This window comes from Emys orbicularis, chromosome 2 (genome assembly GCF_028017835.1).
Source record: "Emys orbicularis isolate rEmyOrb1 chromosome 2, rEmyOrb1.hap1, whole genome shotgun sequence".
Lineage (NCBI taxonomy): Eukaryota > Metazoa > Chordata > Testudines > Emydidae > Emys > Emys orbicularis.
In genome coordinates, this window is record NC_088684.1 from 205813315 (window position 1) to 205957493 (window position 144179).

The following is a 144179-nucleotide window of genomic DNA, read 5'->3' on the forward strand; positions in this document are numbered from 1 at the left end:
CCCAGTTGAGCCTCTGGCCCTCAGAAACCACACAAAGCTCTCAAAGCTGTGGGCGGACATAACCAGGCTGTTGCAATCGCTGTAACAAATGATCACGTAAACCACAGCCAGCCACACAGCGGAGGGCCAGGGGAGCCATCTCCTGTGGCTGGGGAGCGATTGACAATTTAGCTCCAGGGAACGAAGCGCGACTCCCCGCCCCAGCTGACATTTAAAAGCAACCCAAAGCCCCGACCGTTCAGCTCCAGCTCGAGCACTGTATTGAATTAAAGAAAAGGTTTTAACGAAATCAACCAAGCAAGAGGGAGCCAGGAAGCGGTGTGGGGCAGGAAGGGAGGCGACGCCAGAGGGGCAGCCCCGAGGAGGGGATCAAGGCGGCCAGGGGACCAGGACAAGCTTCCCAGCAGCATGGGAGAGGCCGGAGGCTCAGGGGAGCAGCGGGGCGAGGGCAGGCAGAGCCGCACTGGGGGAGGGCGGCTGTCAGGGTCAGAGCAGCGAGGGTGGAGCGAGAGGAAGGCGGGGCAGAGCCGTTGGTCTCGAGGGCGGCGCGCGGGCCCGGCGTCCGGCCGTTGCTGTGACAGTTACCAGCAGAACGCCCGGTGCCCGTTGCCGGGGAGGGAGCGAGACTCGGCTCCGGCGCCCCGCCTGCTCCACGTGGCCTGCGGGGCGGAGCAGGCGGCGCAGCCCGGGCCAGCAGCAGCACCACCCATTGAGATCCGGCAGGGCAGAGCGGAGTGTGACCGCCCCGGGGCGTCGCCCTTCCCCGGCCCCGCCCCCACCCCCGCTAGCGGGGACTATGCGGAGATGGTCGTGCAAACCCGAGGCAGACACAAAGAGTCGCCGCTCAAGCCCCCCGGCGCTCAGCCGCCCCCGCCCCAAGCCGCTGGGGCGCCCCAGCCCGGAGCGAGCCCCAGGAGCGGCCGCGGGCTGCAGCAAAAGCAGCCGGGCAGGCAGCTGTCCTGCGGGGCCGGCGCCATGCGGAAGGGAGGAACCGGGAGGAAAGGGGCCAAGAGCGAGCCCCAGAAACCCAGCGCCCCCCTGGCCCAGAGGGTGAGGGAATTGCTGGGCCTGGGCCAAGAGGGGTCGCTTCAGGGCTGGAGACACGGGCTCCGAGGTGAGCGGGACCGCGGGGGGCTGTGCACAAAGCCGCTTCCATCTTGTGCCCCCGTTGGGAAGGGGGGTTAACGGGATTTGCTCCCCTCAGGGAGCATCAGCCCCGAGGCCCCTCTCCCAGCCACGTCTCCGTGCTCCTGTCCCCAGCACACTGGGGTGCTGCTGGGCCGATGCTGCCACAGACACACGCAGCCCCCCTCCCTGGCAGGCAGCGCAGCCCCTGGGGCAGGAGAGGCTTTAACACCCCCCATGCCTTGCTCGGGGAGCGCTCCCCGCTGTCCGAGGGCCGCTGGCAGGTTGGAAACCAATTTGCCTGGAAATTGTGTTTCAGGGTAACTCTCTAATTGAAAAAGTGGGGGGGGGGGATGTTTCTTTCTGTTCCTCCCCCCGTATATTTAACTGGAGTTGACAGCAGTCAGATGCGTGGGGTCAGTTTCACTGTTCCAACTCTGTAAGAGTCAATTGCCCAAGGAGAAAGGACCCTGAAAGTAGCAGCGAGGAAGCAGGAGAAAAAAACCCTTATAATGTTGAAGGTTTTTATAAAAACAATACAGGACATTACACACCATTTATACAGCATCAGAAACTACATCTTTAAAAAAATGTTAATTTTATTTAGCTTCATTACTATTGGGATAATTTACCTGGCACTTGACAGGTGCCTTGATAAAAGGACTGGGGGATTGATTGGTGCAAAAGAAAAAAAGTCAAAACTTTATGCTACAAAGTTGGACAATTCAAATGTAAATCTATTTTGTTAAGTACTCTCTCTTTTGTCCAAAATGTCTTTAGAAACACTTCTCATGAACTCTGTAGAAATAAAATATTTATTGTAGTCACCTTGATTTTTGTTTTTAAATATGTTTATTCACTTTGTGCCCAGTTTATCTCAGCTGTTTTGAAGTCAAGGTGGCTATAGAATATTAATAGTGCAGCCTGCGAACAGTCTCTTTAAATGAAATTGCTTTTAATTGTTTGAAGTTTAAATCTAAATACTGCTAAGACAGTTATTTTCTTTTTACAGTATTTATTGAAGAAAAAGGGGCCTTCATCATGAGAGCAGATAGCAAGATATGGTTCACTTTTATACTAGGTAAGCAGACAAACATAACAATTCTTAAGGTCTCACTGCTTTATAAAAATGTACTATATCTGAGTTTGTCTGGAATGTAATTGAGGGGGGAAAAAAACCCTGATGCTTCTTTGCATGATAGTTATCATTCCTGTTGCATTGTGTGTATGTGTCTCTGGTGCCGGTGCACCACTCACTCACTCTCACAAATAAATATCTAGGATGGGCTTTTCAATAATGTTTAGTGTTGACTTAAATGAGAGCACAGTTAAGCCAACAATAAAATCCTTTATGCAAGCTAAAATGCAAATTTCAAAACAAATGTATTAGTATTCGACTGATACTTGTTACTTTTTATTAGGTGTTGTCATAATTATAAAGGGAAGGGGTAACAGCCCTCCTGTATACAATACTATAAAATCCCTCCTGGCCAGAGACTCCAAAATCCTTTTACCTGTAAAGGGTTAAGAAGCTCAGGTAACCTGGCGGACACCTGACCCAAAGGACCAATAAGGGGACAAGATACTTTCAAATCTTGGTGGGGGGAAGGCTTTTGTTTGTGCTCTTTGTTTTGGGGGAGTTCGCTCTTGGGACTAAGAGGGACCAGACATCAATCCAGGCTCTCCAAATCTTTTCTGAACAAGTCTCGCATATTTCAAACTTGTAAGTACAGCCAGGCAAGGCGTGGTAGTTTTATCTTTGTTTTCTCAACTTGTAAATGTACCTTTTACTAGGGTGTTTACCTCTGTTTGCTGTAACTTTGAACCTAAGGCTAGAGGGGGGTCCTCTGGGCTCTTTAAGTTTGATTACCCAGTAAAGTTATTTTCCATCCTGATTTTACAGAGATGATTTTTCCCTTTTTCTTTAATTAAAAGCCTTCTTTTTAAGAACCTGATTGATTTCCCCTGCTTTTTAGATCCAAGGGGGTTGGATCTTGCTCCACCAGGAGTTGGTGGGAGAGAGGAGGGGGGATGGTTAATTTCTCCTTGTTTTAAGATCCAAGGGGTTTGGATCTGTATTCACCAGGGAATTGGTGAAGAGTCTCTCAAGGCTACCCAGGGAAGGGAATTAGCACATTGGGAGTGGTGGCAGCGGACCAGATCTAAGCTGGTAGTTAAGCTTAGACGTTTTCATGCAGGCCCCCACATCTGTACCCTAAAGTTCAGAGTGGGGAAGGAGCCTTGTCAGGTGTGCATATATGTGTGAACATGTGCATGTGTGTGTACACTTCTGATTTTTCATAATTCCTTAGAAATGCATCTGGAACTTGTAATAAATAACTAATTATTCAGTCAGTTAAATCTTTTTATTCTTAACATTACAAACATCCTCTTCCCCTAACAACTTACGAAAATTATTACTCTGTTAGTATAGGAGTTCAGAATGTAACTTTGGAAAAGGATGGGGAAATAGCCCCATATTTTTCAATTTTTTTAAATTTATATGGTAGTAACGCCATTGTCCCAGGACACTTACAGGAGAAATTAATAACTGGCTGTGATTAATGGCCTAAGATGGAAGTTTAGGGTCATCAGCTTTCTTCTGGTCAGTCATTATTTTCCAAGACATGCCCTAGCTTGTGACCTTTATTGCTTCAATACCGTAATCTCTGTAACACTTTGTTAGTTGTCATTATTAGCTTAAGAGCACTTAACTATATGTGGATATAATATCAAATTTATTATATTTTTGAGGATGAGAGGAAGATGATTCCTTGATATATTATGCTTATGAGACAAAAATTAAATTTATTGCCACACTACTGGAAATGATTGTAAAATATCTGTTTGCCATGTTAAATGAAAATGCTGGATCTTAAAGTTAAAAAAAGTAAAATAAAATCAACAAACATATCAAATTTATCTGTTAAATATCTTTGAAGTTATTTGGTGTTAAAATAAGATTAATGTATTGTAAAATTTTGGGTGATATTGCTGATAGTGGTATTTGATCTTACTGATATCTCCTAAGGGCTTGTTTACACTACCGTGTGGGGCGATCAAATAAACGCAACTTCAGCTACGTGAGTAAAGTAGCTGAAGTTGACATACTTAGATCTACTTACCGCCGTGTCCTCACTGTGGTAAGTCGACAGCTGACACTATCCCGTTGACTCCGCTTGCGCTCCTCATTCTGGTGGGGTACTGGAGTCGACGGTAGAGCACTCAGCGGTCGATTTATCACATCTATACTAGACGTGATAAATTGACCCCCGCTGGATCGATCGCTGCCCGCCGATCCGGCGGGTAGTGTAGACAAGCCGTAAGCCTGGCTAGATTCTAGAAGAAATTGTATTAGAGAAATAACATTTAAATAGCAAATTTCTTCCTATTACGAAGTAATTGATAAGTAAATTGTCAATAAATTGTTTCATTCACCAATGACATGCAGCATCCTCTCAGACTGAAACATAACTGTTGTTTAAAAGGCACAGCAACACTAAACAACCAATTTCAGGCAGGATTCAAATACTTTGTTCAGCTGAAATTTCAGAGGGGATTTAGGCAGGCAGAATATAATTTCCAGATCTGAAATTTGGCCGTGACACCAGGGCTAACAAGTGAATGCTCCACGTATAAATGTCATACCCATTTATTCCTACAGAATATAAATCCATACTAATGTAAATATGTGAGGTCTACTTCAAAATCTGATTAAAAATGTGAACATTTGACAGTTTTGTTATTGGTTTAATCTTGTAATCTTAATCTTGAAAGGGCCGGACTTTCAAAAGTACTAAGCACCGACTACTAGAGTGAGATTTTTCACAAGAGCTCAGCTCCTATTTAGGCAGCTAAATGAAGTTGCAGGACTTCTAAAAGTGCTCAGCATCCTGCAGCTTCAATTGTTCTTTCTTTGGAAAATCTGGTCATTTCATTTAGATGCTTCATTAGGAGCTGAACTCTTGGAAAACCTCACCCAGTTTAATTTTCAATAAATCTATATAGTTAGCCTGAAAAATAGTAAACTGTTATTCTTTTGCCATAATTAAATTTCAAGACAGAATATAACAAATTATAATATGATTGATATTCCTTCTTGAATTTTTGAAAGTATAAGTCATTTACCAGTAAATTTTGACTATTGTATGAAGAAATCTCAGCCTCTGTTCTGCTGGCAGATCTGTGCCATATGTTGTGACTTAAGAATGGCTTCCCTTTTCAATAGTACTTCATTCCCAAATTATATTTATGCTTGTATGCTAACATGTTTGTGCTTGAATGCTAGTATGCCGTTCAAGTTGTGCTGCAACAGAGTCCTTTTACATAATTATTTCCAAGTCTTGAAAAAATGTGTATATGTGCTTACCTTTAAGCATGTGTGTTGTCCCATTAAGCAACCAAATAGTTCTGTTGAGCTCAAAGATTTAGCATGTGCATAAATCTTTGCAGAATGGAGTCTTGGGTGGTTTTTTATTATTCCAAGTAAGAGCATTAAAAGCACTACAACATGAGAACATAAAAATGGCCATACTGGGTGAGACCAAAGGTCCATCTAACCCAGTATCCTGTCTTCCAACAGTGGCCAATGCCAGGTGCTTCAGAGGGAATGAACAGAAGAGGTAATCAATTGATTACCCCTGTCACCTATTCCCAGCTTCTGGCAAACAGAGACTAGGGACAGCATCCCTGCCCATCCTGGCTAATAGCCATTGATGGACCTATCTCCCAGGAACTTCTTTCTTTTTTTTAACCCAGTTATAATTTTGGCCTTCACAACATCCTCTGGCAAAGTGTTCCACAAGTTGACTTCATTGTGTGAAGAAATACTTCCTTTTGTTTGATTTAAACCTGCTGCCTATTAATTTCATTTGGTGACCCCTAGTTCTTGTGTTATGAGAAGGAGTAAATAACACTTCCTTATTTACTTTCTTCACATCATTCATGATTTTATAAATCTCTATCTTATCCCCCCTTAGTCATCTCTTTTCCAAGCTGAAAAGTCCCAGACTTAAATCTTTTCTCATATGGAAGCTGTTCCATACCCCTAATATTTTTTGTTGCCCTTTTCTGAAACTTTTCCAATTCCAATATATCTTTCTTGAGATCGGGTGACCAGATCTGAACACAGCATTCAAGATGTGGGCATACCATGGATTTATATAGAGGCAATCTGATATTTTCTGTCTCATTATCTATCCCTTTCCTAGTGATTCCCAACATTCTGTTAGCTGTTTTGACTGCCACTGTACATTGAGTGGATGTTTTCAAAGAACTATCCACAGTGTCTCCAGGATTTCTTTTTTGAATGGTAACAGCTAATTTAGACCCCATCATTTTATGTTTTCCAATGTGCATTATTTTGCCTTTATCAACATTGAATTTCATATGCCATTTTGTTGCCCAGTCACCCAGTTTTGTGTGATCCTTTTGTAACTCCTCACAGTCTGCTTTGGACTCAACTATATTGAGTAGTTTTTGTATTGTCTGCAAATTTTTGCCACCTCACTGTTTACCCACTTTCCCATATTTATGAATATGTTGAATAGGACTGGTCCCAGTACAGACCCCTGGGGGACTCCACTATTTACCTCTCTCCACTCCAAAAACTGACCATTTTATTCCTACCCTTTGTTTTCTATCTTTTAACCAGTTACTGATCCATCTTATCCCATGACAGCTTACTTTGCTTCAGAGCCTTTGGTGAAGGATCTTGTCAAAGGCTTTCTGAAAATCCCCGCACACTATCCAGTGGATCACCCTTGTCCATATGCTTGTTGACCCACTCAAAGAATTCTAGAAGATTGGTGGGGCACGATTTCTCTTTACAAAAACCATGTTGACTGTTCACTCTCAATAGTGTTCATCTATGTGTCTGATAGTTCTGTTCTTTACTATAGTTTTCCCGGCACTGAAGTTAGGCTTACCGGCCTGTAATGGCAGGTATCGCCTCTAGAGCTTTTTTTATAAATTGGCGTTACATTAGCTATCCTCCACTGATCTGGTACAGAAGCAGATTTAAAGGCTAGGTTACATTACCACAACTAGTAGTTCTTCTTCGAGTGATTGTTCCTGTGCATTCCAAGCAGGTGTGTGTGCGCCGTGTGCACGCCAGCGGGAAGATTTTCCCTTAGCAGCGTCCGTAGGGTCAGCCCTGGTGCCCCCTGGAGTGGTGCCTCCATGGTGCCCCTATATAGGGGCCCGCCGACCCTCCACCCTCTCAGTTCCTTCTTACCGCTGGTGACAGCTAGCTGGAACTTTGCTCGCTCTTGCAGCAAGCCTAGCAGTGTCTCCTCTAAGTGTATATAGTTGTTTCCTCTCTCATAGTTTAGAGTTAGTGTTAGTTGTAAATAGTTAATAGTTGTTGGGGGGCTTCCCCCCCCAACGTACTCATCGCCCCGCTGGGGCATGCCTGGGTCCCCAGGGTTTAAACTCTGCATGGACTGCGGGAAGTTTATGCCGAAGAGTGACCCGCACTCCTCCTGCTTGAGGTGCCTCAGGGAGAGCCACGAAAGAGACCGGTGCAGTATCTGCAGGGGATTCTGTCCCAGGACTCTTAAGGACAGAGAGCAGAGACTCAGAGTGCTCCTGATGGCCACACTTGGACCCCGAGCCTGCCGATCCGGCGCCCAGTGCCTCATCCTCGGCGTGCAGCGCTCCGGCACCGCTAACAAGATAGGAGGCCCAGTCTAAGTCCTCTAAGTCCCGGCACCGGGGAGAATCGGGACATAGAAAACCGGCCTCCATGTGGCAAAGATCACCATCTCCGGTGCCCGCGAAAAAGAAGAGGCCGGTGAGGGGCAGATCACCCCACCAGGACCTTAAAAGGCCGGCGGCGTCCACGAGTGCGGTGGGACAAGCCGAGCCACAACCGCATCCTCCCAAGGTCCTGTTGACTCCCGCCCCGGGGGTGGCGGGGTGCGGTTGAGTCCAGACCGGTCTGGATCCCCGGACCTCCCGAGGTCTCAGTGTGTCTCCCATTGACTCCGGAGGCGTTTGAGGCGGCCTCTGACTTATTAAGCCTCCCGGTGCCGGCCTCCCCGCGCTGGTGGAAAGAGCCGCCAGACATGGCCTGACCCCGATCCAATCAAGAGGCAAGCCGGCCATGATGTCGCCCTAGTCCCCGCCCCTGCAGCGTCACGGAATCTACTCTTTGTCATAATTTTGTTTCAGAATCTAATCTTTCTTGCGATCATGGTTGAGGAGAAAACATTTTAAGGTTAACTGAATATACAGTAATGCAGTGTCGTCTTACTGAGTTTGCAAACAGACTGATGTAGTAGCTTGTGGAGTTTTGAACTGCCCCATACCTCTCAGCATAGTTAACTCTGAAACATACAGTTGGTGATTTAAATATTAGCTGTTACATTCCTGACACACCTTATGTATAGCTTCCCTTGCAATCAAAACTTCGAGTTTTCCACTAGAATGCATGTAAACATTGTCAGTACAAAAATCTGAGACAAGCTGAAACTGTAAAATTGAATTTAATTCAAAAATAACACAGGGACTATGTAATTTTATCCCAGAAGTATTTGTAAAAATATTCTAAATTTAAATATTTCTAAATTTAAAGTGTAGTGTAAATTATATGACCAAACATTTAAGTTTTTATTAAAAGCTGTATGTAAAGTTATTGTCAGAGAAATGTTTTTTTAGCTGCATTTTGTTTGCTGGGGAAAGAATGTTCTTCTGTGCCATTTACATTACAGATTTTCATAGTAATTGTAAGTAACTTTTTTCTTTAACATAATACATAGACATTGTGCTTGTTTTTTCCTTTAGTCATATAGACTTTGTTTTGCTTCTAGTTTTTATTCAATGCAAGGTATCTTGTGACATACAAGATGCTAACTGTAGAATATATTACTTTTTAAAAATCTGACTAGTATTGCTGTCTTAGATGTATTAAAGTATACTGTGTCAGCAAAGTTAGATGTGACATTTGGCTTTTAACGGCTTATTATTTTTCTTTCTTGACATTTGAAATAAATGGCTTGAATTCTAATTGGTCCATTTGAATGATCCATAGTATGTATTGAAGTATTATGTATTAATACTGTCCATTTAATTCCAGATGTTTAAGTGTTGGCCAAAAAAGTTCATCTCAAAAGCAGCCCAGGTTACTCCTATTCCTTCCTTCTCCTAGAAGCTGAGTTGAGCACCGTCTGCAGTGTGCAAGCCCCGAATAACAGTTCTGTAATTATTTTAAAGAACATTGTTTAAGTTTAAATGTTTGATAATGAAGACACTCACCTCCTTTTTTTTTTTTTTATTTAAACAGCTGCTTTTGCAGGAGTTTTACACTGGTAAGATTATTTTTATTGGCTTAAGGTTGATATAAGTAATTAGAAATATTACTATGTTTTAAAAAAAGGGAAGTATCATATATATATAGATGGATGGATGGATAAGCTACCGGGGTTACTAATTTATCCATTATCTTCATATCTTTCCTTTCAGTGAAAGTTGTTGTCTTTAACATAGAATTGTTCTGTTTTTGTGATTCTGGACTCGAAAGATTTCCCCCTAAATGTTTTGCTCAAGGGCAAAATCTACTGTCTGGGTGAAAAATACCTATATGGCCGTGACCCTCAAAGCCATGCATATTTTCACTGGCACTCCTTCCTATCATCCAGTCAGTTCTGAGGGCCCCCAAATAAATCCTTTCTGTTCCCCATTTAATTCTGCCCATTAATAAATGCTCTAATTCTGTATCCCATTTTGCCTCTTTTCAGGACATCTCTACTTATGCTTGCTCTCTTGTGTGCACGGTAGGCTCTTGGCCTCCCAGTTACTACCACTCTTCCTAAGACCTTAGCTCCAGTCCCACTCCCCACTTTTTAAAGGTGCAATATCTGTGAAAGGATCAGTGACTGCTTTTCTGCGTGTCTGTGGAAAAAACTGTAGCAACTCCAGCCATTCTGCTCCCCTAGCCCTTCTACTTCCCTCCTCCAAAAAAAAAAAAAAAAAAAACCCACAAAAAACCCCAACCCACCAAAACCTATAACGAACCCCCCAAAACTAACAGTATCTAGTGCTGTTTCTCTTGCAACCTCCCTCCTCCTAATAAAGGGATAGAGGCACTTGGCTGTTATGTCTGTTCTGCTCCTTTCTCCTCCCCTCTCTTCCAGAGAAGGAGCCAACCCTACTCCACATGCTTGCAGAGGCAAAATAAATATTTCCTCTGGCACGTGGTTCCCCCCCCCCCCCCCCAAACCATTCACCGATTTGGTGGGCATACATCAGAATTTCCTTCCCTGAAGTCAGATTTGTTAGTTTTAAGAGCACTTAGCTTTTGATCCCCGTGTCTCTTGCACTTTATTTATTATAAAATATTATTTATATATGTATTTGATTTTTTAAAAAAATCCCTTTTTAATGGTATTGCAAGAGACACTTGTAGATTCATGTTCTCTTTATTTTAGTTAACTCACTTAAAATGGATAGTGTGAAGAGAGAGAGAGTGGAAAGTAATTATCAGTATGACACCAGACTGAATTACAGTAGCTGCATTAGGTCTGCTGTGTTTTCTGATGTGAAAATATTTACTAAAGGTTTCCGTATGTATAAATCAGTACTGGTTTCAAAACCTGCAAATTGAAACTGAATAGGTTTTGTTCATGCAGGTGTCATATTACAACTCTTTTTGAAAATGACCGTCATTTTTCTCACCTCTCGACGCTGGAAAGAGAGATGGCTTTTCGCACTGAAATGGTTAGATCTTTTTTTCTTCTAAATAATTTAAATAAAAAGCGACACTATAGTCTTGAAAGCTTGTCTGCAATAATTGATTGTATAGCTTCCAAAATTCCACAGAAATAAAGCATTTGTGTTATTTTTTCTAAGTAACATATATTTATATGTTAATTTTGAGGTTCCAATTTCTATATAAATTGAGTTCCCTTTCAAATAGGTTTCAAAAATATTTTATTTTAAACATATGATATTGTGACCTAATGTACAATTTCAAATACCCTATTTCATAACTTTATAAAGTTATTAATGAAGTACATATTTAAAAAGTGAACATTTACCCCCATATACCAGTTTCTCTGTCGCTTTGTTAATGAAACGTATATCCTAACTGCATGGGATATTTTTAACTACCTTTCTCTATAGTATTTCATGCTTCTTTTGAGACAAAATGGAAGTTCTCTGGGTGTTTTGGACAACTGAGTTTCGAAATTGTATTAAAATGAAGAAGCTTGGAAAATTGTGTAGTTGTCCTAACTAGATTTATCTTAGTCTTATAATAATGAATTCCACTTAAAAGAAGGAATCTTATGTAGGACAATACAAATAGTACTACCTGATTAATTTCTGCTAAATTGTGCATCCTTTTAGGGCCTTTATTATTCCTATTTCAAGACGATTGTTGAAGCACCATCATTTTGGAATGGAATGTGGATGATTATGAACGATAAACTAACTGAATATCCTCTGGTGATTAATACGTTAAAAAGGTTCAATCTTTATCCAGAGGTGAGCCATATTTTGAAAGGAGTACCTGTTTCTGTGAAAACTCTGGTTAATGTCCTAGTGCTTTATTTAGAAAGTAAAGATTGTGCTGAAAAGGGTGATACTGCTATAGGGCAGAAAGAAATATTCCCTGAAATAAACATTTAATTATATTGTAACAGAATTTAAGTATTGTATGGTAACTTCTTCGTTTAAATTAGGTAGCTATTATATGTTTCTATGATTTGGTTTACACTGGTGTGTGCCCCCTCACTGATTTCAAGCAGGTATCAGTCAATCAAACTGTAGACATTTTTCACACCTTAATTTTCCACTCTTCAGTTGCAATCTGTTTTCATTCTTCCCTTGCTTTCTTGTTTTTCTTCCCTCTACTGAAGACTGGCAGGTTGGTGATGCTGCTTAACCTCAGGGTAACCTGTTTCTTTCACATCACCAACAGTTTCTTTAAGAAACCGTTTAGGAGGCACTGTTGGTGAGCAGCTTGTGTGCATGTGAACAACATATTTCGAAGGACTACAGTTACTGTAGAGTAAATAACAATTTTTTACTGGCTTGATTCAGAGATCACTGAGTGAGGATTTTTGGCCGGTGGTATGCAGGAGATTAGAGTAGATTCTGATCTTCTCGGGGGGGGGGGGGGGGGGGGGAGGAGAGCATGGAGCCAGGTAGGGAGCTTGCAGACCCCGCCAGCTCCCCCACTCCCAGCACCAGTGGAGGTCCCAGGCTGAGCACCACCGCCTGCCCACCCCCACCCCCCCCAGCACCAGCGGGGGTCCCGGGCCGAGCACCACTGCCCGCCCCAGCACCAGCGGGGGTCCCGGGCCACGTGCCACCGCCTGCCCCCCCCCCCAGCACCTGGGCTGCCCTCCCCCAGCCCCCGCGGCGCCCCCAGGCAGCCCCCGCCCCCAAGTTTTAGTCGGGGGTATATAGTAAAAGTCATGGACAGGTCATGGGCCGTGAATTTTTGTTTACTGCCCGTTACCTGTCCGTGACTTTTACTAAAAATACCAGTGACTAAAACATAGCCTTAATGATTAGCCATGTTATCTAAGGAAGCCTTTGACAAGAATATTGTTAGTGTTTAATACCAGATACATGAGTAGCTGTGTATAATATTTAAAACTAGTGTAGCCCTTGAATGGACTCAAGAGTTTATTCCTGATAAAGGTCACTTAGAATTTCTTGTATTGATGAAACAGCAGGGTGTGTCAGACAAAATTTTCAAAGGAGCCTAAGATACTTACCTCACCAAGGGTGTTTGAGAATCTCCTCTGTAGTATTTATTGAGTGTGCAGCGGCACTCAGTAACATTAGCTGATAACTCACTTCATGATAAAAGTATATCAGTGGCTCTTTAAGGTCTGGTCGACCATTTAGTCCTTTGAGCGACATTAGAGTTTGTAGCTAAGGAATCTTATCCCCACAAGTCTCAGGTTTCTGCAAGGAGGGCTGAAAAAGGGAAACGTGCTTTTTAAGAATTTAAGTTGATTTGTTTCTTCTGGTGCATACAAAAGAGATACAAAAGGGGAACCTGTGCTGAAATCCTATCTCCTCTAAAATCAATGGCAGAACTCCCCTTGACTTCAGTGGGGCCAGGATTCATCCCTGAAGTGCAACTTTCTTCTAACTATCTCTTATGTTAGGTCACACAGTTCTCATTGCTTGGAACTTTAATTATGAGTGTGCCTGACATTCTTGAACTTCAGAATTTGCTTTTCCTCTAGTCAGTTTAGATGTTCTTTGTGATGGCAATTGGATGATTAATGGTCACTTGTGATTAAAGCACAGCTCTCAGTGATGAATGGCCTAGGTTCTATTCTCAGTTCAGCCAGACTTTCTTGCCTTGACTTTTGTGCCTTAGATTTTCTATCTGTAAAATGGGGATAATACTATTTCCTATCTCTCAGGAGTGTTGAGGCTTAATTCATTCTTGGTTGTAAAATGCATTAAGATCTTCGAATGGAAGGCAGCACTATGGAAGTGTGGTATTATGGCAAATTCTGAGCTCCTTAATCAGATGAATTCCAATTCTCTCTATAGGAATTAGCCTGAATAAGAAGAGAGTAAAAACTGAATACGGAACTCAGGATTTGTCCATTACTATTACTATTATTCTGGCCATGCCAAGAGGTAGCCTTATTGTGTTCTCCTTCTTACTTAGTGATCCATAAAGAACATTATGCAATTCTTAATGTCTGTGTGATTATTTTCCCTAAAGAGATGTCTCAGTTTCATGTTAACCATCTCTCTGTGTCAGATATCTAGAGGTGTCCTGGTCAGATGAATTCAATCTTCTATTAGAGGGGCGTGAGTAGGGTATTTGGATACTTTGTTGTTTGACAGCTCGTTCTATGCATGTTTTCCCAACTTTGTGGGCAAAATTTGGGACCACCTGAGACACATCAGCTATGCAAAGTTGGCCCATAGAGTTCCTTCCATAAAATGTTCAAATATATCAATTCCTACGTGGTTCTGAATACAGTGGTTCTCAACCAGAGGTATGTGTACCCCTGGGGGTATGCAAAGGTCTTCCAGGGGGTACATCAAGTCATCTAGATCTTTGCCTACTTTTAGTACAGGCTACATAGAAAGCACCAGCGAAGTCAGTATAAACTAAAATGTCATACAGACAATGACTTGTTTATACTGCTATATATACTGTGCACTGAAATGTAAGTACAGTATTTATATTCCAGTTGGTTTTTATAGTGTTATGGTACAAATGAGAAAGTAAGCAGTTATTCAGCAATAGTGTGCTGTGACACTTGTGTATTTTTATGTCTGATTTTGTAAGCAAGTATTTTTAATTGAGGTGAAACTTGGGGGTATGCAAGACAAATCAGACTCCTGAAAGGGGTACAGTAGTCTGGAAAAGTTGAGAACCACTGCCTTACGTTGATGAGTATATAGACTTCTGATGTTAAGCGGGTATAGTGTTAACACTAATGCTGAGCAATAGAGCTATGTTGGGTATTCAAAGTGAATCATCTCCAAAATGCTTAGTTTTGTAGAAATTAAAAATATAGAGCCTTGGAAACACTTTCATGACATTTTCTAGTTCCTGTCTGTTTGAAAGGCTGCCTTAGGTATTGAGATAATCTCTAAATCTAAGTTCCTACTTAGAAACTTCAAATCCTATTTTCTACACAGGTGGTCCTAGCCAGCTGGTACCGCATATACACAGGGGTAATGGATTTTATTGGTCTTCAGACAAAGACATGCTGGACTGTAAACAGAGGAGAAAGGCTTAGTCCTGTTGAAAGCTGTGAAGGCAAGTTTTTTTCCCTAGTGTATTCTTGTGGTTTTTGCATGTATTTTGGAAACAGTAATGTTAATGTGTGTTCATCACTGGCTCATTTTCATTTAGTTAAGCCTGTGTTTTAGTGAATTTTGCAACATAGTGTATGAAAAACATGGAAAAGAAGGGATTTTGTGCTATGCCCCGTAGAGGTATAGCACAGAATTTGCAGCCCAGGTGGTGAGGACTAGGGGCTTGTCTTCACTGCAGCACTAGCTTGAGCTATAACTTGAGTTTTGCCTCTAACCCAACTCTCGTCCATGTGCAAAAATGTCTAGCTTGAGCTAATGGGCCTGTTGAGGAGGATGAGTTGAAGCCGCAATGCTGCGGACACGGGAGTTGGTAATGTACTGGGCATGCAGCAGCTCGAATTGTAATTCCTCAGCTGCTATCCAAATTAGACTGTGTAAGTGAAGTGTTTTGCATTTCGGTCTGTCTCACTTGAGCTAGGCTAGCTTGAGTGCAGTAAATCAAGTGTACAAACTCAAGCAATTGTTCTAGTGGAGGTAAGCCTAAATTGGTTTTAAGCCATCTTTGAGCCCTTCCAATTCTGGGTTACTCTGAAGGCCACAGTGGCCACTGGCATAATTTAGACAAGCGCTCGGGGCTGTATAAGTTAGGCAGCCTTGCTGGGCTGCCGTCTGGGTGACAGTGCTACTCAAATATCTGCAGTGCTGTGGCCCTGCCCTCTACATGTCCCATACACCAGAGCTTGTGAGGGAGTTTCAGAAGGCAGCCTTCCATAGTGTCTTCCGTAGTGATTGCACTGGGGGAATCCTCTCCTGGGGTAATCTGGATCTTTCACCCAGTTTAAATGGGCTGGAATGGATGTGAGGATCTTGTATCTGATCTTTAGTTCCCAGAGCTCAGGCATGACCAACTGCTGTTTCATATGTGGAGGAATGTGCTTGATAATGTGTGATAAAGCTTTTTATAATACCTTGCGTACAAAAGGTGTCTTGTAAAACAACCTTTTCATTTTGTCTCTTGAAATTTAGAAATATGCTATAATTTAACTGAGTTGTATAAATAAGATTCACATTTAATTAAAAAAAATCTTTAAAAACTTTTATGGAACAGACTTTAAATCCAGTTTTACCTTAAGAGGTATATCCTTTGTTTTTAAAATAAATGTAAAGGTTAAAACTACTGGTAATGGAATAAAAAGTTAATGGATTAGTTTGAATTGTAACTGTATATTGTGGGGTTTGTGCATGTATGAACTGCCCTCTATTAAGAGAATCCTAATTCACTTCTGCTGTAACTGTTTTAATACTTCATTATTCTTAAGCTACCCCAAAAAATAATGACTCCATTCAGAGTCAGAACAATTCACTTTTTATCTAACTTAATCAAAAGCAAGATATTTTGAATTATTCTCCTGACTTCTTTAAGAGGCAATATATTGATGCTTATCAGGGCTTCCACACATGCCAGCCAATTCATCCTCAGTTTTGAAGAAATTCCCTCCTAGGTTTTCAGCATGTAGGGAATAATATCTGCAGACCCGGCTGTCATCTTTTCCTTGCCAGCCTTTATGTATTGAACATGGCTCTTTAAATTGACTTTATTGTGGGACTTCTTGTTTTTGTTTTTGAATGCCTTGAGACTGCATCTGATTCACACATTTTCTGGTGGTGCAGTCCTCTTACCTACTCCCTCAGTTAGCTTGGAGATATCAAAAAATAAATTATTTTTCTCTATTTACATGTAGTAAGGTAACATGCTATATAACACGTTATTCTGACTTTTTGTTGCTAGAATAGATACACATTTAAAATCTGTCCTATTAGTATATTTTTGTCAATATCTGTATGTTAATTGCTGTTTGTTAGGATTGGGAGACCCTGCTTCCTTTTATGTTGCTGTGATCTTTCTTTTAAATGGACTAATGATGTCATTGTTCTTCATATATGGCACATACCTAAGGTAAGACAGTTGAGCAGCAAGTGATTTCAATGGTAACAAGTGTTTATGGTTTTTAGTAAAATTATAGTGCTTGTAAACATTTTAATAACTTTTTAAAGTAAAAATGTAAGTGTTTTTTGGGATATTCAGTGAAGCAGTTATTTTGGGGCATTATTTACATGTTACTATTAAACATATACTGTTTTTGTAGAAGAGCTAGTTAATCCCTTAATTTGGATTACAACTAAGCAAATATGAGAAGGTAAAAATATCAAGGAGGTAGTATTTGGAAATCAGTAAGAAGGATAGTATACATTTTTAATAACATTGACATCATGAACTCAGTTATTAATGTCACACATTTTCTTTTTAAATGTAGATGTTCAGTTATGCCTCTAACCAAACCCAGAGTTTTATAGTGCTTTGGTTGCAGCTATACTGTGCTCCTTTGATTTTAAACTTCTTATCTATAAACCATAAGACTGAGGTTTCTTTCCTTCTCAGTTGGTGCAATCTTAAGAAACAAAGAGTTGCATACATTTCCTCTTGCTGTGAATTTCTGTTTTTATTTATAGTATCTGTATGCAGTTCAGGAACCAAAATGGATTCGGTCACACTTCTGTTTTTCTATTGAACATGATGTACCGGTACTTCCCTTTATTCTCATAAGACTGGTGCAAAAACAAATAATAATTGAGTGGGCGATGGATGAATTGGTCTCGTACTTTACAAATACCATACTTCTCTGCTCTTTGCTTTTCTGCTTCTGTACTCTTCTGAATATGGGCTGGTGGTATAGAGATAATGACTTGTTACACTCTGGGCACTCAAATTTCAGGGGTGATATTGTATCTCCTGTGCTACGGAGGGTTCATCTGATTTTTTGTGTGTGTATATTTGATATTCTAATGGATGAATGCAGCATGTTCTGAGACAACAGATAGCCTTTATGTACAAGGGAGGCCTGTCAGGTTGAGGATACTGCAGGCAGTTTAAAGTGAAATCCACATTTTATTTTAATGTCACTCAAAGCTCATTATTGTCTTTGAAGTTCTCAGTATTTTGTCTCCTGAGTTGGACTGTGCTGGATGTAAATTCTCAAATTAGAGATTTAGTAGTAAAATTAAATAGTTTAATTTAAATACAAGCCACCTGCAGTTCAAGTTGTATAGAAGTTTAGATTTCTGAAGTGTTTTCTATTGAGACACAAGATAGGGTAGGTAATATCTTTTATTGGACCCAGTGCTGCTTTTGAGCTTCAAAAAGCTGATCCTCCGGATTTTCCATTGTCATCTGTAAAGGAAGGTGGTATATCATTAGTGTAAAAATAATGCCAGAGAGAAAATAGGGTGCTCCTATTTTCCCTCTCCCATAATATAAGAATAGGAGACCATCCAATGAAATAAAAAAGCAACAGATTTAAAACTGATTAAACTATTTTTTAAAACCTCCCCCTTTCCCTAATCAACCAACCAATTGAATTAATTGCTACAAGATATGGAAGCTAATAACTTGGTAGGATTAGACATTTTTATTGAGTATGAGAGCATTTATACTCTCATATATACATTTACACATACATATAAAAAAATGAAAGGTAAAGATGAAACGAGGGTTTAATTTCCTTATTCAAGGCATAAGCCAACCAGTAGCTGCTAGGGATTATGAAAAAAACTTCCCTATGGCAAATGATTCCATGAATGTCCAATGGTTTCTTGTTTTTTCCCTTGAACCATTTGTTGTTGTCCAGTATCCTGTCTCTGACAATGGGCTAGATAAACAATTGGTAATCTAGTATGGCTATAATTATTGACTACTTGGAAATTGAGGGGGCTTAGACATCTGAGTGAGACATAACAATCAAAGGGCAGCATGACCATTTTGAAGTGATTAGAATTAGGTTGGGTGAAGTAATATCTTTTATTACACCAACTTCTGTTGGTGAGAGAGACAAGCTTTCATGCCACATAAAGCTCTTCTTCAGGTCTGTGTGGCATGAAAGCTTGTCTTGCTCACCAACAGAAGTTGGTTCAGTGAAAGATATTACCTCACCCACCTTGTCGCTCTAATATCCTGGGACTGCGCATGGCTACAACTATACTGCATAAAATCAGGTTGGCAGTTTTGGCTAATCAGTGATAGAGGAAATGAGAGCAGAAGCTCTCTTAACCACCAGAAGAAGCTTATCAATTTTCCTCCCATGCTAACTTCTCTTAATGTAATAGTTCGCAGGAACCTTCTGGTTGTAGGATGCAAATGATTCTGTTTGTAGGGTGCCCCAGAACACGAAGAACCTGGAAGGAACCTGTTGATTTTGTTCCCGCTGCCCCAGCAGTGAGATCTCGGCTCTCTATCTTTGCTGCTCTTTCAACTGACTGAAGAGTTGCTTTTGGATAATGAAAAGTACCTACTCTAGTGCCTGTGCAATTTGTAGGGGTTTCAGTCCTTCTACACCTCTAGCCAAAGTGGTGAAGAACAGAAAATTTAGGCCTTGTGTTGTACCTCAGGGAGCTACCACTGTTTGCCCTACTCCCTCCGCTACCTCTAAACTATAGCTTATTTTCTTGTTCTTCCCACTACCTTGAATAATTAATTATAAATAATTTTTCTTTAATTAAATGTCTCTGTACTTCAGCGTATTGTAGCTAGGAAGTCAAAATAGCAGTCCCTTCATTGCAACCAGCAAGTGGCCAACTGAAACTTACCTAATCAGGTCTTCGTTATTTCAGTACAGAACACTCCTAAATATGACTTCATTAATTAAATAATAAAACTAAAATTTCTAGGTTTCAGAAGCCTGTAGTATGCAGCTTCCAGCTGAAGGGCCTATTTTTAAGTCAGAAAAAAATTAATTTTGTGCCTCTGCTCCTTCAACACTAGCCCAATATTTGATCAAGAGATCCACAGTGTGTATAGTTCCTATCCTTTTATATGTGCATGTGTGTGCTGTCCCCCTTCTGCAACTTGTGCGTAGTAGTATGGCATTGTTATCATCAAACCGCCAAGTTAGCAAAGTCTTAAGTATAATCTTCCTTCTCCTCCTCCAAGAAACACCCCCAACCCTCTTCCCAAACAAACCCTGTAATAACTTTTTCCAGGAAAAGATTATGCTTACTGGCAGTTCAATACTATTCTGTGCTTCAGTATTCTAAACTGTCTTCCCATGTGGTAAGCTAGTGCTCCCTTTAGGCATATATAATGCTACAGCATGCATAATGCAATTAAGAGTTGGTACTTACACTGTAGTATTATATCATGGATTGTTTACCTTCAGTATATTCCTTAAACTATATTTATCTTTACTTTCCATAGTTCTTATTTTTAATTTGTTCCTGAAGGCAGCACCTTTGTTTCTTTGTTAAACGTGTGTTTTTGATCTTGACATTTTTAGTATTAATATAACGGAAAGGTTACATCTTAGATGCAGCATTGCGTAGTTCTGTAGGAGATTTATTTTTGTGACTATTTCAGCACCCTGTTGATTTGTTTAATCCTCCACACAGAGTTGTACCCGGAACTCATTGATTCTGCATGACTTACAGTTTTTGGTGGCTGCAGGATCTTTGAGTATTTCTCTGATTTTTTTTTTTAACCCCTAACCGCTTCTTCAGAATTTTTTTTTTAAACTGCATTATTTTATTGCTTTTTATTGTAACAAAAATAAACTAGGATTTATTCTTTGGTCAGCATAATTAGTTTTTGTATTTTAAAAATGTATACTGCATAACTTAAGAGCTAGTTAACAATTGGACAGAAAGTATGCAGACTAAAAACACAAAGGAAAATACTTTTACAGTTCTTGAACACAATTTACACTTTAAATGTTTAATATCCTGACCATTTTTACAATAATTTCCCAAGCCATAAGTCCATGTTGTAGACTAATTTTGCAGCTTGCAAAATTAATTTTTAAAATCAGCATTTTTTTGAGCTGTTTAGGACAAAATGCTTTCAAAATAACCACTATTTATTCTTGGGCAGGTTTTGTACTCTTGTAACTTAAAAACTCCAAAACTACTGTAAATAGTACTGGTTTAAAAAAAACATTACTCCAGAGCTAAACCTTCCTATCTCTCTTTTGCCCCACAACACAATTATATTTCTGAATTATAAAGCAGTAAACCCTATTTTCTAGTAAAATGAAGACCTTATTACTGTACAGCAACACAAGAGGGCACTGCTGTAGTACTTCCATATTTCCAGAAAAACAGAACGTACTATCTAGCTGCTTAACACTGTTTTTGTCCACATCAGATTATTTTTAGTCAGTCTGTTTCAGGACTAGATTTAGTACTAAAGTTTTGGTGTAACATTCACCTACTTTAAAACAAATTTGTTTGGTCTTTAGGTTTGTTCTAGTGGCTTAATGTGAAGATGATTTTTGTCAAACAATACCACGCTAGCAAAGTCATCAAATGTTAGTATGGTGTTTATTTGCAGCAACTTTGGTTTTTTTTTGGGAGAAATAATAGAGGGAGTATAGAGTAACAAAATTATAACATAAAAGGAACAAGTATGGGGACCATTCATAGTCTAGTTGAAGGTACTGGCAACAACTCACATTGACCTCAATGAAGGAGACCTGGGCTTCTGTCACCAAAAAGTTTGATCTAGGTATTACCACTCTACTGTAGCTCACTGTTCATATTAATATAATACACTCACATATTAGTCAATTTATGAGGAAATTCAGTGATCAATGACTTTTGATATTCTGGGTGAGAAATTTCTTTGTTTTTCGGCTCAACTTTGTAACACTGAAAGTATTGGTATTCAGGAGTCTGTTTCAGCACCCAGAAGGAAGTGTTCCTCTTAGTCGAAACATTGTTCGTGTTTGGACACCCAATACTCCTTTCCTTTCTGACTATTCTGCATTGGCAATTTTCCTTTGAAATATTAGTGTTCTGTTGGACACTGGCAGTTTCTCTGGGATGTAGCAGATACTTGTTCTTGGTGCATCAGTGAACTGGGTGTTGCACTGTGAGTACAGTTTCGCTTCAATTACGTGCTGCTGTTACTCCACTGAAACCATTGGATTTTATTTCAATCGAGTTACTTTGATGTAAAACTGGAGTAGTGTATCAGGCCCTTAAGTTCTTCTGTTGAACAAATGAAACTCTAGAGCCAACAGAAGTCAGTTCAGTCAGTTATAGGCCCCTTCTAAATGGTTAATCACAAAAAGTAACTTCCATCTTAGCCTCAAGTTTTCAAGATGCAACATCTAAGAATTGCAAATGTACGTTGTGTACAAGAAATGTAAAAACAAATTTGTCAAGACCTTAATTATAATGTTGGCTATTTTTCCTTAAGAGTGAAAATTGGGTACCAGAATCCTAGATTAGGTATAAGAAATTATTGGTACAAAAATGCTAATATTGAAATGTAGTTGGTTGTGTTAAACAAAGAAGTTTAATTTTTTTTATTATTGTTCCTTTAATCTCCTGTTTGAAAATTATCTGGTGGCTTACTTTTAGATAAGTACTCAGAAAAACTGTGGCCTTCCACATTTTTTGCTTTCCCTTTCAAATTGGTAATTCATCAGTTCAACTTAGAACTCAAAACTAATATTGCACTTTCTATCCCAGTTTTATGGGATATAAAATAAGGTATCAGATATTTGTCAAAATATTTAAAAGCTAGTTTGTAACCTTCCCCTTAAATTTTTCTAATGTTTGTCTTGTAGGAATAGAATATTAAGCATAGGAAAGTGGTGGTGGTGGGCCGGGGGGGAGGGAGAAGGGTTTTTTTTTCAGTAGTATGCATGTTCTAGCAATATTCAGTTGTGGATATGACAAAATCTGATGAGCACACGCAGGTGTCACATGAGAAGAAAGTGATGGGTGAACGTTAAAAATATTGTAGAAAAAGCATATTTAAGTAGCTCAAATGCCATTTTGTGTTTGGACATTCCATTATCAAGTTTAAAAGAAAAATACATTTTCAGACAGCCTTTAATATTTTGGTTGTAGTCTTTTTGTATTTTATTGATTTGTTTTTATTTACTTAAACTTCACATTATAACAGCAAGTACACCCAGGTGTTAGGATATATCAGACTAATGTTGATGGGATTGAAAAATTTTTCTCACCTATTCACTGCTGGTTAATAGAAGGCTTTTCTGAATGAAGAGGAAGATCACTGCCACCCCTTTCCCAGAATTGTGTAAAGATTTCACTAAAAATAATGTCTAGGCCTTCTGGTTGCAAAGATAACTTTGGAAATATTAACTGACTGAATGTATACTTTATCATGCATCTGCAGCCACCATACTTCTGCTACTGCTCATAGTTCTACTAAGTGAAACCTAATCAAAACCTTATGTGAAGCACTAGCATTGATAATCATGTCAGTTTCACTCTGCTACTTATCCTTGGCAGAACAATGAGGAAAGGCAAGTGCTTTCTCATCTTTGGTGAAAAAGATGCAAAATGGGGATTGGAAAAGTCATGTCGAGTGATGTGGACATGCTCCTTGTAACTGCCAGGCTGCTGTGGAAGAAAGGGTAGAGTTGCAAGACAGTGCCTTGGAGAAACTGGGAATCTCTGATATGGAGGGCAAAAATTGAGTTTATTCTCTCACTCAGAAGCAGCCCCCCATTTGTCACACTTACTAGGCAGAGGCTTATATCACAGATAGACAGCATCCTCCTTCTTCCCAAGAGGTAGGGAGGAGGCGTGTGTGTGAGAGACAGAGATGGACAGAGATTTACTATTCTTTTGTATGTGTATTCTTTTGTATTTTAATGTAGAGGAGCCCACTGGAGAAGAGTGTCATGATTTCATTAACCCTCTTTCCCTGTGACAAGCTCCACTCGCTAATAATCTTGAATGGCCTTGTCCTAGCCCCTCAGTGAATTAGCTCATGAGGTCGATGACCCTTCCTACAGTCTCACACTGTCACTCCATCTCTCGCTCTCTCTGGTCTGTAGCTCCTCTCTCGCTCCTGGAACCACGGTATCCTCTTCATGACTTGGCCCTCCTGCCAGCTCACTCAGTGTTTTTCTCCCCCTTCCGGGATATAGTCCTTCATAGTCTCTGTCGCTCCCACAATGACCGAGGGAATCTTCCAGTTCGCTGCCCCACCAGTGCCACTTCCCCAGTAGTGGGTAAGGGAACCCAGGCCTGCCCTCTGCACCAGGTTCCAGCCGAGGGTCCCTACAACACACAGCCAAGGTCTGCTCAGTCCCCAACCATGATGTTTACTCCTTGGGCTGCATCCTTACCTCCTGGCTCTCCCCACTCTTCTGGGTTTGCTAGCTTCTCGACACCCTTCTCCCAGGGAACAACCATGGGCTACTTGTCTCTCTAGTCCCCAAACCCACCTCCCTTCTCCCAGGGAGTGACTGCAGACTACCTCCCTGTTGCCTCCTTCCTGCTGTCAGCTTCCTGGTTTTATAAAAGCTCTGCCTGTTCCCTCACAGGTGAGCTTCCCCTATTTAGGGCTTTCCTCTCAACATTCAGCCTAATAGGTTAATTGGCCCATCTGGCCTCCATTAACCCCTTCTGGGTGAGTGTGGGGTGGACACCCCATCACATTCCCTGAAAACTTACACATACATGAAGAGAACCGTATGTAGTTAAAATATTGTATACAGGGTGTTACTTCTCTGCCCAGTATAGAGTTGTGGAAAACTTAATTTTCCTATTTATATTTGTTAAAACCATATTGGAATATGGTGACTTAAGTATCCCCAGATTCTACTGCTTTCTCTTGTTTCTCTTGTTTCCTTTAATGTTCTTTCATTATTCCTTTAACTGGTGAGAGAGAATTTAGCACTAATGAAAAGTACAGAAATAATGGTCCTGAAAACTGAAGTCCTCTATATAAGAGGTACAACTAAAGCATTAACAGTACAAGATCCCCAACTGCCCTGTCAGCTTGCTTCAACTCTGATCGGGACAGATTGCCTTGTGATTGAGAGGGTTATTCTGTCTCCATGACCATTCAAACTTTGATCTTTCAGTTGAGACTGGTATCACGGATGTGTATATTTATTTATTTATTTGTTGTTGTGCTATTTTCTGAAAATGTGATGACATTTCTGTCAGAATAGGTTGTGACCACAAAATTAATTTTGTGGAGGCCAATAAACAGGTCTTGGATGGCCTCTGGCTTTGAGCTGGCAACAGACAGTTGGTGTGTTGCAAAGTTCCTTTTTCCCGTTAACATTCCTCAGAACCATCCATTGCTTCATCCCATCGCTACTGGCTATGCTATAAAATGTGAATGTCTGTGCACATGGTTCAGTTACAAAATCCTAGGATTATTCTTTGCTTCAGTGCTATTGCTAGTTTTTCCATTGTTTTAATCTTTTACTCATGCTCTATATCATGAACATGTGTTGTCATTCTTTTCATTTCTGCTTGTATACCTTGTTTCACAGAAAACCATATGGTTTGGTTAACTTTGGAAAGCCAGAAATCAGTATTAATATCTCCTGAATTACACAATTTTTCCACAATAGGTTTGCAAAATAAACTTGTATTTTTTCAGAGTGTTGGTAAAGTGTACATTCTAATTTCCATTTCTGCTAATTTAGAAATTGTAAACATGTTACTCAGGTTCTCAATAAAGCAGTTTCTATTATGGATGGAAAATTACTCACCATTTTCAACCAGTTAGCTAGGAAAGTGGGGCCAGATCCTTCATCTGGTATAAATCAGCATAACATCGCTGAAGTCAATGGAGCTACACCACTTGTATCTACTCAGTTGGACACTGCTTTCAATCATAAATCCTGCAAATCTTGTTGGTTTTTCAGATGCAGTCTTTGCTTTTTAGCTTCTAACTTAAAATATCAAACAATTGACAAGTTTTGACTAGTATTCTTTCTCAAAATATATCCAGATGCCTTTACAAACACATGCTATCATTAATTGTAGCACAAATTTCTATTAGTGTGGAAGGTATCAATGTGATTTATTGATCACTACTGTTGTCTTTGTGCTGACCTTTATACCTTTTAGTGTTTTGTTTGTGAATGAAACTTTGAAGTCATTTAGATCTTCTGTGAGCATTTATCATGTTCTATGAACTCTAAAATCTGTCTTCAAAGGAAAACTGTTTCCACTTTGCACAGTTTATCAGTCTGAATTTTCAGAAGGAATGCAATGCTTTGAACCATGAATAAATCTATGAAATAATTTTGAATATAATTTCAATTGGCAGGTTTTCCAGAACCTATGCCTGGTGGGTAGGCATCAAGCTAAAAATGTGGTCTTATTTTTGACAATAGCAAGGAGTGTGCTAATAAAATTTGTGGATAACACAAAGTTGGGAGGTATTGCCAATACAGAGGAGGACTGGAATATCATACAAGAAGATCTGAATGACCTTGTAAACTGGAGTAATAAACATAAGATGAAATGTAATAGTGCAAAATATAAGGTCATGAATTTAGGAACTAACAACAAGAATTTTTGCTATAAGCTGGGGATGTATCAGTTGGAAGTGACAGAGGAGGAGAAAGACCTGGGTGTGTTGATTGATCACAGGATGACTATGAGCCATCAATGTGATGGGGCTGAGAAAAAGGCTAATGCCGTCCTAGAATGCATCAGGCAAGGTATTTCCAGTAGAGAGAGAGAGAAGTGTTAATACCATTTTATAAGGCACTGGAGACCTCATCTGGAATACTGTGTGCAATTGTTCTCTCCCATGTTTAAGAAAGATGAATTCAAACTAAAACAGGTGCAGGGAAGGGAACAGATATGATCCAAGGAAAGGAAAACCTACATTATGAGAGGAGTCAAAGAGCTTGGCTTGTTTAGCCTAAACAAAAGAAGGCTGAGGGGAGATATGATTGCTCTCTCTAAATACATCAGAGGGATAAATACCAGGGAGGGAGAGAAATTAATTAATATAAGTGCCCATGTGGCCACAAGAACAAATGGATATAAACTGGCCATCAGCAAGTTTAGGCTCGAAATTAGGTAAAGATTTCTAACCATTAGAGGAGTGAAGTTCTGAAACAGTCCGCCAAGGGGAGCAGTGGGGGCAAAAATCCTAACTGGCTTCAAGACTGAGCTTGATAAGTTTATTGAGGGCGTGGTCTGATGGGACTGCCTACAATGGCATGTGGCCTATCTGCGACTGCCAGTAGCAAAAATCCCTAACAGCTGGAGACGGGACACTAAATGGGGAGGGCTCTGAATTATTACAGAGAATTCTTTCCTGGGTGTCTGACTGGTAGGTCTTGCCCACATGCTTTGGGGTCTAACTGATTGCCATATTTGTGGTTGGGAAGGAATTTTCCACTGGGTCAGATTGGCAGAGACCCTGATTTTTTTTTTTTTTTTTTTTTTTGCCTTCCTCTGCAGCATGGGGCACAGGTCACTTGCAGGTTTAAACTAGTGTAAATGGTAAATTCTCTGTAACTTGAAGTCTTTAAATCCTGATTTGAGGACTTCAGTACCTCAGCCAGAGGTTAGGGGTCTATTACAGGAGTTGGGTGGGTGAGGTTCTGTGACCTGCAAAGGAGGTCAGACTAGATGATCACGATGGCCTGACTGAGCCTTTGATACACGTTTTCAGTTAGGCTTTCATGCAGTCTTTCATTGCTGAGGAAAGATATAATTTAGCTTATAGGCTGATGTTTTCACATTACTCCACTCCCATGGAACTCTGTTTGTAGTATACTCCATTTAGAAAAAATGTGAAAGAATGATGAGAAGGCCGTGAAGTCAAGTACTCAAAAGTTAGAAAATACCAGATTTCATGTAGTCAGTGAAATCTTAATTCTGCCCCTTGTGTATATTCATTATGACAATCTAATGAGATCTCATTCAAGACACAGGATGTACTGTGCTCAGCAAAGGAGGCAGCTGGCAATGATTTATCTTTATACTCAACGTTCAGTGTGTGGATCCCATGCCTCATTTACTTCATGCCATCCAAATGCTGCAATGAATATGACATTGCTTTTTTTTTTTTTTTTCATGAACTTTTCTGTGGTGCCCATTAGCATGGCCACCTGAGTGCCTCCCAAACATTAATGAATTTATCATCTTAATACCTCTGAAGTAGGGAAATATTATCCCTCACTTTGCAAATGGGAAAATGAGGAGTGTCATATCCTAGGAAGCGCCACCTCATGCCACTCACTAGGGCTGTTGTGAGTGAAATCCAAGCCTCTGCTGCTCTTGATTCTTACAAGGTCTCAGTGGGGTGCAGCCTTGTTTCCTCCTTTGGCTCCTCTGGCACATTTCCTGGGCATAGACTCAGTCTGTTATGCTTTCCATGAAAGCATGGATCTCAGCTCATCTGCCCTAGGCCCCTGGACGAATGCTGGCCCCTGAGATAACCCAGTTACTTAAACATATCCTTCTCCAAGGACTCTACCCAAAAGATGTGAAGCTTCTAGTTACGTTTTAACTCTCAGGAACGTGCAGCAGTTGTGAAACTGAACACACACTCATACATTGCATAGGGTCTAACACATTTATGCTCTTTACTTAATCATGTAAAGCACCAGAGAGTACAGATCAGACAAAATAACAAACATCTGAAACCATGTGACCTGTCCATGACTTGTACTATATGTGACTAAATCTCGGGTGCTCTGGAGAGGGGGTGCCATAGGTGCTGGGGGGAGCCCGGGAGCGCTGCGGGGGCGGGGGGTGGCCCAAGACTGCCCCAGCAGTGGCTGGTTAGTCGCACCGGCACCACTGCAGAAGTCACGGAGGTCCAGGACAGTCACAGAATCCATGACTTACGAGACTTCTGTGACAGACTCACAGCTTTAGTCATTGAGTCCTAAGCATTCCTCATGGTATCTGTTGTGTACCTGCTACAGGACCTGTCAGCAGTGGTAGATCTATATACATATAGGTACTCATAATACATCAGTTTTTTGTAATAGAACTTCACAATATCAACCAGAATTCATAAGTTGTACGTAGAGAGCCCCAGTTCATCACAAGGCACAGATTCACACCAAAATTTGCAAAAGTGTCCACCAACTTTGAGTGCCCATTTTTTGGGTGCCCAAACTGAGACACCTAGGACCCGATTATTTTTTTCCCCCAGAGGTGCTGAGAATCTGCAGCTCCTATTGACATCAGCTGAAGTTGCAAATGCTCAGCACTTCTGAAAATCAGGCTCTGGATATGTCAAGTTTTGGACACTCAGAAAATGAGGAACACCTAATTAGTTGCAAAAAAACAACGAGGAGTCCGGTGGCACCTTAAAGACCAACAGATTTAAATTAGTTGCTGCCTCTAAAAATGTTGGTCTGAGAGGAAATCCTGCAGCAGAGCTAGGTAACCAGATTATTCCACTGGATGTGTATTAAAGGTAAGGAAAATTCAGAGGAGTTCTGCAGGGAAGAGATGCAATACAAGGGTGGACTGTTCCAAAACTAATATTGGTTGCCTATCTAGGCTCTTAACTGGTTTACATTGTAATTCTCTCTTCTACCTCCTCCCCTCAAAAAAAAAAAAAAAATATATATATATATATATATATATATATAATATAATTTTTTTTTTTAAAAGTCTGTCACTATGTTTAAAAGTGAAAGATTAAATATTCTGGGGTGTGGACAAATCTTGTGAATTTGGGTTTCAGAAGATATTACTTGAACATTATGAAATTCTGTTGCACTCACTTTTCATTTTCTTTTCACAGTGGGAGCCGTCTAGGAGGTCTAGTTACGGTATTGTGCTACTTTTTCAATCATGGGGAGGTAAGTCTTTTAGACTGAAATTTTTGATTGTTTTAGACTAAATCAGGTGTGTGAATTTTACTTAAAAATAGAGAATGCTTGTACTTTACATCTTAGCCTATGCTTAAAGGTAAGAAAACATTGAAAAGAAAAATATGTAGTATTTTGAAAGTACCTGTGAATGTAAACTTTTTGTGGTATTTAAGATGCCATTATAGAAACAGCTTTTTTTTACACCATTTCAGTTTTCATTTCCCATATACCTACATGTAGATAAACTCTGAATAGAAATCCCCTACTTTAAACTCCTTCATAACTAAACAGCAATCTCAGTAACTAATATTGTGCACTGATGTCATTTCTCTTTCAGCTAACTTTTTTTTTAATGAGGGAAAGTAGAACATATAAGAAATGTTGGAACCTAGAAACATGAATACTAGTTAGTCATTTCTTATTTTCTAAGGCTGGCTTAGCATTCTTGGTTAGTTTGTTCTACTAATGCCCTTAAACTGAATTTAGATCAGTAGCATTCTTACTGCCTATTAATATAATGCAAGCAAGTTTATTTGAATATAATTGTGAGAGCTTTCCATAAAAGTGTAGTCGGTGGTTTTTATTTGAATAATATTCTTCTGGCTTCCCTTTTCTCCCTCTTAAATATAATGGAGATGGTATTGGAAGTGGGTTGTGGAGAAACATAGCCTGATGTATGTGTCAGGTTGAGATTTTAATTGCACAAAAATCAGGAAATTAAAAACTGATTTCCATCTCCACCCAAGAAGTAAATTCAGAAGACAATACTATGTGTGAAATCCCTAGCCCCAGTGAAGTCCGTGGGAAAATTCCCATTGACTTCTCAGGGGCCAGGATTTCAAACTATGTTTGCATAGTTATTGTTGCTGTAAGAACGAAAATTGTAGCTTTGAATACCATCACTGGCGCTATTAAAATGTGTCCCTAATGTTGCATTAACTTTCTTGTGCCGAACATAGAGTTGTTCGATGTATATTCATACGGTTGTATTATTCTATATGGCATTTAGACCACATTTTCAAAGGTATTTAGGTGCCTAAAGATGCAGGTAGGCACCTGGTAGAATTTTCAAAAGCGTGTGAGTAGGTGAGGTGCCTCACCAGCATAGGTGCTTTTGAAAGTTTCACTGAGAACCTGCATCTTTAGGTGCCTTAACATCGTGGAAATGTGGCTTGAACCCTCTGGTCAGTAGAGATTTCATAAATAAATGTGTTCATTCTGATGTCTAGAATATTTATTTCTCCTATTTAAAAAACTGCACCTTTTCAATCTCGACATGCATGTAGAAACCTCTAAAAATCACACTATCACTGACACGAGAGTTTTTGTTCGACAATCACCACTGTTGCCCATCAGTATCCTTCCAGATACCTCCTCTAACAATCCCTCATAATTTTACAAAACACAATATATCTTTCTTCAGAAACGCACAAATGGAGCAAGTTTTCTTTATACAATATCATTTTAGTTATCTGAAAGTCAGGAAGGGTACATAGTGAATACATAATAGATAATTCAGGGTTCAGATAGCCACAGCTGAACGTATTTTCTGTCAGTATACTAATGATTAGTCTACTATAGTCTCTATCAGGCAACATATCATTTAGAAACTGTCTACGTCTATGCAGAAAAATAATGCTAAGCTTTTGGAAAAAGCTTTATTCCTTTAGAAAAAGATTTGTTTAATCCAAAATATCTGATTTTTTTTTTCCTACCACTATTGTCATCTCTCTTGTGTTTTGAAAGAATAAATGATTTTAAGTGCCCTTTGGCTATGTTTCTGGTTTTTTACTTAGAAACGTGTGGTGTTCTTCGAGTGATTGTACGTGTGCATTCCACTGTAGGTGTTTGCGCACCCTGAGCACAGTCACCAGAGATTTTTCCCCTCAGTGGTACCCATTGGGGCAGCTCAAGTGTCCTCTTGTGCTGTGCACACATAGTGCTTGTATAAAGCGCCCAGCCGACCTTGTGCCCCCTCAGATCCTTCTTACTGCCCATGACAGTCGCTGGAATTATTCTTGCTTCAGCAAGCTTTCTCAGTGGTCTTCCTTTTCCTATAATTGTATATAGTTGTAAATAGTCAGTTTTTAGTCAATTTAGTGTAGTTTGTGTCAGGGTCAGTTAGTTAGCAGAGTTTGGTCCGTTACCTGGTGCCGAGGCATGTCTGGTCACTGGGCTTCAAGCCCTGTGCCTCCTGCAACAATGCTATATCTCCAAGTGACTCATACGCTAGTTGCCTGAAGTGCTGGGGAGAGGCTCACATCAGGGACTGCTGCCAGATCTGCAGGGACTTTAAGTCTCGCACGAAGAAGGACCAGGAGGCCAGGCTGAAATTTTTACTCATGGAGGCGGTGTTGAGACCTTCCTCCAAGCTGAGCTGGTCAGATTTGGCACTGATTTGGTACCTTTTGGAACCTGTGGGGTTTTCCCTCAATTAAGGGATCCTATTCAAGATGCTGCTATTTGGTGGCCTCCGAAAGAAGAGCACCACCGCCCCATTGGGCAACATCCAGTCCAGACTTGGGTACTGAACCCAGTGCTGGGTTTCAGGAACTGGTTCTGCAGGACCCTCTGATGTGGAAAGGGAGGAAGAGTGTCCTCAGCTGGTGCTGGCCTCCTCCTCCCCTGATGAGGCCGTGTCAGGAGTGGGCATGTCACCTCCCCAGGATGACTATAGGGCTCACCAAGAGGTAGTGAAGGAGTCCTCCCATAGTCTGGTTGACGTTTTAGTGGTGGCAGACCCATCAAAAGTAGCCCTGCCTCTTAATGAGGCCATTATGGACCCTGTTAAAGCCCTGTGGCAGACTCCTGCTTCCCTTCCCCCCACATTAAAAAGAGCTGAGCGGAAATACTTTGTGCCTGCCCATAGCTATGAGTTCTTGTACACTCATCTTACCCCTCCGCATCCAGCTCCCTGGTGGTATCTGCTGCCATTGGAAGAGAAGGGCAGGGTCATCAAGGTGCAACACCTATAGCAAAGGACCCCAAGAAATTGGATTTATTCTGTAAGAAAGGTTTATTCTACTGGAGGGGGGTTGCAGTTTAGGATTGCAAACCAGCAGGCCTCGTGGGCAGATACGACTTCAAGATGTGCAACACATCTTGAAGAACAACAGGTACGGAAGGTTAGAAATTGTTTTTTGCCTGGCTTACCTTTGTGTCTTGTTGTTCAGATTGAATCTAGTTGCCATATGGCTCCATCCTGAGTTGAAACTAGTTTTGCCTTTTCCAGTTTACTCAGCTGAGCTTGGTAAAGGTCTTTGAATATGTTCAACTACATTTAATTGCATTAGAGCTTCTTTAACTACTTGATAATGGATGTCAGATGTTATTGAAACAGTCTTGTTTTTAAGATTAATTAAAAACCCGAGATGCTAAATGGCTAATACAATATATTTCAAATGGAAGTTCAAAAATAATTATTCTCTGAAGATACCATTTGTGCAGGATTCTCACTTGTGTGGGACAGGCACAGCTTCTCAAGTTCTAAAAACGTTTGATTCCTAAGGGTAGCAGACAGGTATAAATGTGCCGCACCCCACCATGGAAGTTAACCATTGTCCTTTGACTTTTCCAATTAGTTCCTTCTTCAGAGGTGCACACAGAAATTTTTCACATAGTTCATAAAACCAAACCCCTTTGTGGCTGCCTCATTCAGGCCTCCCCACCACCTTTCTTCTGGCCAGCTCCCCTATGTGGGCACTCCCCACATCTCCCTGTACTAGCAGGTCTTGAGGCTGTCGCTAGTGAGTCCTGCGGGCAGAGCAGAGGGGACACAGCCGCTGGAAGTGGGGCAAAGCTAAGCAGGCCCCTGGCGGGGGAGCCCTGATGCAGGAGCCAGCCCCCTAGCTGTGGTGAGGAGGAGCAGTGCTGGTTGCTCCACTGCCCACTCAGTTTTGGCCCTGAGGTCCGCCTGTCATGATAGAGAAGCCACGGGCCAAACCTCAGTGGCACTGCGACCCCCATGCACCAGGTTGCAATGGCACTCACTCAGTATTGGTCCGATCGTCCGCCTCCCTGTTATGACGGGCTGCAGGGCCAAATCCAAGTGGGTAGTGAGGCAGCCAACACTGCTCCTTCATTCTGCTGTTGTAGGCCTGGCTTCTGTGCCAGGGCTCCCCGCTGGCACTTTGCCCAGCTGCACCTTCCAGCAGCCTGAGCCCTGGGTTCCCTGAGCCATGGCATGCACCATGTGTAACATGCATACAGCTGTGGGTGCCTCTGTCCTTGACCACAGATAACACTGTTACAGCTTCAACAAAATGCTAAAGGAGTCACATACGTGTGTGTGTGTGTGTGTCTGGTGTCTGGTGTCTGTGTGTTATATCAAATAACAGTTTGGCATAAAATAAAATATTAATGTGCTGCTTTGGGCTATCTTGAAAAAGAAACATTTACCTTACAGCGATATTACATTTCAAGCATAGGAAAATGGCACAACTCATGGTAAAGTCAATATAGCAATAAGGTAAATGCTCCCTTTTTTTGGTTGCTCATCCTATGTATCACTTTTTGCTTTTACTACTTTTTTACTTTTTTCTTTCTGTATCTTGCAGGTTAGGTACATTTTAAGTGTGGCTGTACTCTGAAAAATAACTAAAAAATGAAAGCACTTAACAGTATATGTGCTTTTAACATAATATCCACTTACTTCACCAAAAAATAAGCGTTTATATGTTTGTGCTGTAGAGTCAATACAGCTGAGAGTGAGCGTGATTAAGTTCCTGCTTGCTAATTCTTAAAAGAATTGTTTACTGAGTTCCAGTTGATTACACCTGTTAAAAATCATTTGAAGACTAATGGGGTTATACAGATATTACTGAGGGTTTAATTTGAAGGTAATTTGGATGAACAGTTATGAACTGGGGAAATAATTTGCTCTAAAGATCCTTTTTTTACTTCGGTGATGCAAGAGTAAGAGAGAATCCAGGCTGACCCTGATCAGGAGTTGTTTGCATGGCTGACAATTAAAATAAATAAAAAGGAGGGGGGGGGAAATCTGTCAATTGAACACACTTGATTTGGAAATTAAGGACAAACATGGAGCAGCACAGTGCTGTGTTTAGTCACTATACTGAGTGGAACTGCACTTTAAAATGTTTTTCTTTTCTTCATATCTTCTTTTCAATAAACTGTTTTTATTTTCTAGTTTTGCCTCTGTTTTCAACAGCTTGTTCCTACCACTCCATCTGTGTGTGCTTCCTTTTTTCAGCTGATGTTTTAATATTTCATAATCATTTTCATTCCTTAAATCTGGATTTTGTTCTCTTCCCTTGATTAAAGCACTTTCTCTGTTTAAATTCTCTACCTCTCTCCTGCCTCCTTTGTACAGCATCTGTCCCTTGAACTCTGTGTCCTCCTGTCTTGCGTGTTAGTAGAGGACATCTAACAACTTAAATTTGTTCCTCCACATTCTGCCAAGTTTGAGCTGCCTTTGGGCTCGTACTCTGTTTCACTGTTTTCTCTGATATTGGGAATTGCTGCTGTGTGGGAGCACAGTACATATAGCACTAATTGGCCTCTTAAGTATGATTGGAGAGTAACGTCAAATTTAGGGGGGAGCTTAGGCCCCTGTTGATTGCGATACACATACTCTTGCTGCAGGCTAAATGGTACCATACCTTATGCAGTTGAATCAGTTATTGATCAAGACAGACATAGATGGGGGTAGAGAGAGAATATTGATGATACGTAAGTTAACGTGAGAATAAAAGTCCATAGAAACCCTTTGATTCTACCAGCAGTTCCTCAGTAAAAGTCTCGGTATTAGTAGAAGTCCACTAAAGACATTCCCCTTCCATTGCCACAGTAAATGTATATGAAGGAGAGATGTACTTTGTCTGTTCAAGATTACTTTTAAAAATGTTGGATGGGAAAATATGTACCTGATAGGTTTAATTACCAACAAACAGCTTTCTTCTAGCTTTGCTTGTATATTTCATGTTATTAAAAGGTTTTATATTTAGAGACTGTATTGAATTTGTAGTACATCTTACAGCAGGTTTCTTTCAAACAAAATTTTCTAACACAGTTAAATTGATAATGTATAAGAAGGAACATCTTTCAAAAGTTGAAGTAACATGAAGCCTCTTGTGTATAATTGCATTAATTTGAAATGGAAAAATGCAGCAAAGAAATATTCAAATATATAAAGTTTTAGTTAACTCCTGGGTGCAATTGACTTTTGAAAACCAAGGATCTGATTTCTGCAAATCCTTGTGTAGGGCTGAGCCTAAAGGCTCAACCTAGCCCATGTGGGGTGGCACAGCTACATGTTTTGCTACCCCAAAAGCATTCTGAGAAGAAATTGTGGTTCAATCACAATTGGTTTGCCTTCTAATCACTTGCTCTGCGGTGGGGGGAGTGATTTACAGCAGCTATGTAACAGGTACACTTAGTTTCAGCTGCTCAATGTTACTGGCTTGTGTGTTGGTGGGCAGAGCCAAGTTTCTGTACATTCCACACAGCTGTTGGGTGCACAGTCTCTGCTTTCTTCTCTCCATGCCTGAGCCACAGTGTGGGAGACTTAACGTAGGCATACAGGTGTGTTGGCTTATGCCTCTCGCCCTGCTCCCCGCACTCTTTTATGTGTAGCTATATTAGCTAGTCGCAGTCTTGCTGTTTTGAGTAGTCCTTATTCACATGCATAATTAATTGATTTCAGCAAAGACTGTTTTTGTAAATAAGAGATTGCAAGATATGGCCATAATAAATAAGTGGAGCTGAGGAGAACCTGTGCTACTTTGGCATCTTTGTTCTTGGTGGACAAAACTGCTCCTAAGCTGTCAGATTTCTGTTTTTGCAAGAGTAAGATATCATTCCCACTGTAGTTCTCTCATATCAAGAGAAGGAGCCAGTAGTAGTGGTTAAACCCTCCCCGCCCTCAACTATTAAAGACCCAAAGCTGTATCTTCACTCAAGCATGCATGCTCCTTCCTTCCATCTCTTGTATCTTGTCTTATGACGCACTATTTTGTTAACTTATGACTGAGTCTTCATCTAGTTTGTTTTTGTACCATTTCAGTTTCCGTAGTTGATAATTTTAAATCATAAATTCATTGCTTTGCGGGGGGGAGGGAGAAATGAAAATGTAGCAAAACATACTATGAACTAATTCAGTTCTTATTTTCAGTGCACGCGTGTGATGTGGACTCCACCCCTTCGTGAAAGTTTCTCATACCCATTCCTTGTGCTTCAGATGTTGCTTTTGACCTACATTCTCAGGTAGCTTCCAATTTATGTGTGGTTATTAAGAGTGAAGAGTTTAAAAAACAGAATCCCTGAGACAGTGCATTTATTTAGAGGCTATGGTCTTGTACATACTAGTTTTTTTTCCCCCTCAGACATTACCCATTATTGCTAACACCAAAGGGTCTCCACCACTGGTAGTAATAGTGATACTAGTGGTTTAGGCTAGGCTCCCATTATCACAACATTTTTAACACTGGGCTAGTGGAGCTACATTGGTGTTAGTAACACTGGTAATGAAATAAACTCCTAGTTTAGACACAGCCTTACTGTACAAACCAGAAATCATATATATGATTCTTTGAGTGTTTGCCCTTGTCATTCCACCCTAGATGTGTGGGCACCCAGTGCACCAGAGTTGGCTAACGTTTTCCCATAGCAATACCCTTTGGGGAGGGCTCATGAGCCCTACGTGTGCTTTTGCTAATTGCCAAGAGCATAAAGGGGGGGGGGGCAGAGCTGCCCTGGCCCCTCCTTCTCCGCCCATTATCAGTAGTCATAACACGTCTGAATGCCTCACACTTCCCCTTTGTGCTTTAGAGACCTAAATTTCAGAACAAGCTACTGGATAAAGTGAACAAGGAATTTAAGGTTTTTATAAGTGAGGGTTGTTTGCCCACTCGTCTCCAGAGGCTGTTCTAGATGAAACCGACTCAGCAACTCGTGACAGCCATCACTATGCACCTTGTTTCATGGCACCAGGTATCGAGTATACCAGCTGAAGTCCCACACCCTCTGAAGGTTCAGATTTGTTTTGGGGCAAAACAGAGGAAGCTCTGAACACTCAAAAGATTCCAGGATAACCTAAAATCAATGGATATTTATATCCCTGCTATAATAAAGAAGCAGTTTTGGCCTCAGGCCCAGCAGAGGTATCTGGACTACCCAGTGAGACAGCCCAAAAGCTCTAGAAGGCATCCTAGGTATCAAAAGAAGAGACCACCTTCTCCACCTCCTTCAACTTCTGCGTCCTTGAGACAACTTTAAACTTCCAAGCAGTCTTTTTGATTCTTTGGTCCAGGGCAGCAAACCACCCCAGAGATCTTCTCTCCCTTTGGCAATAGGTTGTCCCACTTCCTAAATGCCTGTACCCACATTACATCAGATACTGTAAGCATGCTAGAACTGGGATATACCCTGCAATTCACGTATATTCCTCCATTCCTCTTGCCCCCTTCCCTGACCCTTTTCACAGAACGCTCTCACAAGGTTATACTAATTCAGGAAGTGGAGTCTCTGGTGCAGTTAGGGGCCGTAAAGGAAGTGCCTCCTCAATATAATGGAGGAAGGGATTTTATTCCTGATATGTGCTTATTCTGAAGTCCAAAGGAGGCTTCATTATGAAATCCATTGCCCAACAAAAGAGTGCAGGGCCAAGACACAGCCCTCCATGACAACAGATACTGATTTAAAAGGTGCTGACATCCGATTCTCCAGATGTACATGGGCAATGGTTCCATTATGCAGCTCGCTAATGAAGTCCAGCAGAGGGTTGGGACACCTATGCCCTTTAAGGCCTTCTATAGTGCGACTTGGTCAGCTGAATCAAATGCGTCCATAAGGTCGACATATGCTACGTGCAGGGGGTTTTGAACTCATGGTGTATCTCTGACAACAAGCGGAAGGCTGGTGGCATCTAATGTGGAACTGTTCCTCGTAAAGTCTGATTGTTGGGGGCAACACTGAGCAGGGGCTCCAAACGTGCCAGCAGAACATTTGCAAACACCTTCCCTGGCATGGACAATAAGGTGATCGGCCTGTAGCTCTTACATTCACTGCTCAGTCCCTTGCCCTTATAAAGTGAGATCACAGTACTGTCCTTCCAGCTGGTTGGCAAGGTTCCAGTTCTCCACAACAGATGAAAGATGGCCAGAAGATGGCTCTTCCATGAAACTTTAATTGGTTGTCCCTGTGACTCAGACAAAATCCATGGGGGCATTTTGAAACTTTGATGCTTTTTCAATATGAAATATTTATTTGATCACTGAGGTAATTGAAAAATGGAGTCAGAGGACACCATGAGTCAGTGCAAATTCAGGTGAAAGTATTAGAATGTGTCTACTAGATACAGTTATTGCCTCACCTGCCTCGTAGCCTCATATATAATTTCATCCCCAATTGTCGACTTGTGGAGGAGTGGAAGCATGGCAGCCATTCGTGGGCTACAGGGCTCCGTACTCAGGCGTCATTGGCATCACAAAGGGGCATGTCTGTTGGAGAAGGAGTAGAAAACTTTCCTGCTGACTTGCAGCAGTTTGGGAAAACGGGAAACCATCCAAGAGGCTCAAGAACTTCCAAGGAAGGACATGTAGGTCAATTTACACAAGTGATTATAACTATAATTCTTCTAACAGACGAAATTAAAGATTTTTTGTGACATTAGACCCCAATGTAAAGTCTGGCTGCAGCTGAGTTAACTAGTTTATTTCCTGTCTTCTAGCAGATGGAACAGTTTAGTCTGAATGAGCTGGGCCTTCGTCTCTTTTTGCATTATGTCCCATGGAAGCAGTTTTCTTCTTCATTTATGGAACTGATTGTCCTTCCTTAGAAGTCTTTGAACCTCATAGGTGGCTCCCTCAGTTTTCCCAGACTGTTACAGATTGGCAAGAAAGTTTCTACTCCTTTTCCCATAGACATTCCTTTTTGTGATGCCGTTGACCCTTGAGGACAGAGCCCTATATAGTCCCAAATAATTGCCATATTTTCATTCCCCACAGGTAGGTAGACAAGTGGAGATTAAATAATGATATATGGTGAGGTCAAATTCTGAACTCTTGTCAGCAAATACCATTGATATAGCCCCTGTGTTTATAATACTGTACTAGAAGTATTGCACAAAATATTTGTCTGTGTCACTTGAGTAATGCATCATTCTGGCTGTCATGTCATCAATGAGAATGAGGCAGTCTGGGCATCTTTAGAGAAATCTGAAGAGTTGGAACACTTCATAAAGCCTGAAAGGAATTCTAAACTAAATGTTACAGTTTTTGAGATGAATGTTCATCATGGCTTGCTTAGTGGGGCCACTCAGCACTTTTTTGTTTACTTCAACTTCTACTTTTATTTCAAAAGGTGAGCTATGAAATAACAAGGGTCAGAATTAATTATTTTAATTATTCTTATATTATATATTCTTATGGAAATTAATACAAAAGTTATTTAAACTGTTTTGTTCACAGTTGTCAATTTATATTGCAAGTCCAATTACAAGGCAATTTTTAATTTTTTGATACTATTCTCTGATGCTCTTTTGGATGAAATACAAAGGCCTATTATAGTTTGACTTACTGGTATCTGTTTTATTTCTTTTTTCCTAAGGACTCCGAATATTAATAGAGGAAGCTTGATTGCACTGTGTGTTTCTAATGTCTTTTTCATGCTTCCCTGGCAGTTTGCTCAGTTTGTCCTTCTGACACAAGTAAGACAATTTTTATTGAATATCACCAAAATATTCATGGATATATTAAACACACCTCTGTTCCTGTACATGGGACGATAGCATAGTGTGTATGTAGCTTCAGAATAATAAATTCAAGCTTTATAGTATTACACTATACACAGTATGTTTAGACAAGTGTGTAGTTCATTGCCAAACTTAGATTCAGGTAGAATCTTTATCTTATTTAGATAAATTGACTGCTTTGTACAGTCAAGTGAATTCATAGGACTTCTGATGTGTTTTAGCTACCATTGTCATTCTGTAGCACAGTAACCAAAATTTGGTTTTATGTTCATTCTGAATATCTGTTTTCTAAACAGAGTCCAGAATGCAGCAGCCAGACTTCTCTTGCTCCCAGGTTCATATTGCACCATCACATTCACTGCTGTCCTAACATCTCCAAAGTTATTTCAGAATTGTCCCCTTCTTGTCCCACAATCTTAACTGTGGGGTTTTCTCTCTAAGGTCATGGAAAGTATACCAGAATGTTTGTCCTTATTTGAGCATAGACCTGCCCGTTTTGAGCCCTTCCCAGATTTCTCTGCCTCCAGAAATAGTCCAAATGTAGTTTTGCAAAACCATATATGAAAACAAATATTTTTGTGATACTAATAAAATATTTCAGTTACAAAAATTTTGTAGGCATGGAAATTTAAGTAATTTGCCTTTTAGTCCTAGAAATGCATATATTAGGAAAAAACCCTCCATCGTTAGAACCAGAAAGTGAAATGAACATGTTTAGTTTCACTGGCCAAATTGTTTGAAGGCTAAAAAAGTAAAAATAAAAAGAGTACAATCAACTTATTAAAATTAAAAAAATATGTTAATAAACTAAGGTGATTAATACAAATAAGGAACTATTTTAAAATATCTTGGAATTTTTTTTATGTTTAACATATAATATTCCAGCATGAATTTTACATGGATAGTGTTGACTTTTGGTGTACCTATTGCTACCAGGTACAGTAATTACTGTCTGAGAGCAGCAAAGAGCTCATCTGATTTAAGTACTCCAGAGAGAATTTTATGCCAAAAAAATAAAAATTCTGTGCACAATATATTTTAGAACTCTGCAAATTTTATTTGTCAAGAAATAAATGTGGAGGCTCCAACATGGCAGTGGGGAGCACAGGCCACTGCCTGGATGGATGTGGGAGATCACCCTGGAGCCCTCCCTTCCTCCCCCCAGGACAGGGACTCGGTGGTGAGGGTGCACCTGACCTTGACACAGCGCAAGGGCCAGGACTGTCCCAGAAACACCCCAGGGTCCTGCCCCTCTGCGCCAGGCACTCGGGGGGGGGGGGGCGGGTAGGCTGGCTCAGCCCGCCAGGATACAAGTGTGGCGGGGCTTAGTGTGGGGGGACCCAGGTGTGGGGTGAGAGAGTTCTGTGTGGGGCAGTCTGGGTGTGGGTGGCTCAATGGGGGATCTGGATGCACAGGAGCTTGTTGGGGGGTTTCGGGTGCAGGGGCAGTGGGACTCTGCAGGGGATCCAGGTGAAGGTGGTTGGGGCTCAGCAGGGGCCATCTGGGTGTGGTGGGATTGTGCTTGGCAGGGGTGGTTTAGGTGTGGGGGCTCAGCAAGGGGGTCTGGGTGCTGGGGGAGTGGGGCTCGTTGGGGTGGGAGTCCGGATGTGGGGGGGCTCATTAGGGTGGTCCAGGTGCAGGAGGGGTGGGGCTCGATGGGATGGGGGTTTGATGGGCCTGCTTAATGGGGGAGCTCCAGTGCTGCTGCTGAGGGAATGCTGCATGACAGGCTCCCCCTCTTCCCCCCCCACCATGTCCTATCCCTTTCCCCTTCCTCTCCCCACTATCCCTCTCTCACCACTCCTCCATCCTCCTTCCTTCCCCACTGCCTATTTCCACCCCCTTTCTCCCATTTCTCCTGCCCCAACCCACCCCTCTTGCCCTGTCCCACTGTGGGCACTCACCATTGTGCAGAAAACAAGATGGCTCCCAGCATGCAGAAGGGGAGCCTGACCGGCACTACGACTCAGGAGATGGCATCCAGCTGCAGAGTCAGCTAGCCGTAGTGGAACCCTCCTTCATCTGGGCAGCTCTGTGCTCACAGAAATGGGGGGTGGGGGCAGTGGCATGTGACCCCGCATACCCCCATGCCTTGCATCTGAGGGGGCTATGCCCCCCAAACTATGCCCATGGGTGTCCCCACCCCGACCCCTTCGGAGATTTACCTCTCTGCCAGCTGCTCTGGGCACTGGAAACCATGCTGGCATGTGACCGTTCTTGTGGCTTCCCTTTGCCTCCCCGTCATTTTCTGCGGGGAAGCAAAGAAATCTTTGGGGGGGATGAATTCTGCGCATATGCAGTGGCACAGACTTCCCCCAGGAACATATAATGTAGTTTAAAAGAGTCTGTTAAATATATCTCTAGGCAGCACATACTCATCTTTATGCATTTGAATTAGAGAAAAATGTAAGCCCAGAAGTGCTAATTAGCACAGATTTTTAAAAAAGTTCTGTAATCTGGGCTTTTAGGAATTTTTCAGTCAATAGAAGGTAGATTAGGAAAAGGTAAGGGCTTAGATTTCACAACACAAAGCATTGGTTATCATATCTAGCTTCCCCACTGAAAAATTACTCTTTATGTGTAGCTTCTAAGCGCAAGTGCTCTGATTACCTGATTCAAAGGGTTGCTGCAATCACTGACCGCATTCTTAAAAATAAATCAATAAATATTGGGACATGGTGAATTAATTACTAACCCATGTCAGGTTTTTTGTTTTAAACTGTGTGACTTTTAATGCATTCTGGACTCTTCAGGTAATTGTCCTTTTTGGAAGCAGAAGTCTTGCTCCCTATTTGGGTCTGCAGAAAACAAGCTGCTGCGTTAAATATCATCCTGAAGAAGTTGGGGTTAGAATGAGAGGCATAGAAAAAGCACTCATACCTTCCTAAACATCTGCTATCCTGAGCTAGGGTGCAAAACACCCATGACTCTTAAATTAAAAACTAGGAAATGAATGAATAACTGGATAAAAGGATAATGTGGAGAAATAATTGGCAGAATTATTCCCGAGGCTCTCCCCCACAAGTATTTGTGTCCTCAGCTTTTTTTGTATTTTTGAGGCGCAAGGATGCCATTCTCTCTTTCCTCTCCTTGTCAACCCAACGTGCCTGGAATACAGGAGCTTCTCTTCTTCTCTCCCATCTACTTTGGGCTGCTGTATTTTGAAGTAGCAGGTGTTGCTTTTGAACAAAACAATCTGGGCAGGGGTGGATGGTCTCCTAACCACAAAGAAGAAAATTAGTTGCAGGTGGCCACCAAAAATGTAAACTACAGAAACATGTTTATTTTAAAAATGTTTGATATAATGACCCTCATTTTTCAGAAAATCAAGGCAGAGGCAGCAGGGGTGCTCTGCTGGTTAACACAGTGTACTGGAACTTTGGAGAGCTGAATTTGGTTCCTAGCATCACCATAAACGTCATGCATGACCTTGGGCAGTCACTTAATTTCTATGCCTCATTTTCCTCAACAGTAAAGTGGAGATAATATTTCCTGATTTTTAGACTAATAATAATGAATGCTCTTTTATCTGAAAATGGGAGGTACTATCTAAGAGCAAATTATTAATACAAGTGGGGGTCATTAACATGAGTAAAGCAACTTCTTTTATTTTAAATCTTATTCTTGAAATGTTTAAATGTTATTTTATATTCTTTGGGTGTTATACACAGCTCCACCTTCTTTCAAAATAAGCCATTGCAAAAATTCATAAGCCTTTAGCCATTAAAAGGAGCTACAGATGCTTGTGGGTTATTGCTGAATAATGTATTTATGCTGTATGAATGTATCATTTTCAATTAGTTTAATCTTCTCTTTTTAATTCCAGATAGCCTCGTTATTTGCTTTGTATGTTGTGGGTTACATTGACTCTCTCAAGTTACAGAAGATACTTTGTGCACATATGGTAATACTTGCTTTTAAAAAAATAAACTAGTCAAACCAGCTAGTGAAGAGAAGCTAGTTTTAGATATTTTGATCAGTTGTGTAGTGAGTGTAAAGAGTTACTGTAAGACTAAGAGTGAAGGGAAAAAAGGAATAGAACCCTGTCCATACACAGATCTTGAGATGCACAAAAATGACTTTTTAAAATAGAACACTATTATCTGCCTTTACTAATTGTGTATTGGAAAAAAAAGAAAAATGTACTGGTTTTAAAAGAATACTGTCAAACTTGGTAGACCAACATTTTCATCTGTCGTAGAAGTAGATATTTTCCAAATGTCTTGCTAATAAATAAATCTTTTTATGATTTAGACAAATATGTAAATGTAAACCAAGTGTTTTAATATCCTAAATCATTAACAGTGCACAGACTTGTTTTCCCTTTAATGAAAGAGCTACGTTCACTTCTGCTACAATATCATGGCCAGTTCAAAGCTGTTAATTGGAACAGCTCATGAACAGGGCCGGACTAACGTGGGGCTTTAGGGGCTGCAGCCCAGGGCCTCTGACTAAGGGGGCCCCGCAAAAATAAATCCATAATTATATACAATTCAGTGGTCACCAACCCGCCGATTGCCATCGACTGGTTGATCCTGGAGCCTCTGCCAGTCGATCGTGATCTCCGGGCCACTAAAAGTCCTGTGACGCAGCAGGGCTCAGGCAGGCTGCCTGCATGCCTTGGCCCCACGCCGCTCCCGGAAGCGGCCAGCTGCTGGCACGTCTCTGCAGCCCCTGGCGGCGGGGTGGGGAGGAGGCTCTGCGCGCTGCCCCTGCCCCCAGCACTGTCCCCGTAGCTTCCATTGGCAGGGGTGGCGCTTGCAGGTGCGGGCAGCGCACGGAGACACACTGTCGCCCCCAGGGGCACGCAGAGACGTGCCCGCAGCCGGCCGCTTCCAGGAGCAGCATGGGGTATGGCAGGCAGGCAGGCAGCCTGCCTGAGCCCTGCTGCGCTGCCGGCCTGGAGCCGCCTGTGGTAAGCGCCTCCCGGCTGGAGCCTGCACCTCACACCCCCTCCTGCATCCCAACTCCCTCCCAGACCGCGCACTCCCTCCTGAACCCCAACCCCCTGCCCCAGATCAGAATCCCCTCCTGCACCAAACTCCCTCCCAGAGCCCGCACCCCTCATCCTCTCCTGCACCCCAAAACTCTGCCCCAGCCTGGAGCCCCCTCCTGCATCCAAAATCCCTCCCAGAAAGAAACTAATATAACAGCTGTTCTAAGATAAGAAGTAGGCTATTTTGAATTAACTTAACAATATTCTACATGTTTTAAGACTGACATGTATCCATAGAATGGCTTTGCTAATTAAAAGGCAAGTTTAGTATAGCGTTAATACCCTCAATGCCATAATTGTGATCATTTTGTTTTAAATTAGGAAAAAGACTTGTATACAGGGGCCCCAGAGAATCTAATAGCCCCAGGCTCACAGGAGAGTCAATCCAGCCCTGCTCATGAAGATGATGTATCCATATGACAGCCCCAAAAATGTTCTGGTACATACTTCAAAATAAGAAATGAGAAAATATTTTATGATTAAATTAGTCCTGAGCAAAATTTCAGGATGTTTTAGCTTGAGAGAAACATGAAGGTAGGAGGTGATAGTCCTTTGCTCTTTTTCCTAACCACTTCCTGGTGGTTCCAAAGCATATAAGTAAATTACCTGCAAGTTTAATTTATTAGTTTTTATATTTGCTCCAGATGCCAGGTCACTCACTGCCAGGCCTCCCGCTAACCTCCCAGGCTGCCCTGGACCCTGCGTCCCCCTGAAGCGCAGGGCCCCCCAAAGCGTGGGGTCTCGGGCGGTTGCCCCGGTCCATCCTGTGGACAGGACGGCTCTGCTTGGACGTGTTCTGGGCACCACCAAAAATTATACAAACCTGGCGCCCGTGGATACTGGTCATGCATTTACAGGTTTCTGTATTTGTGTATTTTGATAAACATTGCTACTACATTACTTTCTGGATTTTTCCATGGTGTTCAGGCTCTTCCTGAAGAGTCTAATCGCTGTAATACACTTCATTGGGTATACCAAAAGAAGAACAGGAGACACTTGTTATGGATTTTAATCAGGCCTCAACTTTATTATATAGCGGTCTGGGACTACCAGGCAGATAAAGTGAACAGTGCAGGCAAATCCATATTTATTCAAATCATTACCTGGGGCTTCCACCAGCCCCCCTTCATTTTCCATCCAGGTCCCTCCAGCCAACACATGGCTTAGACCTTACTATCCACCCCCCTCATAGGAGGGTTAAGGTGGCTATCAGACCAGGGGAGGAGGGGTTGGCTCCCTGCCGTACCAATCATAGGAGTCCCCAACCCTCCTCCCCCTTTCTGTTCCTTTACCCGTCACCTCCCTTATGAGTACTTTACCAGACCATTTATCTGGTCACTGGATGTCTTCCCTATGGAGTACCTGCACTGGACATCCACCCCACACTTACAAAATAAGTTGCGACATATACCCTACCACCTTTTCTTCTTACCAGAAAAGGTCATCCCTGACACCCACTTGTGCAAGAGATGGGGGGAAGGCAAAAAAACCTCGCTCCACTGAAGCCAATCTGGTGGTGCGGGAAAAATTCCTTCCCAGCCCCCCTTAAAAAGGAGTGACTAGCACAATGCCCACAGCAGGTCCTAACCCAACCTGATATTTGCCTCCACTAGGGGAGGGAGGGTGGGTGCTGTCTTGCCTGCTGCATGGAAAAAAGGGGCTTCCCACGCCAGGGCTTGCACCTTCCAACCTCACATTCCTGGGGGGTGAGTCAGCGCCGCAAAACTGATCACTGTTCACCTTTTGCAGAAGTCTCTAACCTCACTCCCCCTCCCCTCCAGCCATAAAGCACAGCTGCCCTCCCTCAGCAAGCCCAGCCAACATTTGCTTTAAGTGCGGTGCAGTCATTAGGACTTAAGAAATGCCCTATTATGCATTCTTGAACGATATTCTGGTTAGGAGGAGATTATTGAGAATCCAAAGATCTATAGCTCACCTACTAGAAGAAACAACTTAATATAGGCTTATGATTATCTTTCCCCCATTGGTTCTTTCTGTCCTTCTCTTACACACCTCATCTTGAATTCTTTTCTCTCTTCCCAGCAATTGATTCTCAATCGCCATCTTCCACTTATCCCCATTCCAATGTGTTATAGTGCCTCCCCTATCCCTTCTATGGCTTTAAAGGTTTACTTTGTTACATCATCCAGTGGATTTTAATTTATTCTTACAGATTTTTCCCTTGCTGATTATGATCTCTCACAGTGGGTTCAACTGATTCTTAAGGAGTCAGTCTCCTCATGGATTCTGTTCTTCTAATGGATTCTGGAAGCACATCCCCTATTCAATATCAGCTGATATAGCTTCTGAGACATTGGCTGGGCCTGTGAATCCATAAATTTTTCTAAAATCCAGAATAATTCTTGCCAGAACAGCATAGTTGGCAGCTACAACTGTATAAAAAAAATAGTGGAGAAAACTCTGATATGGTTAAGTATGCCTATGACCAAAGAAAATGCTGCATCAAATTTTTGGTTTACCAGTTTTGATAGTGTTATTTGTTTGAAATTTATAGCTTTCTGTATGGCAGAAATATGAAGTTGTTCTTTGAGTGTCCCTCTGGGTGCTTCAATTCAGATGCACATTCACCCTATGCCTTTGATCAGAGATTTTTGGTAGTGTTGCTTGTCTGGCCTGCTCATGCGCCCTACACGTACTCCTGCCCCATACCCAAGCTATATAGAGCTATGTGGGCAAACAGCCTTCAGTTCCTTCTAGTGGTGCTGGAATTAGGGGTGCTGCCACACCCCCTGTTTGAAGTAGTAATAAACACCAAATACATTCCATCAGCAGCACCCCCACTATAAAAATTGTTCCAGCATGCTTGGTTCCTTCTCAACTGCCTTCGGCCAGAATTGGAATTTAGTGTGTGCCAGTTTGCTATTTAGAGTTATTATATAGTATGTAGTTTAGTACTTTATGAGAACTGTTGTTCTCATTTTCTTTCTCCCCTCCAAAAATTTTTTTTTTCTTGAATATGGGATAATGGGCTACATGGGTTTTAAAAGGAGCCTCTCCTTTTGAGGAGCCATTCCTGTCAGTGAGGAATTTTCCCCTAAATTGAGAATGAGAATTGGACTCTCAAGTCTCCAACAAAATAGTCTTAGCTTTGGAAACTTTTGCCACTGCAGGCAATATGGAGTGCAGAAAATTCTGTTCTAGAGGAGGACTCAGGCATCTCCTAGAGATTGAGGATTTTCTCATTACATGGACAAAGGGTCTTTCTCTATGGGTCTCCACCAATTCCATTACTTTTAAAGGTTCTCAACAAGATCAAGCACAGCCAAGCCAGGGGGTCATTTTGATTATATCAACTTGGCCAAGACAAGTTTTGTTTCCTTACCTCTTCAGACTCACCTTCTGCCCTCTGTGGCAGCTCCTCATCAATTCTTGACTGTCTCAGGATGTGGATCAAACACTTCATCCCAATCTGAACATTCTGCAACGCCAAGCATGGCTCCTCAGTGGCTCTCAGGATTAGAGGCATCCTGTTCATCGGGAGTACAACATGTGCTGTTAAATAGCAGGGAGAAATCTACAAGACACACTTACCTCCAGAAATGGAGAAGATGTCATCTTTAGTGTAACCTCTGTTATCTTTCACCTGTGCAGTCATCTCTTTCCACAATCTTGGATTACCTATTGGAATTGAAAACACCAGGTCTCTGAATTCCATCAAGGTTCACTTAGAATTAATAACAGCTTCCCACTCACCATTAGGCGGTTTGTCAATTTTCACACATCTGACCACAATGAGGTTCTTAGTCTTACAAACCTTTTTCCACAGATTAGTGATCCTACTCTGCTTTGGGATTTCAACCTTGTTTTTAACCATCCCATGAAACAGCCTTTTGAGCCACTAGCTACGTGCTCTGTTACATTTGTCCATGAAGACAGTCTTTTTGGTGCCCTTTGCTTCTGCACGAAGGGTTGGAGAGATTGGGGCTCTAATGCCAGGTCCTCCATTGACTATGTTCTCCAAGGTGAAGGTATAATTACAACTCCCTGCAAACTTTTTACCCGAGATTTCTTCTGTTTCATATTAACCAGACAGTTCACTTTCTAGTTTTCTTTCCTAAACTGCATTATTCTACGCAGGAAGCTATCTTCCATACGCTAGATGTTGAGAGGGTACTGGCCTTTTACTTGAACAGAACCAGAACATTCAAGAAGTCCCCATGACTTTTTGTTTCTATTGAGGATAGGTCAAGGGCAGTGTTTCCCAAACTTGGGACGCTGCTTGTGTAGGGAAAGCCCCTGGCGGGCCGGGCCGGGCCGGTTTGTTTACCTGCCCCGTCCAGCAGCTCCCATTGGCCTGGAGCAGTGAACCGCGGCCAGTGGGAGCCACAATCGGCCAGACCTGCGGCGTCCCAAGTTTGGGAAACACTGGTCTAGGGAATACACTATCTCACATCCAGAGAGTCTCTTTGGATTATTGCATATAATGGTTTGGCTGATGCTCAAACTCCCCTGCAAGTGATTGCATGTTCTATTTGATTGCAGTCTATGTCTGTAGCCCTACTCAAGAATGTTCCAGTTGCTGAGAGATCTGCAAAGCTGCAACATGGAGTTCAGTGCATACTTTTTCCAGCCATTATGATTTGGTTCATGCTGCTAGATCAGATGCTGCAGTAGACAATGCAGTTCTCTCTTGAGCTCTGGACTCTGTTCTAAACCTCCTGTCTCCTTGAGCTAAGGAGTCACTTGAAGTGGAGCACCCACAGGGACACTACTCAAAGAAAGAGCGGTTATTCACTTTGTGCAGAAACTGGAGTTCAAGATGTATCCCCCTTTGGGTGCTCCACTACCTGCCCTCCTTCCCCTTTGCTTTGGAGTTTCCTTTGTGATACTTTTCAGTAGAGAAGGAACTGAGGGTGGTTCCCCGTACGGTCCTATTCAGCCTCTGTTCGGGGCATAGCATGTGTAGTGCACATGTGCAGGCCGAACAGGCATTGCTACCAAAAATCTGTGATCAAAGGTACAGGGTACATGTGCATCTGAAGTGGAGTACCCAAAGGGACACGCATCACAAAGAACTCCAGTTATTGGACAAAGTGAGTAACCTCTCCCTTTTTTTCCTCCTCAAAATTTCTTTACTACTTTGTCCACAGGATTCTGAGAGTCTGACTATCAGCATATATAAGTGACCAAGTAAAATAACTTGAAAGAATGAATAAAACATCAGGAATAGCGTTTAAAAAATGAAAAAAGAATATCATTGGGGTTGAAATATATTCTGTTATTAAATCTTTTAGTCTGTTACTTACATCATCATAGTAGTTCACATTTGCTACATTGCCATCATTTTAAATCTTTATTACTAACCTTTCTCAATACAATTCTATAAGCTGGGTCTCTAGCTTAGAGAGTTGCTGCATAGTATGTAGATATTTATATATTTAAAGAAAACCATGGTATTGCTGTCAGTTATCAATTATTTTATTTATACTATATGTTGTATTTGAGAGAATTACTTGATGGTTTAGATATTCGGAGATGTTTTGTATTTTCTTATTTCAGGCATCTCTTGCACTGTGTTTCATTTTGATGTTTGGCAACTCAATGTTATTGACATCATATTATGCTGCCTCTTTAGCAGTTATCTGGGTAAGTTTTGGAAGAATTCATTTCAGATGCTTAGGAATGTATTTCTGCACTATTATCTATGGATTGGCACATTAAATGGAGAATTGTAACTTTTCTGAATAGTTAGAAAATAGTATACTTCCATGAGATTGATAAGATTAGTCTTGGAGATGTTTGGGGAATGGGGAAGTGTTAGTAAAGTCAATAAAATGTTGACATGTCAAAGCTTTGACATGAGAGAAACTGAACATGGACTTACACTTTTTCAGGTGTAAGGCTAAAACAATCATGTTTTACAGTGTACTAAAAGTTATTTATATGCTGGCAAATTTTGTAGAACATCTGACACACAAGCTATACGTGATTAACTGATTGGACTTTAAAATGAAAGTTGTGGCTTAAATAAGTTTCTGTTTGAAGCTTAAGCAGGATTAAAAAAATAATAATCTTAAAACGGATACTTTTTCCAAAACTGCAAATAGTACAGAACAGAATGACCACTAATAGAAGCAACAATAATCAGAAATTATAAGTCGATATGAAAACAGTCTTGGAAAGTCCACTCACTCAGGACCACATTCCAAGCATTATTAAAACCATTAAAGGTTTGTCATCCGATATCTTCCTCATCCCTGTTTTTTACAGAAAAAACTTACCTAAGCAAATCATGTACTTACTCCAGGAAGGAAGAAGACAAAAGAATTATCAATCAAGGCTAGTAGAAGGACACTAAAGAGAGCCTATTTCCACCTCAGTCTCTCTTGATGTTCCATCCTGGAAGCCTGGAGGGTAGCCCAATGTCTCAGTCTTTTTATTTTAACTTTTTGTCTCTTAGATCTTTTCTGAGAAAGAACATAACTATACTATAGGGATGCTGAGCCATGCTCCTGGCTCCTTCGTTAGTTAGAAGCTAAAATGTCCCTAGTTACAAAAAAACCTTTCTGTTTGACCATTTGTAATGAAGTCTCAATGTCATGTGGCCATTAGTCTGGTGTAGAGTAGGCTTCTTACAGCTCTTCAGTTAATGCCTCATTTCTGATTTTTATTGCTCTTGACATCCACTGATGGTAAGGGTTCTTGCTATCATAAGATGGTGAAGAGGGCATACAAGAGGAAAATTTAGAACTTAATAACAAATTGTAACTTAGTAACAAAATGCAGGGAAACTTAGTGATTCTGTGTTTAGTAATGTTTTTCTGTCATTCTACCTCATCTTCCCTTGGAGATTCTTTGTGTAAATTTTTTATGCTGTAATTAGTAATTATTCCTCACTTTGAAGTTTCTTGTTGCTGGTGAAAATAGCCAAGCTTTCTGTGCTTGTATTGCCTTTGATGTTTTTTCAGAAACTATGTAAAATAGATTCTCGCCTGGCAGAGAGAAGAGTGGTTCTAATTCAGTGTATGGAAATTGCAATATCAGAGTATCAGTTCTTATGATATTCAGTCATGTGGTTGACAGGTTACATGGGTTTGAACTATACTTTTTAAGGATGTTCATGTGGTGACATGTCAAGTTCTATAGAAAAAAATACCTTGTTTTTTTGCGTTACTGGAATATGATTGGAAATATTATAAAATAGGTGCATTAATTTTTAATTATTATTTTAGGGTATTCTTGAATGGAGTCCAAAATTGCTGAAAATGAGTAGAAGAGAAGTCAGTTTATGGGTAAGGATTGATTATCAGAAAAGAACTACCACTTATTGGTCAGCCAAATCAGGAAATTATCCATGTATTTTTATGCAGTGAATATGTGAGAACTGATAGTTTGAAGTAATATTTTGAATATCAATATTTCAAAATTGACTAATATCCCATAAGGAAAACTGACACAAAAAGGAATAAAATGGATAAGTAATTTGACAAAATTGAACTAAAAGCTTTCACACTATAAGAGTTAATAGAAGTTAAAAATACAGGAATTTTCTAATTAGTTACAATATTTACAAAATCCTAAGAATTGGACCGCTTAAACTAGATTTGTCTCCAAGACAGAACTATGGAAGGAAATTGAAAAATAATCCAATATCTGATTTTAAAAAAGCAAATTGTATGCACTCTTACTTTAGAACTTCAGGGCAATATTGACAAAGTGAACTGAGTTTGAGAAACAGATCTAAACAGCAAATTTCTCCTGAGGATTGAAAGAATATGATAATAGTACCAGTTCACCATCATGGAGAGAATACCAGTGGAAAAGTATGATTAAATATTGGCTCCCACCAGAGTTGCAAAACAAAATAAACACAGTAAAATTCTGGAGGGGATACCATGATATAGGGGATCATTTGCATATCCTAATCCTAATTTTAAAGGATGCTGGTTAGATTAAAAACTAACAGATGTAAATTCCTGTTACTCTGAGGCTAGAAAAATGTCCCAATTTGTGAAAATTAAACAAATCTGTTTAATTTCTTATAACTGCAGCCAATAAATGTTGTGATGGGTTCCCCCAGGGTGCCACCTGGAACTGGGGTACCATTAAGCCCCCCTGACCCACCATCTGGGCACCCTTTACACTGTACAGCTGTGACCAGCCTGCCAAACCCTCTCCCAGGCTTCAGCACACATACAGGTAGCGACACACCCAGCTGCAGTACATACAGATGGCTGTGATCAGCTCTGCATCGGGAGGATACAGCTAAGGAACTGCTCAGCTGCTCAAGTGCCCATCCCCTCTGGAATGTAAACCCAAAATTATACCGTCTTGCGCTGCACAGAGATCTGTAGAGCGTAAGCTCATGAAATTCGCCCCTTCTCTGTGTGGAGAGGAAATATGCAACAGCTTTTTGCCCCAAGTTGTGACTCCCACATACTGGTTTGTGATAAATCAAAAACAAATTTATTGACTACAAAAGATAGATTTTAAGTGATTATAAGGAATAGCGAACGGATCAAAGCAGGTTACCTAGCAAATAAACAAAAATGCAATCTAAGCTTAATATACTAAAGAGGTTGGATATGAGTAGCAAATTCTCATCCTAAATGATGTTTCCAGCAGATTGCGGAGATACTTAAGGGGCCAGCTGCACTTGCTTGCAGCTTAAAAACCCCAGGTGTTACTTTCACAAGTTAAAAATTCCTTCAGCCTGGGTCCAGCACTTTCCTCCAGTTCAGTCCTTGTTCCTCCAGTGTTTTCAAGAGTCGTCTTTGGGTGGGGAGTCAGTGAAGAACCTCGATGTCAACCCCTGCTTTAAATAGCTTTTGCATATGGCGGGTACCCTTTGTCTCCAAGCATTGTTCCCATGCCAGTCAGTGGAAAAACACTGGTATTCCCAAGATGGAGTCCAGTACCAGGTGACTTGGTCACATGACCCTGTAGGGTCCTAGCAGCCATGAGTCAGAGGCTGTTTACAGCGTCCTCAAGAAGGCCTCCCATGGGAGATTAAACTCTTCTAAGGCCTATTGTTTTTTTCTAATGGCCCATCAATCTGAATGGGCCCTTCCCAGCCAGCCATCTAGACTGAGTGTCTTTTGCCTAGTGGGCGTTCCCTAGGTGTAAACACATTTATAACACACATATATAGTCAATATTCCTAATTTCAGATACAAAAATGATGCTTGCATATAAGTAGGATAATCATATTCAGTAAATAATAACCTTTCCAATGATATCTCACATGACCTATCTTGTATAAAATACATTGATTGTCATAATCATATCATCATAATATCTCTATGAAGAATATGGGATGCAGCGTCACAAATGTATTTCATCCTTTTGGTTGAAAAAAGAAATACTATCTGTAGAAAGGTAGTTAACAAGAAATAATATAAAAAATTAGATTAACAACTATTTCAGGAAAGATGAACAAAATGGGATGTATATCAATTTTTAAAATTACAATATGTATGCCTCAACTTGTAACTAGTCTGCCTCAATTCTGCTGTTTTCCATTAGCTTGTATATCATTCATTCTCTTTTAATACTTACACTGTTAACCATTATGTTAATGTTTTTATAAAAAGTAGCTAAAAATAAGATTCTGGAAATCTCATTTCTGCTGACTGCACTCTTGCTGTGATATTGTTTGAATGCACTAGGAGAGAAGAGGGAGTCTTAACTGTAGTGCTTGGAGCAATGTGCATAAAGCAGTACTAGATCTTTCAGTTTCAAAAGGAAAAGATTTAATATTACTACTGTGTTCTCTAATTATTGGAGTGTACTTTGAGTTACAAATCACACTTCTTGTGATTGTCTGTTGCTTTATTCTTGACACTTTCCTAACACACAAGAGAACTTTTTCCACTAACTGCACAACTCCAGTATGCTTTTTTCTTCTGTTCTCCTTCTTCAGTCTGAATGTATCCTTTATTTTGTAGGCCATTGAAGGATTTGCTTGGTTATTTGGAACAGTCACCTTGAAATATTTGACTTCTCTAATATTTGGAGTAGCTGATGATGTAAGTTCTGCTTTTTTAATGTTAGGCATTGTTAAAGGTTTTGACAGTTATGTTGCTTCGTATCTTATTTAATCCTTTAAATGTTTTTTTCTTCTCTGAGAAAATATTTAAACTGCACAATATTTAAAATGATTGCTAATTTATTATTCCATTTTCCTTTCTTCCTAAATGAAATGGACTTAAACGTTAAACCAAGCCAATAAATGAATGCTGTTACTTTTTGGTGAGCCAATGTAATGTCCCAAGAAATTGAGTTAGCATGGAAAAGTGAAACTTTGTTTAGCTCTTAACTGACCACCATTGTTGTAGGACTATGCATTTGCTAAGTAAAACTTTGACACATGGCAAACAACTTAGTAAAAACTGTCTTTGGAGTTTTTTTTTAAAAATAGTGACTTCTTTTTAAAAGACCTATTCATGCTTTATGGGAAACCATGGGAAAAACTGAATTTATAAATTCTACATTTAGATTACATTGTTCTGCACTCCTACTTTATCATTAAGAGGTTTTACATGAAAATGGAATCTAAGCATTTACGTTTTATCTATTTGGCATATTTTGATCAGAAGCATTGAGGAAGGAAAAGCGAACGATGCTGTAATAAAACAGTACATTAAAATAACCAACAAGTAACAAATTGGCAAATGTCATCCAGAGCTAGAATAAATTAACAATACAAAGAGAGGAGATAGTAAGATTTATCTACATCTTAACCAAAACTTCAACATTATTTTTGAAGATAATTGTGTCCCAAAGCCCTTACAAATTTTCTTAACATTTCTATTTTGGCTTTATTATCCTTTATTATATCATATATTTGGTATTGTATTGCCATGAGATTTCTAGGATTACTTGCACAGAAGTGGGAGAGGAATGATCACTCCAGGGTTTTATGATTTCCATAGCTATTCTCCAGGCATTTGGTACAGAAGCTGATTTAAATGATGGTTACAAACCACAGTTAGTAGTTCTGCAATTTCACATTTGAGTTCCTTCAGAACTCTTGGGTGAATACCAGCTTAGTTTATCAATTTGTTCCAAAACCTCTTCTAATGACACCTCATTCTGCGACAGTGCCTCAGATTTGTCACCTAAAAAGAATGGCTCATGTTTGGGAATTTCCCTCACATCCTCAGCCGTGAAGACCAATGCAAAGAATTAATTTAGTTTCTCTGCAATGGTCTTATCGTCCTTGAGTGCTCCTCTAGCATCTCGATCATCCAGTGGCCCCACTGGTTGTTTAGCAGGCTTCCTGATTCTGATGTACTCAAAAAATTTTTTGCTATTGCTTTTTGAGTCTTTGGCTGACTGTTCTTCAAATTCTTTTTTGGCCTTCCTAATTATATTTTTACACTTCATTTGCCAGAGTTTATGCTCCTCTCTATTTTCCTCACTAGGATTTAACTTCCACTTTTTAAATGACGCCTTTTTGTGTCTCAATGCTTCTTTTACTTCATTGTTTAGCCATGGAGGCACTTTTTTTGTTCTCTTACTGTGTTCTTTAATTTGGCGTATACATTTAAGTTGAGTCTCTGTTATGTTGTCTTTTAAAAAGTTTCCTTGCTGCTTGCAGGGATTGCACTTTTGGCACTGCACCTTTTAATTTCTGTTGAGCTAGTTTCCTCATTTTTATGTAGTCACCCTTTCTGAAATTAAATGCTACAGTGTTGGGCTGCTGTGGTGTTTTCCCCACCACAGGGGGGGATGTTAAATTTAATTACATTATGGTCACTATTACCAAGCGGTCCAGCTATGTTCACCTCTTGGACCAGATCCTGTGCTGCACTTAGGACTAAATCAAGAATTGCCTCTCCTCTTGTGGATTCTAGGACTACCTGCTCCAAGAAGCAGTCATTTAAGGTGTCAAGAAGCTTTATTTCTGCATCCCGTCCTGAGGTGACATGTACCCAGTCAATATGGGGATAGTTGAAATCCCCCATTATTATTGAGTTTTTTTATTTTTATAGCCTCTCTAATCTTCCTGAGCATTCCACAGTCACTATCAACCTCCTGGTCAGCTGGTCGGTAATATATCCCTACAGCTATATTCTTATTATTAGAGCATGGAATTACTATCCATAGAGATTCTATGGTTCAGTTTGGTTCATTTAAGATTTTTATTTCATTTGATTCTACGCTTCCTTTCATATATAGTGCCACTCCCACACCAGCATGGCCTGTTCTGTCCTTCCAATATATTTTGTACCCTGGTATTATTGTGTCCCATTTATTCTCCTCATTCCACCAAGTTTCTGTGATGCCTATTATATCAATATCCTCATTTAATACGAGGAACTCTAGTTCACCTACCTTATTATTTAGACTTATAGCATTTGTATATAAGCACTTTAAAAACTTGTTACTTTTTAGCTGTCTGCCATTACATGATGTAATTGAATGGGACTCTTTTTCATTTGATTGTTTCTCATCAGATCCTACCCGTATTTTATCATCTTCCATCCTGTCCTCTTTACTAGGACATAGAGAATCTCCATTAATAGATCTTCCCCTAAGGGATGTCTCTGTCTGAGCCACGTGCTCCTCTGCACCTTTTGGCTTTCCCCCAGCCCTTATTTTAAAAACTGCTCTATGACCTTTTTAATTTTAAGTGCCAGCAATCTCGATCCATTTTGGTTTAGGTGGAGCCCATCCTTCCTGTATAGGCTCCCCCTTTCCCAAAAGTTTCCCCAATTCCTAATAAATCTAAACCCCTCCTCCCTACACCATCGTCTCATCCACGCATTGAGACCCTGCAGTTCTACTTGTCTAACTGGCCCTGTGCATGGAACTGGAAGCATTTCAGAGAATGCTACTATGGAGGTCCTGGACTTCAATCTCTTACCTAGTAGCCTAAATTTGGCCTCCAGGACCTCTCTCCTATCCTTCCCTATGTCATTGGTACCTACATGTACCACGACCACCAGCTCCTCCCCAGCACTACACATAAGTCTATCTAGATGTCTCGAGAGATCTGCAACCTTTGCACCAGGCAGGCAAGTCACCATGCGGGTCTCCCGGTCATCGCAAACCCAGTTAACTATGTTTCTAATGATCGAATCCCCCATAACTATTACATGTCTCTTCCTGATAACTGGAGTTTCCTCCCCCGGAGAGGTATCCTCAGTGCGAGAAGGTACCGCAACATCATCTGGAAGGAGGGTCCCAACTATGGGATCGTTTTCCCTCTGCTCTAGTTGGATGTTTTCGTTCCCTGCGGCTTTCATCCTCTTCAACAGCACAGAGGCTGTCAGACTGGGGGTGGGACCATTCTATGGTGTCCCCAAAAGTCTCATCTACGTATCTCGGAGTCCCTTGTCTCCTCTAGTTCAGCCACCCTGGTCTCCAAAGTCCATACAAGGTCTCCGAGGGCCAGGAGCTCCTTGCACTGAATGCACACACAAGCCATCTGCCCATAGGGCAGGTAATCATACTTGCTGCATTGGGTGCAATAAACTGGATAGATCCCACTCTGTTGCTGGTCTTCTGCCTGCATTCTCTTTTTACTCCTGCAACTCGTTCCTTAGTTGATGTTTTGTTTTTATCAGGGGGTGTTTTTGGCTTTTAAGTTTAAAGAATGTTGTGTATCTAGCCCCCTCCCCCCTCCCCACACACACTCTTCCCCCTCTAAACTCCCTCGCAAAACTCCCCTGTTAGCTGCTCCTGTTCCCTAGCTCCTCTGGTTGCTTAGGAGTGGGCTTTTTAAAGCCCATGTCTTCCTGAGTAGCGCTCCCCCCCCACCCCCGGTTAAGGGTTGATGGGTGCTAAAGGGCTTAGGGATCAAAGCCTCTTTAAGAAGCTCTCAGTCTTGCCTAGGAGGCCGCTAGGCTCGTCACACGGTCCCCCAAACAAACAGACCATGTGGTATATTTCAGTCAAGCAGCAAGCACACCACAAACACACACACACTACAGACAACAAACTTACCCCAAGGATCATGTAATTGTTCCTCCTTCACCTGGAGAACTCCCTTGCAAAGCTCCCCTGTTAGCCGCTCCTGTTTGCTAGCTATGTATTCCAGGATGTTCCCAAAATTCACGGGTACTAGATGGAGAGAGAAAATAGGAAGCACATATCCCCTAAGTATGAATATGCAAAGCTCTTGATGAACCACAGTTACTTGGTAATCAACTTTTTTCTTGTAATCTTCTGCTGTATGTATTTGAGCAAACCTAACAATTTTGTACCTGAAAATCTCATTTAATCTGTCCAAATAATTACTTGGTGCATTTACACTTGTACTATAACTGAAGGGTTTTTGTTGAACTAAATAGGAAAATGTTTGTTTATGAAAAAAGAACTTTGTTACAGCATATGAGATCAATTTCTTATTTACTGATGTTTTTTGCTTTATATTTCCTACCAGGCACATATAAGTAACCTGCTAAAATCAAAATTTTTTGTCTACAAGGATTTTGATACGTTAATGTACACCTGTGCTGCAGAGTTTGACTTCATGGAAAAAGAGGTAACTTATTAAAAATTGATTTACAAAAGAGGTAACTTGTTTATATTTTACCTCAACTGTGATTGCTTCTACCAACAAATCTGAGAGCTGTTTGCTGTCATTGTAAGACTTTTGTTTCCACATTCAAGTGGAGCTAGATTTTCGTGAGGTTAGAAATAGGAAGTGTATGATTTCAGACTTGAAGGAGCTCTTAGATTTGGATGAGAGAGTAAGTACTGTATAAGGACAGATTCTTTAAATTTTGTGATACTACTTGTTTTATATAATTAGCAAAACGTAACAAAAATGTTGAGGGGACGAAAAGTAGGTGAGACCATATCTTGAGGTCCAATGTCTTGTGATTTGTCTGCGCAGAAAATCACTTTGGCTGGACGAGTAAAAATGCTTTTAGGGCCAGTAAACTTGTCTTGGCGCAGCCATAAATTATGACTGTTAAAAAATGAATTGGTGAGTGTTTGAGATGATCCACAATTTAGTTCTAGCCTTATGACTGATAACTAAAGAAAATAAGCTGGAGATAAGATTGAAGCCTCCAAAAAGATGCTAAAGGCAATTGTAAAGTGGAAATTGGAAAGAACGTATGTAATGTTAATGTTTAGCCTTACTTAAACATAGGGGGACTAATTTATAAATGCTGCATCAGTGTTATGAGTACTAATTAGGTAGCTGGATGGGGCTTGATGTCTTGAATCTCCTTTCAGCTCACCTTGTTTCTGCTATATGTTGAAATTTAAATCTAGCCAGAGGAAAAATATTTCAGGTATAAAGCATGGTAGCTTTCAGAGTGAGAATGGTAGTAAATTAAAACTAAATTTGAAGGAAATAAAAGTTTCTTTGCATTTCAGACTCCAATAAGATACACAAAGACGTTACTACTTCCCGTTGTTCTTGTGGTTTTTGGGATAATCATCATGAAGGTAAGTGATTCATTTAGTGAGTTAACTATTTCCTCTTTTGGTGGTGTACTGAGGAGGGCAGTAAATTCGTTCAAATGAGAAAGAGCTAGGTAAATTAGAGTAGAAATGATAGCCAGATTTTTTTTGGAAGAAATGCTGTACTGTCTTCTGTATGATATGGTCCACTGACCCGATCCTGCACCACCTGAAGTGAATGCCAAAACTTCCGTTTTGCCTTATAAAAATCATGCCTGTAAAAACACCCATTTAAAAATTAGTGGCTAGTTTTAAACATTTAATATACATTTAGGACTAATTTGCCCTCCCTTATGTACCCCTTTTATTTTTGGGGCTTGTGGGACCTTTATAGTTGGGTGGGGCCAGAGTTATTCCTAATTGTCCAGTTCAACTTGAATATTTTTATTCTAAACAATTTAAAAATGAAATTTTATTAAACATGTACTGTAGTTTTATTTTGCACTTATTCTGTACCTGATTGACAGACTATATAACTAATTGTTTTTTATTATTGTATATTGCATTATGTGTAAAACATTGCAGTTTAATCTACTGAAGAACAGACAGGCTAGATGCAGGCTGCTTGTCTAATAAGAAGTATTTGTTGGCATGTGTATCTAAAACATATTGAATGAAAACTACCTTTACTAATGTTTTAACCGTACCATTTCAAGCCCTCTTAATTTAATTTTAGAATTTTAAAATGTTCAGAAATGCTTTAGAAAGATACTAATTTGTCCATATTTTGTTAACTTTCATTCTGTTAATAGGCAATTAAATATATTGTGTGGGTTTTATCTCAGAAAGACCTCTGTGAACGGTAAGTATTGCCTTTAAGATGTTAAACTTAAGGATGATCTTCGAGTGGCTCTGCATGTTCCCTCTTATAGGTATTGTGCTGCCTAGTGGTGCCTAAAGGTAGAACCTTCTCCCAGTAGTGTCCGTTAGTGTCCCTCCTACCTCATCTCCCACATCTCTGAACGTTCTGAGGGCAAGGCCATATAAGGATGCGCTGCACTCTCTACCACTTCAGTTCCTTCCAACCATGTGCCTGGATGGAAATGAACCATTACGGTCCCTTGGGATCTGGCACTCCATGAGTGTTTATTGTTAGTTGTTTAGTGATTTGTATAGGTAAGTAGTTAATTTGTTAGTATCTTAATTCCAGGTTATGGTGGAACTGAAGAGGATAAAACCGAGAATGAAGCGGTGTGTTTCATGCCCTGCTGTTTTCCCAGCATCAGACGTTAGGTGCCTGAAGTACCTGGGAGAGAGTCATTCTCCTTCTGGGTGTTGCATCTGCCAGATTCTCCTGACCGTTTATAGCTCTTCCTTCTCAGACTTCTACAGGGTCTCCACAAAGATCTTTCTCTCCACTTGTTTCTGGCCTCCCTCTGGGTCCATTGTTGTCACCAGTGCATTCTGTCATGGATGCAAGGCCAGGTTTGAATCTGTTGCTGGGGAGACCGGCAGTCCTGGGCTCCGTGGCCTTACTGGGGGCCACCATAGGAATTTTTCAATTGTCCTCCATATTGATGGAGTGTAGTCATGTGGCAATTGTCCAGAATGGGCCATATTTTGGAGTTTAATGTAACCACCCTATGCTCATTACATATTCTTAATTGTCAAAGTATCTCTCAAGTGATTATAATAACTTTCTGTGTTTTTAGTTGAAATTTGCTGACCAGGTCAGTCTCACGCTGAAGGTTGTGCACCAGTAGAAGTAGATTGTGTGCCCATTGTTTGTACATTTGTGCATAGTGGGTCGATATAAATGTACATGAATTCCTAATGTAATGCTTCTCCATTTGTAAGCTTTTGTATATACAGTAGAACATCTAGTCTACTGGTGAAGGTAATTTTGAATGTGTCAAACAATGATTGGTGAGTGCATCTGAGTCATCTTACAATTCAGGGTCATTGGATTTCTCAAAAGAGAAGCTTGCACCTTGTTTTGGAGTTGAAACACATCAATCTGTCCCTCAGATCATTCCTCCCTCACTTACATGGGAGGGTTGTGCAACTATGTATTATGTCAACAAACGGGGGTGTTTATTCTGCTCTCATTTGTGCAGAGACAATCAAATTATGGAACTGGTGCATTCTTCACAACGTTTATTCTGTGGCTCTGCATTTGGCAGGAGAGAACAATGTAATTGCAGATCGTCTCAGCAGAAACAGTTCTAAAATTCATGAAGACCACTGAAGGATCAGTTGATTTAGGACATATTTTCCAGTTGGGATCACCCAGATGTGGACTCATTTGCAATTAGGTTCAACAGAAAGTGTTGCCTCTTCTGCCCCAGAGCAGGCAAGAACAGTGAATCCATATCAGATGCTTCCTTCTGCACTGGGGAATTTTCTGTGTGCTTTCCACCTTTCCTTTGATCCAGAAGGTAGTGAGGAAGATATGTTAGGATGGGGCAAAGATAATTCTCATTGCCCCAGTTTGGCTGCATCAGCAGTGGTTTACTAATCTCCTTCAGTTGTCTGGTGGGGCCTTCATACGTTTTCCTTTGTCTCCAGATCTGCTGTCTCAGATTCTCAATTTGGATCCACAGTCCCTTCATCTGATGGCTTGGATGGACAATTGGACTTAGACTCTGTCTACTCATGAGTAGTCAAATTTCTTAACTCTAGAAAACTGTACCAGAAGGTGCTACCATTTGAAATAGACCAGGTTTGTGGCTTGGATGAGGGAAAAATCTGATTCTCCTGTCTCAGCTTCTATATCTTGTATTTTATAATATTTAATGCACTTAAAATCTGAAGGGTTATCTAACTTATCTTTGAAAGTTCATTGGGCAGCTATCTCTGGTTACCATTTTTTAGTTAATGGTAGATTATTTTCCTGTATAACACAGTTAAGAAATTTATGTAGGTCTCGTCTAATGTGTATTCCCCTCAGGGCCGGTCTTAGGGAAAATGGCGCCCTGGGCGAACTTGTGTTTTGGCGCCCCTGGGGGCATGGTTCATGGGCTCCCCAACCCCTGCATCCCCATCCTGCACCCCCTTTGCCACTAACCCCTGCATTGTGCCCCCTTTGCCCCTAAGCTCTGCACAGTGCCGCCTTCACCTCTAGCCCCTGCATTTCCCTCCCGCCTGCGCCCCTAGCCCTGCGCTGCCAGCGTGCCCTGCCACACCGCCCTCCCGTTCCCAGTACCCCCTTATGCCCAGCAACACCTATGCCCAGTGGCCCCTCACCCAGAGATCTCCACCACAGATCCCTATGCCCAGTGCCCTCCGACCCACAGACCCCCCCACCCCACAACTGCCCATCGCCCCTCTCACAGCCCCCCCACCACAACTACCCAGCACACCATATTCCCGAGGGAATTCAGCACCAACAAATAAATTCTGTGCACAATATTTTAAAATTCTGCAAATTTTATGTGTCAGTAAATAAATGTGGAGGCTCCAGCATGGCAGTGGCAAGCATGGGCCACTGGCTGCGCGGAGGTGGGACATGACCCTGCAGCCTTCCCTCTCCCCTTTCCTCCCCTCCTAGGATAGGGACTTGGCAGTGAGATACCTCTGTGCGCATGTCAAAAGGCCACAGGGAAGCGTTTTACATGATGGCTGGGATGTCAGCCATGACCCAAAATCCATTTGAATGACAAAAAAAGAAATAGCTGATACCAATGGCTGAGTCCAGCCCTCATCCAGGCCCTTGCCTGCCACTGCTCTGGGCCATCACCTCCCGAATGGCCTTTCATTCTCCCTAAAATAGCATGTCTCTCTAATCCTGAAAAGTAAAGAGGTGCTTGGGACATGCAGTTTAATAAGAAAAGGAACCAATTCATCAGTCCTAAATACATACAAGTAACAGCACAAAGAGAATAAAGCAAGGAAACCTCACTGTTTCCATCCTTCCCTTCCACGCCTGTCTCTCTCTTCATCCGCCCCCCCCCCCCCCGCCTCCATTCAGACTTCAATGCCCAGCCCGGCTCCTCCCAGCCTGGTTCCTCCTCCCTGGCCCATCCCCCCCACCCGCTCCCTGAAGTCCCTGCCTGGCTCTACCCCCTGAGCTCCTCTCTGCTCCCCCACTTTCTTCCCGGCCTCTCCGGGTATCCCCTCCTCCCTCGGTTCCCAGCCTTGCCCGGCTCCCCCTTCTCGTCCTGCCCGGCCCCGCGGGCTCCCCCTGCTCACTCACATGTCACGTCACATGGAGAGAAAGTTTCTTTCCTGGCCCCGGGCCCTGCCCCTGCTGGAGACCGAGCAGCGCAGGCAGGGAGGGTCGGAGGGACTCTGCTCCGCTCCAGGTGGTGGTCGGCCAGGTCGCCACGCCACCAGTGATGGTCCGCGCCACTCCGGGCTCCTGGGGAGTGGGGGGCGGGATGGAACTGGAGCCCTCAGATGGCCAGCTGAGTGAGTGGGCGGAGGGGAGGGGCCAGGAGGGTGGGATCGGGGAGAAGCCTGCCAGCCCAGCACTGGGGAGGGGCCGGAGAGGAGGAGTCCGCGCTGCGGCCAAGTGAAGTCCCGCCGCAGCCAGCGAGGGGAAGCCCGAACCCCGTGGGTCCAGTTTGCCCGGCCCTACTCTTCTTCCTTGTGATCTCATTTTGTGTTTTGGCTACATTTATGAAGTCATGTTTTGAACCCTTAGCCGAGTGTTTGTTATATTATTTATCTCTTAAGACATCATTTATTATTGCCATAACATCAGCCAGAAGGGTGAGTGAATTAAATACCTTGATGGCTGATCTTTTACATTCCACCATTCACATCTTTTCATAAAGATAAGGTGATTCTTAGGCCTGAATCCCAGGATTTTTCCAAAAGTGGTGTTAATTTGTTGGTATTTTTTCCAAAGCCACATGCTAATGAGGGTGAATCACCTTTATATACTTTCGATGCAAGAAGGGCTCTTGCATGAAAATACCTAGATTATTCATGTCTTACACTAAGAATCACATGGGTTGTATGGTGTCTTTCCAGAATACTTGTAGATGGATTAAACAATGTATTGTTGAATGTTACATGGTAGCAGAAATTCTTGTACTTACAATCATATTCCATTAGAGCTGTGGCAGCTTCTCTTGCTTGCCTTAAACAAGTTACTGTTGTTGAAATTTGCAGGGCTGCAACCTGGAGTTCTGTACACATTTAAGAAGGATTATGCTCTAGATGTGGCCTGTAGGGCTGATGCTAGATTTAGTAGAGCTTTGCTTCAGTCTGTATTCAATTAGAACTCTGTTCCCTCCTCTGGCTTATTTTCAGCACTGCTTATGATACTATCCCATAAGTGGAAATATGCAGAGCCACTCGTTACTTACTTGTAACTGGAGTTCTTCAAGGTGGCACTGTACCAGAGCCCTCTTTTTATCTCTTGGTTGGTGATGGAAGGAACTGAGGTGGTAGAGGGTGCTGCACCCCATTTTATGGCCTTGCCTTTAGAATGTGTTCAGAAACACTGAGCGGTTCAGCAGAAGGTGTTGTAGGAGGAGTTGAGAGAGCACTCCAAGGGACATTGCTTGGAGAAGGTTTAACCACTAGGTGGCGCAATACCAGTAACTGTGAATATGCACAGCCGTCTCAAAGAACTGTGGTTACCAGTAAATAGCCTTCATTTTTGCTACAAAACAAATGTTAGGATTCTTTCTTTTCATTTTAATTGATATATGCCAGATACTTTAGCTCCAAAATAGTGTATTGACCTGTTTTTGGAGAGCTGTTTGCTATTCACTAAATTGAACTGGTTTTCCCTTCACTGTATAGCATTCACAAAATATTTGTATTTGTGCTTATTGATAAGTTAAATTACTATACTTTCTGTTTGTTTGCTGTACAATCTTAGGCTAATATTTCTACTCCTTTGCCCTTCCCTTTCTCTCCCGCAAACAGTGAATGTAAACATCATCTTCATCCTTCCTTCTGGGGTGTCAGGTTCAAGTTAGAAACCCCAAGATATTTGGGTTTAATCTGTAGGAAGTGTTCCTATAAAATGTTCATTGTATTTCCTAAGCTGCCTTCATTTAGGGTTGGACGGTTCTCCTGTGATCTGCTTCTCAGAATAAAGAATGAGCAGCATCTACAGATCAGAGAACGAAAACTACAAACTTCCCCTGCTGAAGAGCTTCTTAACACAAAGTCCTTTTCTCATTGCAAAATATGTACCTCTGTTCTGTCAGCGTTTGCATTCTAACTTTCTCCTCTGGATAGATAATAAATTTAACATGGGGTTGAGAGAGGATAGAGTCAAATCCTCATTATTTGTTATGCTGCTGAAACACTTTTGAATGCTTCTTAAAGTACTGAGTACCTGGTGTTTCGCTCCAGAGGAATCATTGCCTTCTTATCCAGAACCAAGATTAATAATCTATGTCTATAACTATCTGCTCTTTTCCATTAAATCCATTTTGGAACCAGTATTTGATACTAACGTATGACAGTGGTGAATTAGGCAAGGAGATTTTTGTCACTTCATCCTACACATTCAGCTACACTGAGAGTTTTTGTCTTCTTTTTTCCATAGATCGTTACTGGGACTTGTTTGTTTGCTCATGTGGTCTTTATCAGATTTTTAACAAATATGAAACTCATGAGCTTGAGGATTTTTTTTTTTCACAAGTATCCTGCAAGAACATTAGGCATACGTGCATCAGTTTATGGAAACAGATTTACAATAATTCAATAGCAAAGTTAAGGTTCTCTGGAAGTATCTCTTTTAAGGTCTCAACAAGCTTTATAAGTTGCTGTAAAAACAATGTTTTGTTTACACGGTTTCCTCCTCAGTATCCAGAAACCATACATGTCATAACTAAATAAATGGTTGACTTGTTTTAACAATACATAGTAGGACATATTCTGTGTACTTATCTTTTGTTAGGGAGTTTCTAGCTCTGTGTCCAAATAGCTAATCTGCTCTAAAGATTGTTTGTAGAAGTAATTAAAGTATTAAAGTGCATTTTCAGCATTGGAGATAAGCCAAAACATAAATATGGGACAAAGATATTTATCCAACTTGTAAAGAGCTTTGAAATCTGTGGCTGAAAAGGGCTATATAAGTGATATATATTTATCAGCTCATTTCATAAATGAAACTAGTGCACTTCTGTAGGACATATTTATGATTCTGTGCTATAAACAAATAATGTATTTGTGTGGTTTTTCTTTTTTATCCAGAGAGGACCATTTTAACCATGGTGAGGTAAGACTTTCATCTTTATGATATCATGTGTGACTCCTTAATTTGAATAAGTACTGGTACATTTTTAATATAATGTAAATGAAAATTATCTCTGTATGATGGTTCTCAAAAGTTTAGTTTTTTTTGTCTAATTCCCTACTTCTTGGTTAGTGTCACCAGAATAACTTCTTTAAAACAACACATACAAAAGACCTCCTATTTGTAATGGGGAAAAAGCCTTACGCTTTGTTTTAATGATATAAATAGAATATCCTGGATTCCAACTTTCATTTTTTTCTTGACACGTTTGAAGACTACCTCTGTAGTCTTGTTTGTTTGTAGGATTTGTGTGTGGTAGTTAAGCCTATTACTTTAGTCTCTGCTCTTTGTCAGTTACTCCTAACATTTTATTAATGTAAGTAATTGTCAGTTTTTCAGTATTTGGTTGATTTTGTTATTCTTGAATGATGGCTTTTCTTTGAGTTTTTTTTCCATTTTAAGTTCAAAAAGTCAGCCCCACTTAATATGACATCTGCTTGATGATGGGTGGAGCCATCAAAGTTTAGGTAGACACGTTTATATCCCATCTTGGCATTCAAATCCCTAAATTCAAATTTGTTAGTCCAGGAGGCCAATTGAAGACTAGGGTAAAATGAGGGGTCAGTTCACTAGAAATTAAGCATTCACTGAGAAAATTAAGTTTGCACTGAGGAAGCCTAGATTGAAGTACAAAATCCTTCCATATTTACTACAGTTAGAAAACTAATTAGAATCTAGGAGTTAGCACATAGAAAATAGCTTCCAATAAGCCTACACCCCTTAGACAATTGCTTCCAATTTGGAGGAAGGAATCTCCTTCCATGCACAAAGAAAAAAGATAAAAAAAAAAAGCTTCCTAATGAGCTGCTTGGCACCCAATTATTTATTTTCCTGATTATTTAGAGGCATTGTGCTGTTTTGCTCTTTAGAAACATCTTAATTCATCCAAAAATATTAAAATGATTCAAATAGGTAGATATATTGATTGGAGTGGCTGCATTTTTATCACAAGTTCTCCTCAGGTAATGTGTGTCTGAGGTTATGTGTGTCAAGAGATAAGTCTGGCACTGATACTCTGAGTTGAACTTATTGATATTTGATTTTAAGAATATCAGAGCACCATGTTACAAATAACTGTGCTTGTCACTAGTTGCACAATTTAGTAATGGTGACAACTGTATTTGTCACACCTTTCATCTCTGGATCACTAAGGATTTTAGATACAGTAACTCCTCACTTAAAGTCGTCTCAGTTAACATAGTTTTGTTGTTACGTTGCTGATAAATTAGAGAACATGCTTGTTTAAAGTTGTGCAATGCTCCCTTAAAGTCATTTGGCAGCCGCCTGCTTTGTCCACTGCTTGCAGGAAGAGCAGCCCGTTGCAGCTAGCTGGGAGGGGGGGGGGGGGGTTGGAGCCAGGGTGGACCGGCAGCCCCCCTATCAGCTCCCTGCTCCCCTAAGTTCCCTGTGCAGCAGCCGCCAAGCAGGCTATCAATTGCCTGCAGTTCAGCTGTCCCTCCCCCCACTGCCATGTGCTGCTCCTGCCCCCTGCCTTGGAGCTGCTCCCGGGAGCCTCCTGCTTGCTGCGCAGGAGAAAGCGGGGGGCTAATGTTAGGGCGTCCCCCTGCTCCTGCACCCCTCTTACCCCATCTCCATAAGTGGGGGGGGGGATGACATGACAGGGCTCAGGAGGAGGGAGCTTCCTGGGAGCAGCTGCTGTCTCAACTTGCTGATCTACTTAACAAGGCAGTGTACTTAGAGTGGTGTCAGCGTACTTAAAGGGGCAATACACACACACACACACACACACACACACAGTGTGTGTGTCTCTGTCTGCCATGCTGTCTCCCCTCCCTCCATTCCTGCTGCCTTGTAGAGTGTGAGGCTACATGAACAACAATGGGTTAACCCTTGAGGGCTCAGCCAAAAGCTAGTTCATCATTTAGCAGTAAGGCATTCCCTGGGAAATATTCCACCCTCTGACTTCACCGCCTCAACCAAGCTTCACAACCATCATCGCTGTGTTCAGTATTAAATTGTTTGTTTAAAACTTATACTCTGTGTGTGTGTGTATATATATGTATGTATGTATATATATGTATGTATGTATGTATATATATGTGTGTATATATATGTGTATATATAAAAAATATAATATAATTTCCCTGGAACCTAACCCCCCCTATTTACATTAATTCTTATGGGGAAATTGGATTCACGTAACATCGTTTCGCTTAAAGTCACATTTTTCAGGAACATAACTGCAACGTTAAGCGAGGAGTTACTGTATGTTAAATAACTAAGCCTCTTCCTGCCTGTGAGGTAGGAGATGGCCATCAGGGAACATTACATCTATCATTGCCTGCCTGCCTTGCAGTTTGCCCTCCTGTATATCCAGCCATCTCTCCAGCTAGCCCTTCTATGCTGCTTTTCCTCTGGGGTGACCAGATGTCCCAATTTTATAGGGACAGTCGCAATTTTTGGGGCTTTTTCTTATATAGGCACCTATTACCCCCCACCACCTGTCCTGATTTTTCACACTTGCTATCTGGTCACCCAATTTTCCTCCTTCCTTTCTCTATCCATATGTAAGCATACTTTAAAAAAAAAAAAAAAAAAAATCACAATCCTCAGGGAGGATGAGTAAAAAAACCTACTTAACCATTGCCGTTGCTTAAATTTGGAAGATTATTTTACATTGAAATACATAAAAACTCTCTTAAATAAGTTTTGTATTTTTTAAAATGTATTTTGAATATCAAATGAAAATGTATCAAAATGTTAGCTTATGCTTTTGTGTATGTGGTTGTTTTTTTGTTTGGCAGCTGGTATACCATGCATTGCAGCTATTGGCATATACTGTACTTGGTATTTTAATTATGAGACTGAAACTGTTTCTGACACCTCACTTATGCGTTATGGCTTCCTTGGTTTGTTCAAAACAGGTAAGATGTTCTTTAACCCTGCAATTCTCTCAACCCTTAATGTAACCGTAACACATTGTTCTCTGAACTCTTATCCAAAATTATATAAACTGCTCTATTATTGTTCATAACTGCTAAATCTTTTAACTATAATATTTATTAGTTAAAAGGAAAACACAAGTTCATTTAAAAAATCAGCATTCCATTTATAGTATTACAATTAAAACAAACACTTGGAATACTGTAACTACAGCATAAGTCTGTCTTATTGTGCCTTGTACTGAGCTTAGTTATAGGACAGCACATTTTGCTTTTAATTGTACATTTCATTGCTATTACTGGTTTTGTATCACTCTAATTTTATCAAAAATTAATGTTGGTGTATAATCACATTCCCTTTTTCCCTGTTAGATTCATTGCCTACATATCTATTCTCAGTGTAAGTTTAGTTTTAGATAGGCTTGAATGTTGAAAGCATATTCTTGCTTTGAAGTTGAACTGGGATGCAAAATGAAGATAAGATTTTTCTAGTTTTAAATCACCTATAATGGAAAAGCAGACCAGACTTCTTCAGATGTGGAATATTTGTTGGAACTGGCTATTCAGACAAATATTCTACATTTTTGAAGGGTGATCCTCACACCCAGAATACAGATTGTCTTTAGAACCGGAGCTAAATATCTTCACTGAGCATACTTGAGCCTCTCTCAGTTCCTTGTGCTGACCAGAGTGCACGCTCCCTCCCTCACAACTCCTGTGTGTGATTGGACTGCACATGTGCCATTTCCACAGAACAACTAAACATGCCCCAGCTCCTCACAGCTTCTGTATGTAACAGGACTGCACATACACCAGCCCCACAGAGTGACAGAATATACTTCAGCGCATGGCAGCAGGGTCAAAGCCAGACTTTCCCAGTAATGTCTGCTCCCAGTGCTCTGGGCTGGGCACTGGAACTAAGAATGGAGTGTCTGTGCCCCCTGTCCTATCAATGTCCCCCCTGTGGGCACTCAGGCAGTGTGGAGAAGGAAGCTGGTCTGATTCAAATGCAGAAGGGACAAAAGCCAGACTGGGGGGTGGAAAGGAATAGGAGTCTGGAACTAAGGGTGGTGGAGGAAGAGCAACTGTGACTGGGAGTTGGAAGGGAGAGACTAGGACTGTTCTGGCAAGGAGACTGGAACTAAACCTGTGAGGGAGGGGGATCGTAATGGGCAGAGAAGATGGATCTGAAAAAGTGTTGGGGTGCAGGGAGAGAACTGGGATTTGCTGGGTGAAGAAACTGGGACTTGGATGTGAACCCTGAGTAGTGGAGGCAGGGACTAGGATAGACAAAGAGAATAGGACTAGAGCAAGGAGGTGAGGTGGGAAAGGGAAAGGTGGGAGCAGATAGGGCAGGGAAGGCATCAACCTTGAGGGAAACAGGTAGAAGAGTCTGTGCCCATTAAAGCACACTCATTTCCAGAGCCTGGAATGGAACCCACGTTTCCTGAATCTCACCATTCCACTGCTGTAAGCAAATATATGTGAAACGTACTGGCAAAGTGTGTGTCTTCTCCCACTCTAGTGCTGGTCAATGTAGTGATTAACAACCTAACTATTTTTATCAGTTTCTCTCTTAGCTTAAGTGCCAGAAGTCTGTGTAGTGGATCTACATGTTCCAACCCTGCTGATAAACCACATGGGTGTCAGTATAGTATCACATTTGGAATATTTCTTTGTTTGTTTTTTTAGGAAACCTAGGCAATTAAACAGTAAAAAACTGTTAAGAACGTTATTCAGGTTTCAAAGTCAATCACTCAATTAAGAAGTGCCAGTATTAAGGTTGCTTATAATTTTAATTCAGCCCCATTGTGCACATGCATTATGATAGTCTTCTTTTTTGCGTGATTGCACATGTCCATTCCACTTCAGGTGTGTGCGTTCCCACACAATCTGTAGATATCTAGTTGTTGTCAGAGATTTTTTCCCTCAGCAGTGTGCATCGGGGCAGCACAGGTGACTTCTGTTCCTTCATGCTGCTGTGCAATGGTATAAAGGACGGAGCCATCCCCAACCCCATCAGTTCCTTCTTACCATCCGTGATGGTTGTTGGAGAGTGTGGTCTTATTATCACAAGTCTTTTCCTTGGTTTAGTAGTTTATAGTGTTAGGTAGTTATAGAAGTACCCATTCCTGGGTACTGCTACCTCTGCCGGGGCATGACTCAGTCACTGGGTTTTAAGCCCTGCCATTCCTGCAAGAAACCAGTTCCAGTGAGTGACCCACACTCCAGTTGCCTGAAGTGTCTTGGGGAGACTCAGGTCCATGTTTTGGTGCCTACCTTGCAAGGATTTTGAGCCAAGAAGGACATGGAGGCCAGGCTTAAGTTTCTGCTACACTCATCCTCAGAGCCGTCTCACTCATAGTGGATACCAAACACATCTGCATCCATCAGAAGTGCTTCTTGTGGTTTTGCTAATTCTTGGGTCCATACTCCTTCCCCAATACTGAGAAAGAGGCACGGAAAGATGGCATCTAATCTCAACAGGGCTGTGCCAGAGTCAATGGTCCTGCCTGAGCAGATGACTGCTTTGGAGAATGCAGTGTCTCAGCATCTAGAGATGATGCCAAGTTTGAACATGTGGTCCTTCCATCTGAGGGTGGGATCGAAGTCTACCTGAATAAAGATTGAACTGCTTGTGAGTCACCAGAAGTGGAATGCACATGTGCAGTCACTCAAAGAAGAAACAGTTACTAACCTGTTCCCTAACTGTTGTTCTTTGAGATGTGTTGCATGTGTCCATTCCACCACCAGCCCTTCTGTATCAGAGTCTGTCCGGTAAGAAGGACTTGGGGAGAGGTTGGAGCAGCTCCACACTTTATACCATCACGCAGCAGCATGAGAGTAGCAGGGGGAGAGGTTGGAGCAGCTCCACACTTTATACCATCACGCAGCAGCATGAGAGTAGCAGAGGGCACGTGCGCCACCCCAACAGGTACCGCTGAGGTATGCACGCAGCTGAAGTGGAATGGGCATGTGCCACACATCTCAAAGAACAACAGTTATGGAACAGGTTAGTAACTGTTACTTATTATGTGACCACTTTTTGTGTTCTTTCCCTTCCTGCATTCCCTTGCCTTGTTCAGTAAACAGGATAGACCTGCTCTGGGAGTTGTGTAGAAAAGGAGGTTGTTGTCTGTAAGACCCTTGCCTTGTTTGTTGCCAAAGTTGGAAGATGTGTAGTAAATGAGTCAAGGGATTGCAGGAAGATAAAAGATGATCTTGTGATTAAACCAGTTTCATGGAGCCCTGGAGAATTGGCTTCTTTTCTTGCCTCTGCCACAGAGTTCCCATGTGATGCTGGACAAGTCACGTAAATCATATTTTTCATAGTTGGTCACTAATTGTGTCTTCCTTATTTTCTGGGTGCCTGTCTTGATATCCTGGGGTCTGATTTGATTAAGTGCTGCACACTTTCAGCTGGAACTGAAGTCGGTGGGAGCTGTGATATGTACATAGAAAGTGCTATATAATGCTAAGTGCCCGAAAAATTAGGTCCTACTCTCAAATTGGGCACCTAAAATGAGTGCAAAGTTTTGATCTCAATCTCTCTTTGCCTCTGTTCTGCATCTGTAATGTGCACTGGCAACATAATGGTTTTAGGTTTTTTTTTTTTTTGAGTAATAGTATTTTAACAAAACTTCCATTAAGATTCTCAAAACAGACATTCTAAAACTGTATCTTCAGGGGTCTGTAAATTAGCAATGAAAATGTCAGTGTATTGTAATTTGACATAAAAGTTGCCCTTTGAACCAGGAAAGCAATAAAATAAATGTTTAGTCTTGTTTTTTTCTCTCTCTCTTCCTACTTCTAATGTGCCCATCATTGTGATATGTAGGTGGTGGTTAAAACATTGGTTCATAGTGAATTCTGTACAAAATAGGCCTAAATTCTTCTTCATTCTTCCCTTATTTTAGTTGTTGATTTCTGTTACCCAGGAGAATGCTGTTGGGCTCTTCTGCTACTTTGTTATTGTTGGAAAGCCTGTGTAAACAGTTGGATCTTTGTATCTTGCTCAAATCTTGACAAGACTAGAACTCTGCCATTAGAGCATAGGAAATGTGTGCCACAGTTTAGGACCTTCTGCTACACCTCAACCCAGAGTGCAACTCAGGGGCTCGTCTGCTGTAGACCTCTGGTCAATCATAACTGCTCTGGTAGGTCATGAAGGGAGACACGGTCTCAGAGAGAGAAAAAACAGTACTTTGAAATGGATCAAGAGTTGAATGAGGAGCTATTTAGGGTGCAAAGTACTGGTGATATATGGACTCTTTAGTCTTTTTGATTCAGTAGGTGAGCTAGTTGAAGTTTTCATATGATAGTTGCCTTCAGTATTAGAGCGAGGGAATGGCAGTAATTCAGCCTGGATCATTGTGGGTTATGTTACTTTACCAGAACAAAGATCTCCTTGTCAGTTGAAATGAAAGATAGTGTTTCTGATGCCATTTGGATATTCAGGAGCAATGAGTCCAGCAGGAACACCTCCATGCCTTCACTTGTTTGAACATTGGGGGGACGAGTTTAATAGTATCTTATCATTAATATCAACAGCTTTCTGCGATTTAGTTTATGCCGGTGGCTTTCATCCAGTTCCAGCTTCCTTTGAGCACCGAGACAGCTGGGAGCTAGCATTGTTTGCACTAGATAAGATGTGCCTGTAGAGATGTGTCATCAGTTTATTGATGTTGTCAATTACTGTTTCCTTCACTGGTAATAGTAAGAATGAACCCTGCAATGCTCCACAGGTGGTGAGAACCATCAAGCAGCTGCCCATCATGACCATCTGGGATCTGTTGGAGAAGAATGAATGAAGCCAGCAATGCAACCCTGTCAGCTTTTTAAGTTTTTCTTTTCTTTTTCTTTTTTTTTTAAATCTCATGGTTGGCGAAAAGACCAAGGGGTTATTTATTCATAAAAGTACAAAAACATTTTTGTAGAATCATCTTCCCCCACTTTCCCAAAAACTTAAAAATGGAGACAAAATTCATGACATAAGATTTTTTCATAATTTTTTTTAACTCTGCAAGTGCCTAGTATATTACATTCTGCCCTTTTCTTTCCTTATGTACACTTCATACATTTGATAAAATTATGAACAACCTCTTAAAAAAAAAAAAAAAAAAAGGTAGCAGCATAAGAAGAAAGAGTTCAGATACATAAAGGAGACCAAGAGAAATTGGAGTTAGGCGGGAAAATAGCTATTAAAGCCATAAAAATAGGGTACATATTGTTTCTTTGGAATGTTGTATTTCATTTTACACGTAAACAGTGTCCAGTCAGTTAGGACTTCCTTTTTCTTAAGTCCACACTCTATACAAAGAGTGCTATTTTTCTTTGGCAGATTCACAGGAATAGTTTTTGGTCTTACTGTTCCATACCTTTTAAGAAATTATTAACAGATCTGTTTAAATTAGGGCTGTCAAGCGATTAAAAAAATTAATCACAAATAATCGCATGAATAAAAAAATTAATCGCGTTAAACAATAATGAAATACTATTTATTTAAATATTTTTGGATGTTTTCTACGTTTTCAAATATATTGATTTCAGTTACAACACAGAATACAGAGAGTATAGTGCTCACTTTATATTTTTGATTACAAATATTTGCACTGTAAAAACAAAAGAAATAGTATTTTTCAATTCACCTCATATAAGTACTGTAGTGCAATCTCTTTATCATGAAAGTTGAACTTACAAACGTAGAATTATGTACAAAAAATAACTGCACTGAAAAATAAAACTATGTAAACCATTAGAGCCTACAAGTCCACTCAGTCCTACTTCAGCCAATCGCTCAGACAAACAAACTTGGTTACAATTTGCAGGAGATAATGCTGCCCTCTTTTTGTTTACAATGTCACCTGAAAGCGAGAACAGGCATTTGCATAGCACTGTTGTAGCCGGCGACGCAAGATATTTCCGTGTCAGATGCGCTAAAGATTCATATGTCCCTTAATCTTCAACCACCATTCCATACGACATGAGTCCATGCTGATGATGTATTCTGCTCAATAACGATCCAAAGCAGTCCGTACCGACGCATGTTCATTTTCATCATCTGAGTCAGATGCCACCAGCAGAAGGTTGATTTTCCTTTTTTGGTAGTTCAGGTTCTGTAGTTTCCGCATCTGAGTATTGCTCTTTTAAGACTTCTGAAAGCATGCTCCACACCTTGTCCCTCTCAGATTTTGGAAGGCACTTCTGATTCTTAAACCTTGGGTCGAGTGCTGTAGCTATTTTTAGAAATTCCACATTGGTATCTTCTTTGCGTTTTGTCAAATCTGCTGTGAAAGTGTTTTTAAAACAAACGTGCTGGGTCATCATCCAAGACTGCTATTACATGAAGTATATGGCAGAATGCGGGTAAAATAGAGCCGAAGACATATAGTTCTCCCCCAAGGAGTTCAGTCACAAATTTAATTAATGCATTATTTTTTAACGAGCATCATCAGCATGAAAGCATGTCCTCCCGAAGCATGAAAGGGCATACAAATGTTTAACATATCAGGCATGTAAATACCTTGCAACACCGGCTACAAAAGTGCCACGCAAATGCCCATTCTCACTTTCAGGTGACATTGTAAATAAGAAGCAGGCAGCACATCTCCTGTAAATGTAAACTTGTTTGTCTTAGCGATTGGCTGAACAAAAGTAGGACTGAGTGGACTTGTAGGCTCTAAAGTTTTACATTGTTTTGTTTTTGAGAGCAGTTATGTAACAAAAAAAATCTACATTTATACGTTGCACTTTCATGATAGAGATTGCACTACAGTACTTGTATGAGGTGAATTGAAAAATATTTTTGTTTATCATTTTTACAGTGCAAATATTTGTAATAATATAAAGTGAGCACGGTTCACTTTATATTCTGTGTTATAATAGAAATCAATATATTTGAAAATGTAGAAAAATATCTGAAAATATTTAATAAATTTCAACTGGTATTCTATTGTTTAACTCAAAAAAATTAATCATGATTTAAAAAATTAATCGCACTGTTAATCGCATTAGTTAACTGCGATTAATTGACAGCCCTAGTTTAAATTAGTCTTTTTCCTTCAGCTGTTAGCTAAGGGTATGCCTACACTACGAGGGTATTTCGATTTCACTTAAATCGAATATGTGGAATCGATATTGCTAAGTCGAACTTGTGTGTCCACACTAAGGACAGTAATTCGACTTTGTGAGTCCACACTAACGGGGAAAGCGTCGACATTGGAAGCGGTGCACTGTGGGCAGCTATCCCACAGTTCCCGCAGTCCCCGCTGCCCATTGGAATTCTGGGTCGAGTCGCCAATGCCTTCTGGGTAAAAAAAAGGGTCGAGGGTGCTTTTGGGTAATTGTCGTCATCCGTCTGTCAATACCGCCCTCCCTCCCTCCCTGAAAGCGCCGGCGGGAAATCAGTTCGCGCGCTTTTCGGGTCAGTGACAGCGCGGACGCCACAGCACTGCGAGCATGGATCCCGCTGCGACCATCGCTGCAGTTGTGGCACTTGTGAACGCCTCGCAGGTTATCATCCACCTTTCCCAGAGGCAGATGCAGATGAACCAGGCGAGGAGGCTACGGCACCGCGGTGAGGGACTGAACTCTGAGAGGGGCACAGACCTCTCACAAAGCACGGGACCCAGCTCCGAGGACATCACGGTGACAATGGGTCATCTGGATGTTGTGGAACGGCGATTCTGGGCACGGGAAACAAGCACTGACTGGTGGGACCGCATAGTGCTGCAGGTCTGGGACGAATCCCATTGGCTGCGAAACTTTCGCATGCGGAAGGGGACTTTCCTGGAACTTTGTGAGTTGCTGTCACCTGCCCTGAAGCGCAATGACACCCGGATGCGAGCAGCCCTGACTGTCCAGAAGCGAGTGGCCATAGCCCTCTGGAAGCTTGCAACGCCGGACAGCTACCAGTCTGTCGCGAACCAGTTTGGCGTGGGCAAATCTACCGTGGGGGTTGTTGTGATGCAAGTAGCCAAGGCAATCGTCAAGGTACTGCTCTCAAAGGTAGTGACCCTGGGAAACGTGGAGGTCATCATAGATGGCTTCGCCGCGATGGGATTCCCAAACTGCGGTGGGGCTATAGATGGAACTCACATCCCTATCCTGGGACCGGACCACCAGGTCAGCCAGTACATCAACCGAAAGGGCTACTTTTCAATGGTGCTGCAAGCACTGGTGGACCACAGGGGACGTTTTACCAACATCAACGTCGGATGGCCGGGCAAGGTTCATGACGCTCGCGTGTTCAGGAACTCTGGTCTGTTTAGACGGCTGCAGGAAGGTATTTACTTCCCGGACCACAAAATAACTCTTGGGGATGTGGAGATGCCTACAGTGATCCTCGGGGACCCAGCCTACCCGCTAATGCCCTGGCTCATGAAGCCCTACACTGGCGCCCTGGACTCTGAAAAAGAACTCTTCAACTACCGGCTGAGCAAGTGCAGAATGGTGGTGGAGTGTGCTTTTGGACGTCTCAAGGGGAGATGGAGAAGCTTACTCACTCGCTGTGATCTCAGCGAAACCAATATCCCCATTGTTATAGCTGCTTGCTGTGTGCTCCACAATCTGTGTGAGAGCAAGGGGGAGACCTTTATGGCGGGGTGGGAGGTTGAGGCAAATAGCCTGGCATCTGATTATGCCCAGCCAGACAGCCGGGCGATTAGAAGAGCACAGCGGGACGCGCTGTGCATCCGGGAGGCTTTGAAAGCCTGGTTCCACACTGAGCAGGGTGACCAGTGACTTTAAAGTTTCTGTACAGAGAAGCTGAACCTGCCCCCGTTTCTTTACCCAGTTAAGGATGACTATCCTCTCCAGTTACAGACCCCCTTCACCCCCTTCCAAAAAAATAAATTTAGTTTTATTTTGTTAATGAACACCGTTGTCTTTATTACTGTTTTCGCGGGAATGTTTTAAACCTGGGACGCAGACTGTGGTGGGGAGCGGGTGTAGTGTACTGATGCAAATGATCCTTCTAAACTCCAGGAATGACAGGAATTGCAGTGGCGGATTGGTTGTTTCCACGGAGCCTGCCAGCCCTCCTGAGCGGGACTGCGTGTATGTGGGGGCTATGTGACTTTATGGCAGGGGGAGGAGGGTTACAGATCCCCTGCTGCGTGGCTCTGTGATCCAGGACAAGGTCCGCTGCATAACATCTGTAACTGCCCTCCCCCGACACAAAGTCGCAGAGCAACACCCCCCCTCACCCCACGCACAGAACATGAAAACCACCTCCCAGACTGACCAGGGTAACTAGTCAGTGCACTGTGTATGTGCCCTGCTGCTGGACCTGCCCCCGCCTCTGTAGCCTGCTAAAGGTGAATGTCCTGTCCAATTACCAAGCCCCTTCCCCCCCTGCAGACAGACTCTCCCTCAAAACAGCATGACTGAAACAGTAATGAACAAAAACGTATTTTTTATTAACAACCACACATGAAACTGGGGGGTGAAACTTGGACGGGGGCTTGCTTGAGGCGGCCAGGAAAGGACTTTTCAAATTTTGGGGAATGACAGCCTTCTGGTGCTTGAGCAGTCTGCAGGGGTGGAGTGAGAGTTTTCACGGACTCTCCCGCCCCTCCTTCTTTGGACTTTGGGCGAGGGGGGTATGGGACTTGGTGGCGGGGGAGTGCGGTTCCTGATAGACTGCAGCGGGGCTCTGTCCTCCTGCCTCCGTTCCTGCAGAACATCAACAAGGCGCCGGAGCGTGTCCGTTTGCTCCCTCAGAAGTCCAAGCAGCGTTTGAGTCGCCTGCTGGTCTTCCTGCCGCCACCTCTCTTCACGGTCCATGTGTATCCGGTGCATTTGGGACAAATTCTCCCTCCACTGGTTATGCTGTGCTGCCTGGGCTCGGGAGCAGCCCATAAGTTCAGAGAACATGTCCTCTCGCGTCTTCTTCTTCCTCCGCCTAATGTGCGCTAGCCTCTGGGAGTGTGATTCCAGGCTGGGTTGGGAGACAGTTGCAGATGTGGCTGTGGGAATGAGGAAAAGGCGGTGAATTCCTCCGAAAGATAAATGTAGTTGTGAATCAAGAACCTTGATTCACAAGAACATAGTCTTTCTCCGTGAACAAGACCATGAACCACACCTATCACATGCGCACTGAGGACAAGGTCGAATTTTCGAACCTCGCCTTCAGTGCCTGGGCTTTTGCACTGCCGATCTGGGAACCGGGGCAGGACACGGTACTCTCTGTAGCAGGCAAAGATGGTAAGCCGTAGACTTGTTGCAGATTAAAACTTTAGGAGTACCACTGGCCACCTTTCACATTGAAAGCAATGCCAGTCTGTGCTGCCATCAGTCGGCCAAGCAAGAACTGTGGCCCTGTCCCACCCCCTCGCGGATGTGCCAGGGAAAGATCCCTGGATGCTGACCCTCTCCTGCCCCCACCGCGTGGCTGTAAACCAGCGGTCACAGTTCTGTAAAGGAACTTGTTGCAAGCAGTCCCAATACTAACAGTCCCCTACCTAATTCAAAGCAGGTTGTCATGACCGACATCACCCTCATGAGGATCCCGGACAACGAGATCCGGAGGATGCTTCGAGAAAGCATGCAGAGACCGGGGCCCTATGCCGCCATGATCTGCAAGGCGCTGATTCCAGAGTACCTGCTTGTCTCCTGGCGCGGGAACGTCTCTTACTTTGGAGGACCAAGTAAAGCCGCTCTCCCAAGGAACCTGATGAACAGGCTATCCCTTTACCTCCAGGAGAGCTTTGTTGAGATGTCTGTGGAGGACTACTGCTCTATCCCCGGACATATAGACCGGCTTTTCATATAGCTGCAGTAGCAGCGACAAAAGAGTGGAGCAGCTTGGGCAGCACAATCATGCAGAACCGGACACTGTTTGATTTTTTTGCAAATACTTGTTACTGATTATTTAAGCGCCCAGGGGGAAGAAATCATGAATCAAAGATTGTTATTAGTATTAATATTCTAGTTTTGTACAAAATAAAGGTTTATATGTTTAAAGCACTTACCGCTTGATCCTTCCCCTGAATCTGTGTCCGGGTTACATGCTGGGGAGGGTTGGTAGGGGATCTCTGTAAGGGTGATGAAGAGCTCCTGGCTGTCGGGGAAATCAGCTTGGTAAGCGCTGCCGACTGCCTCGTCCTCCTCATCTCCTTCCTCATCTTCCCCGTCCGCTAACATGTCCGAGGAACCGGCCCTGGACAATATCCCATCCTCAGAGTGCACGGTCAGTGGTGGGGTAGTGGTGGCGGCCGCACCAAGGATGGAATGCAGTGCCTCGTAGAAACGGGATGTGTGGGGCTGGGATCCGGAGGGTCCGTTTGCCTGTTTGGTCTTCTGATAGCCTTGTCTCAGCTCCTTGATTTTCACGCGGCACTGCATTGCATCCCGGCTGTATCCTCTCTCTGCCATGGCTTTCGAGATCTTCTCATAGATCTTTGCGTTCCGTCTTTTGGAGCGCAGCTCGGAAAGCACGGACTCATCGCCCCACACAGCGATGAGATCCAAGACTTCCCGATCAGTCCATGCTGGGGCCCTCTTTCTATTCTGGGATTGCACGGCCATCTCGGCTGGAGAGCTCTGCATCGTTGCCACTGCTGCTGAGCTCGCCACGCTGTCCAAACAGGAAATGAGATTCAAACTGCCCAGACAGGAAAAGGAATTCAAATTTTCCCGGGCCTTTTCCTGTGTGGCTGGTCAGAGCATCCGAGCTCGGACTGCTGTCCAGAGCGTCAACAGAGTGGTGCACTGTGGGATAGCTGCCGGAGCTATTAGCGTCGATTTCCATCCACACCAAGCCTAATTCGATATGGCCATGTCGAATTTAGCGCTACTCCCCTCGTTGGGGAGGAGTACAGAAGTCGAATTTAAGAGCCCTCTATGTCGAACTAAATAGCCTCGTGGTGTGGACGGGTGCAGGGTTAATTCGATTTAACGGTGCTAAATTCGACAAACATTAGACCAGGCCTAAATGTTTGTGCTCTGCAAATTTAATTAAACTATAGCAAAACAGATATTTTAGACAAACTTGTGCATGGCTTTCAATTTTCTATATTTTTCAATTCACTTCTAAGCCTTGCTCTCACAAGGTATGCTCATGTCTTTCTTATTTAAAGTAGATGAGACCAGAGCACACCGAAGTTGAAAGCTTAGGTATTGCTGTTTGTAACTGGTAACTAATATTGCAGTGTGTTACAATTTAATTACCAAGCAAGTATTCCTGAATTTTAAACATGGGTATAGATTTGGTTTCATAATACTAAAAGTATGTGCATTTCAGTGAACGTTTTCTATAAATGCAAAGTGACCTCTGTTGCATAGAATGTTTATCATCACAGGATATGAAACTTGGTAATTGAGTCTTACTTTTCAGTGCTTAACTGAAATATGTTTATATTGCTTATAGCATCCAAACTAGAAATTTGCAGAGAATTCTAAGAATGTATCATTAGGTGTAATATCTTTTAAGTTAACAAAAACACTAGATACATAATCTTGCATATACCATATAGCTTTATGTCCTGGCGTTTCTTTTTTAAACAGTGGAAGTTGAGATTCTTAAACTAATAAATTAACTGTTTCATAATTAATATATTTTCTTCTTCGAGTACTTGCTCATATCGATTCCAATTAGGTGTGTGCGTGCCGTGTGCACGATCGTCGGAGAAGTTTTACCATAGCAACACCCGGTGGCTCGGCTGTGGAGCCCCCTGGAGTGGCGCCTTCATGGCGCTAGATATATACCCCAGCCGACTCAGCGCCCCCTCAGTTCCTTCTTACCGCCCGTGACGGTCGTTGGAACTGTGGAGCGCGGCATAGCTGTCCTCCACTCTCACTAGCTTTTACTTCCCAGTTTAGATATTGTTGTAGTTATATAGTTATAGATTTAGTGTAGTACAGTAGTTAGTTATAGCAACTTCACTTATAAGTTTATAAGTGAAGTTAGCGGGCTGGAAGGGGTCCCTCCCCCCCTTCCTCCCAGCGTGCCGCCCGGGCTCCTGCCCAAGGCTCTGGGCTTTAAGCCGTGCTCAGCCTGTTCGAAGCCTATGCCAACGGGAGATCCCCACGACTCTTGTTTAAAGTGCCTCGGGGAGTCTCACCAGACCAAAAAGTGCATGATCTGTAAGGCTTTCAGGCCTCGAACCAAAAAGGAGCGGGACTTTAGACTCAAAACAGCTCCTTATGGAGGCGGCCCTCAGCCCGGACCCTCCTTCGGCACGCCAAGTTCTGGCACAGAGTGCCTCAGTGCGCAGTGCTCTAGTGGCGACTTCCAATACTGCACCACGAGGAGATGCAGATAGAGTCCCACGGCACCGGCCTTCGCCGGCACCACATCCTCCGCAAACACCTCAGCGCCGGTCCCTGTCCCCAGGTCAGAAGAGACCTTGCAAACCGGAGGGGGCTGCCTCCCAACAACAGGCATCGGCACCCCCCTTACCAACCTCGGATGCGCGTCCGGGACCGGAACAACCAAGCATACAGGCGCTGATATTGACACCGTTGAGTCCGGCAGAAGGGCCTTTGAGTCCGGCGCGGACTGGCTCCCCGACCTGCACCGTGGTTGAGCCCCATCTTCCATCAACGCCGGAGACGTTTGCGACGGCGAGGGACCTCATTGCCCTTACAGAACCGGCACCGACTCAGGCTACGGTACTGCATCCCACCCGTGCGGTGCAGTCTAGGGGCAAGCCAGCCCTATTATGTCCACCATCTCCAAGGGTGGACTCTCAGCACCGCTCCCGATCTAGGAGTAGGTCCCAGTGCCGCTCGCAGTCCCGGCCCCATTCTCTATCACGGCACCGGTTGTACTTGCGGCCCAGATCTTCCTCCCGGTACCGTTCCGCCTCAGTACTGTTCGGACTCCCGACGCTGCTCCCGGCACCGGTCAGAGCGCCGATCCCGCTCGAGAAGCCGCTCCCGGCACCGCTCCCGCAGACGGTCTTCATGGCGATCCAGGTCTGGATCTCGGTACCGGCATGACCATCGGCACTGTTCTCGATCCCGGTACTGCTCCCCGGCACCGCGTAGAGACCGCTCTCCTGTGGGCCAGCACCATTCGGCACCGTTCCCAGCGGAGTCAATGTACGTACGCTCCGCACCGCCCTGGCCCTCACGATTCGCCTCACGCTCTTCCCAGTCGGCCGGTGCCTCACGCTCAGCCTATCCCACACTGGGCCAAGCAGCGGACAACCTGGGTCACTGGCAGGATGAGGCCGAAGACCCTAGCCAGGAGCCTGCACAGTGGACTTTCTGGACCCCGTGGGCATACCACCAAGCCCAAGGGGTTCCACCTGCGGCCTCCCGCTCAGCACATTCAGAGCCCCGAGTACTGGAGGCCACCATCAGTCGTCCCCCCTCCCGGGGGGTATGGAGGCGCCTGCTCCCACTCCTGTGCAAGCCCCAGACCCCGGTACAATTGATCCTGAACATCAGGACCCCTCACAATTGGACCCACCACAGGATCCATTAGCCCCGGTAGCATCTTTCTCATCTTCTCCAGATGAGGCGGTGGCGGGGACAACGACCTCGGGTCCCCCCCCCCCGAAAGATCTACGTGCTCACCAAGACCTTTTACGTAGGGTGGCACGTAACATGGAACTCCAAGCAGCGGAGATAGTGGAGTTGGAGGACCCGGTGGTGAGCATCCTTTCAGCTGACGCCCCATCCCGGGTAGCGTTGCCCATCATCCGCACCATTCAGGCTAACGCCAAGACAGTATGGCAGACCCCTGCCTCTATCCCACCTACTGCCAGAGGGGTGGAGAGGAAATACTTTGTTCCCTCTAAGGAGTATGAATACCTGTATACTCACCCTCAGGCGTGTTCACTGGCAGTGTCCTCAGTGAACGCAAGGGAACGACATGGTCAACAGGCCGCAGCGCCCAAATCTAAAGACGCCAAGCGCTTCGATTTGTTTGGACGCAAAATTTACTCAGCGGGGGGCCTACAGCTCAGAGCCGCAAACCAACAGGCACTTTTGAGCTGCTATGATTATAACTCGTGGAACTCCATGGGTAAATTTAAGGAGTTGATTCCATGAGAGTCCAGGGATTAGTTCGGGGCTTTAGTGGAAGAGGGCAAAAAGGTGGCTAGGACCTCCTTACAGGCCTCTCTTGATGTAGCGGACTCTGCTGCTAGGACCCTGGCGTCGGGCATAGCTATGTGACGCATCTCCTGGCTTCAGGTGTCTGGCTTACCATCAGAACTGCAACAGGCCCTGCAGGATCTACCATTTGATGGGCAGGGCCTGTTCTCGGACAAAACGGACTCGGTTACAGAGCCTAAAAGACTCCATAACCATCGTGCGCTCCCTGGGGATGCATGTCCCAGTTACCCAGCGCAGGCCCTTTAGACCACAACCTCAAAGGTTCTACCCTCCCCCTCGTCCAAGCAGGGCCGGCTCCAGGCACCAGCTTAACAAGCAGGTGCTTGGGGCGGCCAAGGGAGAGGGGCGGCACCTGCGGCAATTCGGGGGCGGCAGGTCCCTCACTCCCTCTAGGAGCGAAGGACCTGCCGCTGAACTGCCGCCGCCGATTGCGGCTTTTTTTTTTTTTTCCCAATTGCCGCCGCAATCGCGATCACGGCTTTTTTTTTTTTTTTTTTTTTTTGCTTGGGGCGGCAGAAATGCTGGAGCCGGCCCTGCGTCCAAGGCAAGACTTTTACAGAAGACATGGACAAGGTGGTCGAAGGAGGTCCACCGGCCACCGACCCGGTCAGAACCAAGGCCCTCCTAAACCATCGTCAGGGCCCAGGCAAAATTTTTGAAGGTGCGCCCGAGGACGGGCTTCGACCCATATTAGATCTGCGCGGACTCAACAAATTCCTGGTAAAGTTGAAGTTCCGCATGGTCTCATTGGGGACCATTATTCCTTCCCTGGATCCTGGAGACTGGTACGCCGTCCTCGACATGAAGGACGTGTATTTTCACATAGCGATTTACCCTCCACACAGGCGCTTCCTTCGCTTTGTGGTAAACCACGAACATTACCAATTTGCCGTCCTTCCCTTCGGACTGTCCACGGCTCCAAGAGTGTTCACCAAATGTATGGCTGTCGTGGCAGCCTACCTTCGTTGACAATGGATACAGGTGTTCCCGTGTCTCGACGACTGGCTCATTTGGGGCCACACCAGGGAAGAAGTGCAATCCCACGTCCAACTCATCCTGCGCACCTTCTGCAAGCTGAGCATCTTACTCAACAGAGAGAAGTCAACTCTGGAACCAACCCAGAGAATAGAGTTTATCGGGGCAGTCTTAGACTCCAGACTCCCCAGCGCTCTCCTGCCGGACACTCGTTTTCAGACTATGGCAAACATCATCCGCAGCCTCCAAAGCTTCCCAACTTCCACGGTAAGGACTTGCCTCGGCCTTCTGGGGCACATGGCGTCATGCACTTATGTAACCAGGCATGCCAGACTTCGGCTCCGCCCGCTGCAAGCCTGGGTATCAACAGTGTATCGTCCGGGTCGGGACAGCCTGGACATGGTGGTCACGGTTCCGGAGTCGGTCTTGTCCTCCTTCAGCTGGTGGCTGAGCCACACAGTCGGTGTGCGAAGGGGTACCATTTCACGCCGCACAACCTTCCTTATACCTTGTCACAGATGCATCATCTCTGGGCTGGGGCGCCCATATCGGGGAACACCAGACGCAGGGCCTTTGGACCACGTCCGAAATAACTCTGCACATCAATGTACGAGAACTGATGGCAGTACGCCTAGCGTGTCAGGTGTTTCGCGGTCTCCTACATGGCCGTTGTGTGGCAGTCCTCACAGACAACACCACGGCCATGTTCTACATCAACAAGCAAGGGGGAGCCCGGTCGTTCCCCCATCCCAGGAGGCCATTCGCCTGTGGGAGTTTTGCATAGCCCACTTGATACATCTGATGGCGTTGTTTCTCCCAGGAGTCCAGAACACGCTGGCAGACCATCTCAGCAGGTCATTCCAAACTCACGAGTGGTTGATTCGTCCAGATATCATCCACTCCGTCTTCCGGAGGTGGGGATTTCCCCAGATCGACCTATTCACCTCGCACATCAATCGGAAGTGCCAAGTGTTCTGTTCTCTCCAAGGGCACTCTCAGGGCTCCCTGTCAGATGCTTTTCTACTGCCGTGGAAAGACCAGCTGTTCTACGCCTTCCCTCCATTCCCGCTGGTCCACAGGGTCCTGCTCAAACTGCGCAGAGACAAGGCATGCATGATTCTGGTCGCTCCAGCATGGCCAAGGCAGCACTGGTACACCACACTCCTGGAGTTGTCGATAGAGCCTCCGATCACGCTCCCACTGTGGCCGGACCTGATCTCCCAGGACCACGGACGACTCTGTCACCCTGACCTGCAATCGCTCCACCTTACAGCGTGGATGCTGCATGGTTAACTCGGGCGGAGTTACTCTGCTCACAATCCGTGCAGCAGGTTCTGTTAGGCAGCAGGAAACCCTCCACACTGGCAACCCAAATGGAAGCGCTTCTCCTGTTGGTGCAAGCAGCACGCCACGCCCCCCTTGCAGGCGTCGATACCACTTATACTGGACTATCTCCTATCCCTAAAGTAGCAAGGCCTGGCGATATCATCTGTCAGGGTGCACCTGGCAGCTATCTCGACGTTCCATCCAGGAGAACATGCTTCCTCGGTCTTCTCTAACCCGATGGTCGTCAGGCAATCTAAGCCCTTTAGGAATCTATACCCACAACTGCGTCAACCGGTCCCAGCGTGGGACCTTAACCTGGTCCTCTCCAGGCTCACGGGGCCCCCGTTCAAGCCAATGGCTACCTGCTAACTCCTTTACCTATCTTGGAAGCTAGCCTTCCTTGTAGCCATCACTTCAGCAAGGCTGAAATCAGAGCCCTCACGTCGGAACCTCCGTATACAGTCTTCCATAAAGACAAGGTGCAGCTTCGCCCCCACCCTGCCTTTCTCCCCAAGGTGGTATCAGCTTTTCATGTGAACCAGGATATCTTCCTCCCGGTCTTCCACCCTAAGCCGCACGCTACGCGGCAAGATCAACGTATGCACTCTCTGGATGTGCGCAGGGCCCTCGCATTCTATATCGAGCGTACGAAGCCATTTAGGAAGACGACTCAACTCTTCGTTGCAGTGGCTGACCGGATGAAAGGCCTACCAGTCTCCTCGCAACGTATCTCCTCTTGGATCACGTCCTGTATTCGTGCTTGCTACGACTTGGCCGGTGTCGCGACACCACGCCTCACCGCCCACTCCACGAGGGCTCAAGCCTCCTCGACCGCTTTCTTGGCCCAGGTTTCAATCCATGAGATCTGTAGAGCTGCGGTTTGGTCATCCGTTCATACCTTTGCCGCTCACTACGCGTTAGTACAGCAGTCTAGAGACGATGCTGCATTTGGCTTAGCGGTTCTGCACTCAGCGATGTCTTACTCCGACCCCACCACCTAGGTAAGGCTTGGGAGTCACCTAATTGGAATAGATATGAGCAAGCACTCGAAGAAGAAAAAACGGTTACTCACCTTTGTAACTGTTCTTCGAGATGTGTTGCTCATATCCATTCCAAACCCGCCCTCCTTCCCCACTGTCGGAGTAGCTGGCAAGAAGGAACTGAGGGGGCGCTGGGTCGGCTGGGGTATATATCCAGCGCCATGAAGGCGCCACTCCAGGGGGCTCCACAGCCAACCCACCGGGCGTTGCTAGGGTAAAAATTCTCCGACGATCGTGCACGCGGCATGCACGCGGCATGCACCTAATTGGAATGGATATGAGCAACACATCTCGAAGAACAACAGTTACAAAGGTGAGTAACCGTTTTTTGCTCTAACTATACATTGTTCATCTGCATTATCCAGTTTTGAGCATAAGAACTATGATCCTGATCTGACCCCATCAGATTGCATATATTGCTTCTCTGGTTGTTTTCAGATTGACTAATTGAATAATTTAGCTATTTGCATATCAATTTGAGGTCCAAATACTACTCTCTCTAATGTTCTGGATAAGTGAGAAGTTGAAATAGTCAAAATTTTATCCACTCATCAATTTAATTTGAAACCAGTGTTGCAACATGTGGGGGAAAAGCATTATGGCAAACCTTCCATTTTTATAGTTAGTATGCATAAAACGTTAACTTTTGCAGAGTAAGTATAAAACCTTTCATTAATTAAAAGGTCCAAGGTACTTGCATATTCCATTTATTGTATTTACACATTCAGGATAGGGTACTGGGGCTTAGTACTTAAGTCTGACACATGGAGTCTAGCTCCTTCCTAGATCATTTTTCTCATGCATCAAGAGGAGGAAAAATCTTCGATAATTTAACCCTTAGAACATTACCTAATTTGAAGGTGGGTGGCACCTGGAGTATGTGGGCCAGATTCTCTGTTCCTGGCCTGGCTTCTTTGCGCTGTTCCTGTGACACAAAGGGGGCTGCACATCTGATACATGTAGGGGACTCCACAGATGGCATTAAATCTGGTGTTGACAGAAAAGATTATGGCTAACATGCCTTACGCTGACTGGAATGGCCCTAGGAGCTCTTGCATCCAGCATAGATTAGAGCAGACATGAGGTTGCCCTAGCTTACACAAAGGGGATGAGAAGACCTCTCACTACCTCCAGGACCAAGGAAGTGTAAAAGTGGCTTTCATTCTGCCCCATTGTGTTCTCAGCCAAGAATAGCTCAGACAGACTCAAGAATCGGGCTGTATATGTATAAAAAGGACCGGAAGGAATAACTGCTTTTTGGGCTGACTAGGATTAGAGGGGAGTCAGGACTAAGTGATTGTCCAGACTTGTCTAGAATAAGGTTCTGGGAGGATTTGATATCTGTGGGATGGATGTCAGGATTAAGCAATTATGCAAGTGGTAAGGGTGAAAACAGCTTACAAAGATTTAGGAATGTAAATCAGAACAGCAAGGGATCTGGACCATCTAATCTAGTCCCCAAGACAAGCCAGTAGGAGGGAGATTGTCAGTGAAGATAAAACCTCAAAGGTGGGGGGGGGGTTTACAGTGAGATAACTAATGCATGATAGTTATCTTGCTGTAAACTCCTAAGCAGAAACAAGACAGTTGTTGTTTTTGCTGTGAAATAGCTAGGCGAGGTCAGCACTATAACCCCATCCATGGTTGACTCTCTAGGTTGCCTCATGGTAAAACTACAATCCTTGTCGCCACTAAGAGTTTTACAGCATGATAGCTAACACACACAAGTTATCCTTGCAGTAAAACCACCTTTTTTTGTCTGAGAATACACAGCCTGAGACTGGGCATCTGTGGAATGGGATTAGTTCTGCAGCTGGCTGTTTTTCTTTCAGGCCATCACATGGATGATTATACCCTTCATTATCAAACAGCACAGTTTGCTCAGTGCAGCATCTTGCGGGGTGGGACACATTGATGATAAAGCTGATGTTGTTTGTGTGTGTTTGCTCTCTAAATTAGGAGGAATTACTCCATCCTAAGTGGAACTTTAAAAATTAGCAGAAAACATTCTGACGGACTTGAAAATTAAGAAAATGTTCCTTGCAAACATTTAAAGATTTATTTGGCGGAGCATATTTGTGAACCATGTACCACATGAGAATCATCCTAATCTAGTCACAACCTCATATAAAAGGAGATGCTTTTGTTGCATTTTATGCATGTTCAATCACTTTGGGTTGTGCATATGTACAAAATACTGTTAATTTTATCAAGTTTTTATAGAACCGTTATGGGACTGTGGTTTTTCTTCACCTGAAAAGCAGCAAACTATCTAAGGAGTTTAAATGTTCTAACACATTCTCACTTAAACTGAGATTGCCATGTACTGTTAGTATATCTGCCAAAAAGCTGCCAACTGCTAAAACAGATCAGCAGTCAAATTAATGGGTCAGCATCATATTATATTTATATAAAATGACATTTTAATTTTTAGAGACTAGTAGGATTATAAATGTCCATAAAATGGTTTTGTGGTATTCTGGCTTCTACAAATTGGGCTACTTACTTTTGTTCTCTGTTGTAACCATGGGCCCCTCAGAGCCCTAAGAAAGTGACATAAGTTATGACCATCTAAATGTGGTTATAAAGTTTTTTTTCATCCTTCCAAATAGAAGTTTTTAATATTAAAACAATCATCCCAAGCACATATAACAAGCTCCTTATGCTACATCTATTCATCAGACTGCAGGTTGCTCCCTTTGGGTTATGTAAACTAGTGGTCTGATTAATGCCCAGATTTGTAGAGAAGCACTCAGGAGGAGAGAAGAAACAAGAAGCGTTGATGGCCCTTCTACCCCTGTGCTGCAACCACGCTGGGGCTAGGTACGCTGTGTACAATGAATGCTCCAGACTAGTGTCTGGCTCTTCTGGGAGAAACAGTGGAGTGTATGTTGTATCCTGCAGAAGGATGGTGCTTTGGCCATGTTCCCTCTCTGCTGCCAGAGGCACTGTATTAAATAAAAATTAAAATACTGTTATCTCATATGGCACATGTTTAATTGATATTGCTGGCTTATTGGGAGGTCTTAATTGGAAATTAAATAATTTAGCCTAACAGTGATTGGTAATTCCTGCTGCTTTAATAGTACAGTAGTTACATAAATTCTGATTAACGGGAATGCATTTAGCTAGTGCCAAGCAGTTAAACTGTGTGTAACCAGGTGTCATAAGCAAAAAGTGTAAACCCTTGCTTTTTTAATTCACAAATTGCCAATAAAAATTAAGGGATATGTTTTGTGGGTACGTGGCGGGTTAGGTCAAGTGTGGCTGGGATAGGTTGTCCTTGATCAAGCCAAACAGTAGAGCAGTAAAAACAGAATTACAATTTCTCTCCACAGTACTCATTTTACTGACGTGCACACTTCAAAGTCTGCTTCAAACCACTTGCACTATTATTCAAACAAAGCCTATCTCTTTCAGTGTAGGAGAGGGAAAGAGTAGATGTGATGTAACAGTAAAGTTCTACCGTTAACTTTTGCCTTTCTGATTTGCTTGTAGGTTCTTAAAAAAAAGTTGACTTATCCTGTATCTTTTTATGAAATACATTTAACATGACCAGAAATATACTGAACTGTCCATTTGACCAGAATATAAAATACTATATATGTGAGATTTAGAAGTTGACATTGCTGAATGAATCTTAACTGCTGCATTCCCTGACTTTATTTTCACTGCAAATTTAAGGTTGCATTAATGCATATTGTCTTATTTTATAGTATAAGAAAAGTAGGAGCAACTTACTACAATGGAGTCAACTTAAGTGAATATTTATGGTCTTAATCCTACTCTCACTGAAGTTAATGGCAGAATTTCCATTGATGTCAATAGAAGCAGGACTGGGCCCTAAAAGAACAACTTTTGATTGATTGTAATATGTGTGACAGGTTTCTACTGGAGAAATTAAAATCATAAGCCATGAATATTGTGTAATACTGTAGGTATCTGGGAACTAACTGGCTTTTATATTTCAGTTGTTTGGATGGCTCTTTGGCAAAATTCAGCCCAAAACATTGGTCTTTGCTATTTTAGCAATAATGGCAATAGAGGGATCAGCAAACCTTCAGAATCAGTGGAACATCATGGGAGAATTTAGCAATTTGCCACAGGAAGAACTTTTAGAATGGATAAAATCCAGTACCAGACAAGGTAAACTATTTAGTTGTGTGTGATGATGTCCTTATTTGAGCTGTAACTGAAGCAATTTTTAGTAATAATCTGTCAAAATACAGTCCATCAGGAGCAGTTAAACCTTGTTAGATGCTGGAATTGAATCAAGATTAAGCCAATTAAAATACTAACTGCATTTTTCAAAATACTATTGTGCTATTACACATATGGTTTTTGACACATATTAAATTAAACACTTTTTTATAAACTAACATATTTGGAATGCTGGGATACGTTCCTTGTATGTCACTTAGGTTTAAGTGAGAATTCTCTGTTCTGCAAGTGGCAGACATGTATTCCACTCAGGTGTGTGCGTACCCAGTGCACCAAAGCCAGAGAATTTTTCCTAGAGGTAACTGTAGGTGCTGCACTTGTCCCCTCTGGCCCCTTAGTTCCTTCTCAGGCTATTTAAAGGCGGCGCCACCCTGACCCCCATCAGTTCCTTCTTGCCATGCATGGCTAGAGTTGGAGCAATCAGTGTGATAGTTTACTTCAAGCTTCTTTATCTCAGTCTTTCTGGGATTTTATTGTTGATATCCAGCTCCAATCAGTTAGCACCTCACTGCATGGATGCCGCATGGTTAGATCAGGAGGAGCACTGTTCCACAGCTGTTCAACAGGTTCAGCTTAGTAGTAGATAGTCCTTTACTAGTAGAAAGTCCACTGGAAATTTATTTCAACTTAGTTCTTGGCCACAGGGAGTTCAATTGAGGCAAGCCTGTATTCAGGACGTTTTGGAGTTCCTATTATACCTTCAGTCCTCTGGCCTGTCTATCAGTTCGTTGAGGGTCCTCTTAGCAGCAATTTCAGCATTTCATTCTCTGGTCCAAGGGAAATCCGTTTTTTCAAATGCCATTGTAGCCAGATTCATGAAAGGGGTCACTTGTGTCTTTCCATTGGTAAAGGAAGTGATTCATCAATGGGACCTTAGCAGTATGTTGGCTGCCCTCATGGGTTTTCCATTTGAGCCCCAGGCAACTTGTTCTTTGTCTTTTCTATGCCAAAAGACAGTGTTTCATGTGGCCATGACTACTTCAACAAGGTCCCAAGTGACAGTTGCATTTCTCCGTGATATTTTAATACTGGACATTTGCAGGGCTGCTATTTGGTCTTCCATCCATAACTTTAAAAAGCATCATGATATTACGCAAATTTTGGGAAGGCAGTCTTGCAGTTGCTCTTAGAATAGACTGAGAGCTACATGTCCTGATACTGCTTGTCAGTCACCTAAGTGAAATACCTGTCTGCACCCACTCAAAGAAGAAAGGACAGTTATTTTACATATACTGTTACTGTTCTTTGAGATGTGGGTGCAGACGTGTATTCTATGACATACCCTCTGGCCCCTCTACATAGAAGTCTCAATTCTTGATGTTTGGTGTGAAGGGACTGAGAGGGAGGTTGGGGCAGCACTGCCCTTAAATAGCCTGGGGAGGGACTAAGGAGCTAGAGGATGTGTGCGCCGCCTCTACGGGTACTTCTAGGCAAAGTTCTCTGACTTGGTGTACTGGGTGCACGTCTGTACCAACATCTCAAAGAACAACAGTTACAGTACAAGTTAGTAACCATCTTGTATGCCTTTTTTCTTGAAGACAATCACATTTTGGCTAAAATCTTAGTATAATTCTATTCAGAAGAAAAAAATTCCCAAAGGAAAGTTCAATATTTGTCTCAAAAGTTTCTCCTGAAATATGATGAACATTTTTTTTTGAAAATGCTTGTGTTCTTAAGTGCAACGGCGTTCACGTACTTGGGTGTCATTCGCACAGTTGGATCCATGTTTGTGGACCTTTGCATGTATACAGTGCTCAGCTGACTGAAGCAACATGATCTAGTGGATAAAGTACTGAGCTGGGACTGAGGAGACCTTCATATCAGTCCTAGCTCTGTCAGTGACCTGCTGCATGACGTTGTACAAGTCACTTGGTTCTGTTTCCCCTCTGTATTAGATTTATAAGCTCTTCTGGACAGAGGCTGTGTTTTACTATAATTTTGTACAGAGCCTAATACTGTAGGGCTCCAAACTTGTTTGGGAACCCTAGACACTGCTGTAGTATCACTAATAGACTTAAATGGACTCGACATAAATTGTAGGGTTCCATCCGCATGGATCCATATGCAGGACTGGGGCCTTGCTCTTCATTTCATCAGTAGAGCACGCCCTATTCATTCTTGGGCATGTTCCTGTTCGTTCCTCTCCTTTTGTTCAAAGGAGACAGATAAATCAGAAAATGAGCTGCTTCTCCATAAATGGATAGTTGTAAACGTGAAAGTATCTGCCTGCACTAAGGACATGTATCACAGTCAGGTGGTACATACTTGGGTGTACATGCATCAGAAATCAAGTAAAAAAATGAAACTGGCATGAATGTGTCAATATACAGATTCATGACCAAAAAAATTAATAAAATTATATTATGTCCACAAATTTAATAGTTTAATTCCTTAAGACTGATACAGTAGTCAATACTTTCCAAAGTGACCAGTGATTTTTACATGCCTCCTTTTGGATGCTCAAATTGAGATGCTTTAAAAAGTCTGATTTCCCCCCCCACCCCCCACTCGAGGGTGCTTATCATCCCAAATAAATCATTAGTTTTGAAAATCCTTGGCCTTTGTCTTTTGAGCATCTCTTCACAGGCTATTTGAACCAAGCTTTCAGAGCAATTAAATTTAAGGATTTTTTTTTTTTAAGTGCAACATTCTCTCCTTTCTTTACATTTATTCTGTTGTATTGTCCTACAGCTATGCTGGTTTTACTATCTGAAACTGAAAATCTCTTCTCCCCTTTTTTATTTTAAATAAGTCTTTCATTATATATTTCAGATGCTGTTTTTGCAGGAGCGATGCCTACAATGGCAAGTGTCAAGTTGTCTGCCCTTCGACCTATTGTCAATCATCCCCATTATGAAGATGCAGGGCTGAGGTAAATTTCGAAGTTCAGTTTTATTCCTCTAACATTAACTATTTTAGCCTTGTGATGTACATTAGTAATGATCGTCATGTTGTCTAGTACAATTTTTTTAAAATCCATGAGGTCCTAGGTCATATTTTTATTTGACTAATCAACTTGTTGATGACTATTTTAAAACAATGTTGAAGGACAATAGTCCATTGTGGGATAGAAGTAGTAGAGACACGGTAATGGTTCAGACTTAAGGCTGGTTTACACTAAAACGTTAGGTCAACTCAGCTTTGTCGCTCAGGGGGTATGAAAAATCCACACCACCGTGTGGCGTAGTTAAACCAACCTAGCCCCTGGTGTAGACCGCTCTAGATCAACAGAAGAATTCTTCCGTTGACTGAGTTACCGCCCGTTGGGAAGGTGGATTACCTACACCAATGGGAGAAGCCTGCCCGTCAACATAGGTAGTCTCTCCACTGAAGTGCTAGAGTAATGCAGCTGCACTTGTGCCACTGTAGCATTTAAAGTATAAATATAGCCTTAGTAATCAAAAATATTGTGTAATTATGAAGTCTGAAGCAACATCCTCCTCCTAAATCTACCACTTGTTGCTCTGTTTTCCCATGGCCCAGTGAACAGACCAGTTCTCAAGACTGCAGCTATAATTACTTAGATATTACTGTAAACAAGGGTTGTGTTTTCTTGAAATATTAAATCATATTATTTAAATATTGATTATTAAGTTAGGAACTTCTTTTATTAAGACTGATTGAAATTCAAATTTTGCACAGACTTTTTTGTCAGTTCATTTCATATGGCATTTGATGGCTTAATTTGTTTTCCTTGCAATTTTCAGAACCTGAACTTTTTGTGTAAATTGGCTTCTGAAATTCATTTATTTAAAACGTTTAACATCTTGCATCTTATCCACAAGTATCATTGCAACAGTCTTTGGCAACTCGAGTTTGTGGAAAGAGGGTAGGGGAAGGGGAGCACACAGATATTGCCACATGTTTATAGTATGTTTATATTCAGATGTAAGACCCAACTACAATCATGTTGCTCTCTGTCTCCAGACAATCCCCTTCAACTGTACTTGGTATCAGAGCCTTAATATTTTGGGACAAGTCTGCAAAACAGCTATTTGCCTCACTTCCCCATCCCACAATCATATGAGCACTAGACTGACAGGATTTTGTGGAGAATATTCTAAATGATTCACTGCATGTCTTCAGACTTTCACTAACCTTCCCTTTTACAGGACAAATAGAATTCTGTTAAGGTTATTATATGATTATGTACATTACTCCAGTGCATTGACAGTAGATCATAATGCCAGGCTTTCCTTTTTGGTGATTCTGCTCACCCTTTCTTGTCTTTAAACTAAAATCATGTTCTGTTCAGTCTAGTGGGAAATGGAAAGAAACAAGTTCTGTCTCAAAGTCTCTTTTTACAAATCTAAGGAAGCTCACTTTCCTGGGAGGGCAAACAGGGGTCCACGCAGGACATTCATCTTGTTTCTCATTAAACCAGAAGAAACTTAACCCACTTCAGTCAAAATCTCTGGAATGAATCTGAGTGAAGTTAGAACAAAATGGCTGGAACTGAATCATCTACAATATAAATGTGTCCTAAAGGCCAATTCAGTAGAAAGTCGTTGCTTCTCTCCCACAAGTGATACACAGTCGGTATGAAATAATAAGCTGCAGTGTTTCCTGGTGCCTTGTCTAAAATAGGAGGGCAAATAACTTAAGAAATGTAAAACCCAAGTATTCTAACATAAATATAATTTTATTACATGCTTTTCTTACAGAGCGGTCTGCCTTTTTTATACAACCCCCCTCGTTATAGTATCTCAGTCTGGCTATTTTATCCATCCTAAATAATTTGGTTCTCCCCACCCTCCCATTCTATTTGCTAACAACTTTTATGGATTTTTTTCTTTTCAAAGGGCCAGAACTAAAATAGTGTATTCCATGTATAGTCGAAAACCAGCAAATGAAGTGAAAAAAGAATTGTTAAGACTAGGAGTGAATTATTACATCTTAGAAGAGTCGTGGTGCATAAGAAGAACTAAGTGAGTATTAGTATTCAGTATGCATATTCTGTCCAAAGTATAGCTGAGGATATACTGGATCTTGTCTTTGGATTGTGGAGGTTGATGGGAGAATTATGGTAACCCTGTCATTAGAACTTGCAGATTTATTTCACATTTAGCACAAGTTCTTAAACTGTATGAATTGAATTAATACAGACAGAGCCAGGCTCTCTATCCACACAAACAGATTTGAGATGTGTGAATAGAAAAACAGACTTTACAACTCTGAGAACTTTCACAGTCACTGAGCCTCTTTACGTCGGGGTATGTTGTTCAAACACCCACAGGTACATGAACATTAGATATTAGCTAATTTGTGTTAGATATGCAGTTTGAATTTACATTTATCCTTAACCATAATTAAGTACCAGAAACAAATTTGGGCCCAGATCCTTCAAATACACAAGTAACTCTACACACAGTAGTTCTGTTGACTTTATTCATATGTGTAAAGTTAAGCTTGTGTGTGAACATGTTAGGATTATAACCTTAAACATAATTGTAGAACACAATTAAAGTTAATGCAGAGCAAGCAGATCACTATGCTGTGAAGGCAGTTGCAGATGTGTATGTATAATGAGGTCCAAAGGTGTTGAATTTTTTCTGCAAATTTTTTTCTGGAAATAAAATAGATGTTACAAAACCCAAACAAGACTTTTTTGACTATATACTTTTTTCTTTTATCTTGTAATATAATTTCTTCTTCGAATGCTTGCTCATGTCGATTCCATTCTAGGTATGCGCGCGGTCATCTGAGATATTTGCCTTAGCGGTATCCGTAGGGTCGTCTGTGGTGCCCTCTTGAGTGCCGCGCTCATATGTCGGTATAATAGGCACCGCCAACCCTACGCCCTCTCAGTTCTTCTTACCGCTCGTGGTGGTTAGTCAGAGTGCCTTTTCCTTGCCTAGCAAGAGCTATCTGTTTCGTTTCTGCTGTCTTCAAGCCTTAGGGCCTTGTAAACAGTTTGTTTATAGTTGTTAGTGTTTAAGTGGTTGTTAAGTAGCGTAGTTAGAAGTTAGAGTCCCAACACGGACTTCACCCCAGGTGGAGCATGCCCCGCTGTCCAGGTTTTACGCCCTGCTCTGACTGCAACAGGCTTATGCCTGTTAGTGACCCCCCATAGCAGCTGCCTGAAGTGCTTGGGGGAATTGCATGTGAAAGACAAGTGTTGCATCTGTAAGAACTTTCAACCAAGGACCCAGAAAGAGCGTGACATTCGTTTGAGGGCCCTCCTTATGGAAGCTGCTCTCCACCCGGCTTCCGAGCCTTCCCAGCCAGACTCTACCCCTAGCATTTCGGCCTTGGTGCGTAATGCACCCCTGGCACCGCTCTCCGGCACTGGTGCCCAAAAAGAAGTCCAAGAAAGACGGCTCCCCGGCACTGAGCAAGAAAGGCCTGGGGTATCGGGCAAAGGACCCAGTTCGGGCCACCCGCCCACACCAGAGCCACATGGATGTGCCTCCCCAATGGGGGCCCTAGCCCCCCAACAGATCCACTACCAACTCCTGGGAGCGGTTGGGGACGCAGGCTTATGGCAGGGCTGACACCTTCCAAGGCTCTCCCGGCGCCTAGAGCGCAGAGGCCTCTACCAGCATCGCCGGTGCCATGTGCGTCTCAGGAAGCGGTAAAGGCTCCCTACAAGGTCAAGCCAGCCATCAAGCCCCTCCAGAGGGCAAGTGAGCATCGCCAATCCCCAGAACCAAGACAATCCTCTCCGTCTCTGCGCCGCAGATCTCCGGCTTCACAACCCAGGTCCTCCGCAAGTTGCCCTAGATCACTTGCACCGCGATTGCGGTCTTTGCCCTCTCAACGCAGATAGCCTAGGGGGAGGTGCCTGTCACCCTCCCGCTGGTCATCTTCTCGGCACAGATCCCCATCCCCCGCAGCTTGGGAACAGTCTCTGTTGCGGTACCAGTCCTCTCACTGCCGGTCCTCCTATTCAAAACACCGGTCTCCAGTGGCAACGGTTAGCCACCAGATGCAGGCATCGACAGCACCACCATGATCACCGGAAGGGGAGTCCTCTGGCACAGAGAGGGAATTCAGCCCCTCGCCGAGGCATCACTGGCGCGGTTGGGCACCCGAGCTGCATCAATCTCTGTGATGCCATCTTGGCAACACAGCCAGTGGCCAGCACAGTGGCCCTATTGGAGTGTGTGGGGCATGCCTGTGATGCTGATGCCCCCTTTGCATCATTCATTGGCTGCCTCCTCAGAGCAACAGCTGGTGGCGCCAGGCTCGGTGCACAAAGTGCACTCGGAGGTCGGGATAGACGAGTGAGTGCCCACCCCAAAACCCTCTTCCCCCACAGGGTATGATGCCCTGGGGCCTCCCCCGATGGTCCAGGCATTATCCTCATTCCCGGATAAGGTGTGGGGGGGGTGGGTCTTGAGTGCCAGCCTGCCGGATGACTTCAAAGAGCACCAGGCCCTGCTTCAACGGGTGGCCCAAGATCTTGGGCCTGGAGTTAGAGGAGATGACTGAATAGGCGGACATCCTGTTCAGTATGCTCTCGGCATCTAGCCCTGCCCTTGTTGCACTACCAGTGCACAATGGGGTCTTAAAAAAACCCAAGGTCCTCTGGCAAACCTTGTCGTCCATCCCTCCCACCTCCAAGAGGGCTGAGAAAAAGTACTTCGTGCCAGCCATGGGGTTCGAGTACTTGTATACCCACCTGCCTCCAGGCTCGCTGGTCGTCTCAGCAGCCAATGAGAAGGGCAAACGTGTACACCAGTTCGACCCCAAAAATAGAGAGGCCAAGAGGCTAGAGCTTTTTGGAAGGAAGATTTATTCAACGGCCAGCCTTCAGTTCCGGGTGGTGAACCACCAGACTCTTTTCAGCAGATACAACTTCAACTTATGGGAGACTCTCCATAAGTTCAAGGAGTCCCTGCCCCAGGACTTGGCCCAGGAGTTTGGTACCCTGGGAGAGGAGGGTCCTGCAGCAGCGAGGTGCTCCCTTCAAATGGTGTGGAATGTGGCCAATTCAGCAGCTAGAGTGTTTAGATCGATGGTGGTCATGAGGTGTAGCTCCTGGCTTCAGACTGCTGGCCCATCCTAGGAAATGCAGGCCTCAATTCATGATCTCCCATTTGATGGGAATGGTCTCTTTGCAGAGCAGACTGATGCAAGGCTGCATGGGCCACCCTTTGCTCGCTGTGTCTGCATACGCTGCAAGCGGCGAAGAAGCAGTTTCGGCCGCCACCACTGCCAAGGCCTTGGCGGCCTCAACAAGGAGAAGGGATAGAGACATGAGCTTTAGTCGTCACCGCCTTTCCTCCTCACCCAAGCAACCCAGCCCGGCAAAGCATCCTGGGGGCCAGAAGTGCTCATTTTGAAGGTGCACTCGAGAGTGACGCCCCCGTTAACTCCCCGGATCCACGTCGTTCTTTCCTCAATCGTCTTCGTCCCTACCGTTCGACCTGGTCATGGGTCACCTCGAACCGCTAGGTGCTAGAGATAGTATCTCCGGGCTACACCCTGCAATTCTCGGCTCTCCTTCCCTCCCACCCCACCCATTCCCCATCCCTCTTCAGGGACCCGTCTCACAAGCAACTCCTCGTTCAAGAGGTCAAGAACCTCCTGCACCTGGGGGCAGTGGAGGAGGTCCCTTGGGACATAAAAGGAAAAGGTTTCTACTCCCTCTACTTCCTAATCCTGAAAGCAAATGGGACCTCAGACTTATTCTGGACCTGCAACACCTCAACAAGTCAGGGAGCTCAGAGCGGTTTGCCTGGCCTGTCAGGCTTTCTTGCCCCACCTGAAGGCAAGGTGGTGCAGGTCCCGCTGAACAATATTGCTGCGATGTATTACATCAACAGGCAGGGTGGAGCCATGTCGTTGGCCCTTTGCCAAGAAGCTCTCCACCTTTGGAACTTCTGTGTGCGGCATGCCATTCATTTGGTAGCCGCGCATCTGCCCAGGACCAGGAATGTGTTAGCAGATCACCTCAGCAGGACCTTCTCATCTTGCCATGAGTGGTTTCTCCAGCTGGAGGAGGTCAGTATGATCTTCTGGGGACTTCCCAGGTGGACTTGTTCCCATCCTGTCAGAACAGGAAATGCCACGTGTTCTGTTCAATCTGGGGTATGGACAGGGGCTCCCTGTCAGATGCCTTTCTGCTCCCATGGTCAGGGGCCCTGAGTATGCCTTCCCGCCAGTGCTGTTGATCCAAAGAGTCCTTGTGAAGATCAAACAGGACAGGGCAAAGGTTATCCTGATAGCCCCCACATGGCCTCGATAGAACTGGTTCGGCACGCTGCTTGATCTTTCGGTAGCTGTCCTGCTGCAGCTACTTCTCTGGCCGGACCTGCTGTCTCAGACACATGGCAGTCTTCTGCACCCAAACCTGGTGGTGTTGCACTTGACAGCATGGCTACTGCATGGCTGAACGTGGAAGAATGGGAATGCTCGGCCTGGATTCAACGGATCTTGTTGGGTAGCAAAAAACCCTCCACCAGAGCAACTTACCTGGCCAAGTGGAAAAGGTTCATGTGCTGGGCCTCGTAATGATGTATCCAGGCCTCGCTGGATTATCTTCCGCACCTCAAGCTCCAAGGATTGTCCCTGTCATCAATCAGGGTCCACCTGGCCGCTATTTCGGCCTTCCACCCTCTACTTTAGGGCAGGTCGGTCTTCGTTCAAAACATGACCGCCTGGTTTTTGAAAGCTCTGGAGCATCTCTACCCTCACGCCTGGGGTCCTGTCCCTCCTTGGGACTTGAATTTTGTGCTGTCACTGCTCATGGGGCCTCCCTTCAAGCCTCTGGCTTCCTGCTCTCCTCTTTTCTCCTGGAAGGTTTCATTCCTGGTTGTGATAACGTCTGCCCGCAGGGTGTCTGAGATCAAGGCGCTTACTTCAGAGGTGTCCTAAATGGTATTCTACAAGGATAAGGTCCAGTTGCGGCCGCACCCAGCATCCCTACCCAACGTAGTTTCCGAAATTCATACCGGCCAGGACATATACATACCTGTCTTCTTCCTGAAGCCTTATAAATTGGAAGAGGAATGCAGGTTGCACACCTTGGATGTCAGGAGGGCACTGGCCTTCTACATCGACAGGACAAAGCCGTTTCGCAAGTCAACACAGTTCATTGCGGTGGCAGACAGGATGAAAGGTCGTCCAGTGTCTGCTCAGAGGATTTCATTCTGGATCATGGCCTGTATCCGCTACTGCTATGAGCTAGCGAAAGTGCCTCTACCGGCAATTGTGACAGCACACTCGACTAGAGGGCAAGTGACATCAGCGGCCTTCCTGGCACAGGTGCCAATCCAAGAGATCTATAGGGCCGCTACCTGGTCATCTGTCCACAGGTTCACATCTCATTATGCACTTACCCAGCAAGCTTGAGACGATACTGGCTTTGGCAGAGCAGTGTTGCAAGCTGCAAGACCAAGAACTCCGAGCCCACTTCCACGGATACTGCTTGTGAGTCACCTTGAATGGAATCGACATGAGCAAGCACTCGAAGAAGAAAAACGGTTACCTACCTTTCATAACTGTTGTTCTTCTAGATGTGTTGCTCATGTCCATTCCATTACCCGCCCCTCTGTTGGAGTTGCTGACAAGAAGGAACTGAGAGGACATAGGGACGGCGGCACCTAATATACCAACATGTGAGCATGGCACTCGAGGGTGCCACAGCGAACCCTATGAATACTGCTAAGGGAAAAATCACCGACCACGCACGTGGGTGCGCACACACCTATAATCGAATGGACATGACCAACATATCTCAAAGAACAACAGTTATGAAAGGTAGGTAACCATTTTTTTCACTTATTCTCCAATCTGACCTGTATTTCCAATGTAAAGACAACTGAAAAAAACCTTTAAAGAAAATCTAAGTGCTTTCCGTAATTCATCATAAAGAAGCAAGAGTTCAGAAACCCTTTTTTCCCCTTTGTAGGTCAGTCATTTTTAACCTTTAGTTTATAAAACAAACTTGCCATATGTTTCTTTGATTACATTTCCTTACCTGTCCTTCTTTATTTTTGTTTACGTATTCAAATATTTTCTAGGCCCGGTTGCAGTATGCCTGAAATTTGGGATGTGGAAGAACCTGCCAATGCTGGCAAAATTCCTTTATGTAACCTTATGAGTAAGGATCCCAGGCCATATTTCAACACAGTATTCCAGAACAGTATTTACAGAGTCTTGAAGGTTACAAGGGAATAACACTTCAGTGTAAAGAACTGTCAAACTTTTTCAACTTTTTAACTGCTAACCATATAAAAATTCTAAATCAGAAACACCTTTTATACTAAACTTAAAGTGAGGAAATGTATATTTTTAATTTTTTGTCATTTTAAAGGAATTCTGATTATAGAAGTACCTTAACCTGACAGTTTGGATTTCTATTTCAGGGTCAGTCTCTTGAGGTTTGCTATGCAAATGATTATATGTTTGCACACTCTTTAATAAATACTGATCCAAACAAAAGTTAAGTGGCTGTAGAAAGTAACAACAGTTCTCAAAACCAATCAGATTGTGAAACAATGCTGTCAGTCTGCCTTAGCAAAGCAAGATTATTTAAACCATTGGTGCTAGTAATTAGGAACTAATGGATGGTGCTGTAGCATCTAGCAGCAGACTTCTTAAATCACCATCACAGTATAATGACCACTCCCCGTATTCCTCTTTGGATAACGTGATACTGATCACACATTTCTGAAGAAGTCACACAATTTCTTTAGCCATATCTGTGTGAAGAGTGGTTTTAAGAGAAACTGAAGAAGGGTTGCTGATAGTTTTGGATCACTTTAAAAACATGTCAGGCCTTTGTTTGTCTTTTTAAATGGAAATAGTTTTTAAACAATCTTGAAACTGCACATTTTAGATGATGTGCACTTTGCATGTGCTTGGAACCTTAACTTCAATATTAATTTTAAAAAATAAACCAATGAGAGGAATATTTGCAACTGAGCGGTAGCTTAGCCTCTGATTGCCCAAGGATTTTAAACATTCTAGAACATTCAAAACAACCAGACATGCACATGTGAAGTTTAAGAAGGGAAAAAATATTTTATTCAGGCAAAATCTGTCATTTATCCTTGTTGTTGTGTAGCTTTAGTAAGGTAATAGAATAAACTCTGCACTGCCTTAACAGTGCTAGAGCTACATCTTAATTCTGTAGGAAATGCTGCATCTAGTTCATATCACATTTTCTTTCCCCATCTATTAAAGCCCGTTTAAAGATTCTGTTGTACATTGGACATCTAGCTTTATTTAACTAATCCTGGTTTTTAAAAATAGTTTTTAAAAGTATCCAAATAATACTGAAGAAAAACCTTGTAACAAAATTAACCTGACTGTACTATGATTATAGTCAAAAGTTTGTGTAAATTTAATCACTAAACCAAATGTTAGATATACTCTCCTTGAATTGTTTGACCATGTAGAGTGCAATTATCCTTCCTGCTTTGAAGTTTTTTCTTATTTCTATCACCCTAATGTGGCCATTGTGGATGATACAGGACTTAATTTCACAGAGGAATTCATTTCCCAGTGTACTAGAGCAAGGATACCGTACAGGCTATTAACAAACAAGATGTTATAAATTCTATATGTTACAGCCACTTGAAAACATCACAAGTAATCTAGATTTGTAACTTTTGAGACTATATAAATGTTAATTGTTCAATCAGCAGCCTAATGACATGACAGTGGTCTAGGTGGCTGTACTGGATATTCAGCCTTGACTGCATCTAGCAGTAATAGATGCTGTAGAAATAAACCTCTTTTACAGCTGTGACAGTAGTAATAAAATGTTGAACATATGTGAAAACTGTGGAATAAAAGCTGATCAGTATTTTATGTATTTGATTTTTTAAAAAAATTTGCTTTATTGGGAGGGTGCAGATAAAGGGTTGAAAATACATATTAACTTTTTAACTTTTACAAAAATACATTTTGGTAAAGTTTCTATAAGGAAACTGGATCACTAAAAAGGGCTTAGGAGAAGAGAATTTTTTTTAAATATGTTGATGAGTTTCAAGAAAGCAGTAAAAAGGATATCTTTCTATATAAACATTGTGACTAAATAGTGTTACAGCACAAAAAAGTACTGTATTTTTATGGGATTTATGCCAATTGTTCACATGTACTTATATGTAGTTAAATAAAAAAATTCATGCAATGTGTTTTTGTATTTTTACTCACCATAAACATCATATTGTATAGAATTTATTATAATGATCATGTCAGGTACAGGTATGACGGCTACATAGATTAAAAGTCTTTGCCAAATGATATGGAACAGATCAGGAGTTTCCAATGCTTTAACAAAAATTCTGCCAACCTCCATTTTCCTTTCCTTACAAATGTCACTTAGTAATGTAGGTACAAAACATAATGAGCCTAACCCCAAAATGTTGATTGGAGTGGAAATTCATTCCTAAATTTTAAGTTTCAATTAGTCAATTTACTGAGATTTGTTCTTAATAAAAAAATTATTGTAAAAATTAGTCTTCAAAGAGGAAGCTGTAGAGAGTGTCAGTGACTATATCCCCAGGCATTATTTTGAGACTGATTGAGGCACATCTTTCTTTAAAAGTGAGTAATGCATCTTGAAGGTTACACCATCTTGTCCCCTTGACCTTTCTTGAGTGGCATAGGGATTTTCTATTTCAAAGCCAAAAAAATCTTTTAATCTAATACTAACAGAATATTAGTGTAAAAAGTATAATAGGAAAATATCAGGTCAATCTATTGGTACAGAGAAAAAGGATGTTGAGATAAGAATCCCATAAACTGAGGACGTGTGCATTTTGGGGAACCATGTTAGAACATGGGTTGATCAGACCTGTGTTGTTGAATTCTATTAATATCTTTGGACCTGACCAGTGTTCCCTCTAATTTTTTACGTCCATGTGCGGAATGAATTTTGTTATGAGCACCAATATGGAGGTGATGTGACACATGGCCTCCATATTGGTGCACATAACAAAATTCATGTGGTGGAGGTGGGGCCGAGGGGTTTGGATTGTGGAAGGGGGCTCAGGGCTGGAGGGCAGAGGGTTATGGTGTGGGGGGATGATGGCTCTGGCTGGGGGGCAGGCTCTGGGGTGGGGATAAGGGGCTTCGGGCGCAGGAGGGGGCTCAGGGCTGGGGCAGAGGGTTGGGATGTGGGGGGATGTGGGCCCTGGGGTGGGGCCGGGGATGAGGGATTTGGGGTGCAGGCAGCCCCGGGGGGACTCCCCCCAGCCCTCTCTTGCCGCAGCAGCTTATGGCCGCGGCAGAGGTGCCTCTCCCTGGCCACGGCAGCTCCAGTGGGACTGGGCTGGGCCGAGGGAGGGGCTCCTCTCCCTGGCAGCTCCGGTGCGGCTGGGCCGGGCTGGGGGAGGGGCTCCTCTCCCCCTGCTGCGGCAAGTCCAGAGCAGGTCCGCGCTGGGAGGTCTGTGCTTTGGCCGGCGGGGAGGGGCGCCTCTCCCCGCGGCAGCCCTGAGCCCCTGCGCGGGGCTTAATAGGCAGCTGGGCAGCCACGCAGCTTAGAGGGAACTTAGGACCTGATTCTTATTTCTATTGAAGCCCCTTATACCAGTTTGGCACTGCCCAGTAGCCTCACACTGGGTATAATTTAAATCCACTCTAAGGCCCTGGACACTGCCATAATGGTGTAAAGGAGCATCAGTGTAAATAAGAATACGCCTGCTGGTCAGCTGAAATCTGGTATCTGAAACAAGTGTTTAGATACATTCAAATGGCAAAATTTAATCAAATGGTTTGATTACAGTATTACTAATTTAATTATTTTAATCATTAATAATCATACCTCAGTCAATGTGTGTAGCACCCTGTACAAAACAAAAGTAAAGATACCCAGTCTGATTCTCTACTGCCTTACACCTTGTGTTAATTATTTACATATGATATCTGTAAAATCTGGTTTGTTTTTTACCTTTTACTTCTTTTTTGTGATTCGCTCAGCTTGATCAGTGAAATTAGATTGATCAGCTTCACTTTCTAGTTTTCAGGTTTGTGCCCTATACATGTTTTGAATTAAAAAAACAACAACAACAAACCTGTCCCTCAAAATTAAAATAACTGAAAACTTTGCATAAGGCTTTTTAATACTTTTATTCTAAAGCTTCAAATTTGGGGTTAGTCTATTTAATAGTCCTTTCGTGGGTTGAAATACAGTTCAAGTGAAATCAATTAGTTGCCACTAGTAATCAAGGATGACTGACTAGATAGCATTACAGACTCTACTATGTTTGACTTTTATTAAAATGAAGAATATTTTAAAAAATTGTAACCATTTCATTCTGTTTACTCCCCAGAACCCCGGCCCCCTCATTTGACATGAAAAGTGAAAAGAGGCTCGAAGTTCCATTTTATTTTAAAGTCAATTTCCAGCTGGTTTCAAATCCTGGCTCTTGTGATCACTGCACAAAAATGATTTAGTCCAAACTAGAATTATGCTGTATAAATGACAACCAGGGCAATTATATGTAAGCAGGGTGTAAAATTCATGAGGTTTTTAACCACTGTGTTAATCCACATTTTTTATGAATTATAGGCATAGAGTCAAATGGAGATTATAGTAGTCTTCTTTGAGGCTGATCATCTCCTTCATCAATATTTCTTAAATCTAGCAAGATGTGTTCTAAATTATTGAAGTTTTTTTGTTTGGGTTTTCTTTTTTTGTTTTGCTTTTAAATAAGATTTTTGTGGGTGGTGGCGTGAGGTATTATTGATAATGAAGGGTGGAGGATTTGAGGATAATCAAGAATCACTTCAGAGATCTATCTGGAAGGGGAATTAAAACCTGAGTTGACACTCATGCTCCTCTCTAAGATCTTTGCAGATCTAGTGTAAGCAAAGAATCTAGTACTAGAGACTAGCTGGGTGAGTACTGTGTTCAATTCTGATACTTTATGAACACATAAGAGGTAGTACAGGAAAGAGCAACAAAAATGGTTATGGGACTGGAAAGCTTGATTTAGAAGCAAAAACTAAAAGGCCTAAGTAGAGCCGGCTTTAGAGATGACTAATAAGATTGCAGTGGCAGAGGAAGGTGTAAAGATAGAAATATTTGAATAGTGTAAATACCAAGGAAGGATCATTACTTTTATGGTGATAATCAGAGCAATGGGATAGAATGACCTGGAAAATTTATGCTACATTTCTTTAAAATCTCTCTGACAATGAAAGCTACTAGCTGTGGAATAATCTTCCAAATAGTGGAGGGAGGGTCCTTCTGCATTTCATTAAAACCAAGACTGAACTAAGGACTAGGAATTATATTGCAATGAACAATGTTGCACTGGCAGAGAATGAGGCTAAATGGCCAAAAGTTCTTTTTCATCTCTATTATGGCTATTTAATAGCTTTTCTACAGTATCCTAAAACATCACAGAGGAGGTATAGACTGTACTTTGGACACCATTTTTATGTGCTATGAAATATCATTCATGGGGCAGTGTGATCAGAGAACATTTTATGACTGTAGGCAATGGTGATGGGAAATGTTAGCATCTCACTGACTTAAGTTTGAGTACGCAGTAACTTTTGTCTCCACAAAATCATGCGATGTAGGCATGAGGGACAACTGACACTTTTGTAATGCATTAAGTGTTGTAGTTGTGTTGATCCCAGGATATTAGAGAGACAACATGGGTGAGGTAATATCTTTCTGTTGGTGAAAAAGACAAGCTTTTGAGCTTAGATAGAGCTGCTCTTCTGAATAATACCCAATACCCTGAGTGTACAAATACATGAGACCATCCCTACTCATAAGAGTTTACAGTGTAAACAGACTAAGGATGAGGGAGACAGAAGGACAGAGAGATTTAATGACTTGCCCATTTTATCTCACAAATCATTGGTGTGGTCAGATGTTGCTAGATGTTCAACTGCATGTGTGTGTGTTCTCTTTGTGTGCCGTCCCAGCTCTGCGCAGACAGCTGGCACAGCAGACCTCGAGCGAATTTCCCAATAACCACAAGATCGGTTAAGGTATGAAAGCACCCAGCCAGGTTTATTACTGATGAAGCACGGCCCTAGCTTCCCAGATCAATGCCTGCAGTTATATGCCCATGACAATGGATGCAGCTCTGTCAGTGGCGGGACTCTCCACTGCCCCCTAGGCTGGCCAAAGATACTCCCTCTGAGACTCCATTTCATACATCAATACAAACAAGTTACATACTGCCCCTCTGGCGTAGTTAGCTGACGGCCTCTGACGTAGCCAGTTACCACCCATCACCTGGTACATCTCTCTCCATCACAGTGTCATTCTGACCTTATCTTTAGGTTGCGTCAGTGTGTTCCTGTTATCTTTAGGGAATGTGTTGGTATTGAGGTGTTCTGGTATCACCCTTCTGGAATGTGCTTAGCACCTCTTAGAAATGTGTTTCTGCAATATTAGCCCTGTTCTTGCAAGATTCTGAGAGCTTGCAAGCAGGCAGAGCCTGACTTCTGCTCATTTTGCTTTATATCAGCAAAGCTTCACTACGAATTTAGTTCAGGCCTTAGGCCTCACACCAGGCCTCTGATACAAGGCTTTATCTTTCAGGCTCTCTTTCTACTATACTAGAAATAGAATCCAAACCTTCCAGTCCTAGTCTAGAACTCTACCCACTAGACTATGCTGCTGGGGAGGCCCTAAATTCTATCCCTTCCTAAAGTTCCATAGGCTAGATCAGGTTCCTCTTACTCCCCCTGGTAATAGGGTTACCATCCGTCCGTATTTCCCTGGACATGTCCGGCTTTTGCGTTTCTAAATAGCCATCCGGGAGGAATTGGTAACAAGGTTAAAAGGTCCGGGATTTTTCCCCTCCCCTCCCCTCCCTCTCTCCCTTCCATGTAGAGTGTGGCTGCTGAGTGGGTGGCTGGGCCTGATTGAGCCGCTCCCATTGGCCTCCAGCAGCCAGAGCCCTCCCCTGCTACCCCCCTGCTGCCTGCAGTGTGTTTTGCCTACACGTGGACATGGGCATGATAAGGGGAGTCCCAGGGGGCAGTCAGGGAGCAGGGGGAGGGTTGGATGGGTCCCCGGCCTCCACCTGCCACCCCGCCTCCGCACGTCCCCCCTCCGCCTGCCTCTCCCTTGCCTGCTTGTACTGCCAGAGCCAGCAGCAACTGCTGTCTGCTGCCCCCGGACCCTAGTGCCCCCCATCCACTAATGGCAAGACAGGATGCCCTTACCCTGCCCTTCCACCCTAGCCCCGAGCCTCTCCAACACCCCAAACCCCTCAGCCCCAGCCCTCATCCTCCAGCACCCTAATCCTCTGCCCCAGCCCTGAGCCTCCTCCTGCATCATGAACCCCTCATCCCCCCACACCCTAATCCTCTGCCCCAGCCCTGAGCCCCCTCCTATAACATGAACCCCTCAGCCCCAACCCTCATCCCCCTGCACCCGAGCCCCCTCCTGCATCATGAACCCCTCATCCTCAGCCCCAACCCTCATCCCCCTACACCCTAATCCTCTGCTCCATCCCTGAGCCCCCTCCTGCATCATGAACCCCTCATCCTCAGACCCAACCCTCATCCCCCCCACACCCTAATCCTCTGCCCCAGCCCTGAGCTACCTCCTGCATCATGAACCGCTTATCCTCAGCCCCACAGCCCTCACCCTTGCACCCCCTCCTATCCCCAAATTCCCTCCCACACATCCCCTCCTGACCTCAAACTCCCTCCCAAAGCCTGCACCCCTTCCCTTTGAACTGCCTCACACCCCCAAACTCCATCCCAGAGCCTGCACCCCTCACCCCCTCCTGCACACCCACCCCCTGCCCCAGCCTGGAGCCTGCACCCAGCACCCAAACTCTATCCCAGAGCCTGCACCCCTCCTGCACCCTAATCCCCAGCCCAGGACCTGCACCCCAGACCTCCTCCCCCCACCCAACCCCCCTCCCAGAGCCTTAGGCAGGTGGGGGACGGGTTCTGGGCACCACCAAAATTTCTACAACCCTGCCACCCATGCGAGTGGATAAGGGTCGGGGCAGTCAGGGGACAGGTAGGGTCCTAGGGGGGCAGTTAGGGTGGGGGGTTCTCAGCAGGGGGCAGTCAGGGGACAAGAAGCAGGGGGTGTTGGGGGTTCTGAGGGGGGCAGTCGGGGTGGGAAGTGGGAGGGAGTGGATGGGGGTGGGGCTAGGGCGGGGCTCTCACCACCACCACCCCCAGTGTCCTCTTTTTTGATTGTGGAAATATGGTAACCCTACCTGGTAAACTCAACAGGAGGAAAACTGGTTCTGCTTATGGAGTGTTCTCCAGATTCTTATGCTAGAGAGCAGGAAACTTCCATTTGTCAGAAATAAACCACTAACTGGGCCCCCTGAACCTCAAAGATTCCTCCTTGCCCCTTTGCCCACTTGAGATCTATAGGAGATTTGGACATCTGTGCCAACTCTGAAACCACCTGTAACAGTCTGATCTGTTCTTCACGTTATTTTTTCCTGTAGTCTATGTTGATTCAGCTACACTTCGATTTATATCATGGCTATTGTGTTTGATATACAGTCTATTCGTGTTATATTGTTCAAAGCCTGGCGTGTTATGTTTAATAGGACACATGCTCACTGTATTTGATCAAATAGAAGTATACTTCTCGGATCCTTGAAAATGAAAGGCTTACATGTAAGATTGGGGTTTTTTGTATGTTTTAATACCAAAATATCAAAGTTGAATTTTGTTTCTGGTTGAAAAACTCTTGTTGATCCAGCTCTGTTCTCTCCCTGGAAAAAAAAAAAAAGATGGAACATTATATTGAGTAATTCTGAAAGAAAAAACCTTATATCAAAATAATTCTCAAAATACATCTGCCACTTTCAAAGACTTCATCTTCCCTCTGAACAAATTGGCATCTGTTTCAAAACCAGCACTTTGTGTTTTAATTATAGATAAGATTCAGGAAATGTGCAAAACACACAGACCAGCTGCTTGAGTGGGTTCACAATTTAGCAGTTAAGCAGCTCTGTTACCTTCTATTAAAATATGTCTCTCTGCCAAGAGTTCCTCTGCTGAGTAACAAGTAAAAAAATATGCTGCAGAAATTGTGGCTGATTTTATATATGATTTAAAAAGAGAGAGTGGCTAAAGCGTGGAGACTGGCTAACCTGCCTCCGAGCTGTTGAAGTCAGAAGAAACCTGCTCCTAGAGCCTAACCAAAGCCTACTGAAGTCTATAAAAAGGCTATCGTGGATTTTAATGAGCTTTGGATTAGCCCTCTAGTGCTGCTGCTGTCGCTTTTGAGCTTCTTGACCTCACTGACCAGCCATTGTCTGGCAGTTCCCTCTCCTTTTGCTGTTTATGAGACTAGAGGTGGTTAGATTAATGGATACATTTCTGCAACTATGGAACTGTTGGTCTAAAGTTTCAGTAATACCTTTTCCTGCAAGATACTCTTCAAGATAATTGAAGCAAGATTTTGTCCTTTTAAATCGAATCTGTAGGTTACTGCTCAATTGAGGTACAAGGGAGATAATATTGAAAACAAAAAATAAAATAAAAAGGGGAAATCTAGCTTTGGTCACCATACACGTTTTCACCATTAAAAGTCTGCTAGACCCCTATATTTCACCAGCTGAGCATGTGCACAGCAGCTTGAGTTCTGATACCACCCAGCAATGTGGTGCCTAACTGATGCTCAAACCTCAGCAGGATTCACAAACTAGTGTTCCCCCCCTGTTCTACCTTATCTTCAGGGCCAAGACCAATGGATGCACTCAAAACAAAACAGGTGGTGGTAGTTCATTTTCATCCTAGTGGTTAGAGCACTCCCCAAAACATGGGACACCCAGGTTTAATTCCCCATTCTGCCTGATGTGGAGAAGGGATTTGAAGTTGGGGTTCTGTTCTCCCAGGAGAGCTCCCTAACCACTGGGCTAGGTCTTTCTCAATCACTTCTGTTTGAAGCTGTTCCACGGTGTATAAACAAATACTCATTGGAGAAGGGGGATGGAACCTCAGACCTCATCTGGGATGCTGTGTGCAATTCTGGTCTCTCACGTTTAAGAAAGATGAATTCAAACTGGAACAGGTGCAGAGAAGAGCTACTAGGATGATCAGAGGAATGGAAAACCTACCTTACGAGAGGAGACTCAAAGAGCTTGGCTTGTTTAGCCTATCCAAACAAAGGCTGAGGGGACATATGATTGCTCTCCATAAATACATTAGAGGGATAAATACCAGGGAGGGAGAGGAGTTATTTAAGTTAAGCGCCAATGTGGACACATGAACAAATGGATATAAACTGGCCATCAACAAGTTTAGGCCTGAAAGTAGATGACAGTTTCTAAGCATCGGAGGAGTGAAGTTCTGTAATAGCCCTCCAAGTGGGGGCAAAAAACTGAACTGGCCTCAAGACTGAGTTTGATAAGTTTATGGAGGGGATGGTATGATGAGACTGCCTGCAATGGCATGTAGCCAATTTGCGACTGCTAGTAGCAAATATCCCAATGGCTGGTGATGGGACACTACATGGGAAAGGCTCTGAGTTACTACAGAAAATTCTCTCACGAGTGTCTGGCTGGTGGGTCTTGCCCACATGCTCAGTGTCTAATTGATGGCCATATTTGGGGTCAGGAAGGAATTGTCCTGTGTGTCAGATTGGCAGAGACAGCTGTGAATCCTGAGTGGCAATAGATGCCTCCCTCTAACCTAACTTCCTTTTGGGGATTGGAGCTTAGGACACACTCTTCTTGCTGGCATTTCCTATTGTCTAGCTTAGGTGGCTCCTCATTCAGCATACTGGCTTTTGTAAAGCCCATTTGTATGGGCCTAACTCCACATGCATCATATAGGGAGCCTGTGTGCCTAACTCAGGGCTGTAAATTCCCAGAGGTTGCAGGGTGCCGAAAAATTAGTCCCACTTGTGTATCCCACCCTTACTGCCTATGTATGCAGTTAGACTGAGAGTGTGGATTTTGGGTGTTATTTTTCAGTGCAAACTTTGAGGATTTTGATTTTCAGAAAGTAGTGAGTACCCAAAGTGACTCAGATTGAGTACCTAAAAATTGACACCTAAAATAATTAGTCATTTTAGAAAATTTTGCCCTTAGGCTAGCCTTAGCATACAGTTTGGAAAATCTTGGCCTTTACTGTTAAACTCTCTCTGGAAAGATTTTGATGAGCCTCCCTTCAGATAGCAGAGATATTTAGAATACCCAGGAATAAGGTAATTCCTAAATAGCCTGATAAATTAGTTTGTTGCTGGCACTCGTCGTACTCTCATCCCCATTCAATTAGAAATGCGTTATGCAGGTTGTGGATGGAGGAAATATTTAGTTTAGTAGTTGGAAAAATTCTTACATTCCTGCGGTATTTCAAGGGCCACTCAAGCTAGTCACAAGAAAATATTTTTGGCAGGTCAAGTTGTAGCTTTAGCATTTCTGCTTCAGCATTTTTTCAGCAAAATCTAACGCTGTACAAAGAATGCACCTTCTTTTACTATGGCCTTGCCTGCCCAAGAGACCTTAATTGCACTAACCATCAGGGTGCCCTTGTTCCATGCCTTTTAGCTACATACACACAATGCTCTCAGTAGGATACAAGCATCACAAGCAGCATTTTGATTACACTTCCTTCAAGCAAGGCTAAGCACCATATTGTATTGCTATGACTATTTGGAAGACGTTTTCTTCATTGATTGCTTTGAGGTCCTGTCAATTTAAATTGATCAAATATATATTTTGAAAGGAGAGAAAGAACATGCTAAATCCATTATCAAAGACACTTTTTTATATCATAATCTTTATGCTTCTCTAGTGACTTGTTCTCTTTGCTTCAGCTTCTTCTACCCCTAAAAGCCTTGAAATCAGTGGGGCTCCTTCATACAGCTCCAGTATGAAGGAGCCCCACTGATTTCAAGGCTTTTGGGGGTAGAAGAAGCTGAAGCAAAGAGAACAAGTCACTAGAGAAGCATAAAGATTATGATATAAAAAAGTGTCTTTGATAATGGATTTAGCATGTTCTTTCTCTCCTTTAGGGCTGAAGCAATGAATGTGATGTCTGAGTAATGATGTCAGAATCTAGCCCTTAATTGATGAATTCACATAAACACAGCCCTGTGTGTTTGTATTCATAAGCTCTTGGTTATTTACCTGGAGAATTGGCGGTTTCCTCCATTAGGTTTGTGCTTGTGTAAACACGTGGCCTCCTTCCAAATGCCCTGTGTGGCCCCTTGCCTCAGTTTCCCTCTTGATTCCTCAAGTAAATTCAGTAAACCCTTCAAAGTATATAAATAGCTATTTTCATGGGGTTGCTTTATTACCAAAAGTCTCACTACTATAAACACCACCACAATCCAAACAGTACATTTGTCCCAACAGTCCAACACCAAGTACAGCTCTGGCGTCTCTCACCATGCCCCTCTAGCTGGGGTGTTTCTCTGCCCTGTTTCATTCCCAGGTAGGGGTCCAACTCTTGCCTGGAGAAATCAGTGGGCTCATCACTCCCCAGCCCTTCTGGCCCTCCAGCTTTGGTTCTGTGATGTAGAGAGCCCTCTGCTGCTCTCAGACATCAGCCCTCTCTGGCTTGGGAAAGTTTGTAGGTGACCCCCGACTACCTTCCTGCCGTCACCAGCCTGACCTGGCTCCACTGCTCAGTCAGGAAACTCTCACCACTCCCTCCTACAGGTGCATCCTGTGATGTTGCACTCTATATGATTTTATAAAAATATGCTAATGAGTGAATATAATGTAACTGGAATATGCTTCATGCAAAAGGTCTCTTGTAAGGTATCATTACAAAGCTTATAATCTACTGAGTGTGTTCATCCTATTTCTATAAATGCATCACTCTTGTATCTAAAACTAGAAATATGAAATATAACTCTGAGGGTCTATTGTAATTATGCAAAGTGTGGGCAATTAATGGTGGTTTGGAATCTTGATGGCTCCCATCAACCAGGACAATTGATGATGGATGGCTCTGTTTGCAGGCAAGCCTTCCTGTAAGTCAGGCTGGGAGGAATGAAGGCTTGGGCTCTTACAGTGACATGTGATCATGTCACCTGAACTGGAATCCATCTTTAACCTGGTGCTTTTCCAGTGAGGAGGGGTGGGAACCCAGAGGGACAAAGGATTCCTGCCTTATGCAAAAGATATAAGTGGGTGGAACGGAACAAAGGGGAGCCATCATGAGGAATCCCCTAGCTACCACCTGAGCTGGAACAAGAGCTGTACCAGGGGAAAGGATTGTGCCCAGACTAGGAAGGTGTCCAGTCTGAGAAAAACTTATTGAAACATCTCTAAGGGTGAGATTTTACCTGTATTCAGTTGTATTACTGTATTAGGTTTAGATTTGCGTGTTTTATTTTATTTTACTTGGTAATTCACTTTGTTCTGCCTGTCACTACTCGGAACCACTTAAATCCTACTTTCTGTATTTAATAAAATCACTTCTTACTTAATAATTAACCCAGAGTATGTATTAATACCTGGGGGGGGGGACAGCTGTGCATATCTTTCTATCAGTGTTATAGAGGGCGAACAATTTATGAGTTTACCCTGTATAAGCTTTATACAGGGTAAAGTGGATTTATTTGGGTTTAGACCTCACTGGGAGTTGGGCATCTGAGTGTTAAAGACAAGAACACTTCTGTAAGCTGCTTTCAGCTAAGTCTTCAGCTTTGGGATGAGTAATTCAGACCCTGGGTCTGTGTTGGATCAGATGGGCGTGTCTGGCTCAGCAAGACAGGGTGCTGGGGTCCCGAGCTGGCAGGGAAGGCAGGGGCAGAAGTAGTCTTGACACATCAGGTGGCAGCTCCCACGGGGGGTTCTGTGATCCAACCCGTGTCACATCCCCTCCCTGAATCTCTCAGGCCAGCTCGGCTCTTCCTCTGAGCTCTCTTTATTCTCAGGACTCCAGATCCTCTCCCTCTCTAAACTCTGAGTTCTGAGCTCTCTCTCTCTCAGGACTCTAAGCTCCGCTCTTAGGCTTCTGAACTCTCCTTCATAACTCACCCTCTTCATTACAACAAACGTAGGCACACCTGGACTGGAACAAGAGAGCTGAGCCCAGTGTCATTTAATAGGCCAGCTACCCTATTACAGCTTGACATGAATTATTCAGAAGAAACCATTGAATGTGGAGCCTCTGTCTTCTGCTGCTGCGTTCCTTGGAACTTTGGTTCTTCTTCGAGTGCTTGCTCATATCCATTCCAGTTAGGTGTGCGCGCACCGCGTGCACGATCGTCGGAAAACTTTTACCCTAGCAACACCCGGTGGGTCGGCTGTAGAGCCCCCTGGAGTGGCGCCCTCATGGCGCTGGATATATACCCCAGCCGACCCAGCGCCCCCTCAGTTCCTTCTTACCGCCCCTGACGGTCGTTGGAACTGTGGAGCACGGCATAGCTGGTCTCCACACTCCCTAGCTTATCGTTCTCATTTCTGTAGATAGTTGTGTATAGTAGTTAAAGTTCTTTAGATAGTTGTTTATTTAGTTTTGTAGTTGTTGTAAATTGTTAGCGGGGGTTAAGGGGGTCGTTCTCCCCCCTTTTACCCCGGAGCATACCGGGCTCATGCCCAAGGCTCCTGGCTTTAAGCCGTGCGCGTCCTGCGCGAAGCCCATGCCAACGAGCGACCCGCACACCTCCTGCTTGAAGTGCCTCGGGGAGTCCCATCAAGCAGATAAGTGCCACATCTGCAAGGCCTTCAAGCCTCGAACAAGAAAGGAGCGGGACTTTCGGCTTCGGCAGCTCCTAATGGAGGCGGCACTCAGCCCAGACCCTCCCTCGGCGCGCCCAGCCCTGGCACCGAGCGCCTCGGTGCGTAGCGCCCCAGCGGCTCCAACCGGTGCCGCGGACAAGTCCTCTCGGCACCGGCCGACTTCGGCACCGCGCCCACCTCAGGGGACTCGGCGCCGATCCCTATCTCCGGGCCATAAGAAGGCCCGCAAGGCACAGGACATTGCTGCCCTGAAGACGCCGGCTCCCCCGGTGCCGGGGGTAGAGCCGCGTCCGCCTTTGGACCGCCAGAAACAGGCGGCCACACCGTCGACTCCGGCACCGAGGCCGTTGAGTCCGGTGCGGACTGTTTCACCACCTAGGCTGGTGGTAGAACCTTGTCTCCCTTCAACCCCGGAGACTTTTGCGACCGCGAGGGACCTGATTGCCCTCACGGAGCCGGCACCGTCGCAACGTCCGGCACCGGTGGCTCCACGCATAGTGCAGTCCAGAGGCAAGCCTGCACTGGTGCGCCCACCGTCTCCAGCCGTAGACTCTCGGCACCGCTCCAGGTCTCGGAGCAGGTCCCGACGCCGCTCGGAGTCCCGGCGCCGACTATCACCTCGGCACCGGTCGTACTCACGGTCGAGATCCTCTTCGCGACGCCGCTCTACATCTCGGCACCGTCGCGACCGCCGGCGCCGATCGGACTCGAGGCGCACCTCCCGGCACTGGTCTGAGCGCCGCTCGAGGGACCGCTCCCGGTACCGGGTATCGTCGCGGTCGTCGTCCCGCTCCAGATCCGGATCGCGGCACCGGCAGGACTACCGGCACCGATCCCGATCCCGGCACCACTCTCCGGCACCGCGCTGGGACAGATCGCCCTACGACCGGCACCGACCGGCACCGCACCAGCCGGGGCCGGAGGCATCGCGCTCGGCACCGCCGTGGCCGTCGAGATCTGCATCCCGCTCCTCTGAGGGGGCCTCTAGATCGGCCTACCCTCCCCAGGGGCAGGCGGCTTCGGCAGACTTCGGCCATTCGCAGGATGCGGCAGAGGACCCTACACAGGGACCTGCACACTGGTCCTTTTGGACCCCATGGGCCTACCACCAAGCCCAAGGGGCTCCGCCGTCTGCCTCCCGCTCGGCACGCTCTGAGCCCAGAGCCCCGGAGGCCACCATCTCCCGCCCCCCCCCCAGGGGGCATGGAGGCTCCAGTGCCCACGCCTGCGGTTGCCCTGGATCCTGGGGCGAGCGAGGCCCAGCTCCAGGAGCACCTGGAGCAGGATCTGCCATTGGACCCCTTGCCACCGGGGGCATCCTCCTCCTCCTCCCCCGATGAGGCGGTAGCGGGGACATCCGCCATGGGCCCGCCCCCTATAGACCTTCGGGCCCATCAGGACCTGTTGCGCCGGGTGGCGCGCAATATGGACCTTCAGATGGAGGAGATCGTGGAGGTTCATGACCCGATAGTGAACATCCTCTCAGCGGACGCCCCATCCAGAGTGGCGTTACCGCTTATTCGCACCATACAGGCTAATGCCACCTCGATCTGGCAAACCCCGGCCTCTATTCCACCCACGGCCAGAGGCATGGAGAGGAAGTACTTTGTTCCCTCCACGGACCACGAGTATTTGTATACCCATCCCCAACCGTGCTCACTGGTGGTGTCATCAGTGAATGCACGGGAGCGCCATGGCCAGCAGGCGGCAGCGCCAAAATCGAAGGACGCTAAGCGCTTCGATTTGTTCGGGCGCAAGGTCTATTCGGCGGGGGGGCTTCAACTTAGAGCGGCCAACCAACAGGCGCTCTTAAGCCGATATAACTTTAACACCTGGTCCTCAATGGGGAAGTTTAAAGAACTGGTTCCCCAGGAATCTAGGGAAGAGTTCGGGACTTTGGTAGAGGAGGGTAAGCGGGTGGCACGCACCTCCCTGCAGGCCTCCCTGGATATAGCTGACTCGGCCGCTAGAACCCTGGCTTCGGGTATAGCCATGAGGCGAATCTCCTGGCTCCTGGTGTCAGGCTTGCCGCCAGAACTACAGCAGACCCTCCAGGACTTACCCTTTGAGGGCCAGGGCCTGTTTTCTGAGCAGACGGACTCTAGGCTCCAAAACCTCAAAGACTCTCGGACAATGATGCGCTCCCTGGGGATGCATGTCCCAGGGCCACAGCGCAGACCCTTCAGGCCCCAGCCTCAGAGGTTCTACCCTCCCCCGCCTCGTCCGAGACAGGACTTTGCCAGGAGGCGGGGTCGAGGCGGTAGGCGAAGGTCGACCGGCCCTCAACCCGGTCAGAACCAGGGCCAGCCTAGGCCACCTTCAGGGCCTAGGCAAACCTTTTGAAGGTGCGGTCGAGGACGGCACCATAACCAGTACCCAGGATTCAACTCCCCCCTTCCGGGATCGCCTCTCCCGTTTCCACCGTGCTTGGTCCCTTATAACCTCGGACCGTTGGGTCCTTCGCACGGTGGAGAGGGGATGCGCCCTCCAGTTTTCCTCGCCCCCCCCCTCCCACTCCCCCTCCCAGTCCCTCTTCAGGGACCCTTCTCACGAGCAACTCCTTACACAGGAGGTTTTTGGGCTCCTTGCTATGGGGGCCATAGAGGAGGTTCCACCGGAGTTAAGGGGCAGGGGGTTTTATTCCCGCTACTTCCTGATCCCCAAGTCGAAAGGGGGTCTACGGCCCATCTTAGACTTGCGCGGACTCAACAAATTCATAGTAAAGTTGAAGTTCCGTATGGTATCATTGGGGACCATTATTCCTTCACTGGATCCTGGAGACTGGTTCGCCGCCCTCGACATGAAGGACGCGTATTTCCATATAGCAATTTATCCGCCTCACAGGCGCTTCCTGCGATTTGTAGTAAACAAGGTGCACTACCAATTTGCAGTCCTTCCCTTCGGCTTGTCCTCAGCTCCCAGAGTGTTCACAAAGTGTCTGGCAGTCGTCGCGGCATACCTTCGTCGACAAGGGGTACAGGTGTTCCCGTATTTGGACGACTGGCTGGTGCGCGGCCGCACCAGGGACCAAGTTCAGGCTCACGTCCACATAGTGACACACACTTTCCACGAGCTGGGCATTCTACTCAACAGGGAGAAGTCCACTCTAGTGCCAACCCAGAGGATAGAGTTCATTGGAGCAATCCTAGACTCCAGACGTGCCCGAGCCATTCTGCCAGACAGCCGATTTCAGACCATCGCAAGCGTCATTCAAGGACTCCGGGCATTTCCGATTACCATCATAAGAACATGCCTTGCCCTGTTGGGTCACATGGCCTCGTGCACCTACGTAACCAGGCATGCCAGACTACGGCTTCGCCCACTACAGGCTTGGGTATCGTCGTTGTACCGTCCTCACCGGGACGACCTGAACATGCTGGTCACGGTTCCATCCTCGGTTTTGGCCTCCCTCACCTGGTGGTTGGATCGCGCGGCGGTCTGTGCAGGAGTGCCTTTTCACGCCCCACAACCCTCCCTCCACCTAGTCACGGACGCTTCATCTCTAGGATGGGGCGCTCACCTCGGGGAGCACCATACCCAGGGCCTGTGGTCCGCGTCCGAACTAGCCCTGCACATCAACGTCCGAGAGCTGATGGCGGTGCGCCTAGCCTGCCAGGCGTTCCTCAATTTCCTACTGGGCCGTTGTGTGTTGGTCCTCACCGACAACACCACGGCCATGTTTTACATCAACAAGCAAGGCGGAGCCCACTCATCGCTCCTATGCAAAGAAGCCATTTGCCTGTGGGACCTCTGCATCGCCCACTCGATCCATCTCACGGCATCGTTCCTTCCTGGAGTCCAGAATACGCTGGCAGACCGTCTCAGCAGGTCCTTCCAGACGCACGAGTGGTCAATTCGCCCGGACATCATCTATTCCGTCTTCCAGAGGTGGGGATTTCCCCAGGTCGACCTGTTCGCATCTCGGGCCAACAGGAAGTGCCAGGCGTTCTGCTCCCTATACGGGCGAGCTCCAGGCTCTCTGTCGGACGCCTTCCTTCTAACGTGGAAGGACCACCTGTTCTACGCCTTTCCTCCATTTCCGCTGGTCCACAGGGTACTGCTCAAGATCCGCACAGACCATGCACGAGTAATTCTAGTCGCTCCCGCTTGGCCGAGGCAGCACTGGTACACCACACTGTTGGAGCTGTCGGTTCAAGCGCCGATCACGCTCCCCTTGAGTCCGGATCTCGTCTCTCAGGACCACGGCCGACTGTGTCACCCCGACCTGCAATCGCTCCACCTCACAGCATGGATGCTCCATGGCTGAGTCAGACAGAGCGGCAATGCTCGCAGTCCGTCCAGCAGATCCTGCTGGGAAGTAGAAAGCCCTCTACACGGTCCACTTACTTAGCCAAGTGGAAGCGGTTCTCCTGTTGGTGTGAGCAACAAGCTACGTCCCCCTTGCAGGCACCTATCCCTCTCATACTGGAATATCTCCTGTCCCTAAGACAGCAGGGCTTGGCGATATCTTCAATCAGGGTTCACCTCGCCGCTATTTCGGCATTCCACCCAGGAGAGCTCGCGTCCTCGGTCTTCTCTAACCCGATGGTCGTTAGATTCCTCAAGGGCCTAGACCGGCTGTACCCGCAACAACGCCAGCCGGTTCCGATGTGGGACCTCAACCTCGTTCTCTCCAGGCTCACAGGGCCTCCGTTTGAACCATTGGCGACCTGTTCGCTCCTGTACTTATCCTGGAAGACGGCCTTCCTCGTAGCCATCACCTCAGCACGGCGTGTTTCTGAACTCAGGGCGCTGACGTCCGAGCCCCCATACACGGTGTTCCACAAGGAAAAGGTGCAGCTTCGCCCCCACCCTGCCTTTCTTCCAAAGGTCGTCTCACCTTTCCACGTGAACCAGGATATATTTCTCCCGGTCTTCCATCCAAAGCCACACGCTACTCGTCAAGACCAGCGTTTGCATTCTTTGGATGTACGCAGGGCCCTGGCTTTCTACATCGACCGTACAAAGCCATTTAGGAAGACGACGCAACTCTTCGTTGCGGTGGCCGACCGGATGAAAGGCTCACCGGTCTCTTCGCAGTGTCTGTCCTCTTGGATCACGTCCTGCATTCGTGCTTGCTACGACCTGGCCGGTGTCCCGACGCCACGCCTCACCGCTCACTCCACGAGGGCCCAGGCCTCCTCGACTGCCTTCCTGGCTCAAGTCCCGATCCAGGACATTTGCAGAGCTGCAGTTTGGTCTTCCGTACACACATTCGCTGCTCACTACGCGCTGGTGCAACAATCCAGAGACGATGCTGCTTTCGGGTCAGCGGTTCTGCACGCAGCGACGTCTCACTCCGACCCCGCCACCTAGGTGGGGCTTGGGAGTCACCTAACTGGAATGGATATGAGCAAGCACTCGAAGAAGAAAAGACGGTTACTCACCGTTGTAACTGTTGTTCTTCGAGATGTGTTGCTCATATCCATTCCAAACCCGCCCCCCTTCCCCACTGTCGGAGTAGCCGGCAAGAAGGAACTGAGGGGGCGCTGGGTCGGCTGGGGTATATATCCAGCGCCATGAGGGCGCCACTCCAGGGGGCTCCACAGCCGACCCACCGGGTGTTGCTAGGGTAAAAGTTTTCCGACGATCGTGTACGCGGCGCGCGCACACCTAACTGGAATGGATATGAGCAACACATCTCGAAGAACAACAGTTACAACGGTGAGTAACCGTCTTTTATTTGTAACCCTAAAAGCATCCCAATGCCACAGGACAAGGGGCTCCCTGGTATCTAGCAGATCGTCTCAGCTGGTCTGGCCAGCTCAATGTACCGCAACTCACTGTTGTCGTAATCTGTATCTAATGTGAACTGGTAACACATTGGACTCTGATATTATTGTGTGTGTATGTACAAGTGATATGAACAATTATAAATAGGTGCGGGAACTATGTTCTTGGCAGGAAGGGCTTAGGGCCCACTTGACTGTGTCTCCAGTGTAAATTAAGCAAGAAGAGACAATGGAAGTCTATTTCCATAAAAGGTAAATAAAACTATCAAACTAGTGGGGTAGTGGGGGGGGGGGCGATAACCATGTACCTTTTCTGATGGGGAGAGGAAACTGCAAAAATTAACATGGCATCAGCTTCCCAGTGGAAACAGCAAACTGAGCCCCCAAGAGGGCTTACTGAGTGTAAGATGGCTCCTTTGGAGACTGACGGGGAGGAGCCGACGCCCACCCCCTGCTGGGCAGTGCCGGGACAGACCTGCCCACCCCGCTGGAAACAGAGGGATGGGACAGGAAGTATACAAGGTGGGCCCTGCAGCTCAGTTGGGCTGGAGCCGGTGAAGGAGAAAGATGCCTTCCCCCGCTGCTGGAGTCTGAAGACAGTCTCTGCAGCACTGAGGACTCACTAGAGCTGCCAGCAGACTAGGATGCTGAGGAGGTCCTGGGACTGCTGCTGGCCGTATACCCTGGGTAGATGAAGGACACCCATGGAGTAGAGGTACACCACAAACGGGGATGTAGGAAGTAGCCCAGGGAGACCAGGCTTTAGTCCGGTTGTGTTGTTACCAGAATCCAGGTCAGCGGGGATCCGGCCGGATCCCCGCTGACCCAGTGGTGGAACCGTGTGCCGCTATCAGGGCCCTGGGCTGGTACCTGGTGGAATAGGGCAGGCCCGGGTCCCCCTACTGCCAACCCGCCCACCACTCCATCCCGCGGTGGCAGCCTCCCCACCTTAGGCCAAAAGGCCTGTGTTTGTCTGCCGTCTGCCAGAGATAGGATGTCAGACCGTCTGTTTGGGGCTTTGCCCTCCCTAGAGGGCTAGGGCCTGAAAGACTGCTAATTCCCCAATAACCCTTGCATAGATAGGGACCTGAGAGCAAGGGGGCATGGCCTCCCATGCACTCCTACACTGACTTTGAAAGCAAAGATAAAATTTATAAGCAGGATATAAGCAGAGAGAGAGTCATTTTGGCATCCTTCACCTGAGGAGACAAGGAAACCCAGTGCTTTGGTCTCTGTGCTGGAGCCTGGCTAAAGACTGACAAGCCATGTTGGAAGAACAAATGTGGTGAGAAAAATTACTGTGAATGAAAGGTTCTATTTTAAGTTGGTTTTAGTCTTAGAAGTGTATTTTTACTTTTATTTGTTTGTAACCATTTCTATCCCAATTCCTTCTACTTGGTATCACTTGCATCTCTGGTATCACTTAAATCTCTGTTTGTTATTGAACTTAATCTTGTTTTAGTATACAACCACCGCAGTGCAGTGTTTCAGACTGAAGGCTAAAATCCTCAGCCAAACTAACAGGCCGGTGCTGTGCACTGACTCTTTAAAAGAGCAGCAAACCGGATCAGGTTTTGTGAGTGCTACAATGGATTGGGCTGAGCACTAGAGAGGAGACGGTTTGGGGTGGGCTCAAGACTGGAGTGGCTGGTGGTGTCACCCTGCAGAGAAACCAGGCTGGTGGGAGCCAAGGTGAGGTCATTGTGCTGTAAGATGGCTGTTGGTATCAAAGCTCTGAGCCAAAGCTGCTCAGCACAGAAACACCCAGGGTTACAGGGCAGGTGAGGACACAACCCCTTACTTGTCTGGGTGACCCCCCCATAGTGTCACGATGTGCCACTGAACGCATAATGGAATGTGAAATGCACAGGACAGCAGTGATTGTATGTTGTGTCTGATTAACCTGGTACACTGTAGAGCAGTGAAGCAATAAAATCCCCATTGAAATAAATTGTAAAGTATAAGGATTTGCAAATCCGAGGTCCAGTAGAACTGTTGAAATGAAACTTGGTCTCAATGAACTCAGACCACATTTGGAACAAGATTTATTTCCATAGTTTATTTTGGGGTGGTTGGCACTGGACACATAATCAGTGGAAGGCAGAGGCATGTGGAAAACAATCATTGCAAACTTAAAAGTAGTGTAGGATCTTGTTCTCCACTAGCATGGCCATGTCTCTTCTACAGTCAGCTAATACACTTGGTTTAGGTTGAGGAGCCATCTGTTGGAGCCATGCACACTAGCTAGTATACATATACTTGGATATTCTTTCACAGATTGGTCACACTTGCTGCTCCTCTAGGTAAACTGGGCCCCTTCTCCATGCTAGACCTTGTTAACTGGAATTATTTGAAAGGGAGAACTGAAGTGCACATCAGCATCAGGACTTAGCGACTTGGGGAAAGTCCACACTTCAAACGCTGCATCAGCGCAGCTTCAATGCTGTGGCGCTTTAATGAAGATGCTCTATGCCGATGGGAGAGAGCTCTGCCATCGGTGTAGTTAATCCACCTACCCGAGAGGCGGTAGCTATGTCGATGGGAGAAGTTTTCTTGCCAACATAGCGCTGTCTACACCGGGGCATAAGTGCTGGAACTAGGTGTGCTGGGGGTGCTGCAGCACCCCCTGGCTTGACGTGGTTTCCATCATATGCAGGGTTTACAGTTTGGTTCAATGGCTCTCAGCACCCCCACTGTACAAATTGTTCCAGTATCCCTGACACGGGGTGGGATGAGGTGGGGTGTTAGGTTGGTATAGCTATGTCGCTCAGGGGTGTGGATTTTTTACACCCCCGAACAACGGAGTTATATTATATAGACCTGTAGTGTAGACCAGACCTTACAGAAAGGGTGGCAAGCTCTTGTGAAGGAAACAGGATTGAGTCCATCAGATAAGGCTTATCTGGATATAAACCTCAAAGGAATCACTCCAGGTCAGTAAAGTGGCCATATATTGCACATTTCTTGAGTCCCCTCAGATTGTCTGTATTAGACACCCATTATAGTAGACTGCCGTAAATGCTTGGTATCTGATGATTAGAAGAGGAATGTGCATACTGATTAAGACCAGTGGCTCTTGCCTTCTCTGTGTGTCTTAGACCATAGGCTCAGTAGGGCAAGGTCTGTCTTTATTTTGTGAGTACTGTTCAGGGCTGATCATGTTGCTGATATTGAACAAATAATAAATATCAGATGTGTTTTGAGTAAGCATTATTCCAAGCCTTACACATTAGATTGGCATGGATGTCAGAGCAGGAATGTCACCAGCTTTCTAATTCTAGAGTGGGAATTCTGATTAAATCTAGAGCTCTGAGTAAAAATCATATAGTGTAGTGCAGGGTTTCTCAAACTTCATTGCACTGCAACCCCCTTCTGACAACAAAAATTACTCCATGACCCCGGGAAAGGGGACTGAAGCCTGAGCCCCGCCATCCCAGGCAGTGTGGCTGAAGCCCAAGCCCCACTGCCCGGAGTGGGCTTCAGACCTGGGCAAGGAGGCTGTAACCTAAGCCCCACCACCGAGGGCTGAAGCAGAAGCCTGAGCCCCACTGCCCAGGGCTGAATCCCTCTGGCTTCAGCTTCCAGCCTGGGACTTTGGCTTCAGCCCCAGGCTCCAGCAAGTCTAACACCAGCCCTGGCGACCCCATTAAAATGGGGTTGTGACCCACTTTGTGGTCCCAACCCACAGTTTGAGAACCGCTGGTGTAGTGTAACCCACATGTTTTATACTCAGGACTTGACTTTGGCTCTCTCAGGGAGAGGGAGAAAAGCAGTGGGGAGGAGACATGGATCTTGGTGGATATTCCATGTTTCTGCATGTGTGCAGAGAGCATGGCAGGGCACTGGCAACTCAGCTAGAAGAATCCAGAAACATCCAGAACAGGGTGTGACAGTTACTAGACATGCTCAGTCGCTGTTGCTGCCGCTGTGTAAGTTTTGCTGGCAACCCACTTGGCAGGTCATGCACTAGTCACCCTCTGAGAACTGAACCAATCAGAGCACATGGGGCAAAAGGTTACAAATTACAGGAGCTAAAGTCAGCCCTTGGACTTAGTGGCTAATTAATGCAGGACTAAGAGATGTGTCTGATGTCCTAATCCCTGCACCACTTTGGATACAGGGCAGTGCTATTCTAGCGTTATTTACTAGGTAAGCCCTCCATGAGGATAGTGTGTGGTCTACTAGGGTATTTGATGGACCTAGAAGGAGAGCTTGGGGGGAGCATTTGTTACCCTGGAGGTTACAGAGCCTGTGGAATTCACATTTGATTGTCAGATAACTGCCCTAACTGGAATTTTGTCTCCGTTAGTGAAGGTTTGTGAATTCTTGCCTGACTTAGTTGGGTTTATGGGGAGAAGATGGTGCCATATAGCGTGACAGCCTTATAGAGATCCAGCATGTGGATATTTTATATGCTGATCCCAGAACCTGTACCACTTTGGATACAGGCTACAGACTTCTGTTTCACCAGCAGCTGAAAGGACCCGTCAGCTATTAACCCGAGGGCTGGAATGCTGCTAGCTGTGGAGATCCCCACACTGTTTGTTTGCTGACAGGGTTATGATGTGTTTGAAAGGACTCAGATGCTGCCATTCTTCTCAAGTTCTGTAGAGTCCAGCTGGCACACACTACATATTAGAGTCACTTTATAAAGAGTGAGAAATCCTCTCTGAGAGAGAGTCAGAAGGGAATGTGTTTTGACGCATCTGCTAATGTACAGATAATAGTGTGTTGAAACCTTATACCAGGGATCGGAAACCTTTGGCCCGCGGCCCGCCAGGGTAAGCACCCTGGCGGGCTGGACTGGTTTGTTTACCTGCCGCGTCCGCAGGTTTGGCCGATCGCGGCTCCCACTGGCCGTGGTTCGCCGCTCCAGGCCAATGGGGGCTGCAGGAAGTAGCATGGGCCGAGGGATGAGCTGGCCGCCACTTCCCGCCGCCCCCATTGGCCTGGAGCAGCGAACCGTGGCCAGTGGGAGCCGCGATCGGCCAAACCTGCGGACGCAGCAGGTAAACAAACCGGCCAGGCCCGCCAGGGTGCTTACCCTGGCGGGCCGCATGCCAAAGATTGCCGATCCCTGCCTTATACAGTATGTCAAGGCTGCTTCCCCACTTTGAACTTTAGGGTACAAATGTGGGGGCCTGCATGAAAACTTCTAAGCTTAACTACCAGCTTAGATCTGGTCTGCTGCCACCACTCCCAAAGTGCTAATTCCCTTCCCTGGGTAGCCTTGAGAGACATTCACCAATTCCCTGGTGAATACAGATCCAAACCCCTTGGATCTTAAAACAAGGAGAAATTAACCATCCCCCCTCCTTCCTTCCACCAACTCCTGGTGAATACAGTTCCAACCCCCCTGGGATCTTAAAACAAGGAGAAATTAACCATCCCCCCTCCTTCCTTTCACCAACTCCTGGTGAATACAGATCCAAACCCCTTGGATCTAAAAACAAGGAAAAATCAATCAGGTTCTTAAAAAGAAGGCTTTTAATTAAAGAAAAAGGTAAAAATCATCTTTGTAAAATCAGGATGGAAAATAACTTTACAGGGTCATCAAACTTAAAGAGCTCAGAGGACCCCCCTCTAGTCTTAGGTTCAAAGTACAGCAAACAAAGATAAACACTCTAGTAAAAGGTACATTTACAAGTTGAGAAAACAAAGATAAAAACTAACACGCCTTGCCTGGCTGTTTACTTACAAGTTTGAAATATGAGAGACTTGTTTAGAAAGATGTGGAGAACCTGGATTGATGTCTGGTCCCTCTCAGTCCCAAGAGCGAACAACAACCAAAACAAAGAGCACAAACAAAAGCCTTCCTCCCCCCCCCCCCAAGATTTGAAAGTATCTTGTCCCCTTATTGGTCCTTTGGGTCAGGTGTCAGCCAGGTTACCTGAGCTTCTTAACCCTTTACAGGTAAAAGGATTTTGGAGTCTCTGGCCAGGAGGGATTTTATAGTACTGTGCACAGGAGAGCTGTTACCCTTCCCTTCATAGTTATGACACGCCCCCCAAATCACAGATAGTGTTGGACGTCTGGTTCCACACTGGCTGTGATTTCTTCCTGGAGCTCTAGGAGAAAACAGAGTTAATAAGACACATGTACCTTTAGACATACTACTGATTATATAAAAACTAACAATATGTTCCATTCCAAGAACAATTTTTAACCAGTTGACTGGAAAACTTTCCCGGGAGAGTGCATCAGCCACTTTGTTAGAAGCTTCTGAAATGTGTTGTATTTTAAAATCAAAATCTTGGAGAGCTAAACTCCACCGAAGAAGTTTTTTGTTATTCCCCTTGGTGGTATGAAGTCACTGTAGCGCAGCATGGTCTGTTTGTAGTTGGAAACGCCGTCCCCAAACATATGGGCGTAGCTTTTCCAGCGTGTACACAATGGCGTAGCATTCCTTTTCGCTGATTGACCAGTGGCTTTCCCTCTCAGACAGTTTCTTGCTGAGAAACACGACAGGATGGAATTCTTGATCCGGTCCTTCCTGCATTAAAACTGCTCCCACACCACGCTCGGACGCATCTGTTGTTACTAGGAACGGTTTGTCAAAGTCTGGGGCCCTTAGCACAGGGTCAGACATGAGTGTCGCCTTAAGCTGGTTAAAGGCCTTTTGACACTCATCAGTCCACTGAATTGCATTTGGCTGTTTCTTTCTGGTTAGGTCTGTCAGCGGGGCGGCGATTTGGCTGTAGTGTGGTACAAATCGCCTATAATATCCGGCCAAGCCTAAGAAGGATTGGACCTGTTTCTTTGACTTTGGAACCGGCCACTTTTGGATAGCATCCACTTTGGCCTGTAGGGGATTTATAGTTCCTTGACCCACCTGATGCCCCAGGTACGTTACTCTGTTTTGGCCTATTTGACACTTTTTAGCCTTAACAGTTAGTCCTGCCTGCCGGATGCACTCGAAGACTTTTTCCAGGTGCTCCAGGTGTTCTGTCCATGAATCAGAAAAAATGGCCACATCATTGAGGTAGGCAACTGCAGATTCTCCCAATCCCGCTAGGAGACCATCTACAAGTCTTTGGAAGGTGGCGGGTGCATTTCGCAACCCGAAAGGGAGTACATTGAATTCATACACCCCTGCCTGGCTGACGAAGGCTGACCTTTCCTTAGCGGGTTCATCTAGTGGTACTTGCCAGTACCCTTTGGTTAAGTCTAAAGTAGAGATGAATTGGGCATGTCCCAATTTCTCCAATAGCTCATCTGTGCGTGGCATTGGATAGTTGTCAGGACGAGTTACAGCATTTAGCTTATGGTAGTCCACGCAAAAGCGTATTTCCCCATCTGGTTTGGGAACTAGAACCACTGGAGATGCCCATGCACTGTTAGAGGGGCGGATTATACCCATCTGTAGCATGTCCTGGATCTCCCTTTGTATAGCAGCTTGGGCATGAGGTGACTCCCGGTAGGGTGGGGTTCTAATTGGGTGAGCATTACCTGTGTCAATGGAGTGGTATGCCCGTTCGGTCCGTCCTGGAGTGGCTGAGAAAATGGGTGCAAAGCTTGTGCACAGCTCCTTGATCTGCTGTCGCTGCAGACGTCCAAGGGTCGTGGAGAGGTTCACCTCTTCCACGCCACCATCCTTTTTTCCTTCATAGTAGACACCTTCAGGCCACTCCGCGTCATTTGTTTCCTGGGCTGTAAACTGGCAAACGTTTAATTCTTGCTTTCCTCTGGGTGTCTTCTTTGGGAAAGGACCCAGAATATCCACAGCTACTCGCTGAAATGGGACTTCAATTATGGGTAGTGGCTGGAGAGGGGCTTTAACCTGGTCTTGGGGCTTTCCCACTCGTTGGCACACCTCACAAGACCGGACATAATTAGCAACATCCTTGCCCATTCCCTCCCAGTGGAAGGACTTCCCCAACCGGTCTTTGGTTCTGTTCACCCCAGAATGGCCACTGGGATGATCATGGGCTAAGCTCAAGAGCTTTACCCGATACTTAGTGGGAACTACCAACTGTCTTTGAGGATGCCAGTCTTCCTGGTGCCCACCGAAAGTCTCCTTGTATAAAAGTCCTTGTTCTACCACAAACCGGGATCGGTTAGAAGAGCTGAGAGGCGGTGGGGTGCTCCGTGCCGCCGCCCAAGCTTTCTGAAGGCTGTCATCTGCTTCCTGCTCGGCCTGGAACTGTTCCCTTGATGCTGGAGACATCAGTTCCTCCTTGGACTGGGGCTTGGGCCCTCTGGAAGCGATGCAGGTGCTGGGGCTGTTTCCGTTGACTGTGAACCGCTGTCCGCTGGTGCACTATGTGGTATTTCAGGCTCTGGCTGAGCCTCTTGGGTAGGGTTATCTGCTGCTTCCGCCAGTTCAGGCTTGCTGATGCCCTCTGGCATTGGAGTTGTAGACGGGTTTGCAAGCGCTGGACTCAGTGCTGGCAATGGTTCTGGTGCTGGCTGCGTTGCCAGTTCTGGTTCTGGGACTGGCTTTGGCTGGGTCTCTGGGATTGGATCCACTACGGCTGTTGCAGTCGTTGGCAGGGGATCCGGTTCCACCACCTTTGTTTGGGTCTCTGGTAACACAGACGGGGCCCTGGTGGACGGCTCAGGAACAGGGATGGGGGTGAAAGCTTGCTTAGCCTGGCTGCGGGTGACTATTCCCACCCTCTTGGCTAGCTTCACATGGTTGGCCAAGTCTTCCCCCAGCAGCATGGGGATGGGATAATTGTCATAGACTGCAAAAGTCCACATTCCTGACCAGCCCTTGTACTGGACATGCAACTTGGCTGTAGGCAAGGTTACAGACTATGACACGAAGGGTTGAATTGTCACTGGAGCCTCCGGGTTGATGAGTTTGGGGTCCACTAGGGATTGGTGGATAGTTGACACTTGTGCCCCAGTGTCCCTCCAAGCGATAACCTTCTTTCCGCCCACTCTCAAGGTTTCCCTTCGCTCCGAGGGTATGAGAGAGGCATCTGGGTCTGGGGATCTTTGGTGTGATTGTGGTGTAATGAACTGTAATCGGTTGGGGTTCTTGGGGCAGTGAGCCTTTATATGTCCCAGTTCATTACATTTAAAACATCGCCCTGCTAAGGTATCACCGGGGTGAGGTTGGTTGGTGGAGACTGGTGGGGTGGGGTAAGAAGGCGACTGGGGTTTCCCTTGGGATGTGGGTGGGGCCTTGGGTTGTCCCCGGTGGTAAGGTTTGGTTTCGGGTTGCCCCTTCTGATATTCGCTCCAACTGCTACTAGTTTTTTTCTTTTCTGCCACCTCCACCCATTTGGCTCCAATCTCCCCCGCCTCGGTTACAGTTTTGGGCTTCCCATCTAGGATGTACCTTTCTATTTCCTCAGGAACACCCTCTAAAAACTGCTCCATTTGCAGTAGGAAGGGCAACTCTTCCGTAGATTTAACATTTGCTCCTAATATCCAGGCATCCCAATTTTTCCCAATGTGGTAGGCATGTCGGGTAAATGACACATCGGGTTTCCACCTTAGGGCTCTGAACCGCCGACGGGCATGCTCGGGTGTTAGCCCCATTCTGATTCTGGCCTTGTTTTTAAAAAGTTCATAACTGTTCATGTGTTCTTTAGGCATTTCAGCCGCCAAGGGTCCACTGAGCTGCAGCCTCAGCTCTACCATGTACTGGTCTGCAGTGAGGCTGTATCCAAGGCAGGCCCTTTCAAAATTTTCTAAGAAGGCCTCAGTATCATCGCCTGCCTTGTAGGTGGGGAATTTTCTGTGATGGGAAGTGGTACCTGGAGAGGGGTTGTTAGGATTGGCTGTTGTATCCGGCCTAGCCCTTGCTATATCCAGTTCATGCTTCCTTTCTTTTTCTCTCTCCTCCATCTCTTTTTCTTTCAGCTCCATAGCTCTCTTGTGGGCCTCCTCTTTGGCTTTCTCTTCTCTTTCTCTCCGCTCCATCTCTCTCTTGTGGGCCTCCTCTTTGGCTTTCTCTTCTTTTGTAGTCATTTTCCTGTTTTCTTGTGCTGGGTCACACCCCTCTGCAGTTGACTGAAACTGGGATGCACTCAGCTCAGGCTGCTGCTGAGTTAACAGAGACTTTCTAACTAGCTACTCCCGAGGATGTAAAAAGAAAAAAAACACTTCAGCTTGTAAATTCCTTTTACCAGTTGTTTGCTCATTAATTGAACCCTTCTCTTAACAAAGACTCTTGTTAAAAAAACTTAACACCTCTGCCTTCAGGCAAGGAGAGATAAGATATGCATCTACCTTCAGCTCTGCTTTCCAAGCAGCTAGAAGGAAAAAAAAATCGTACTGGCTTTTGGGTTTAAAATGATTCCCACCACTATGCCACCATGTCAAGGCTGCTTCCCCACTTTGAACTTTAGGGTACAAATGTGGGGGCCTGCATGAAAACTTCTAAGCTTAACTACCAGCTTAGATCTGGTCTGCTGCCACCATCCCAAAGCTAATTCCCTTCCCTGGGTAGCCTTGAGAGACATTCACCAATTCCCTGGTGAATACAGATCCAAACCCCTTGGATCTTAAAACAAGGAGAAATTAACCATCCCCCCCCCCTTCCTTCCACCAACTCCTGGTGAATACAGTTCCAACCCCCCTGGGATCTTAAAACAAGGAGAAATTAACCATCCCCCCTCCTTCCTTTCACCAGCTCCTGGTGAATACAGATCCAAACCCCTTGGATCTAAAAACAAGGAAAAATCAATCAGGTTCTTAAAAAGAAGGCTTTTAATTAAAGAAAAAGGTAAAAATCATCTTTGTAAAATCAGGATGGAAAATAACTTTACAGGGTCATCAAACTTAAAGAGCTCAGAGGACCCCCCTCTAGTCTTAGGTTCAAAGTACAGCAAACAAAGATAAACACTCTAGTAAAAGGTACATTTACAAGTTGAGAAAACAAAGATAAAAACTAACACGCCTTGCCTGGCTATTTACTTACAAGTTTGAAATATGAGAGACTTGTTTAGAAAGATGTGGAGAACCTGGATTGATATCTGGTCCCTCTCAGTCCCAAGAGCGAACAACAACCAAAACAAAGAGCACAAACAAAAGCCTTTCCCCCCCCCCCAAGATTTGAAAGTATCTTGTCCCCTTATTGGTCCTTTGGGTCAGGTGTCTGCCAGGTTACCCGAGCTTCTTAACCCTTTACAGGTAAAAGGATTTTGGAGTCTCTGGCCAGGAGGGATTTTATAGTACTGTCCACAGGAGAGCTGTTACCCTTCCCTTCATAGTTATGACACAGTAGAACTCCATTTATCTGACCCTCCATTATCCGGCTATCCATATTAACCGAACAACCAGCGCACACAGGTCCAGAAGTGGGCGGTCCCTGCTGTGGCCACTGGATGGCGCTGTGGCCACTGGATGGCACTGTAGCCTCGCACTTTCCCATTCTCCAGATTATCCAAATTTTTGATTATCCAATCTGGTCACAGTCCCATTTAGATCAGATAAATGGGGTTCTGCTGCATTTTAATGTTTGTAACAGAAACAAAAGGGGGAAGTCTATATAAGGAGCCCCATGACATGTACTGTTTAATAACTTTTGTTTAAAAGTTATTCACAGTATTCCAAATATTTACAATATTTTATACTCTTTACAATGTGTTGTATGCATTAAAAGTTTGTTTTACTAAGGAAGTGTGTAGTACTTTCACTTTGACATTAACATCCATTTATTGGAGTTTTCCATAAAGAGCCCTGTGTCTTAACTCTGTGTAATGCTTTTTGAAAAGTCCTGAAAAGACAGAACTCTGGCCTATGCTCCAGCAAAGACTTAGGCCCGGGGGCAGGAAGAACGGGAGTGTAACAGTTATACAGAATGTTGCCGGAGCAACCTGTTACAGATGCACCAAACCAAGTAAGAGAGACGGGAGTGCAGTGAGGAGATGTTTTGGTGACCTGATGAATGTCTCAAATGCATCAGACACAGCAGGAAGTCATTACAAAAAACGTGGATGAGTTATGGCTTAGCTCTAAAATGGTTTCCAATGTGAGACATTTCTTGAGTCTTTAGGGAAGAAAATACCCTTGGAGCTGTGGATTATTGGGGAATAAGTGGGACAGATCTCAGGGGACAGAAAAGACAAGGGCCAAGATTTTCAAAAGTGACTAATGATTTTAGGTGCCCAATTTGAGACAGGTTAAAGGGGCCTGACTTTCAGAAAGTGTTTTGAAAACCAGGCCTCTTTAAAGATGTCTCCAAGTTGGGTACACAAAAACCACTGCTTACTTTTGGCCAAGAGTTTCAGAATCCTGTAAAAAGAAGAAATCAACCCCCTACCACTGGTCCACTTCACATCAAGGTTTTACCACCATGATTACAAGAAATGTCTGAAGAGTTGGAGATGATGATGGTGGTAAAGAAACATGGGAGTAAAAAAAGAAAGTGCTTGGTTAGATTTGAGTATTAAGTAAAGATCAGAAGGTAGAAAGCTGAAACAAGCATTCAGTGTACTTTTGTGTTCTGCCCATCTGTTTCAGCCTCTGAGTTGGTGGTATTTGTGACACAATACCAGCACATTCATTTTCCCCTGGATACTCATCCAGCTTCCTCTTCACGTGCTGGTATTTTGATTGATGGGGTTTGAGGATGTTGCCATGGTTTCAGATCAGCTCTAAAAGGCAGACCTCTCAGGAATGACGTTATGGCATTGTCCAATCATCCATAACTCCCTCTGGCACAATTATTTTGAGATTAACATAAGAGCAGATGGGCAATAGCCACTGGTGCAGAAGCAAATTTGATTGTTGTGTTGCTGTTCCAGGTAGTTGGACAGAGGGGTTAGTAATGCCTAGGCAAACTTTGTATTAGCAGAAATCACAAACTATGTCAACTTCCCTTGTGGGCTCATTGTGTTGAAGTAGAAGATGAAATGTATGAGGGAGGTGGTACTAAAGTAAGTTATGTTAGTTGTTGCTGGCTGGGCAGAGTTTTGTTTTGTTTTACAGCTGCACTGTTTGCTTGCTTAGTCATTGCATCAATATTGAACCAGTCTGCTTTTAAAATTTTCATAACATCCCCAAAATCCTGTTGTCCTTGCTGGGCAAACATGATCATCTCATGGCCATTGGTTCTGACATCCTCTATTTCTATATAGTTTGGGGACCATTCCACCTTTGTTGTTCCATATATTACCTGGCACAATGTTCCACTACTTCCTTAATTATCTTATTATTGTCAGGTTGCATCTCCCAAAGCCTTTGAATTCCAGACAACTCAACCACAGTCCAGGTGGCTAAAGGGTTTTAAATTCCAGCTGTACTAAACAAATAACTATGATGGAAACTCTCTGCTCTATGCTCTCCTATTTACATTTCACATTATCACAGCAGTTCTTAAACTGTGGGTTGGGACCCCAAAGTGGTGTAGCTGGGGATGGCTTAGACTTGCTGGGGCCAGGGCCAAAACCGAAGCCCAGGGTGGTGGGGCTCGGGCTTTGGCCCTTCCCCACCCAGGGCGGCAGGGCTCAGGTGGGTTCAGGCTTTGGTCCCCCGTCCCCCCCCCCCCATCTCCCCACCCCTCCTCCGGGGTCCTGTAGTAATTTTTTTGTTGTCAGCATAAGGTTGTGGTGCAATGAAGTTTGAGAACCCCCCCTATGTCCACATTCCCCTTCCTGACTCTCTCTCTCTGATGGTCTTTATGTTGAAGAGATACAAAAAGGAGACTGTTCCTTACAGGCCCATGGATAGCTTCAGCACTGATCTGCTTTTGCTTTGATGTTCTCAAAATTTGTGTGTGTAAAAGTTAGTGGTGATGGAAAAACAAAAAGGTTTAGAGTGTAGGTCATTTCAGATAACCTCCTGAGTATGGGAGACATGCAAATTTCTTGAGTCCACAAGAGCAGAAAGGAAATCTCAGGAGAAAAGATCCTCCAATATGTAGTTAGGCTAGAAATATTCAGAGCTACAGAAGCCATCACTGCTGTCAGGAGCAAGATGAGGAGGATGTAGGCATGAAGGACTTTACACCACTCCGTGTAAAGGTGGGATGAAAGGACAGATACCCTTCAGCTATTTTCTGCCTTGTTGATGATCTCTTCCAAAATATTCCCTTCTTTGTGGTGCACTGTCACGTCAGGCCAACCTTTGCTGCTGTCACCAGAATTAATTAGATGAAGTAGAGGAGCAGAGAATTACCATGTGCCTTAGCAGCAGATCCTTCCCAAAGTTGTTTGTCCAACTTGGAATGAACCCTGTAAATGTAACCTGTGACTCCTGATTCACAACTGAGAGAAAAGGGCAAGGTGTAAGGAGCAACCTATAAGGAACGCAAGGAAGAGAAACATAAAGCTGAGAAGCATACAAAAATGACTGACCACATTAAGCTTCAAGCTTTTGTTATAGAGAATGTTGTTGCGGAGACATCTGGTTCTCTTATGGTGCAAGGGGAAGGAAAGAGGTCTGGGGTAACAAATGCAGAGGAGGAAACGGGAGAGATAAAGAAGCCTTCAGAGGCCTCATGAAGAATTGTAAAGGAAGAGGCACGATATGAAACATCTCTATTGGCCTCAACATGGGTTCATCCATCCATAATAAAATTGATTTCTCTGACAGCAGGGGTAGCTAACATGAAAGCAGCAGGCCAAATGCAGCCCTATGAGTAGCTTCCATAATCATTCTAGACGACACCAGGGCAGCTTACAGAGAGAACAAGTCAACTGGGCAAAACTTGCATGCCCCTAAACTAGAGCACATCAGGTTTGGATGGGTTTGTTTCTAGGGGAGTGTAAACTAACTCTTTCTAGATGTGTATATTCCCAGCATCCCTACTATGAAAGCGTCATCCCTAAGGATAACTGGAAACTGAGTAACTGTAGCAGCTATAAAAAGCAACAGAGGGTCCTGTGGCACCTTTAAGACTAACAGAAGTATTGGAGCATAAGCTTTCGTGGGTGAATGCCCACTTCATCAGACGCAAGCTATAGCAGCTATAGTCCTGAACACTGATAGAAATGGGACAAATTCTAAGCATATATCCTCCTGGAACAGCTGCCTTTCTTAACAGATTGGAAAATACAGCAATCAGACTAGCATACTGGGACCAAAATAGTTATGAATTATTTTTCCTAAATGTGTTAAGTGCTAAAGGCAATTAAACAACATGAATGCAGAAAATGTTTGTAAAACCCTGCTAATTAGCGAATGACTGAAATGCAATGTACAAGCATTAGACCATTAGATATAGTGTGCTGCTTTAAGTCTTTTACAGTTCAGTAAATGTAACGTTATAGAAAGATACAATTTTGCTAATTAGGTAGATTTTATTCCCTCGTAAATGAGTACATGGTTTTGCTGAAGCTATTTGTTTACTATTGTTACAGCTCAGCAGGTTGATGAGATGCACTGTTCATATAAATTAGCAAGATTATTACAACATATAAATAGTATGTAAGCATATAGCAAATCTAGTGCTTCAGTATATAGAGCCAAATCCTCAGCTGATGTAAATCATCTCATTAAAGTCAGTGGAGCTACAATGATGAACACAAGCTGAGGACATGGACCATTATGTACAGCAGGTGTGCAGAGTGTGAATGTATATGTATATCACACACACAAAAATTACATTCTACGAATATAAAGTTTGCAAAGATAAGCACTGAAAAGTTAGGAAATACCAGAATTAAGATTGCCCCTGCCAGTGGGTTTGACAACTATTTGCTGATGATAGAGGAAGGTTGTGACTCAGGAATCTTGGGTTCCATTCCAGGTTGTGGAGGGGAGTGTATTCTAGTGGTTATAGACTAGTGGTCCCTAAACTTTGTCGTGCCGCCGCCCCCCTTACCCATAATCTAATCTGTCCACACACCCCCAGGAGCTGCGGTTGGGAGCCAGGGCCATGGTCGGGGGCCGGGAGCCAAGGCTGGGCCAGGAATTACGGCTGGGGCCATGGGCAGTAGTGGAGTGGGAGCTGCATCCAGGGGCCAAGGCTGAGGCTATCACCGGGAGCAGAGTAGAGCTGGGTGGTGCTTCCCCCCCTCCCCCATGGGGGCTGACCCATGCCCTGCTGTGCCCCCTGAATGTTCCTCCATGCCCACCTAGGGGGGCATGCCCCACAGTTTGGTGACTACTATTATAGACCCTTCTACTCCCATCCTCTCCAGTCTCACTCAGTCCCTTCTTTCCCTTCCTCATCATGGTTCCTTGGCCCTGTCTCCCTCCCACCCCCTCCCCAGCTCCTTGGCCTAATCCCAGTCTCCATCACTGAGGTCTCTGCCTGAATCTCAGACTTGCCCCCCACCAACACATCCTGTGTGTCCCTCCTCTACTCATCTCAGTCTGCCCTCATGCTCATCTTAACCACTGTAAGCATTTTAAATGCAAAAATCACTTTCCTGAAAGCTAGATCATAGATTGAAGGATGGGTGGCTGTAAAGTGGTGACAAATCCTTAGTTAATGACAGAATTGTGGCTCTCAAAACTCCACTGAAGAAGGGAGAAGACAACAGTTTAATATCTCTTTTATCATAAGATCTTTTGATAATCACAGAGTTGGCAAGCTTGATTGTTGTTGGGGACTTCTTAAAGGTATCCCAGATGTGAAACAGTGTCCAAGTCCCCTGTAAGGTCTACGGTAAGGGCGAAGCATTTCTGAAGGTGTTGAGGGCCTGGGGAGGTGGCCCAGGGAACAGAAACTTAGTTTAGTTAAAGGGATGCAGTGGGAGATGGCTTTCTCTAAGGTCCCTGGGCTGGGACCTGGAGTAGTGGGTGGGCCTGGGTCTGTCATCCCCTCCTCCCCCATTAACCACTGGGTATTGAATTGGGATACACACTTGGAAGGGGAACTGAACTGTTTAGTGGTCTGACTGGAGAGCAGGGCCAGAAAGGGTCGAGATTCCAGGAAGGAAGCAAGCCCTGGGAGCACAGCCCGATACCAGGTTTGAGGGACATTTGAAAGGTAGCCCAGAAGGGGCTGCAGAACTGATTAAGGACTGAGACCAGGGAGGGCTGCAGCAAGATGCAGACCAACAGAGGAGGAACAGTGTATGAGGCACCTATTGGACTGTTTATCCTGGAAGGGGTTTGTGTTGCTTCACACACTGACTGTGTGTGACTCGGCTGGAGGGCTGAGTTGCTGAAGACCCATTGCAATTAGAAAGCAAGAGTGCAGGCACATGCACTTGGCCAGGGGGCGCTCATGAGAGGTGATTGCCACTCTGTTACAGTGCCCAACTTACGATCACTAGGCCCTAGTTTATTCAGAGTACTTAGTGTTATAAAGCACTTTCTGTGTTCAAAGCACAGCTCCACTGACTTCAGTTGCTGCTGTGAGAGTTCAGCACTTCTGCTAATCAGACCCCAGGGTATCAAAATGAGGAACTCACAATTTATGGCCACTTCAGAAAAGTTTGGTTTAAGTGACTTGCCTATTGTCACATAGTAACTCTGTGGCAGAGACAGGGATCGACTCCAGTTCTCCAGGGCACCATGAAACTGCCTTAAGCATGAGACTGTCCTTTCTCTTCCTGCAGTCCCCTGCCTCATTCTGAACAGTTACAGTTTAACAAAGGTACAAGCAATTGAAAACAGGACTTTATAATGGAAAATGTCAGGCAACCTTAATACTAGGCAATGCTACCAGGCTTGCTTATAATAATAATAATTTAGAATGATCAAGCTGTATATACCGTTAGCTTATGTCACCATGTCTAGGTGGTTGACAGGGAATAGGAGTCTATCACTGCTACTAGCTAAAGGGATTACTCCTTTAGCCCGAGTGCTAGAACTCATGTTTTTAGCGTAGAAGGGCCCAAGTCCGATCCCCTTGTGATAACTCATGATTGTAGTGAGTACACTGCATGGCATGATCAATATTATGAGAACACTCTACTCATGATCTGTCCTCTTCCTCTCCTAATTAAAATGCATATCTGAAGAAAGAATATATTGGTGGTATCATGGGCAGTGAGTGAACCCCCATCTTGGGGGAGGCTAGCCTACCTGCCTCGCTCCTTCCACCCGAGGCCCCATTCCCCTGTAGCCGGAGAAGCCCTGGCCTGCCTGCTCCAGCTGCGCCCATCAGCCTCCCCGGCACCAGGCTGGCCCCAGTACCCCACTGGGCTGGTTCCAGCACCGCCCCAGGCTACTGGCCCCTGGGCCAGCCTGAGCACCACTCCGGGCTGCCGGTGGGCCCAAGCTCCAGGCCACCGGCTGGAGCTGAGTGAGTCCCCGCCAGCTTGAGGGTAGAGGGAGAGGGAGGGCAGGGCCTCGGGGTGAAACATGGGTGGGCCATGGCCTGGGTCAGGGGAGGCTTAGCCTGCCCTGGCCTTTGATACTCACCGCCCATGGGTGGTATCAAATGTAGCTACTCTCACCTGCAGTACTATACCATACCAGTTCCCAAAGAGAGGGTCATAAATTCCGCCCCTCCCTACAACTGAGCTCCATCTTTGAGACCTCCAAGATGGATTATTGCAGTGCCCGCTACTTAGGTCTGAACACTATGGGAATGTAAAACTTAAATTAATCCAGAATACAACAGCCCTCCTCCTCTGCTACACCAGCAGCTGAGAGCACATCAGGCAGGTATTCTGCTACCTACATTGGCTTCCCACAAACAATAAGCTTTTTCAATGTTTACCTATGTGAGATGCTCAGATATCACAATGAAGAGTGAAGTATAAGTGCCTAGAGAGAGAATGTGGATTCAGCCGACAATCTGGATCTTAACTTTGCAGCATGGATCCATCTCTAATAGCAGAGGTGAGCAGCAAAAACTCTAGGTGATGCCGGTTGAAACTTTGGGTTTGGGTAACTATTTTTGTTGTTCATTTTCATGGGTCTGCACTTCTTGATTCCAGCAGGGACAGAAAGCCAAATAGCCAAAATACAATATGAAAGGCAGTTCTTGTAGTATACAGCATTATCAACTCTTACCATTTTAGTGTGTCTCTGAGGTTTTGTTTGTGGGTTGGGTTTTTTTTTGTTTTTGGGGGGGGGGTTAATCCCCAGCTGCTGAAATGAAGAGCTTGCATGAGAATCTCGGCTTTCTTTTTTTTTTTTTTTTTTTTTTTAGAAAAAGCAAATTTCTAGGCCTCAAGGATTGCAGAGAAAAGGTTGAAAACATGAAGTGAGTGCACCCTAAAGGCAGAGTGCATCCTAAACCCAGAAAGCAAATCAAAAGAACCCCAGATTTATTATTTTGAAATCTCATATTTTGGGTGGCCCGATTCATTTTTGAGCTCTGGGAGTTGGCAATACTGAGTACATCAGCCCCCTGAAAGCAGAAAGTATTGGAAAACTTGTAAGAATGACCCAACAATTCAGACCCTTCCAAATACATCTATGAGATCAGGTATAAATAATTGACCATGAGGGGCTTGTTGTTAATATTATTTTAGTAAAAAACCTATTGGCATGCAAATATTTTTCACTAGACAGATGCTTGGCCCACCTGCTTTTGTGACTAAGATGAATTCTTCACAATATTTTTCCTAATTTACCAGATATTACATGACATAGTATTTTACAAATGGGACTAATTAGATAAAAGCTGCTTCTTCTTATGTCCCTCCACTTTTCCTGTAACGTCCAGAAGTTCTCCATAAACTGCTGAAACCCTAGTATTCTTTTTTGGATTCTTGCCAGCAAAAGTGCTGAAAAG

The 144179-nt window shown here is 44.1% G+C and overlaps 1 protein-coding gene across 1 annotated transcript; it reads left to right on the plus strand.

The window, feature by feature from the left end:
* The first annotated feature begins 804 nt into the window (after positions 1 to 804).
* On the plus strand, positions 805 to 104472 carry DPY19L1 (dpy-19 like C-mannosyltransferase 1). The gene is made up of 23 exons (XM_065398972.1): positions 805 to 1114; positions 2138 to 2206; positions 9410 to 9434; positions 10755 to 10842; positions 11473 to 11610; positions 14758 to 14878; positions 16741 to 16834; positions 29441 to 29498; positions 36643 to 36734; positions 40077 to 40176; positions 44048 to 44125; positions 50738 to 50824; positions 52411 to 52470; positions 55126 to 55206; positions 59571 to 59672; positions 60518 to 60589; positions 61357 to 61406; positions 67709 to 67733; positions 70577 to 70696; positions 93096 to 93270; positions 96118 to 96217; positions 98148 to 98273; positions 104316 to 104472. The coding sequence occupies exons 1-23, from the start codon at positions 805 to 807 to the stop codon at positions 104470 to 104472; spliced, it is 2328 nt and encodes a 775-aa protein (XP_065255044.1).
* Positions 104473 to 144179: the final 39707 nt, after the last annotated feature.

Bases quoted from the DNA above. Each gene is read 5' to 3' on its own strand.
- DPY19L1 (XM_065398972.1), top strand. From the start codon at position 805: ATGGTCGTGCAAACCCGAGGCAGACACAAAGAGTCGCCGCTCAAGCCC. The intron at 61,407-67,708 runs GTAAGTATTGCC...TTTTTTATCCAG, and splicing joins CAGAAAGACCTCTGTGAACG to AGAGGACCATTTTAACCATG. The intron at 96,218-98,147 runs GTAAATTTCGAA...TTCTTTTCAAAG, and splicing joins TATGAAGATGCAGGGCTGAG to GGCCAGAACTAAAATAGTGT.